The sequence below is a fragment of the Cannabis sativa genome, chromosome 9 (genome assembly GCF_029168945.1).
Source record: "Cannabis sativa cultivar Pink pepper isolate KNU-18-1 chromosome 9, ASM2916894v1, whole genome shotgun sequence".
Classification (NCBI taxonomy): domain Eukaryota; kingdom Viridiplantae; phylum Streptophyta; class Magnoliopsida; order Rosales; family Cannabaceae; genus Cannabis; species Cannabis sativa.
In genome coordinates, this window is record NC_083609.1 from 21,906,017 (window position 1) to 22,050,195 (window position 144,179).

The 144,179-nt window shown below is 35.0% G+C and overlaps 9 protein-coding genes across 12 annotated transcripts; 4 read left to right on the plus strand and 5 right to left on the minus strand.

Annotated features, from left to right (window-relative positions):
• The first annotated feature begins 13,114 nt into the window (after positions 1-13,114).
• LOC115706761 (uncharacterized) lies at positions 13,115-18,798 on the plus strand. 2 transcript variants are annotated; one of them, XR_009684626.1, is made up of 6 exons: positions 13,115-13,182; positions 13,265-13,552; positions 13,976-14,119; positions 14,245-14,343; positions 14,575-14,709; positions 18,345-18,480. XR_009684626.1 is itself a non-coding variant. In XM_061104492.1 (4 exons), the coding sequence occupies exons 1-4, from the start codon at positions 17,015-17,017 to the stop codon at positions 18,721-18,723; spliced, it is 1,344 nt and encodes a 447-aa protein (XP_060960475.1). In that variant the 5' UTR covers positions 16,936-17,014; the 3' UTR covers positions 18,724-18,798. The 2 variants fall into 2 exon arrangements, 1 of the variants encoding a protein (XP_060960475.1); XM_061104492.1 differs by lacking the exons at positions 13,115-13,182; positions 13,265-13,552; positions 13,976-14,119; positions 14,245-14,343; positions 14,575-14,709 and adding exons at positions 16,936-17,352; positions 17,464-17,578; positions 17,744-18,255 and having other exon boundaries at positions 18,345-18,798.
• LOC133031125 (uncharacterized) lies at positions 16,279-16,878 on the plus strand. The gene is made up of 2 exons (XM_061104493.1): positions 16,279-16,563; positions 16,635-16,878. The coding sequence occupies exons 1-2, from the start codon at positions 16,348-16,350 to the stop codon at positions 16,734-16,736; spliced, it is 318 nt and encodes a 105-aa protein (XP_060960476.1). The 5' UTR covers positions 16,279-16,347; the 3' UTR covers positions 16,737-16,878.
• A 474-nt stretch (positions 18,799-19,272) lies between the features above and the next one.
• LOC115696795 (uncharacterized) lies at positions 19,273-22,511 on the minus strand. Its single transcript, XM_061104494.1, has 4 exons — positions 21,801-22,511; positions 20,690-21,725; positions 20,023-20,531; positions 19,273-19,875 (listed from the first exon to the last, which is right to left on the minus strand). Exons 1-4 carry the CDS (start codon positions 22,116-22,118, stop codon positions 19,429-19,431), a joined length of 2,310 nt encoding a protein of 769 aa, XP_060960477.1. The 5' UTR covers positions 22,119-22,511; the 3' UTR covers positions 19,273-19,428.
• A 1,998-nt stretch (positions 22,512-24,509) lies between these two features.
• Positions 24,510-26,289, plus strand: LOC115722558 (uncharacterized). Its single transcript, XM_030651800.2, has one exon. The coding sequence runs from the start codon at positions 24,811-24,813 to the stop codon at positions 26,101-26,103; it is 1,293 nt and encodes a 430-aa protein (XP_030507660.2). The 5' UTR covers positions 24,510-24,810; the 3' UTR covers positions 26,104-26,289.
• Positions 26,290-28,908: 2,619 nt separating this feature from the next.
• LOC115722559 (disease resistance protein RPV1-like) lies at positions 28,909-31,973 on the minus strand. The gene is made up of 5 exons (XM_061104497.1): positions 31,256-31,973; positions 29,660-30,242; positions 29,427-29,504; positions 29,286-29,351; positions 28,909-29,200 (listed from the first exon to the last, which is right to left on the minus strand). Exons 1-5 carry the CDS (start codon positions 31,735-31,737, stop codon positions 29,150-29,152), a joined length of 1,260 nt encoding a protein of 419 aa, XP_060960480.1. The 5' UTR covers positions 31,738-31,973; the 3' UTR covers positions 28,909-29,149.
• Positions 31,974-45,471: 13,498 nt separating this feature from the next.
• Positions 45,472-48,512, plus strand: LOC115722557 (disease resistance protein RPV1). Of its 2 annotated transcripts, none has more exons than XM_030651799.2 (5): positions 45,472-46,110; positions 46,878-47,448; positions 47,527-47,604; positions 47,764-47,829; positions 47,941-48,512. In XM_030651799.2, exons 1-5 carry the CDS (start codon positions 45,554-45,556, stop codon positions 48,118-48,120), a joined length of 1,452 nt encoding a protein of 483 aa, XP_030507659.2. In that variant the 5' UTR covers positions 45,472-45,553; the 3' UTR covers positions 48,121-48,512. The 2 variants fall into 2 exon arrangements, 1 of the variants encoding a protein (XP_030507659.2); XR_009684628.1 differs by having other exon boundaries at positions 45,490-46,110; positions 47,735-47,829; positions 47,941-47,965.
• On the minus strand, positions 48,372-50,975 carry LOC133031126 (disease resistance protein RPV1-like). 2 transcript variants are annotated; one of them, XM_061104496.1, is made up of 8 exons: positions 50,853-50,975; positions 50,225-50,739; positions 49,549-50,119; positions 49,392-49,469; positions 49,242-49,307; positions 49,088-49,156; positions 48,799-48,877; positions 48,372-48,680 (listed from the first exon to the last, which is right to left on the minus strand). In XM_061104496.1, the coding sequence occupies exons 2-8, from the start codon at positions 50,734-50,736 to the stop codon at positions 48,490-48,492; spliced, it is 1,566 nt and encodes a 521-aa protein (XP_060960479.1). In that variant the 5' UTR covers positions 50,737-50,739; positions 50,853-50,975; the 3' UTR covers positions 48,372-48,489. The 2 variants fall into 2 exon arrangements, with proteins under 2 accessions (XP_060960479.1, XP_060960478.1); XM_061104495.1 differs by lacking the exon at positions 50,853-50,975 and having other exon boundaries at positions 50,225-50,797.
• Positions 50,976-79,647: 28,672 nt separating this feature from the next.
• On the minus strand, positions 79,648-81,131 carry LOC133031128 (uncharacterized). The gene is made up of 4 exons (XM_061104499.1): positions 80,628-81,131; positions 80,342-80,533; positions 79,929-80,254; positions 79,648-79,849 (listed from the first exon to the last, which is right to left on the minus strand). The coding sequence occupies exons 1-4, from the start codon at positions 81,129-81,131 to the stop codon at positions 79,711-79,713; spliced, it is 1,161 nt and encodes a 386-aa protein (XP_060960482.1). The 3' UTR covers positions 79,648-79,710.
• Positions 81,132-81,252: 121 nt separating this feature from the next.
• On the minus strand, positions 81,253-82,564 carry LOC133031127 (uncharacterized). The gene is made up of 2 exons (XM_061104498.1): positions 81,701-82,564; positions 81,253-81,603 (listed from the first exon to the last, which is right to left on the minus strand). Exons 1-2 carry the CDS (start codon positions 82,562-82,564, stop codon positions 81,253-81,255), a joined length of 1,215 nt encoding a protein of 404 aa, XP_060960481.1.
• Between the last annotated feature and the right edge of the window lie 61,615 nt (positions 82,565-144,179).

Sequence of the window (144,179 nt, forward strand, 5' to 3'; positions counted from 1 at the left end):
GGTTCTGTGTTACCAATAGGTGACCCAAAGACATGGGACTTGCCTGATAACATCAAACAACTACAAGTATTGCCACCAATATACAAGAGACCAGCAAGAAGGCCAAAGAAACAAAGGTATAAAACTGCACTAGTGTTGCGTTATTTAGCACACGCAAGTGTACATATCGTTTAAAGTAGTAGACTCACTAGGAGTGAGGTCGATCCCACAGGGAGTGTAGTTAAGTACGTTAAAATTAAACTTTTACTTCTATTTGGTTAAATAAAAAATAAAGAAAGAATTAAGAATAAGAAACTAGTAAGAAACAATTATACAAGAAAATTGAAAGTTAATAAAAACTAGGGCTTTGATTTCAATTGTTTCTATTGAATATGGCCTAATATGATTATTTTCCTAACATTAATTTCTATGCAATAGCAGGTTTACTAAGGTAATTTATAGTCTTCTCAGATATATAAATCTCAATTACATGCAAACTTTCTACTCTCGTGATAAATTTAACATGCAACAGGCATTAAACACAGAAACCCTATAAGCTATCTAAACCATATAGGTACTCTCGTCCTATATCGAAATTCAGTTCTATTCTACTATAGCATATTTGACACTCACTTCTCAGATCTCGCATCAAAATCCTAGACAGTTAATTGGTGATCAGGCAATTAAAAGTAATTAAGCACAAATAAAATAGAATACATAGAAATTAGGGGGAAAATTAATCATATTAAAACCATAAACAATGTAAAACAATATCCATCTAACCCTAATTAAAGTGTTTAGCTACACATGTTCATGAGAGCACAATCACACATATTAACTTTAAGAAAAGAGATGAAAATAGAGAAGAGAAGAATGCTGAAAACCCTCTGAAGAATGCCTCCAATATTGCACTTGATCTCTCCACTTTGCATCTGTATTTTCTATGTTTTTCTCTCTAAAATTGCTTCATGAAATCAACTCTCTTCTGCTCTTTATATAGGCATTCAGGGCCTAAAAAGATGGAAAAACGCACATGTTAAATGCCCATTCGAACTAGGAAACCCCCAACACCTACGTGAGATAAAAATACGATTTTTGTGCTGTTTAGGGAGGTGGGCCGCGGCATGCTAAAGCCATGCCGCGGCCCGTGTTGGAAGTGATTTTTCTGCTGCGTTGACTGATAGTATTTTGGCCATAACTCTCTCAATATTGCTCGAAATTGGACGATTTAAGATGTTCCGGAAAGATAAAAGAGAGATCTAGAACTTTTATGTTTTGACTTTTTCCAAAATCCAATCAGAAGACAGTCGAATTCGGGCTTGAAGTTTCAGCTTTATTTTCTTGCACAGTTTTCTCTATTTTAAATATCATGATATTTTTGTGAGATATTTATATCTTTTTTTCCATCTTTTTCTCTGATATTTTATAATCTTCTTCTATTTTAAATCTGCAAAAATAAAAGATAACAAGCGTAAAAATGCTCCAAACACAATTAAAACTAAATTAAAAATATACTAAACTTAATCTAAAATTAATACTAAAAATAAACTAACAACTAGATAAAGCAACACAGAATAAATGTGCAAGATGCTTACAAAAAGGACACAACCGAAGGACTTGCAAAAATGATGCGGTCGAGCCAAAGAGAAAGAGAAAAAGAGACATTGAATAGCCCACCCATTATTCTTCCATTTATCCAAATACTATAAAAATAAAAACAATACTTTCAAATTGAGAAACTACTAAGTAGCTTTACTTTCCAATGTTTCCCTACATTTTTCAAATACTATAAGAATAAAAAAAAATGTCATCTGTGAACACTGCTCTTAAGAATAGTTAAATTCATTTTTAAAGTCTAAATTTGGTTTTTAGTATTTTATATGATTGATCACTAATATAAAAACTAACACATTGCTTAAATTATATATTCATACATTTTTATCATTTAGGCAAAAAATTTGAGGTTGGACAATTTATTTATACTGAAAGTATATTATATATTGCCATTGGCTTGTTATTTGGTGAAGTTAATTGAAGAAAATTATAGGTTAGAGAGATAAAAGAACTGGTTACAGATTGTTATTACTGGTATTTTGCAGTGACAAGATACCATCAAAATATACACACAAAAAACATATTAGTGGGAACTTTGCTCAATCTTGCTGGAACTTGTCAAGTGTGCCTACTGGTGCTATTAGTGGGACTGCATTTGGTGAATGGATAGAGCAGGTTTTAGCTAAATGTCAGCCGGTGGTGTTTGAAGAAGCTCTTATGGTGGCATGGGCAATTTGGAAAGCAAGAAACGAACTGCTATGGAATAAAAATGTTACTAGAGCGGCTGAGGTAATTACCACTGCAACAACAGTGTTGAACCAATGGAAAACTGCTGCTGCTAATCGTTTTTCCCCCCTACCTGCTGTCGTAAACAACACCAGCAACCACGACAATAACTGGACAGCACCAGATGCTGGTTTTTTGAAGGTGAACGTCGACGGTGCTGTCTTTTCTGCATCCGGTTCTTTTGGTGTGGGAGGCCTAGCCCGTGACTCTAATGGCCAGCTGATTGAAGCGTTCTGCATGCACAAAGCAGGGTGTTTTCAACCCAGTTTGGTGGAGGCCATTGGTGTAAAAGAAGCTTTAAGTTGGATTAAAAATAAAGGATGGGAACATGTTACTTTGGAAACTGATTCTCTTGTGGTTGTTCAAGCTCTTCAAAGTAATGTGGTCATGCATTCTGTGTTTGGCTCTACTATTACATATTGTCTAAATCTTTTAAAGTCTTTGTCTCATGTTAATGTTTGTTTTGTTAAACGATCTGCTAACAACGCTGCACATTGCCTTGCTCGTGGCGCTTGTTATTGGTCAGATTGTATTTTTGTTGGTAGCAATGTCCCTACTGCTATTAGCACTGCTGTAATGGCCGATTTGGCTGTTCTTTCTTAATGAAGTTATCTACTTTCATTCAAAAAAAAATAAAAAAAAATGATTAAAGTGTACCTCTAATTCAAATATGTTGCAAGCGACTACCATTGTAGAACCCCAAGTTAAAAAAATTCATCTTTTACAACCTGAACGTTTAAATAAAAAAAAATTAAAAACAATATAACTAATTTTTTCACTAAATGAATCATACTAACTACTCTATACCTTGATTATTGATTTGTATTAAAACTATCATTCAACCAAAAAAAAAATATAAATCATTACTCTGCAAAAAAATATTGTTGGTTTTATGAAAATTAAGCAACAAACATTAGCTTAAAACTACAAAACACACTTTCTTTCCAACTTTATAAACTTGAATCCTTCCATTAAAAGATAACATTCCAAACAACAATTTTAACTACTTATATACTTGCATATTTCCAAAAAAAGATACTAAAAGGTCCCTTCACAGCAGTGTTACCAACAAAAGAGATATTAACACCTAGCTAATACTACATATAAATCCTACTGTCCAGATATACCATTCACTAATACTGACAAACAAATGTACTAAAAAATTGGAGCTTAATTACAATTCTAAAACCAAAAAGTAACAAAACAAGTTATGACTCCAAAATAGTTCACCAAAAAGTTTCATTCAAGTTGAAACTCCAACTTTAGTACACCAAAAAGTTTCATCCCAGTGCAGATACAAAACCCTTTCAATCCAGTCAAGCTTTTGGAATTCTCCCAGGAAACTCAGACTCAAAATCATAATCATTCAACAACTTCTTCTTGGCATGAACATACAACTCAACAGTGAGCTTCCTCCTAGAGGATTTGGAAGTTTGTCAATACATCCATGAATAAAGAAATCAACATACTTAGCCACGAACAAGCCACAATCACTGCAAACAATACAAGCAAAAAACAAACATTAGACTGAATACTAAAAAAATAACAAAAATCATAACAATATAAACACATTTAAACATACTTGTCTACTTGCTGAGGTAACTTAGTAACAACAAAAACATCAAGCATGTCCTCCTCCTTTTTCCCTTTAAAAAATTCTTGGCTTGTGTCAATATTCATCCTCCTACTGTAATAGTCAATGAATGACAAACATACAGGCAACACCACTGCAAATGGCTTGACATAACCAGCTGTTTTCCTGTCCAACTCATGTCTAGATCCTAAGGAATTATAAACATTGAGACACCTAGCCCTAATATAAAAAATGATCAAAATCCAATGTTTTTCATCCTTAATATGCATGTAAATCAACACATGATCAACACGTAGCCAATCTTTGTTAGCATACATGTAATACCCATTCAGTAACAATGTTACTCTTAGGGACAACATCAATCTTGTTTCCAGACTTGACAAACTTATCATACAATTCAACCACCTTAAAACAGAAATGATAATCTGTGGTTGTTGCAGACACTGCAACATTAGGATCATACTTCAACTTCTTTCGCAAGTAGTAAAATATTACATCCATATGCTGTAGAAAAAAAAGATTAGAATCTGAGTAAATAAAAGATAACTAAAAACAACATAACTAAAATGAAAAAAAAAATACTAAATATGATACTCACTGAGTCACTAAGGCACCTCCCAGGGGTCAAAAGATCATAAAACCACCACTTGTCCTGAACACTATCAATGAAGAAATCTAAAGCAGGACTAAAAAGATTCTTCCCTTGAACAAACTTCTTCTTCTTAAAAAAAGCAACCAACCAATATACTTAATATCAAATATGCAAAAATTTAAAAATTAACCCAAATAACATAATAAAAACAAGAAAACATACTTATTCTCATCCTTGAACCCAACACAGAACCACTCATCAAATGCCTTTTGTTGAAGTTTGTGCGGAGGATCAAACAACCCAGAATTAAACAGATATAGACCTTTTTAACATTCTTTTTCTTCTTCTTTTCATTACTACCAGAAGACCCAAAATCATTTCTATAAGGACTCTGTAAAACCACACTAGGTTCATGAGCCCTCTTTGATTTAGGAGATTCACAAACCTTAATCTTGTCCTAAAAAAGAAACCAAACAGTAACATTTAAATTTAACAACAATAATATTTAAAGAACAGCCATTGCACCAGTAACATAAAAAAACATCAAAACACCAAGTCATACCATAATCTTCTTCACTTCATATGCATGACACACATCATCCACCTTCTGATTTATAACAGCCATCACAGATTCTGAAAAACCATCATCTGTACCCGCACTAACCTTCTCAGCAATTCCCTCAACTCCACCTACATTACCACCATCAGAACCCAAAGCTTCATCCTCTACCATTGCAACAGTCTCTTTTTGTCCTAATAACGAACCTAATATGTCAAAATTTGGCATATCCTAATAACAAAAGCAAAAAAAGCAACAAACAAATTAGTTAACAACTTTATATGATAAAAAATACAATAATTACACAAAACTATTCTATAAAAAAATTAATAAACAAAATTAACCTTTTCCAAAGAAGATAAACTAGCAAAATCTTGACTATCAACTTCTTTCAGAGACATCTCAGAAATATTTTTAATTTCCTGCACAATATAATCAGAAAAGAAACAATTAAGTAGCAAAAATTATAACAGAGAATATTGAATAATAATAAAAAGAAACTAGACCTTATAAACATCACCGTCACCACCAACACAATCTTCGCCATCCTTCACATCGCCAACATCTTCACCATCCCCCTTAACAGTAGGCTAAAATAAAAAAACACCATACAAATACATGAAAAACACAACTAATAACACAGAATAAAGAATACTAAAAAAAGCACCATACTATCATAGAGCAACTAATAACACACAAACACAACATACAAACAACTGAAAAATTGAAAAAAAATCTTAAACTTACTAAATAATACCTCAACATCATCACTAATGTCATCTAGGTTACGGGGGCTACCAACGCCACCACCACCACCGTCATCCCCATCCTCATTACTCTACGAAAATAAAATCACATAAAAATCATTGCATATTAACAAATAAAACTAAAAATAAATAATATCAATCATAAAAGAAACCAAAATACCTCACCTGTGGTACAACATTCACAATACTATATTTAATCAAATCTTTCAATTCTGAAAACTTCGTATCAAAATAAAAAGTTAAATCCTCTCCAACTTTACGATCAATGTAACCCTTCAAATTTTCCTCAAGTAATGCAAATTTTTCATCAACTTCCTTACGAAATTCTTTCAAAAGACACTCCAATCCAACTTGCCTAACTACAAGCCCCAACACCGAATCTTTAAGCTCATCCAACACAGCTAGACTTATAGTAGCTTTTTTCTCAACTCCAGAACTACCAGTCTTGTCAACATCTACTCTTGGCTGTCTCACATCCTCAAAATCATCATCAGATTCTGACCCATAAGAAAACTCAAACCCAGTAATATCTAACTTTTGATTTTTCTCAGCTGAAGGAAACACGCGGGTAACAGAAAACTGTAACAAATAAAATAAAAATAACGAAAATTAGTAACATAACCAAAAAAAAAAACACAACACAAAAATAATAAAATTATATATCACAAAAACATACCTTAGTTGACATACATATTTTCTTCTCCACTTCACCTGAGAAAGGATTACCCACACTACTCCACCTACACATCCTATAATCTGGAGAAGAATCATATGTACATAAACCTTGCTTCTTAAAAAGAGGAATAACCTCATAGAGCCAAACCTGAAACGCAAAAGGGAAACCACACAACTTGTACGTCTTACTATTGTAATCCTTTTCTTTACCCTTAATGTTCTTCCCTTTTGCCTTCGAAGCAACTGTACCCTTCGTCTCATCAACAACTTTCTTCTTGTTTTTTTTCCTTCAAAACAGTCCTCAAACTATACAAAGTAGTATCATACGCAACCTTACCCCATGGAAAACTGTTAAACTCACCAGAACCAATTAAATGAAGTAACCCACTACTTACTTTCTTGCGACCAGGCTTACTAAGCAAGAAATTCGTAATAAAATAAAGCACAACCATTCCATTAATACCAATTAGACTACTTTCTTCAAATCACTAAGAATGAAATAAAACTCATTTTATAAAATATTTCACTAAACTTACCAACTTAAAACCTTAATATATTTGTACATATTACCTACACAACCCCATTAATGCTTAACAAGACACACCAACATATTTCCTAATTTAATTTCCTCATAAATTCATTCTTACCAAATAATTCCATTGAAATTCCATAAAATTTGGTAATTTAAAAACTAAATCATCCTACTAGATTAGGTCAAAACCACATTAATTATAAATAAAAGAAAAATTAAAATGGTCAAAGATATTATTATAAGATTCCCTCCAATACCCTTTCGGCCTTTGAAGTGAGCAAACTCTTATGACTTTTCATGCACTTCTTGTTAACTCATTTGAATCAGTAGTAATATTAAAAGGGTTATTCATGATTCCTGCCAAGAGAGTAGCTAGAATAATGATATGTCGTCAATACCAACGTCACCGTTAGGTGCCACTAACGGCGGTCTTTCTCGTTCGTACATGGGCGGGTGAAAGGGTCAAGTGTATTGACCAGAATATTGCGTCTCGAAATTCTCGACCCAAATATAAGCCTCACGAGCTTTTTCCTTCAAGGACCCTTTAACACCATGAGTACTTGTTGTGAAAAACAATACCTCAGCAAGAACAAATGTAGAACAGTAAGATCAATGAAAACCAAAATGACAAGTGCAGGGTTATGCAGTAAAGATTAAACCAGAAAACTTGAGCAATATAACATAAAGAACACAATGTATTTTACGAGGTTCGAGCAAGATGACTTGCCTACATCCTCGGCCAGAAATAGCCACAACTATGGCTTATGAGAATTTATTGATTGAGCTTCAAAGGAAGGATTACAACTGATACAGATTTACATACACAATGAAGCAATGCTTCTGTAAATTCTATCTCTAATGGTGGTGATCAAAGGAACAAAGTCACACCAGTTTTGGGCACTCAAAACATCTCTCAATCAAACTGAATTCTCTCTCTTTCTCACTGTATAATTCTTCTCCCAGATTCCATGTAGCAGTGTGAAGGAATAGCCTCTTAAATACTGATGTTGCATCAGTGGTTCACAAGGCCCGAACTCTAACTGTATTAACTAATAGTTAGTTAAGTTAGTTAAGTTCAGTAACGACAAAGGTGTCATTTGATATTTGGACAATTATTTCAACAATTATCCACCTTGGACATATATCAAATGATTAGAGGCATAGAGATGAGTTGCAGCTATTCTGGACTTGAGCAATCTCAGGCAGTGAGAATGCTAAGCAAATTCAGACAAAGTCTGAATTTTGCTTGAGGAACATACTTGGTTAGCATGTCAGCAGGGTTTTCTTTAGTTCCAATCTTCTTAATCTGTATTTCTTTCCTTGTAATCACTTCTCTAATAAAATGTAGCTTGATATCTATATGTTTGGACCTTTCATGGTACATGGGATTCTTCATTAAGTGAATAGCACTTTGATTATCACAATGGACAGTGATGTCTTCTCCTTTGAAACCAAGTTCTTCAGTGAATCCTCTTAACCAGATTGCCTCTTTAATGGCTTCAGTGGCAGCCATATACTCTGCTTCTGTGGTGGATAATGCAACTACCTTCTGTAGATTCGATTTCCAGCTAATACATCCACCAAACACTGTAAATGCATAACCAGTGATAGACCTTCTGGTGTCAATACTCCCTGCATAGTCCGAATCAACATACCCTGCAATTTCAGTTTCAAATTTTCCATTGTCTCTGTACAGCAATCCAACATTAGAAGTTCCATTTAGGTACCTTAGAATCCACTTCACAGCCTCCCAATGTGTCTTCCCTGGATCAGATATAAATCTGCTTACCATGCTCAATGCATAGGCCAAGTCAGGTCTGGTACAGACCATACAGTACATTAAGCTTCCAACACAGGAAGCATAGGGTACATTGTCCATGTACAGTCTGTCTTCTTCATTAGCTGGTGCTTGATTTTGAGCAAGTTTGAAGTGTGAGGCAAGAGGTGTAGTGACTGTCTTGGCCTCACTCATGCAAAACTTGTCAATAATTTTCTGAATGTATCCTTCTTGAGATAAGAAAACAGAACCAGGTCTTTGTCTCTTGATATCTATCCCGAGTATTCTTTTGGCTTCACCTAGGTTCTTCATTTCGAATTCAGAGCTGAGTTGTTCTTTTAGTAAGTCAATGGCCTTTCTATCTTTTCCAATTATCAAGATGTCATCCACATAGAGCAGAAGCCATATAGGAGTCTTGTTGTAGTAGACACAGGGGTCATATTCACTTCTTGTGAATTCTATTTGCAGCATGAATTCATGGAATCTAAGATTCCATTGTCTTGGTGCCTGCTTCAGGCCATATAGGGACTTTTGTAGTAAACAAACTTGATCAGTTTCCACATTCTTAAATCCCTCAGGCTCTTCCATGTAGATTTTCTCTTCTAAACTTCCATGTAGGAATGCTGTCTTTACATCCATTTGATCCATTTCAAGATCAAACATAGCAACCTTAGCCATCATGATTCTAATGGAAGTTTGTTTTACCACAGGAGAGAAAATGTCATTATAGTCAATTCCTTCTCTCTGATTGAACCCCTTTGCAACTAACCTTGCTTTGTATCTGATTTCTTCACCAGGTAACCCTTCTTTGTGTCTGAATATCCATTTGCAGCCTATTACCCTCTGTCCTTTAGGTCTAGGTATTCTAATCCATGTTTTGTTTCTTTCTAGTGATCCCATTTCATCATTAATGGCACCAAGCCATTTCTTTCTATTCTTTCCAGTGACAGCTTCTGTATAGGTGGTAGGTTCACTGTTTTCGATTTCTTCAGCTGCTGCAAGTGCAAAAGCAATGCAGTCAGCATATCCAAATCTTTCTGGTGGCCTTACTTCTCTCCTTGCCCTATCTCTGACCAGTTGGTACTCTTGAAGCTCAGAAGATGATTGTTCTTCCCTCAATTCTTCTTCAGTACTATGTCTTCTTTGTGTTGCAGATGTATCCACCTGATCTGCAACTTCTGTATTCTCCTGGTCTGTCTGAAGTTCAATACTTTGCTGTTCATGGTTGCTCTTTGTATTGGCTAATTTCATTGCCATTTCATGTTCCTTAAACACCACATCTCTGCTAATGAAACACTTCTTGTGTCCATCTTCTAGGCACCACAGTTTATAACCCTTGACACCATCAGGGTAACCCAAGAACAAACATTTGATGGCTCTAGGTTCTAGTTTGTCTTGTTTGATATGAGCAAATGCAGTGCAGCCAAAAACCTTGAGATGATCATATCTAGGCACTTCACCTGTCCAAAACTCTTGAGGAGTTTTAAACCTTAGTGCTGTTGAAGGGCATCTATTAATGAGGTAGCATGCTGTTTCGTTAAAGGCCTCTCCCCAAAATTTCTTGTCTAAACCAGCACCTTTTAGCATACATCTCACTCTCTCAAGCAATGTCCTATTCATTCTCTCAGCAATCCCATTTTGTTGTGGTGTTTTCACAACAGTTTTGTGTCTAGCAATACCATTGTCTTGACAAAACTTTGTGAACTGATCTGAGCAATATTCCAACCCATTATCTGTCCTTAGTTTCTTAATCTTCCTTCCTGTCTGGTTTTCAGTTAGTTTCTTCCAGTTGACAAATGTCGGAAAAGCTTCATCCTTAGTTTTGAGTAGAAAAACCCAAACTCTTCTAGTGTAGTCATCAATGATGCTCATGAAATAGCTGGCACCTCCAATTGTCTTGGTTCTTGAAGCACCCCAGAGATCAGAGTGCACATAATCCAAATTTTGTCCTTGGTTGTGTGTATTCCTGGAGTGAATTTCACTCTGCTGCATTTACCATACACACACTCTTCACAGAATCCTAGTTCCTTGTCAAGTTTGCCTTTGAGAATTCCCTGTTTCTCCAATTCATAGAGACCTCTCTCACTGACATGGCCAAGTCTCATGTGCCATAACCTTGTGTTGTCTCTATCGCAACTCTTGACTACCAGATTCGAATTTCCCACAACTGTCTTTCCTTGTAGATAGTAAATTCCATTTTTAATGTCTCCCTTCATTACTATTCTAGTACCCTTCATTACTTTCATTGAACCATCTATCTTTACAGTGCATCCCTTAGATACAAGTTCACTAATTGAAAGTAAATTTCTCTTTAATTCAGGGACATACCTGACTTCCTGTATGAGCTTGATCTGACCATCATTCATCTTGATCAGTACACTTCCCATCCCTGAGATCTTACAGGCTTTGTTGTCTCCTAGTAGAACTGAACCACCTTCAATCTTCTTGAAATCACTTAACAGTTCCTTCCTTGGTGTCATGTGAAATGAACATCCTGAGTCAAGAATCCATTCACAACCAGATTCTTGACTTGTCACAACTAGAGCTTCTGCAGACTCATAGCCATCAAAAACAATCCCTGCAGCTCCTCTTTCTTGTCCCTTTTCTCTCTCTAGTTTTGCCTTGAGTGCCCTACATTCATCTCTGAAATGTCCTTCCTTCTTGCAGTAATAGCACTGCTTTCCTTGTTTAGATTTTGCTTTGGATTTGAATCCTGAACTGTGTCCTCTGTTTTGATTGTTCTTGTGATTAGTTTTGTTTTGTCCACTTCTGAAATCTCTTGAGTTACTTCTGGTTTTCACAAACAAACTATCTGCTATGCTATCAATCCTTTCATCATTTCTTTTCTGGATTTCCTTCGAGTTGAGTGCAGCCTTGACCTCTGTCATGGTCAATGTTTCTTTGCCATATAGAATCGTGTCAACAAAGTGTTCATAGGTTTTAGGCAGTGAACTGAGCAACAAGATTCCCTGATCTTCATCTTCTATTTTCACTCCAATGTTGCTAAGGTCTAGGATGATTCGATTGAACTCATCAAGGTGTTTTCTGAGTTCTTTCGAGTCTTCCATCTTGAGTGTGTACAGTTTCTTTTTCAGGTATAGTTTGTTGGCAAGTGACTTCTTCAGGTATATTGATGCCAGCTTTTCCCATAATCCCAGAGCTGTTTCTTCATTGGATACCTCTCTCAACACTTCATCTCCCAAACTCAGCAAGATTGCACTATGAGCCTTTGTTTCAATTTCTTTAATCTTCTTCTTGTCATCTCCCAATTCCTTCAATTCTTCTTTGTCAATGGCTTGATACACTCCTTGATGAACCAGAAAAGCTTTCATCTTTATTCTCCACAGCCCAAAGTCATTGGCTCCATTGAATTTATCTACTTCAAAACGTGCGGAAGCCATAGATTACTTTCTTGAACCAGTTCTTGCAGCAAGAAACCTGAGCTCTGATGCCAATTGTTGTGAAAAACAATACCTCAGCAAGAACAAATGTAGAACAGTAAGATCAATGAAAACCAAAATGACAAGTGCAGAGTTATGCAGTAAAGATTAAACCAGAAAACTTGAGCAATATAACATAAAGAACACAATGTATTTTACGAGGTTCGAGCAAGATGACTTGCCTACATCCTCGGCCAGAAATAGCCACAACTATGGCTTATGAGAATTTATTGATTGAGCTTCAAAGGAAGGATTACAACTTATACAGATTTACATACACAATGAAGCAATGCTTCTGTAAATTCTATCTCTAATGGTGGTGATCAAAGGAACAAAGTCACACCAGTTTTGGGCACTCAAAACATCTCTCAATCAAACTGAATTCTCTCTCTTTCTCACTGTATAATTCTTCTCCCAGATTCCATGTAGCAGTGTGAAGGAATAGCCTCTTAAATACTGATGTTGCATCAGTGGTTCACAAGGCCCGAACTCTAACTGTATTAACTAATAGTTAGTTAAGTTAGTTAAGTTCAGTAAGGGCAAAGGTGTCATTTGATATTTGGACAATTATTTCAACAGCAACGTTACATACAGAATTCGTAAACGGCGACATCCTTCGCCGTTAAAACAACATTAATAGCTCTTAGACCATTGTCTTTACCATCCGCAAGGACCAATAGATGAGAAGTCTTACGACCAATAGGCCATAGACCTTTAAAACCACAAAAGACTTGCTTCCCAATGACAAGATTAGATGAACCTCCCTTGTACATCTCCGTCGTTTTCCACCACGGCACCACCGAAGGCGGCATAGCACGGCAAGAGTTCAACGAATGGATGAAATCAACAATTATAGTAAGTGGAAATTACCTGTAGTATGGATTTTTATTAAATGTTTAGATAAATATGGATAAATTTTAATTTTAGGTAAATTATGGTATTTTTCTATTTTAAATTATTATGTGGGTTTTCTTTTCCATATTTTTAACTTTTTTTTTATATTTTCCAGAAAATCATTTTCTCTCTTACCTCTTTGTCTTCTCCACCACCATTGTTTCTCTTCACCTCTCTGTCTTCTCTTCACCATTGTTCCATCTTCACCATTGTTTTCTCTCTTACCTCTTTGTCTTCTCCTCCACCATTTCTCTTCACCATTGTTCCATCTTACCTGAAGAGGAGGCATCGATTTACGCCGTCGAAGCGAAAAGAGGAGCCTATAAAACATCGTGAGGTCCCGTCGTCCCTCTACGTCCTCTGACCCCTTTTCTTCGGACAGCCACCTCTGCCCTCTCCTCTGGTTAGTTTTCTTGCTTCTACTTTTCATGGAACTGTTCAACTATTAGTTAATGCTCTGCAAGTGTTTGATAAAATGTTTTAAAAGACCCAAGAAAAATAATATGCTTCTGCATTGAATATCCCTTCTTCTCTACTCAAAGTTGACCCAAGCCATCGCTTTCATGTCTTTGCATTTAAATTGCATTTTGTACCTAACATTTCATAACCATGATAAATTTAAAGCTTCTCTGAGTTTAACTTTCAATATAGGTGTACAGGATTTAGTTTATAGCTTGTAGAGCACACTTATCAATCATTTAATCGCGAAAACATTTTTATTATGTAACCTTCCCTTTGTTGGGTAACCAACATGTAAGGTTGTGATTTTCCAAGTCATGCCATTAGCATTTGATTATACCTTTTAATCTGAATGTTTCTATTTCAGGGTTGGGTAACACTACAATTGACCCGAGATCCCACCTTTGCAAGAGGATTCTTGTCTGCTAGATCCGTCACTGGGTTTCTTTCAGATGTTTATTCTGTAGCTGCTGATGAAGTTGGGAAAATTTTTGTTATTGCTGATGAAAGGGTATGTATCTATCTACAATATGGTGTGCTTATCTATTCTTTGAGCTCCTATACACATGATAAATTTGTGTAGCATTTTTGGTAACCTGAAGTTGAATTACTCACTGCGAAGTATTTTTGGAGCAGGCAGATCTTAGCAAACCAGAGACAATTCCTGTAACGTTGGTTGGCATTCACACTGTTATTGATTGTGCCACAGGGCGCCCAGAAGAGCCTATAAAGACGGTAGGATATAACTAATAATTTTCTCTACAGTAGTTTCATATTGATTGGTTTTTGCATTCTTTTTATGCTATATTTCTTTTTTCCTAAAAACAAGTAGAGGAATTCATGTGTCATTCAGCAAGCTCAGTATATATCTTTATGGTAAAGGTGCAAATATTGATTCCAGACCTTTGCTAAGCAATCATTTTTCCCTTAAACTAAGCTCTTTATTGTGTCTTCTTTATTTTTCAGGTCATTAATCATATTTAGAGAATGTCTTCATCTGATTTTGAATCTCCGAAGAAAACATCTAAAAATACGCAATCCCCTTCTTCTACTCGTGGTGTGAAAAGAAAGTGCATTGGTGAAACATCTAAATGGAACAAGGTTTTTTCTAATTATTCTCTTAAAGTACCAGGCTACTTATTTTCCATGCTCTTTTATTTAATATCAGTTTATTCATGATTTATTTTCAATGATCTTTTATATTGAAATTTAATATTAGTTCATCTTAGACTAGACTAATTTGAAACTTTTATTTATTTAGATTTAAATTTACCTAATCTTTTTTTCCCTATTATTGTAGCTTACTTTTAATAATTTACCAGGTTACTTTTAATAATTTATCAGGTTACTTTTATTAATTTATGCAGGTTCCTCAATATATGATATCCCAAACAAAGCGATTTGGAACAAAAGTACAACCTTTCAATGATCTCTCAGTAATTTCTGACTTGAACACTACTTTCACTAATAAACAGAAGGAGCTGTTTAAAGCAACACCTTTTGGACATTTTTTAAAATTTCCAAAGGATCTTAAATTTCAAGCTCAGTTAGTACATCACATCATCTTGAGAGAGGTCTATTCGATGTCTGAAGATGTTGAGTTTTGGTTTAAGATAAATGGGACTATGGTAAGGTTCTCGATAGAGGAATTTTCCTTGATTACTGGACTGAAATGTCATGGTAACGATGATGATTCTATCTTTGTTGAGAAGGATGAGAGTTTAAGGAAAGTACTTTTTAAGGAAAGCAAGGGTTTGATAACAAAAAAAGAAGTTAGGAATGCTTTCATTCGGAAGAGAGCAAAAGGGGATGTTAATATGGTCAAACTTGGTTTGGTCCATTTTCTTGCTAATTTTTTATTTGGTACTGTTCCTGAAACCAAAGTGAGCAATTTCTTTTGGAATATTGTTGATTCAGATGATGCCACTTTTCAACAATTCCCATATGGTAAACTTTTATGGGAAAAATCTCGTCATTCAATGAGATTAAGTCTCATGAAAAAAGAAGAGATTTTTGAGAAGATGTTTGATGAGGAAACAGGAAAAGTTCAACCATATTCCTACAAGCTATTTGGTTTTCCATATGCATTTTTGATATGGATATTTGAGACTATTCCTGCTCTTTCTCCAACTTTTTGTGAGAAGGTTTGTGATGATGCTCAAAGGATTTTATGCTGGAAATGTACACGCAAACCGAGTTATTCCGCATTAAATAAGAAAATTTTTACCCGAAAAAAGGTAAATTTATTGGTTTATTTATTGTAGATTTAATTGTGGTTATTGAAATGTAGCTTAACTTTTGTTAGAATTGGTTTTATAAATTTATAATACTCATGTTAATAAATATTTCTGGTTTAAAGTAACAAGATTACTTATTATTTTTGTCAAAAGTAACCAGGTTACTTTATCATGTTTGTTAAGTAACCAAGTTACTTTAGAGCATGCTGAATATTTTTATTATTTTTTTTGTGTAGCTGGAAGTAGTTCAGTTGCTACCTAAAGAATCTGAGAAAGAAAGTGAAACATTAAAGGAGTTTTCATTCCAACCCAAGTTTATGTTTAGAGAAGCCCCACAAACAGATGTTCAACCATTGACGGAGATTCCAATTTTAAGGCCTAGTACTTCAGTACCTAAAGCAAAAGAAAAATCACCTGTAAGTATTGATTTTTTTTTTCTTTTTCTTATGTTTTATTTTCACTTCATTTTGTTTTATTAACGTGTTTCACTTTGTTTTAGGTTATGGAAACCAAAAATTACAATGCCGAGTTCAAAAAACTTGATAAACGGATGAAAGATATCTTATCAAACCAAAAAAATATTCATGGCGAACTTGTGATATTCAACCAAAATTTTAAAGATTTTTGTAAGATTCTAAGTGAATACACAAGGAGTACTCCATCCGGTACATCTAATGTTGATAAGTGTGTTCTTGAAAATGATGTTCCTCTTACTAAGGTAACCGGTTTCTTTTCATTCTACAACTAATGAATTTAAATTGCTAACTTGTTTGTTTATTTTAATTTCAGAAGGACAAAATTGAACATTCTTTATCTGGCCATGAAGTTGTACCTGGTAATGTTCATGCGGATGATGGATATGTTGACCCTCAAAATGAGGTACAAGAATAAATATTTATCCTATTTATTTCTAAGTATCAGGTTACTTTTTGTAGATACTTATTATCATATTTTCGTTATTATTCTTGGCAGGAACTCGAAGGCAAAAAATTGATGGGTGCTTTAGTTATAGAGGATCATGATTGTACTGATGAGGTTGTTGATGCGGCTTATTCGGTTTCGTTATAAAGAATGAAATTTATTCAAAAATCCAAAGGAGAAGGAGCTCAAGTATGTTTTAATAATTTATAATTATTTCATACTCTTTTATTTAAAATTTTTGTTGTCTTATGTTTTCGTGTTATTTCCAGATTACTAAAAATGAAGAACCACATACACCTTTTGTTGTTGTTTCCCCTGATTTGAAGAGCACAACTGAAAAGGCCAAATTGTCTACTGAGAATATGGTTGATTTAGAGAAAAGGGAGCCCAAACCTTCTGCGATCTTTCAATCCCCTTTTGTTACTGATTTTGGTTCATCAGAACCTGTACCAGTAGGGAAAAGGAAGAATTTAGAGATTGTGAAGGGAATCATTCCCTTTCGTAAGGAGATTGGGAAGAATGCTACTACTGAAGAAACACAAGCATACAACGACTGGTATTTTGAGGGTTATAAACCTAACACTAAGTCAGTATTCTCTTTCTTCTTTTATTTGTTTTTTTTTTTAAATTTTCACTACATATTTTTATGAATTATTCTCATTTCTATAATTAATGCATTTTTATTTTTTGATTGTAGAAATAAGTTCGTGGCTGACGCTAATGACATTGATTTTGATTTTGGGATCATGCACATCAAAAAAAAATATTGGTTTTACCAACTTCAAACTTGTGGTCAATTTTTGTCTGATTCTGTAAGTATATTGTTTTATTAGTTCAAGACCAAGTTACATTATTATTTATTTTATAGTTTGATTGAAAGTAACCTGTTACTTTTCATTTCTTTAATTTATGCCTTTCATTTTTCAATTTGTTATAAATTAAGTGGCTAATTGATTATCCTCTCTTTTTTATTGCAGCATATCGATGTTATTATGTATTATCTTAGGAAAAAGATCATGCACAGTGGTACTATCAACTTATTAGTTACGACTACTGATTCAATTTTCTATAAAGTTGTTAGAACTACTTATGAGAGTTACTTAGCCAACGGCAACAATGTGATCAACCAGGAAAGCATTATTGCAAAATACATGTCTGGACAATCATTATCATGTAGTGTTCCATGGTATTACCTTGATCATGTTGCGATTCCAGCTCATGTTACAGATGAAGTGCATTATATTCTTGCACATTTCAATATTAGAGAGAGGTGCTTGGTGGTGTATAATTCTATGACTCCGAGACGGAATAAGAAACCTGTTGAGAAAACTGTTACGGCATTCTCTGTGTTGATTCCTTTGTTTATGGAGTGTATTGGCTTCTATAATACGAGGGCAGACATAGACTTCAATCAAGGTCCATATGCAGTTGCAAGGTCTCATCCTTTGGCTATAAAGTTTGCAAAAGGTGTTCCTCAACAAGAAGATTGGTAAGTAACATATTTTAATTTCTATGTGGTATTTTTTTATTAACTTTAAATGTTATTTTTTTTTAAAGTATTTTCACACTTATTTGCAGTGACTGTGGTGCATTTGTGATTGCTTTTGCTGATCACATAATTCATGACACCATAAATGGCATATCTCCTAAACTCAACATTGCCAATTATCGTGATGACCTTGCTGTTTGTCTTTACCATCATGCTAAAAAGAAGCAAGAGGATGGGTACAAGACTGATGTAGAGGAACCTGAAAAGCCTGAGAAAACGAAGAAGAAGACTGATGTAGAGGAACCTGAAAAGCCCGAGAAGGAAAAGAAGAAGAATGATGCAGAGGCACCTGAAAAGACTGAGAAGAAGAAAAAGAAGGATGTTGAAGAGGCACCTAGAAAACTTGAGAAGAAGAAAAGGAAGGTTGTTCAAGAGGCACCTGAAAAACCCGAGAAGAAAAAGATGTAGTAGTTTTATATTTTTTGTGTGAACATAAATTGAGTTCTTATTCTTAATGTCTCAGGCAGGCTCTTTGAGATTTCATACTTTGTTTCAAACACACCTGGTTACTTTCTTATATTGTTAGGTTACTTTGTAAAGCATGACAAACACACCTGGTTATTTTTTTTCCTAATCTTTTTCAATGAATAGGTGTCTTCTAATTCTTGTTTCAGTAATAAAAATTGGATTTAGTAATGATGAGCTGTATTATGTACCAGGTTACTTTATAAATCATAATAGACATGCTAAGTTACTTTTTTTTTTTTATTAAATCAAGACATCAAATTTTATAAGTAAAAAAATTAAAATTATACTTGAAACAAAAACAAATATGTATAAATTGAAATTTTAATGGTACCAGGTTAATTAATTTTCTTAATTGAATTTCAAAATACTGATATTAGGTTACTTTCTTATGTAGTTAGGTTACTTTGTAAAGCATGACAAACACACTAGGTTACTTTTTTCTTCTTCATTTTTTTTATTATTTTGTTTTAAAAAAAAAGTATTCAAAGTTTGATCAATATTCATTTAAGCAAAAGAACTAATGTTTTCCCAAGGTAAAGAATGTAACAAATCATTACAACCTTATGTAGTATGGTGTCCATAGTAACTTGTTCCTTTTTTATGAATGAATATAACGAGCAACATCCTTAAGTAAAAGTAAATGAATCATTCTCTTGGCTTGTGTGGCTTCTCCATAGGTGGGTTTCTGCACGTTTTTCTATTATGACCTGATTTGCCACATCGTCCACACTTCATAACCACTCTTGGCTCTCCCCGTGCTCTTATCCTTCTCCTCCTTGGTCTACCGGGAGGAATTTTTCCTTTTGGAGGTAGGACAAGTATGTCCAATTCTTCTGGTAGACTCCATTCATCCTCATGTGGCAAAGGATAAACTGTTTCTGCATAAGTTGCTTTCATTGTTTCAGTTTTGTAGTAAGCAGAACAAAACTCATAGCAATTTAGCCTTTTTTTTGCAATGACAGCAAGTGCATGTGAACATGGTACTTCATCTTCTTGAAACCTTCTACATGTGCATGTTTTCTCTTGAATATTGACTATATAAGTTCCTCTTTCTTCAATCACTTCTGAAAAAATAGTGTTGCATTGTCTCACCTGTCAAACATATGTAAAATAACAATAAAAAAAAGGTATTACAAATAATGTCACCTGGTACAAATTTGTTCAGTATATTAATATATCAGGTTACTTTATTTTAGTTTTCAAAATATAGTATTAATCAATTAAAAGCAAACAACATACCTCAAATTTAGTAGATTTTAGATAGTTCTCTCTCAATACAGCTTCAGCTTCTGATGATATCGCTGTAAAGGTTCCATTCGCCTCATTTCCATTAGTCCAAACCCATTTTTGTACAACGCTTCTTATGCATTCCAACATTAAGGTTATTGGCAAATTCCTTGCCGCTTTATTTGCTGCATTAATAGACTCCGCTATATTTGATGTCATCATGGTATATCTCCTTTTTGGTGAGTGAGATCTCGCCCATGTATGGTAACCTACTTTTTCTAAGTAAGGCCTTATACGGGCATCTATTTTGTCAAGAGCAGCCATATAGTACTCAAACCCAACCAATGTATATGCTTTTGCTGCTTTAACAAAGTTTATAGTCAAATCATCTCCATGGATATGAAGATTGGCCTTAATGTTGTTAAGTAGATGAAAAATGCATGCTCCATGGAAGACATTAGGGTATACTGTTTGAACAGCATTTTCGATGCTTTGATGTCTATCAGATATGATTACTAGATCTGCAAAAATAATTTTAGTGTTAGGATTTTACTGTTGGTAACATGGACAAAATAATAATTTTATTCTGAAAGTAAAAGTAACCTGGTACAAAAAAAAATTAAATAGGTGACATTTTACAAGAATTAGAAACAAAAATAAGATAAATACAACAGATTACCTTTACGTTCTCCATATGTTTCTTTGAGCTTTGTGAAGAAATATTCCCAAGCTTCATCATTCTCTGAATCGCCAACACCAAATGCTAATGGAAAAATATTGTTACTTGCATCCATTGTAGATGCTGTGAACAATGTGCCTCGATATGAAGATTTCATGAAGGTTCCATCAACGACAATAATTGGTCTACAATGTTGCCATCCTTTGATGGAATGTGCATATGCTAGATACAAGTATTTGAATCGATCTTTGTCATCTGTGGTCAAGCTAGTAATGGTTCCAGGATTTGCTACTTTTAACATATGAAGATACATTGGTAACTGTTGGTATGATTCATCTGTCTTTCCTCTTACCAATTCTATAGCTTTTTCTCTTGATCTCCAAGCTTTTGAGTAACTCATAGATACTCCATAATCATCAAGCATATCTTTCATGATATCATTTGGTGTGTGCACTCTCTTGATTGTCGTAAATTTTGTCTTGATGAGCTCTCCAATGACATTGCAATTTGCTTGTCTATGATCCTCCATGATGACTTCCAATGAGCATGTGTGCTCTTTCACATACTTCCTAACTTTGAAATAATCAGTATGTTTGAATGTAGAAGCTCTAACATACCATTTACAGTTCTCATCCACACAAGTGACAACATACTCTCTTGGTTCTGATCTCTTTGTTCTAAATTGAAAGTTGTTGATCATGGCATAGTAGCAAAGTCCAGATTTGAACATTTTTTTATCTTTGAAAAGTTGTCCTTCTACTAATGTTTGCAACTTGTGAGTTTCAATGATTGTCTTATCTTCTTCCCTTTTTCTTTTGTTTCTTGTAGTTTCTTCAATGATGAAGTCAGCAACTTCATTAGTATAATCAGCAAGTCTTCTGGAATTATGGTTACTTGAGGTACCATCTTCAAATATCTCACTTTCAATTATTGTTCTTGCTTGTAGTACCAAGGAACCAATCCCCATGTTGTGTATTGCAGCTTGATTTTTTTCTGAATGTTGGTAATGTGTTTGGATCAATTCATGATTAGTAACCTGTCACAAAAACTAAAGTTATTCTTTTAATTAACATATAACATTATTTCAAAATCATATATGTTTAATTGTTACCGTATTTTGGAATGAAGTATAATAACATTCTTCTATGCACAATGGTAACTCAAGTATAGAATTGCAACTCTTCTTCAAGTCTATGTAAAAAAGCACCGAGTTGTTAGTCAACATCTTTATCGGTGGCTCACTTTTAGTTACTTGGTATGAGATCTCAACATTGTCCCAAGTAGTGTTTATTTCATTTTTGATCAAATTTCCAAGATCAAATAATGAACAATTCTCTGGAATATGTACACCAGCCACTTTGTAATTTGAGTAGCAGTTACTTTCATTCCACTCTCCTCCATAATGAATTAATGCTTTAACAAAATTCATTCTCCAAGAAAATTACAAGTATCAGGTCACTTCCTGAAGCAAAAAGAAAAAATAAAAATCATTTATACAGATTTGTGGTATAAGAAACACAATCATATTCAAATTGTACCCACAACACAACGAACACAACCATATTCAAATTTAAAGTTCCAGGTTACATTCAGAGGCAATAAAAAACCCTAAGATTGAACTAGCAGGTGACTTTTTTCAAGGCATGGTATTTTTTTTGCTATAAATTGCAGCTACACCACAACAAATACAACCATATTCAAATTTAAAGTTCCAGGTTACATTCAGAGGCAATAAAAAACCTTAAGATTGAACTAGCAGGTGACTTTTTTCAAGGCATGGTATTTTTTTGCTATAAATTGCAGCCACACCACAACAAACACAACCATATTCAAATTTAAAGTTCCAGGTTACATTCAGAGACAATAAAAAATCCTAAGATTGAACTAGCAGGTGACTTTTTTCAAGGCATGGTATTTTTTTGTTATAAATTGCACCCACAACACAACAAACACAACTATATTCAAATTTAAAGTTCCAGGTTACATTCAGAGGCTATAAAAAACCCTAAGATTGAACTAGCAGGTGACTTTTTTCAAGGCATGGTATTTTTCTGCTATTAATTGCAGCCACAACACAACAAACACAACCATATTCAAATTTAAAGTTTCAGGTTACATTCAGAGGCAATAAAAAACCCTAAGATTGAACTAGCAGGTGACTTTTTTCAAGGCATGGTATTTTTTTGCTATAAATTGCAGCCACACCACAACAAATACAACCATATTCAAATTTAAAGTTCCAGGTTACATTCAGAGGCTATAAAAAACCCTAAGATTGAACTAGCAGGTGACTTTTTTCAAGGCATGGTATTTTTCTGCTATTAATTGCAGCCACAACACAACAAACACAACCATATTCAAATTTAAAGTTTCAGGTTACATTCAGAGGCAATAAAAAACCCTAAGATTGAACTAGCAGGTGACTTTTTTCAAGGCATGGTATTTTTTTTGCTATAAATTGCAGCTACACCACAACAAATACAACCATATTCAAATTTAAAGTTCCAGGTTACATTCAGAGGCAATAAAAAACCCTAAGATTGAACTAGCAGGTGACTTTTTTCAAGGCATGGTATTTTTTTGCTATAAATTGCAGCCACACCACAACAAATACAACCATATTCAAATTTAAAGTTTCAGGTTACATTCAGAGGCTATAAAAAACCCTAAGATTGAACTAGCAGGTGACTTTTTTCAAGGCATGGTATTTTTCTGCTATTAATTGCAGCCACAACACAACAAATACAACCATATTCAAATTTAAAGTTCCAGGTTACATTCAGAGGCTATAAAAAACCCTAAGATTGAACTAGCAGGTGACTTTTTTCAAGATATGAGAGTTCTTTTGTTAAAAATTACAATCTCAGCACAACACATTACTATGAGAACCAAAATAAAAACCTAAAATGAAAATTCCTTATCATTTTTCCTAAATAATATGTTAACTACATCAAGAATGTAATCAAATTCAATAGTTTGTTACCTTTGTCTATTTTGACTTCAGATTTTATTGATTTTCGTCATCGGCGGCTGTAGGATCATGAACAATAAGATGAAGAATGATAATCACACTAGAGGAGAAGGAAAGAAATCAGATGAGAATCGCAAGAAACTTGAGAATTCCCTTGAGCTGCTATGCCGAACATGAGAATTCCATTGACCTTCATATATTAAGAAACCTAAGATCAACCATATGAGTTGCACAGAGACAAAAGCACCAAGAATTTCAGAGAGAAATCGAAAGAGAAGGGAAGAAATCGGAGCACTCTTTGCTAGCATTTAATCGTAACAGAATTTCAGAGTTACAAGAATTGGTGACTTTGGATATTTAGGGTGGGTTTTTTATAAATGGAAATATCCTTTTATAGGTATTCTATTTTTTCCATTTTTTAAGTTTTTTATTTTTTTTTCCAGATTTTAAGTTTTTTTTATAAATGTCCATATTTTTCAAAATGGTTTTAAGAAATTCCATATTTATAAAAAATTCCCTTATAGTAATTGTTGCATATTGTACCGGAGAAACTCAAATCTTTGGAGAGATGGACTGGCCCAGTCAATTCAAAGTCTTTTTTAATTATGAATCTATAAATGAGGTGACTAATTTTCTTAATTTTCTTCTCGAGAAGATTTTGAATTATGCAATATTAGGTACATCTGTTATAAATAATAATATATAAGATGTGCAAATCTTTTCATTTCATTTAATACTATGAATTGTAATTACTATCTCTTTTCTTAATTTTCTCTTTATCTTGTTTCTCAAAATTATATTATTTTATGCTGCTAAAAAAAAAAACTATATTATTTTATAATATAAATCAAAAAATTTCTAACCATTTAGTTTTTAAATAATAGATAAGATACACAGACGACACAACACAAGCTAACTCCAATCGACTTATTTTTTATTAAGAAAAAGAAGGAAAACTGCATAAGACTTACCTCATCCCAACTAAAACAAACAAAACTATTCACAAGACCAAAATTAATTACGTCTCTTGTTTGTCTCTTTGTTCTATTGTTCTATTGTTCAATCATATAATATCATCATCCTGCTCAATCTAAAAAAATATACACTCATTCAGTCTCAATAGCAACAAAACCAAAACCCAAAATCAATCATGCCGTCTTCGTCTTCATCATCCTCAAATCCACCTTCCTCCCCTTACTTCCAAACTCTCCTAGACTCCGCTCGTCCCTTCCTCCGCGGCGAGCTCGAGTCAGTCGACGACAGGCTCCCTTCCCTCGTCAGTGTCCTCCGCTCAGTCGGCGCCGGCGAGTGCTGGCACAAACACGGCAGCTTCCTCGATCACCTCGTCGAGATGTACCGGATTCTCAAGCTATGGCGAGCCCAGGACTCCGTTTGTCTCCTCGGTCTCTTCCACTCTGCCTACTCAAACTCCTACGTCAATCTCGCCATCTTTGACCCTTCCACGGGACGCGAAGTGGTTTCGAAACATGTCGGAGAAGCCGTTGAGAGATTGATTTACTTGTTCTGCGTCGTCCCAAGGCAGCCTCTGATCCACGACGATCTTCTCTTCCATTATACTGACTCTGAACTTATCGAACATCTGAAGTGTTCGGAGATTTCGGTTCGGAATGCTAAGGGAAAAGGATTGTTCGATGAAGATGAAGCGTGGAGAAAGAAGATAAGGGGTATTGTTCCTGCTCGTGGGGTTGTTGTGAAGCACATAAAGACCGGTGAAGACGTCCTCGTTTCAAGGAGACTTGTGGCCATTTTCTTACTGACTACCATGGCAGATTTTAGTGATCAGCTTTTTAGTTTCCAGGATTGTTTGTTTGAGAATTTTGATGGGAAGCTGGCGTTCAAGGGGAATGATGTTCCGGCCGGTCTGTGGCCCGGTGACGGCAGACCAGGGCTTTGGATGAGCTCGATATCGAGAATGGGTGCTCTTTACAATTTGTTAGTGAGAGAGGAAGAGATTTTTGGTGAAGAGAGGAAAAGGGGGAGTGGAGAGAAGGTTGATGATGAGGGCAGAGATGGTGATTTGGAGCTTGTGATTCCCCCTGTTTTTGAGAATTGCACAAGGGTTTTAGATGCAGGGGAACAAATCAAGGCCAGGGATTTGTACTGGGAAGCTGTTTGTGATATGTCTAAGAGAGGGTTGGAGAAAGTGGAGGAGTTACTGTTGGGTTGTATTGAGAAAAACCCTTTTGTTGGAGAGCCACATGTGGTTTTGGCTCAGCATTATATGTCTCGTGGGAGGTTTGAAGAGGCTGAAAATGAGGCTCAGAAAGGGCTGACCCTAATCTTGGAGTGGGGTAGTCCTTGGGACAAGAGGATGTCCTGGGAAGGTTGGATTGCTTGGGGTAGAGTCTTACTTATGAAGGCAAAAGAAAGATCTTGGCCTCAAAATGCTTGGGGGATTCTCAATTTAGGCCTTGTTAGGTAGAATCTTAGACTGTGACGATGGTGGCATCTTTAGAAACTTAACACTATTAATGATATTGAATGAAGGGTACAACCATAGAGGGTAGTTAGGAATTACTGTTCTTCTCTTTTATCATAGTAATTTCTAGGCACCATTGTCAAATTTGAAAAGTTTTATTACAAATAAAGTACATTGTGTTGCTGTTCATTATGGTTTTTCGTCTATTTTCTATCGAGTAGGGCCGTTGCGTAAGATTATACAAAAGTACTTTTTTGCTTAATTATTTTTTTGATAAAAAAGGAATCATTCCACCAAACATGTCTGTATGTCTGCTGACAAAGCCAAAATGTGCTAGTGTGCAACGTTATTTACGGTGCCATCGACTAATCCAAAATCATACCAACGTTATCTCTGCAGCTCATCAATCATAAACTAACAATATGGCCCTTTGGTCTTTAATAATTAAAAATTGGGTCTCACGGTAGTCAATTCAATTTCTCATGTCATCAATTTTTATAAGCAACTAATCATCTTTACTCAAAGTCGGATCCCAGCTGTTATAAATGATAACTTCTCACATATTGCTGTGGAATATTCTAATTCCTAGTGGTATGAGGAGATTACAATCAAAATACTTCAAAAGCAAGATTACAAGACATCAATTAAGAGCTGTTGTTCTAGAAGTCTTTTATTTTCTTCCTTACATGAACACTTAAAAAATTCTAAAAATGCAGTGTTTGATTGTACGTAATAGAAATGTAAAACTAACCCTATGTTTACTATGATTTTAGTAGAAGGTTTAAGTTTGTAGGAGTTCTATTTTTAAGTTTATTTAGAGTAATCTCAAATTATTTAACACTTGAGTTTGAGATTGTTTTGATCTCAACCCCTCTCATTTAAATTTCACTAAGTGAAACTCTATAAGGATTTATCAAACCTCATATGCTTAATTTATTATCTAAGGATGAACATATGGTCACTATTATAAAATTTTTATTATCCTCATTTGATTGACCTATTTTTATTGATTATATACGCTGGATGAGCATTATTTTCATCAAATGAAGTATTAATTAATGAAAACACCTTCAATAATAATAACAACCATTGAAAAATATATATCAACCAACAAATTGTGTGCAATATATCTCGGATGATTTTCTCTTAATATGCTTACAAGAATTACTTAATGGTATACCGACGTGTATATTTCAGTGGTAAATTTAGGAATATGTTGTCTTTTGAAATAAGATTTTCAATCAGTTAAAAAAAAAAAATTAACATTTTCAATTTGATCAATTATCCACAACCAAAGTTGTCCTTTTACAAAAAAATAATAAGAAAATTATATATAGTTAATTCAGATTATAGTAGAGGTGCCGTGGTTATCATTAGTTTTTATAGTATTGGCCATGAAGGTAGGCTAGGTAGTCGGCGGTCGGCACATAATTTTAATTTAGTTGATACACAAATTTAAAATAGACTAACTCCGAATAAATATAAACAGCTAAACAAATATATTCTTTGAAATAATATATATCTGAAACTCTTGATCATTGATTATCGAAGTTGAAGAATGGGTAATACATGTGTATCAAATGGAGTTATTATTGTTTGTATGATTAGCTTGGTTGTATGTGTAGAGTTTATGGGGGTTTCAAAAGCCAAAAGGATTATAAGTTATGGGACAATGGACGGAGATCGAAGAATCTCTTCATGCATACACAGCAGGTTTCTAAAGAATTGCAGGGATGATGTTGTGGGACCACCTACTAACCGTTACCAAAGAGGCTGCGAACAAGGTACCAGATGTCGTGAACGCAAGGTTCCTAGAAGAGATTCTAAAAACAAAAACTTTGAACATCACACTTGAGTTGATGTGGCCTTAGTTTGCATTGGATTTCTACAAGGGATGAATAGCCAAATGTAAAATAGTTCGGCTGAGTAGTTTGTTTGTGTATTTGGATTGTAGCATTGGTGGATAGGATTGTAAGGCTACTGTCTTTGCAAACCGTGAGTTTGCTTCAATCGAGATGGTTTCAAATTATAGAAGATGATCACAATATTCAGGGGAAAATTATTGTCTCTAAACACTCAAAATGGGCCCACAATTTTCCAATAAATGTTGTTGTCTTATCTATATCCATTCGATTTGATGTACAGTCTCATCATAATTAACATATTAGTAATTTAATTTTTAACTTCAGCAATTGTCATATGTATATATATAATTTCAAAGGGTAAATATGATTTAGGATCCTAACTTCTGCTCAATGTATCACTTGGTCCTTTTAGCTTTTTAAAGTCTTTATGTTGTTAAATGACGCATCAATAAAAGTAGATAAACACGATTCTTTCTACAATTTTCTTTCTTTTTGTTTAAATTTTTTTCAATGAATACACGACTATAAATAGAGTTTTAGAATTTGACGGATGGAAGCCATGATCATGGCTATGTACTACTAACATAGTTTTAATTCATGTTTAATTGCTCAAGCCAACCAATTTTGGATAAGATCAGACCAAAATGGGGGAGAGGGACATGCATGTCAGAATTTTAGAGAGAAATTCTTGTGTCATTTGCGAGTGTTTTTCTTAAAGCATCAGAGAGTGTGTGTGATTCTAAGATTTGGATTTGTTGTGTCTGCGCGTTGTCTTGCTTTGATGTAAACTTAGCATGGACCGAACAAAATAAAATCTGTGTTTTCTTGGTGTTTGTTTATATTTTCTTCTGTTTACTTCTTTGTTCTTCTCTTATGTTTGTGATTGTCTGTGCTTTCTAATCTGGTTTTGCAGGGCGTTAGAACACAAACAGCAACCAAGTGATAGTTGTAGAAAATTTTATAGACATTATTTTGTATATAGTATTAGATCAATTCTGCACTGCACGTAGTCCTCTCTCCTCCTAAGATAACCACATTTTGAATTTCACTGGATAGTTTAGACAGTCTTATATTAGATGTTTTGGTTCAAACTTTAAACAAAATCCTCTAATGTTCTTTCATCGACCAAAATCAACACACACTCCTTTCATTTCAGGGTGCTCACAAGTCACGAGCTCATCAGGTTATCCAATTTCCGCCTCTTCGGCCAACTTCAGTTCACATATCTTTTGTGCCTGCACAGACAAATTTGCATAATGTAAAGTTATATTTGCATGGTGTAAGTAAAGTAAAGAAAAAAATCAGGTGAAGAAAAGACACCTGAATTGCATTTGTATTACACCCTCTACGCAACTGATCTTCGAGCATTTTCACCCTGTCATTGGTCTAAACAACAATAGAGTTAGTTGAAATATGATTTAGTTAAATACCAAATTGTAATGAGATGTTTCTGCTGCTTACCATGTAACACAAGCTCTGTATATATGCTTTAAGTCCTGCAATCCGGTGACAACTTTGTTGATATGGTTCCCAAATTTCCTACAGTAGATGGTTCAATCATACATTATTATGGTTATAATAAATTTGGACAAATGTGTGATAGATATAGAAACTGATAATATTAACATGAAAAAATGGAGATGTTTGCCAATTGAAAGAAATTTATAATAACTACACTTAGACAAGAATTGTACTTGGATATCAACTGGTAGAGGAAGGCCTCCAGCCACAAATACTTGGTCCACTTTATAGAAATGAAGTAGTGATAATATTCTTGTTGTTATGATAATTTTGCTACCCGTACCAAACCATTTTCGGCTTCCAACTAGAGCGTATAATTGGTCTAAATTATCAATATCATCAAGAACAATTAGAACCTTCTTACAACTGAGTCTTTTCTGTAGAACATCTACACCTCTTGTTACACTAGTTATGTTTATCTTCTCTCCCAACAGAAGATCAGAAAGAAGTTTTTCTTGCAAGTGAACCAGACCATTTGGTTTTCTCGATTTTTGTCCCACGCCGCGGAGAAAGCTGCGGCCATCAAAGGCCTCAAAAATTCCATCATAAACTGATTTAGCTATAATTGTCTTCCCCATTTTGTTTTGGCCTGCAATCCCCACAACCAGAACTTCATTTGACCCCATTTGCAAGAAGAGATTAAGATATTCATAGCATGTGTCATATCTAATGGGGTATATAGAGATCTTCAGATTTGAAGGAATTCTTTTATCCCTGATATCTTGTGTAATGTCCCCAACAAACTTGGATTCACTCCTGCAATGGATCATCCAAGTACAACACGAATCCATGAGCTCACAAGATAATTCATATTTAAAAGAAACTGAAAACTTGTTTGCATAAATGGATTATAAATTAGATGAATATCAACAAAAGGAAAGACTAAAGAGGTTAAGAATACTAAGATTTTCTATCAATTTAAGGGAGGGTGTGGCATTGTCACAAAAGTCATTTAATTATTTCTGTTAAAGAGTCTCGCATTGATAATGTGTTGAAACTAAATACCATATATAAAATGCACGGACTACTCCTCTCATTGTCAGTTGGTTTTAAGATGGAACCCATGCATACACTCACCTATTCCTACTTTCTCAACCATACACTTCCGTATTCTTAACACTTTCCAAGTCCATGAGAATACTGAAAAAAAAAAAGTAATAAATAGTATTTTTGCTCACTGAACATTTTACACTACTAAGTTGTGTCGTTTACAGTGACATAGTCCTATCATATTCTATTCAATTTTACCGTGAAATGAGTAACACGGTAGATGATAATTGATAAACGGTAGATGATAATTGATAAATAGTTGCAAATTGTACACCTTTCACCCTTTTTACTTTAAAGATTAAAAAACTAAAACTATAAATATAAATTATTATAATAAAAGAAAATGTCTTTTATTTATTATCTATATTCATGTAAAAACGGCAAAGATTATTTAATTTGTATCCATTTATCAACTATCATTACTTACTCATTTTACTATAAAATTTAATAAAATACGATGGAAAGACTTTTTTATTATAAAAGTTATATTTCATGAGGTATTAAAATAAGTTATATAGTCTATGAGAAAATTTTGGTAGTGTAAAAAATTCACGAACAAAAATGCTAAACATTGAACAATTATTTGACTTTATTTCATATGCAGCACCTGAAGAGTATTCTTACCATGAAGCATAATGCATGGCCAATCAAATACTAATGATCATGAACTAGGATCTAATTTCTTTCTTGAATATGCAGAGAGAGAGAGAGATCATTACTTAAAGATGTCAATATATGTGGTGTGATCCCAGCCGCACAAATCAGATGCCTCTTGAAGAGCCAACTTCCACCTTTTCCACCAGCACCCTCCAACCCTTTGTCTACTCAAAGCAGTGGCAACAGGTCCTCTTGCTTTCCTGAGGTCAGAAGGGTTCAAATCATAGAAAATAGGCACAACAATCATTCCCCATCTTTCCCTACACCTCAGTATCAAAACAAGTTCTTCAAGGCAAAACTCAGAAGAGAGATACTCTTGGGAGAGCAGAAGAATGGCAATTCTTGAAGTTTGGATAGCTTCTTTTCTCTGTTGCTCAAGTTGAAGTCCTCTTTGGAGAACCTGATTTTCATCCCTGAATGTACGGATCCCATCAATGACCAAAGACTTATTTGTAAATTCTGTTATATGTTTTTGAGGATCTTGTGTGCTGAAACTGAAATACACATCAAATTCTGGTCCAGGTTGTGAGGAATAATCCCCCATGAAAATGTCTCTTGGTGATTTAACAACCAGCTTGAAAAAATGAATGCATGTAGCTTCTTCAACTTCTTCTTCTTCTTACTCCTTGAAAAAAGATTGTATAAGCTTTTCTCTGTCTTCTACACTGTTTTCTTTTGGCTTTACTGTTAGTATTCTTTTTTTTTTCTAGTGGTTGAGACACTTTATTTATTTATTGTGTCAACTTGCAAATTCCACTCATTTCGTTTTCCAAAAATCGTGCAATGGTCAAATGAAGGGCACATGATTTTGTTTTTAATACATTGTGGGGACAGTGTGAAATCAAAACAAAATCATGAGTATAATTTTGTTTTTAATTTTAATGTAATTTTAGAAAACATAATCCCACTTCGGGCAGTTGTGTAAATGAGTATATATAATTTTAGATTCTTGCAAATGATCTTAGTTGTATTTAGTTAAATGATATAAATTTTTATTTGTCAAATATGTTTATCCTAACTTTAGAACTTCCATTCTTACTAACCCTCTTTAACGTTTGTGACCCGAATTTTAATTTATTCCTTATATTAATGGGGTAAGTTGAAAAATACCACTTTTATTAATTAATTGATCAAATTTATCTCTAATTTTATATTTAATTGAAACATATCTCTTTTTATATGTATTGTACCCAAAATACCCTGACATAAGAGAGTCACATGAAGAGTATCTTGAAGTGACAGGGGCAAAATTGGTACAATGTTTAAAAAAAGAGGTAAAAATGATAGACTTTAAAAAAGAGGGTAAAAATAAAAGAGGACAATATAAAAAGGGTATAGAATGCAATTTCCTCTATATTAATTTCTTTTTATTAGTACTGGACTCTATGTTTGATTTTACAAATTGTAGGGTCTAAAATATCATTTAATAGTGATCATAAATTTATAGAGAATTACCCCATATATTATTTTCTTTATTTTAATTTTTTTTTTTTAAATTTACGTTTTGGGTTTCTAAAGTAGTTGCACCGCTAGTTGCAATAGGGGTATCTATGTAGAATTTCGTAAAAATGAAAAAAAAATAAATAAAAAACTGTTTTCAAGTGTAAAAATGAAAAAGCCCTTAAATTTATATAGCTAAATGATATTACTTTTCCTTACAAATATGAGACCTTTAATTCCAATTTAGTCCTGGCCTAATATCAAAAATAATAAAAAAATTATCATTTAACATATGAGTGCGTGGATCAATAAATATTACAAAATATAGGGTCTAAAATAATATATACTTCTACGATAATAAAAATAATATAAATTTAACTTTGTATTTATTTGGTTAAGGAAAATTGCAGCATAAGTCCCTAAAAAGTTCAGTTTGATACAGATAAGTTTTTAATCTTGAAAATTGGTGGTAATAATCCCCAAGCTCCCAATTCTCGTTAGTCCATTAGTACATGTTTACCGAGATTTTTAGCAACTGAATATTTTTAGACCTTAAGAAAGAAATAACATAATAAATAACAAATACGAGATTTTTACGTAGTTCAGGTGTTAACTATCATTAGTCCACAAGTCTATTTCATTAGGCTCATTGACCGGTAAATGTTCATACAGATTGGTACACAATGGACAAAAACTCTATTAGTTGATCAAAAGTGTAATATCTTGATAGTAATTCTCCACTTGATTCGTAATCAGTATAGTGTTGTCATTCCAATGGTCATTACTCTGTACCAAAATTTGTAGAGGTTCCATGTCCTGAAATTTGTGTATTCGTTATAATTTTTTAGTATCAATAGTTGCAAACAACAATTTTAATCTAATAAAAAAACTTATAAACAACTATTTTGTTTTCAATAAACATTAAATAATTTCTAATTTAACTGTATTTGTATTTATTTTTTCTTTAAAAAAAAAAACTAATTCTTATATTTTTTTTTCAAATTGTGTTCATAGTTCTAAACAACTATTTTCATCGATCAAAACAATTGTTAAACAACTACTTTTTAACAATCAACAATAAATGAGATTTAATTCAACAGTAGTTGTTCACTTGTACACAAACAATCATTATAATCCTCGAAACAACATATATATATAAAACACTTCTCAATAAAATACAGTTGATTATATTTGTATATTTTTAGTTATAATCTAATCTCATTTATTTATTAAAATCAATCAATTTTTTATATCATTAATTATTTATCTGATTTTTAAAATTTAAAAAATATTTACAACCATGAAGAAAATTTTTCAAAATAATTTAATCAGGAAGAAAATCATTAAAAAAAATTTGTACCTTGTATTTGTTCTCTGATTCATTTCTGGGTAAGCGTTGAAGTTTATCTGATCTTCTTGTATTCAAATTCTCTGACCAATATGATTTGAATTTTTGATTTTAGGTTGTTTTTGTATTTTTTTTTTCTTATCAATAGAGGTAGAAATTCCTGTGTTCTTTTTTTTTTTTTTTTTTTTTGTTGCTTATTTTACCTTTTGTATTTGGATTTGTCGGGAGTAGATTATTTTTTTTTAGTTAAGATCTACATTTTGCTGCAGCTAAATTTCGTGGGTGTTGAATGAAAATCGTGGAGATTTAAGATAGGTGTCGTTCGGCTAGGTCACGAAGAAGGAAGAGCTGCTCTCGTGATTTTTGTTGACACCGTATTTTTTAAAATTTAAAGTTTTCTTTCCTATTTTTGTTTATTTTCCCTTTCTAGGGTAAAATTGTAAATTGGTGCCTTTAATTGCTTATTATAGAAAAAATCCTTTAAAATAATATTCTAACAATAAAATATTCTTCAAAATAATAAAATAATACATACAAATATGAAAAAGGAAAATTCTAATAATAAACTTATAAATTTTTTTCTTCTCATATATACATATATAATACTATTTTTATAATATATATACGTATGTTTTATCTTACAAATATTATTTCTTTTGCTACAGATTTTATTATGCCAATATCTCTCTTCTTAGTCCTTCTCTCCTCATAAATATATAAAATGTTATTAGTCTTCATAGATATTTTAATCCATCATTAAGATACAACTTTGTTTTTTCTTTTAGAGGAGAGATGCCCTTAAGAAAAGAGAAGAACAACTAGATTACATGGGTCATCTCCAATCCAAATTGCAGCTTGATCTAACCTTAGAGCTAATTTTGCGATTTTGTGGGCAAAAGTATTAGCAGTGCGCTTAACATGAGTGATCGAGGCATTAGGGACGTGAGATAAAGCCGATTTAATTAAGTTGATGAGGTCTCCAAATAGAGAGATGTCTTATTTTGCCGCTGCTATTGTGTTTGTGACTGCTTTGCAGTCAGTTTCAATCTGATGAAGAGGGAAGCACTCTTCTATGCACCAGTGAAGAGATTTGAGAATAGACTTTGCTTCAAGGATTGCAGCGTCTCCTCTCCCTATATGAGGAAAAGCTATCGCTGCAACGACACCTCCCTCACTATTGCGAATTACTCCACCAAGACTTGCTTTGATGTGGTCATGCAAGGAAGCCACATTCGTATTAAGCTTGAGAAGGCCACGAAGGTGAGGGGGGGAATCCATGTGCTGTGGCAGTAGAATTGGCTTTGGGGTCTGGTGTGCTATGGGTAGTAGCTGTAGCTTTGTGTTCTGCCAGGTAGTTTTTCAGCGAGATGGGGGATGGCATGAGGCTGATCCGTCGTTTAATGCTTGATCTCCTTATTCTTGTTATGCCAGATAAACTAAGAAATACAAAGGAAAAACTCCACTTCTTCTTTGTTCATGTTAGAGAAAATATTAAAAAAAAAATCATGAAAATAAACAGTAGTTGAAAGAGATAAGTAGGGATAGAAAATAGTACATTTCCAAACTCTTCTAACTCTCTTGTAAAAGAACAAGACATGAGGAATTGATTCAATCTCTCTATTACAACGGCCACAAAGTGGGGATTGGGTAATCTTTCTTAGTTGGAAGGGTGGATGTGGAAGCTCTATACGTAAAGTGTTTCAACTTAGATGGGAGATTGAGATGCCAAAGAGCTTTCCACCAAGGAGATCGAGAAGACGAGGATGGGATATCAGGAGGGGAACTATTTGAATAGCTTAAGTGGTAGCCTATTTTTGCCGAGTAAGTTTCCGATTTTGTGAATTTCCAAATGAGCTTGTCTTCCATGGGTAGAAGAGGGAAGGGATAGAAAGAATGTGTTCGACAATATGAGGGTGATAACACTGGTTGAGACAAGTGATATCCCAGGTCATGTTGTCCTTTATGAAAGAAGCAACACTGTTAGGGATAAGGGGTTTGGTGGGAATCAATTGAAAGAGGATATCCAACAATCATGAATTAGAGATGTGTTCTTACCATTACTGATTTTTGTGATAAGGCCTTTCTGTAGCAATTCTTTTCTCTATTGAATGCTTTGCCAAACAAAAGAGGAGGAGTGGCCAAGGGTACAATTGATCTGGTTTAGATAATGCAGCAATGATTTGGCCATCATGGTTAGGGCTGAACATCAGGTGGGTTTACCGGGTTTCGGGTTGGCGGGTTTCGGGTTCACGGGTTTCGGGTTCAAAAAATTGAAACCGAACCCGGACCCGAATAGGGCATGGGTTGGCGGGTTGGCGGGTTGGCGGGTCACGGGTTGTCGGGTTTCGGTTGGTCGGGTTTAGCGGGTTGGCGGCTTGACCCGGTCAACTCAGTCAACTCGGTCAACTCTTTAAAAAAAATTAATTTTTTATTCAAATAATTATTTTTTTAATTTTTTTATTTATTAAATTTAGCATATATAATATAACAATTTGTTCATAGTATCTATTATTGAAGAAAAAAATACATAATCAATCCAACCAACAAACAAACAACCTATTTATCAAAGATTCAAATCAAACTTCATATTCATGTTCATGAATCATGATAAAAGTGAAAACTAAAATATTTTAAAATACATCCATATCCAATATCCATAGTCCATAAAAATCTAAAGTCCATATTATATATATATATAAAAAGAGTAATAAAAGAAATATATATAATATATTTATAAACCGGGTTGGCGGGCGGGTTCGCGGGTTCAACCCGAAACCCGGTACCCCTAAAATCTCAACCCGCCAACCCACCCGAAGGGTACCGGGTTGAACCCAACCCGCCCGAAACTTTTTTTAAATTTTTTTTTTGCGGGTTCACTAATTCGGGTTCGGGCGGGTTGCTCGGGTTCGGGTCAAACCCGTTCAAAATGTTCAGCCCTAATCATGGTTTCTAACAATTGCTCCATTTCCTAGAACTTTTACTGATGTATTCACTGTTGCATCTGTTGGAAATTATTTTACCAGGATCTTAGATCTACTCACAAGTATGTTGATTAACACCCTAAATATGAACTTTTGAAAACGATGAAATAAACACATATAAAGTTTAGTAAACCTTACATTGGGTGTAGCGGAATTAAATGACTCCTTCCGTTCAGATATCTAGCCCTTGATTCCTTTCTGTAGCAGAGCATTATCAATATCTGAACCTGGATCTCTTTCTCTGATTCTTTAGTGCTGAAACTCCTTCTTGCTGAAAGTCTTTCTTCACGATCTTCCTCACTATGATTGAGGTATCACTTGTTGTGTGTGGGCACTACTCTTACACTAAGAATTTCGAAATCTCAATGAGGAAGAGAAAGATGGAGTGGTCGGCCAAAGATAGGGAGAGAGAGAGGCTCAGTTTTTCTGAATGAAAAAGTAGAAAATTTAAGTGTATAAATTTCCTGAAGCCTTCACTATCTATTTATAGCATTCCACTAGGGTTAGGTTTGAATTATTTGGCATTAAAATAATAAAAATATCAGAGGGAAAACCCTACAAAAGTGGTCGGCCATGCAATGTGGATTTGGGCCTCACTTTTTGCAATTTTGCAGTTTTATCTTTTCTGCATCTGATTTTCTCAGAAACGCTAATTTTCAAATTCAACCATTTAAATGCCAATTCTAACTATTTAATAACTATAAATAATTATTAAATAATATTGTCATTTATCATATTTATTAATTGAACCATACAAAGTATCATAATTAACAAATATGCCCCTAAAACTCTTTCTTTACAATTTCACCCTTACTTAGTGAAAAATTCACAAATAGACATAGTCTAATTTGAGAATTATAATTGATTAATCAAAACCAATTATATGAGTCTTACAAGCAATATTATCTCAACTAGTGCGAGGAACATGGGTCTATATAACCAAGCTTCCAATAAGTAGATCAAGAATTTATTACTAAAATTCACTAACTTATTAATTCTTCGTTGAATCCACGCATAGAACTTAGAATTACACTCTCAGTATATAGAATGCTCTATATGTTCCACCATATAGACACATCATTAGTTATCCATTGTTATAATCCTAATTTGATCAATGATCCTCTATATGAATGATCTACACTGTAAAGGAATTAGATTACCGTTACACCCTACAATGTATTTTATCCTTAAAACACTTAACCCCGTATAAATGATATTTCAACTTATGTGAAATGAGATCTCCACCATTTATTTTCGTTTGGTCAAGCTCGAAGGAGATCATCCTTTACGTACTATTCGCCAGATAGAAGCTATAGATTCCATGTTTATGTTAGCGCTCCCACTCAATTGCACTACCGTGTTCCCAAAATGTACGTATCACCCTAACCCAAAAGTAGGCTTAACTAACAAATCAAAGAACACGAATAGCCTCTTGAGATTGAGCCTAATCATAATAAGATTAAGATCATTTGATCTAGGATCAACTAGGCGATATTGACTTGAATAGATATTACGGTAAGTTTAATAAATCTAAGTCAAAGTTCAATATCGGTCCCTTCCGATGCATACTCCATGCATCCAACCTGAGCTTTACTTTAACCAATGCTTTGGAAAGAACATAGTATTTCTACAAATGCAAGTAAACTCTGTTGTAGATTATCATATCAGTAAAATCCTGTGTCTGATAAATCTAGGAAACTTTATTCACATAGTCATGTTTACTTTCCAATGTGTTGACAGCACAATAAACAGGATCAAGTATGTGAAAAGGGTTTCAGATGAATTTATACATTATGTACATATAATCATGAAATAAATCATGTGAACCATGCAACATTAAATGTTATTTCTGATCTATATTAATAAGTAAATCTGATTATATTGAAATGAGTTTTATTTAGGGCATAAAACCCAACAGCATCAACATTAAGTTTTAGCTTGTTTAGGGCTGGTGGCTTCCAAGGAACTCCTTCTGTTGGACGGCTGTGGGTTGTAGCTTTATGTGATAATAGTCCAGCAATGGGTGAATTTAGTGCAACAGTAGGTGATGATCGGGTAATGGCTTTCTAAATTGTCCATGTAGTTAGTAGCATATGCAGCCAATGCATAACCTTCCTTTCTTTTGTCTCCATGAATGATCTTATTGCAATCAGTCTATATCATCCACATGATACATATTAGCATTTTGAAATCTTGTTGGCTAGAAGATTGGCAATATAGAAAAGATAATCCCCATCAAACAATCTTTGTGCCTTCGTATAATCAATGAGAAAATTGAAATGTTTCCATACATCTTTCGCATGCCTACAAAAGAACAAGGCGTGTCCAATCAACTCCCAAGCTTGTGTACACATCGAGCAAGCTGCTGAACTTAGAACTTTTTTTTTTTAAACAAAGCAGTTGCCACGGGTAAAGCATTGTGTATCACTCTCCAAGCAAATATTTTTATCTTTGATGGTAATTTGAGATTCCAAAAATACTTCCACCATTCTTTATGAGAGTGGGAAGAAGAATCCATCTCAGCATCATCCAAATCTGAGGCTAAGTGAAAACCGGACTTCAAACTTGAACTTGATTTAGCAGCTCTTTCCAAAAGGCGTGAATGCAAACAAAAAACATCTCCGGGATAAGCTTCGCGGCCCGGTGGTCTTCGTAATAAAAGAGACATTTGGCGATAAGCCTGTGCTTGTTTGAAGGGGTTGTCATAAATGATTGAAGTGTGTTGTTCACGGTAAATAAAAAATTCAGCAAGAGCTGCTCCTGTGTAAGGAGCGAGGTATTGTAATGTGGCCGGAGAATCCGCCGTTTCAGCTACAATAATAGTGTATCCCATAGATCCCCTTTCCTGTAAAGCAGTCACCACCTGAGCCACAGAAGGTGAAACCATTGAGTAAAGGAGTGATTCGGGCGGTTGGTGGCTCCCTCGAGAGTTGCGGGTTCTTGCCGTTGCATGAGTGGTAGCTCACGCTCAAAACTCCTCCAACACGAGTCCTAGTCGTTGCGCTGCGGTCCGTTTCCCAGTTTCGCTTGCACTTCTGATTGGTTCCATCCATCCCCGACCCTAATAAATCGAGTATGAAGGACTGTGTAAATCCCAGCAGCGGTGAAGTGCCAAATTAGCCGATCATGACTAGGAAAAAAAACTCCATGGAATTGATAAAATTCTATCAATATCAATATCACCAAAACGAGTTTTTAACACGGAAAGGTTCCATTCTCTCGTGTTAGTAATGAAATATGATACTGGAAGAGTTTGAGATCTAGAAAACGTGATTGGACAGAAGTTTGAGATGGCTGGAATCCATGGATCAACAGCTGTAGAAATATAAAATCCATTCTTTATTTTGTATCGCATGCCTTTGATGAGTAACTCACGTCCCTAACAAATTCCTTGCCAAGTTGGAGACGGCAAGTGACCGAGATTCGCTTCCAAAAATGAAGTTTGAGAGAAATACTTGTGCTGTAGCAACTTGCTTAGTAAGGAGTTAGGCATTTCAAAAATTCTCCAAGCTTATTTTTCCAATAGTGCTTGGTTGAAATGAATAAAAGATATGAATCCCACAACTCCTTTAAATTTTGAATTGCACAATAAATTCCAATTCTTCCAATGAATTTTATTGCCATTTTTGTTAGAGCCCCACCAGAAGTTAGCCATCATAGACTCAAGTTGGTTACAATTTTTTTTGGAAGTTTGAAACAACTCATAGCATATGTTGGTATTGACTGGACAACAACTTTCAAGAGCACTTCTTTCCCTCCTATAGAAAATAGTTTTTCCTTCCAAGCATTGAGCAATTTCCATATTCGTTCCTTGATGTTACTGAACATTTCTTTTTTGTCTCTGCCAGAGTATGTAGGAAGTCCAAGATATCGTTCATGACAATCACTTATGGGCATGTTCAATGTTTGATGGAAAAACATTTTCATAGTTATTTCAATATTCTGCGAGAAGGACATGACAGATTTATGTGTGTTGAGAAGTTGACTGGATGCTTTGTGATAAGTTTGAAGAACTCTTTGAATAGTTAAAGCTAGATTTTTTTTTGTAGCATGACAAAACAAGAGGCTGTCATCTGCAAATAGAAGGTGTGATATCGATGGAGCATGTCGTGTGAGACGAAGACCATCAAGATTACCAACAACCTCCTCATGAATCAACAATCGAAATAAGCCTTCAGAAAATATCAAAAATAGGTAGGGTGATAACGGATCACCCTGCCTTAGCCCTCTCCTTGGAATGACATTTCCAACAATTTCTCCGTTTAAGGAAAAGGAAAAGCTTGTTAAAGAAAGGCATTTCATGATGAGGTATATTCATTTGTCATCAAACCCCATTTTTTCCATCACAGCAACAAGATAGGTCCATTCGACACGATCTAAACCCTTACTCATATCTAACTTGAGTGCACAATAGCCTTTCCTTCCTTGGATTTTATGCTTTAGATGATGGACTAACTCAAAAGCTACCAAGATGTTGTCTGTAATAAGACGGTTCGATAAAAAAGCACTTTGAGTCTCTAAGATGACAAATGGAAGAACATCTTATCTAAGGACTAACACTTTTGAAATTAATTTGTAGATAACTTTGCACAAACTAATCGGCCTGTAGTCACTCATGCCAATTGGATTATTAATTTTTGGGATAAGAGTGATAATCGATTTATTTAGCATATCCATATTCTGTCCATCGTTAAGAACTCCCAAAACCACATCAGTTACTGAGGGTCCTACAATATCCCAATAGTTCTGATAAAACATAGCTGACATCAATCACTACTGAAACTCTTATCAAGACTCATAGATTTCAAAGCTGCAAGTATTTCATCTGGTGTAAATTGCTTTGTTAGATTTCCATTCATTGCAGCAGTGACTGTTGTAGGAATGGTGTTTAATGTGTGTTGAATTGCCGAGGAGTCTATGGGAGATGCAGTGAAAAGTTCCTCAAAATAAGATGAAATGATTGCAGTCATTCCCTGCTGTGATGATTCTGTAACACCAGCTGCATTTTTATTGATTTGATTGTATTATTGTTTCGTCTAGATGTAGCATGAGCATGAAAAAACTTTGTATTTTGGTCTACATTCTGCATCCAATCCACTCTTGATCTTTGCTGCCAATAAGTCTCTTTTTGTGCTAATAAATCGTCGAGTATTGTCTTAGAATTTTTGAGCTCCACAATTGAATCATGTGACATGTTGCTGTCATTGTTTAATGCAGAAATTTTCTAATGCATTTTTTTTAATATCTAGCTTCATGTTGCCATACTTTCGGGTATGCCACTGCTGTAGCGATGAAGAACAACCTTGCAAATTATTCACGAAAAGCTCCAAGGCATTTGTTGAAGTTGAGGAGTTCCAAGTTTGCTTTATAATAACAGCAACTTCAACATCATTAAGCCACATTTTTTTGAACCTGAATCGAGATTTATGTTTGACTTGTGCGGTCCTTTGGTTGATAGTGTGGACATTGACAGCAATAGCACAATGATCTGATCTGTAGTAGTCTAAGTGATTAGTGATCAAGGGCTCAAACTTTGTTGTCCATATATCATTAATAAAACACCAATCAAGTCTCTCTTTGATCTTATCAACTTTATGCGGACTTTTAATTCAAGTGAATGGGTCACCTTGAACAGGCAATTCAGACAAATAAGAATGGTCTAAAGCTTGCCTAAAGTCCTCCATTTGAGACTCATTTCTCAAAGCTTTTCCTTGTTTGTTGGCAGTATCTCATTAAAATCCCCAATCACTGGCCACGGTAAAAGTGGAGCAACATCACGTAACCTCTTGAATGTTGTCCATGATTGACATCGATTATTTTGCTCCGGAGAACCATAAAAAGCAGCGAAATGCATAGTAGGACTATCCCCAAAAGCCAAAAACATTCAAACAGACTTGAACTAAAATTCAGTAGTGTTACATTAACATCATCTTTCCAAAGTAAAAGTAAACCCCCTCCCAGACCTACCAGTGGGACTTCGAGTCCATTATTAAAATGTAAAGCATTATGAAAACGAGAAATTACATTAGAAATAAGTTTAGTTTCCATAATAAATAATACATGAGGGGATTGCTCTTTGACAAGCAAATGAAGATGACGGAATGCGCTCGGATTCCCCAGGCCTCGCGCATTCCAACTAATGATTTTCATGGCTGGTTGTGGGGCTGTGAGCCAGCCGCCGCTGAATTGTCAAAGAAACCTGAGTGATCCACTTCTAGACCAGAAACACTCTCGTTTGGCTCAACTCCAAGTGACAAAGTTGGATTGGACAAGGCTGTTGTAGGACCCCTGCATTGCTTTAGAGTTTTTCGCAGAGAGAGACTATTAGATTGTCTCTTGATGATTCGGTTTGGAGACGTGTTTTCCTTATCTCTAGACTGCTTGACAGATGAACATAAGACAACATTTGTTGCTGCAATTATGGACATCTACAACGTCTTGAAACCACGCTCATCACGTGGAGTGTTAGTTATGGATGGACTTAGAGGATAAGTGGCAATGGTGCCAACATCTGGCATGTAGATATCAGAGAGATCATTAACATCAACATGCTCAAATGATGTTTTATGTTGAGCAATTATAGAAGCGGATGGCCATGAGGTTTCATCTTTTGCACCAATATTCTTGTTAGTGATATTAGTTAAGAGTGCTAGTGTAAATTTCACAATAGTCGGTGGTGGTGTGATAGCAGTTGCACATAAGTTAGTGTCCATGACTGCTACACTTTGAGCAGAATTACTAGAAGCATCAGTGTTTATCAAAGAAGAGATTACACTTACGAGAATAGTGGATTTGACAGATAAGGCTTCAGTTCCTTCATTATGTTGCTTCTCAAAAGATTCTCCTGACAAAAGTGGCCTTGGCTGTGGTGGTGTTCTGCTAGAGAGGCCTAGTACCGCTGAAACAAGTGAATTTCTAGCCAAACACAAAGGCCATGCATTCTCTTTAGAAAAATCCGTTCTATACCTATCATATCCAGATGTGAGCAGTGCAACCCCTTTTAATTCAGGAACATATAGTATTTCAGGTTCAATACCATTATACATTTTTTTCATCCATACCAAGCAATTCGGGAAAGGATGTCCAAGCCTTCCACGCTCCATACACCATTCTGGTAACCTTTCATAACGGAAATCCACCCAAAATTTGTCTCTAGTTTGTTTAAGTTGTATGTTGCGACCTCTTAACAACGGTTTGGTGACATCACATTTAACCCGAAACCAAAGAAAAGGACCCAACTTTCTTCCAACCAATCATCATGGACTTCAAGGAATTCACCAATGATGTTTCCCAAAGCTTTAGCTAATATTTTCGACTTACTAAGAAAAGGAAGTCTATAACATTAGACCCAAAAAAGAGAGAAAATAAGATCTTCAGAGACTTTCTTCAGAACACTTGGTATGTATAACACTATATGGTGATTTTGGAAGTGATAGGGCTCCTTCAGTAGAACCCTTGGCTTGTCTCTTTCACATCCCAAGGTAAGAACAAACAGATCAGGTGGTTTTTCAAATATTGTTGTGTGGTACCTTCCATTCCAATAATCTTTTATTTGCCTTTGTAATGTAGAGAGAAAGACAAATTTGGTGGTGAGAACTCTAGCAACCAGCACAATATCCAAATTACTATTTTGCACATCAACATCATCAAGGATAAGTGTTGATTCATCTTCTTCAGCAAGAGTCATTGTTCCTTTCATTTTATCAGTCAGAGGATTCATGTTTCAGGTGGAAAAACCACAAATTTTTGGATTGAAGGGAGCAGTTACAAGAAGTTTTAAAGCGTATAGGGAAGAAGGAAAGAAGAAAAAAAGAAAAACCATAGAAGGACTAATAACTGCCTCATTGCAACATAACGGCAGACGACTCCAAATATAATTAATTTATTTCATTGGCATAATTGGCATTTGAATTTTATTAAATATTTTAGGGTGATTCTACAATGCACCCCCTTAAAAGGGATGTACTGATGCACCCTTAACTTGTTTCGGCATCCAGAAGAATTATTTAGTCTAATTTTTTTTCATATTCATGTACGTTATATGTATTTAAGATATCCTACGGAATTTTGAAAAATTTGGAATAATTTACAATATAGAAAATAATGTTCAAACAGTCTATTTTACACGCGTATAAAATAAAATAGTCACGCGTGCAACACACTGTCTGAACATAGTTTTCGGCGTGTTAAACTTTTCTAAATTTCTTAAAATTTTGCAGGATGTCTTAAATAACTATAACGTACATGATCATGAGAAAAAATTTGACTAAAATTATTTCGGATGCTAAAACACATAGGGGTGCATCAATATATCCATTTTAAGGGAGTGTATTGTAGAATTTTTCAATATTTTACTTTAAAAAATTAATTTAGTTTTTTTTAGAAAAAAAAAATTAATTTAATTTAGATTATAATTAATTTAATTCTAAATATAGAATATTTACAAATGTAATGATGGTAGTTATCTTTTCAACGTAACTATTATTTGTCGTATTGAAGATTTTGAAGTCTAAATGTAGAATATTTACAAATGTAATGATGGTAGTAAATGACACATCTTTACCAAATCAAACCAACAACCCAACTACTGTATGGACTCCTCTTCCTCCTCTGGTGATGGGATTTGCACTACGTCGTCGTTTTCGTTCTGGTCAGCCGTAACCCACCTGAGGCACGACGTGTTCTTGAGTTTCAGAGGCGAAGACACCCGCCACGGCCTTACCAAAGACCTCCACCAGGCTTTAACCGAGGCCAACATCCCCACCTTCAAAGACGACATTAATCTCGAGAAGGGCAGGGAGATCGCTTCAGAGCTTCTCAAAGCCATCCAAGCCTCAAGAATCGCGGTCGTCGTTTTCTCCAGTAACTACGCCACTTCTGGGTGGTGTCTTGATGAGCTGGTCAAGATCATCGAGTGCAAACACGTGGACGGTCAGATCGTGATCCCGGTGTTCTGTGATGTTAGCCCAGATGACGTTTTTCATCAGACGGGAAGCTTTGCCAAGGCTTTTGCTAGCCACCAAGAGCGGTTTGCAATGGATTCTAACTCTAGTGTGGAAAACAAGATTAGTAAATGGAGAGCTGCTTTGAGTGAAGCTGCTTCTAGCTCGGCAGGTTGGAATTTGCAGACTAATGATGTCTCTCAGTGGTAATTATTTACTAGATAATGTGTTCGAATCCAGTTACTCAAATTGCCAAGACATAATGCACAGTCTAAGGCTCTAAAACATGTTTGAAATTACACTATGTTTGGTTGAAATGGCTGTTTCACATGGGGTGGGGATAGCATTCTTTTGGTTTGAGTATGGAGCAGAGTTTGAGTACCAATTTTCTACAGTAACAGTTCGCGTATCCAACATACTCATGGCTGTATTTCTGGTTTAATGAAGCCAGGATTCTGTGTTGCCCCTTTGAAGGGTGGAACAAGAGATAAAAGTGAGATTTTAATTTAGGTAAATCTAATGCTTGAAATGGTATCTTGGATTAAAAACAAGGTTCTAGTTTGATCTGCTCAAACAAATCTCTAGAAATGCAAATTACAGTTTCTGCTCTTATGATCCCCAACACAAGGCTTCTTCTTCATTTACTTATAGTTGTGGTTCTATTAAGGGCTTTGAGGTAAAACAATTAGTGAAGAAGAAAAAAACTCATCATTACGGTTCCTTCAATGAGAAATTGTGTGTTTGTTTATAATTTGATTGGCATTTAAACAATGGTTTCATGAATCATACAATGAGCTCTGGTTACATGTATGAAAATTGAACTTATGCGCATCTCATGTGTATTGCTTAATCTTCGTTTGATTGCTTGAAATAGATATTAAGTCACCAATTCAATATTTAGACATTGTAAGTTGAGAATAATAGTAATAGTTATGAGATTAATTACTCATTGCCTTTTGATTATATTTTGCAGGCATGTATCAAAGTTTTTACAGAAGATAGTGAGCCAAATTTCATGTAGACGCCAAGAAGCGCACATGTGTCTCGATCTTCGGCCTCAAAATGACGATTATGGCAAGGACTATCTCAACCTCTTGCTAACTGCAATGTCAGATGATGTTCTTGTTATAGGCCTACACGGAACAAATAATTTAGGAAAGACAAACATTGCGAAAGCGGCGTATAATAAAAATTTTCTTAGCTTTCAGGGTAGCTGTTACTTGGCAAATGTGAGTGCAGTTTCTAAAAAACCAAATGGACTTGTACATTTACAAGAACGATTACTTTCTGATATCTTAATTGAGAATGATGATGATATTCAACTAGATGATGTCAGCGAAGGAATTAGGATGATTCAAACTGAATTACGACAAAGAAGAGTTCTTGTAGTTCTCGAAGATGTGGATACGCTGCAGCAATTAAATGCTTTAGCCAGGAAGCGGGATTGGTTTGGTCCAGGAAGTAGAGTTATCATTACAACAAGAGATGCAAAGTTGTTGAGCATTCTTGAAGCAGATGATGTATATGGGCCACAAGGCATTCAGGTGAACTTTGTTTGTGTGTTTTTGATGAAAACAAGAAATTTCCCTATGTTTTACAACAATGTATTTCTGATTATGCAGGTTATAAGAGACAAATATGAAAATAATCTTGAAACAATTAAGGAACTTGAGGAACTTATTCAAAAGATAACTTTTCAGGTATACAACAAAAACTTGGTCTCATCTAATTTGCAATCTGCATGAGATATTACAGTTGGAATTCTTGTTAGCTATTACCAGTTAAAACATAGCACAAAACAGAATAAACAGTTTCCTTTTTCCAAATCAGGATCCAACCTTTTTTACCTTTTAATCCAGGCTAAAAGAAAAGAGAGATTCCTTTTGGCTGAAATAGAAAGAGAGAGGAGGAAGAATGCATGTCAGGTATGATTTAAATCTCCATCATCAAAAAGAAAAAAAAAAAGTTTGGATTTTACATTCTCAGGATCAATTCAGATTAATAAAATACTAAAACTCACTTGTTCTGCTTCTTAGCCTCAAATTCTAGACGACTTACAGCACAGCCAGAATGAGCTTCTTCCTTCATACACACTCACCACAACAAGGGATGTAGTTCTGAATAGAACTGAAAGTTATGATTGTCATGTCGGTACTAATTATGGGATGTGGATGGATACTGAGCTTCAAAAAGAAATTGCAAAATGGGATTGCTAGAGTTTTGTGTATGTTGATGATTGATGAGATAGGAAAATAGTTTTTGTCAAAAATGGAGGATTTGCAAGAAACAAAAGATGAGACAAGGCAGGAAATAACAGCCTTCTCCTTATTGCCAAGATATAACTAAAGCAATTAACATTGTATCCTCTACCTATGAAGTCAGAGAGTGAAGATTCAGGAAATTAGGAGGCTTGTCTCACTTCATGTTCTTATACTAGGAGTGAATAATAAAAAAAAACCTCAGTATCTTCACATAATTAATGATCTATAACTTTTCCTCTTTAAAAAAAATTGTTCAAAAAATAACTTGTATACAGCTATTAATGGTCTGTAAACAACTATTAATTTCTAAATGCACAACTTGATCTACTTTAAGCAGAAACAACAAAGAACATGGCTAAACGTGCCATTAGACTCTTTTGGAGTGTTTCTTGAATTGTCAACTGACATTACTTCTTCCACTTCTTCATGATCCACTGCGACGGCATTAGTATCGACATCGTTGTGTGAAACCTGTCCTATGTCTGGGTTTGAATCTGTGATGGTTTCGTTTAAACCTGTCGATGTGTAGTATTGGAAAATTAAACTCCTGCTCTTCAGCTAAATCTTCATGTGCAATATTCATACTTTTACTATTTTTCATGGACTTCAATAACTAGCCAGACTTTCTCTTACCTTTATTCTCTGAGTCACTTGATAGAGATCTCAACAAGGATTTTGGTGAAGACTCTACAAAGGAAGAACTCATTGCAACCTGAAAAACCAAATTAAGGTAGCAAAATAAGTTATAATATAATATCTGCACTATATATTGGAATTGAAGACCTATAATAAAGTACTGATAACGTTAAAACTATTTCAAGTGAAAAACCTCTATAGCCAACCATGTCATTTCCAATATTTATCCATATCAATATACTGCAAGAATTATATTGAAGTTTAAGTGAAGTTTAGAAATAGTTACACTTGATGGGGTTCCAACTTCCTCCAACTTCGTGCATGAATTGAAGGCTTGTCTATCTTCCTGGCCATACTGCAACTCATATATGTACACATTATTATTTTATGTTGAATGTAAAATTCTAGTTGGTACTAGTTCAAAGCATGAGAAACAACACCTGAATAGTTCCATTTCGACGCTCTCTGGTCCTACATTCTTCAAGATACTTCACCTTCTTATAAGTCTACATTCAAGATTAAAAAGCTCTTATTAGAATGAGATCAATCCAGTTGCAAATTACACAAGCTTGTTTTATTCTGTTGCTGACCAAGTAAGGGAGCCTCTTTATATACTCTTTTAGTCCAGGAATCTTCGGACAACTTTGTTGGAACGGCTCGCAGATTTCCTAACCGAAAAAGGAAATGATTTAGGTTAAAGAGGCAGCATGAAAAAATATTTCACTATCCAAAACCAATGGTGATTACTTGTATATCAAATGGTAGAGGAAGGCCTTGGGCCAAAAACAGCTGATCCACTTCAAAGATACAAAGCAGAGGCAAATCAGTAGATGTTATGATGATTTTGCTTCCCAAACCAAACCATTTTCTTCTTCCAACTAAAGCAAGCAATTGGGATAAGTCATCCACATCATCGAGAACAATTAGAACCTTCTTTTGACATAATCTTTCTCTTATCGCAGTCACACCTTGTGTTTCACTGGCTAAGCTAATTTTCTCTCCAAGTATATCAAAAAGAAGCTTCTCTTGTAACTGAACCATACCATTTGGCTCTTTTGATTTCTTTCCAACACCTATAAGAAAGCTACCACCATCAAAAGCCTCAACAAGTCCATCATAAATGGCTTTCGCCATCATCATCTTCCCCATTTTAGCCTCTCCAACAATCCCCACCATCACAACATCATCTGATCCTAAGATGCTTACATATTCATGGAAAACATCGTGTCGAAGCGGATAGATTGAAACATTCAGATTCAACGGAATTCTCATTTGTAAAACATCATCTATAATCATTTTGACAAGTTTAGATTCAGGCCTAAAATTTGTCAACATAACAGAATGTTAACAAACACAAATTGAAATGATAATCAATACAAGAAGAAAACCAAATGATAATCAACACATGCTGAGATGACGTTACCTTATGCCACATGAATCCCATCCAGATAGACTGGTGATCACTTTTAAAGCTGCACTCCATGCCTGCACCTTATTATCCATCCTACCTTTGAATCTGTTTTTGAGTTGAGAAAATGCAGTGTCATAACTTTCAGACGACGATGATGGTGTTTTGAGAAAAATTGGTACAACAATCTGTCTATTTATTTCCCTGCATTGGAGTGTATGTACAAGTTCATTCAAACACCATTTGGAAGATACATAATTTTGTGATAAAACAATAATTGCCATCTTTGATGATTGAATCACTCTCATGAGTTGAGATCCAATTTCGTCACTACTACTTCTTTCATGTGATTCCTTATCAAAGTAGGATTTGATGTGTTCACGGCATAAACCAGCATGAAGATCTCCTGTAATGGTATCATTTCCGCCTCCAAAACTAAGAAAGACATCGTTTGTTTCGATCAAATTAGAGGGATTAGAACAGGAAGTGGAAGAGGAACTGAAAGTGGGATTATTCACCATATTCATTTCCTGCATAAATGATTGATGAGAACAACAATGTATAAGAATTTACAACAACATCAACAATAGCAGCAGCAACAACAAAAATCAACATGTATCATTCATACACACATTGCACGTACCCCTTTCCTCAACGGCGCGCATCCACAGATTGCAAATCAACCAATACTACTAATATTAAATTTACTAAACTAATTTTGTGATAGGGGAACTGGAGGCTGAGGCTGAGGCTGATGCAATTGTTTCTTTAGCAATATACTAAAATTAGGGAGTCAGATTAAATGTTTAGTAATGCTTCACAAAAAACTATGCCACGTGTCACAGTTAGTTATGTTGGTTACATAGTTAGACTTGTGTAGCTTTTACTTATTTTCATTGAACAATCACTGCATGATAAATAAAATACTTGCAGGAAAATTGTGATTAATAGTGCAGAATTAAATTATTAAAACTTTAAATAATTAAATAATTAGCAATGACAAAATTAATATATCAAGAACAACAATTGAATGAAAAATAGGAGAGAACAGTATGGAAAACCAGAATCAGTAAATGTAGAAAAGTAAAAAAATTAACACCAAAATATATACTAGTTCAAGTCTTATAGATCGATGTGATCTATGGCTTTACTCTAGTTCTAGAACACTACCGAAATACTCTTTATTGATTGAGCAAGAACGAGTACAAAACAGTCGAGACAAATTCTCTGATGAGTTCTCACAAGTGTTTCAACTCTCACACTTACACCCAAGAATCTTCTTCATCTACAGAAGATTCTTCTTACAAAACCTAAATCCAATCTCTCTCTTTTCTCTACCACTCAATCTTTCCTCTCTCTAACTCTCAATCTCAATTTGAACTGTGTTTAAAAATTCGTAACTTGAAATAAGAAGTCAAGGTTGTATTTATAGGCTTAAGATCAAGATCTTAAAGTCGGTGGCTGCAAGAAACGAGGTTGTTAAGTTAGTTAGAAATAACTAACTTAACCAACTCCTCTTTGAGCGAAGTCTCCACGTTAGCTTCAGTCTTAGTGCATCCGGGAACATATACGAGCTTCTGAGATCACGGACCAAAGGCACTCGCTGACGAAGCTTCCGGAAGGATTGAACCAGCTAGACTTGACTATCTGGAATTGCCTTCTCGGGAGAATAACTAGCTGCCCAGAACTCCTTTTCGGAGGAGGGCTAGCTATCCCAAAGACTGAACCCAGAGTGGATATGATAGTCATCCGTGGACTCTCTTTCAGACTCAACTATCATTCCACAAGACTCCTTCCGGGATGGACAAGTTAGTTGTCTTGGAACAACATCTTGGAGACGCCTAACTTTCTAGGAATGACTTTTGGAGACCTTTTCATTTGAAGGAACTATACCACAAATTCTACCTAGTTACTTCAAATTAAAAGAATGACGATGATGAAGAAAGAATGCAGCCATCATTGGTTAGTGTTCTAGGAATCTCAGTATACTAACTTCTGAGATTGATCAAGTTCAAGCAATGCTTGAACTTGTTTAAATTTAAGACCTTAGTTCCAACATTAGCAAGATTATCTTCTATCCTGACCTTCTTTAAATCAATCAGCCCTTCTTCTATCTTCTCTCTGATCCTGTAAAGCCGTATATCTATATGTTTGCTATTTTTATGATAAACCGAGTTCTTACAAAGATAGATTGATGATTGGCTATCTTGAAATATAAGCAGTGATTGTACGCGGATCGTTTGAACCCAATTTGATGCATATACGTATCAAATCTCTTATTCCATTGTATTGGGGACTGTTTCAAGCCATATAAAGATCTATTAAGCTTGCATACTAGCTCATCTCCTTTACCTTCCACCTGAAACTCAGGTGGTTGCTTCATATAGATCTCTTCTTCTAAGAATCCATTTACAAAAGCAGTCTTAACATTAAGCTGTTCAACTTGAACTCCATTTGAGCTGTCAAGGACAACATCAACCATATTGTCTTGTACTTTGCCACAGGTGAAAAGATTTCAGTGTAGTCTATACCTTCCACCTAAGTAAAGCCTTTAGCCACTAGCCTAACTTTGAACCTCATAGGTTCATTCTCATTGATTCTCTCTTTCACCTTAAGAATCCATTTGCACTCCACAATCTTCTTGTTCTCTGGCTTTGGCACAACTACCCAAGTCTTGTTCTTCTGAAGTGAATCCATCTCCTCATCCATGGCTTGAAGCCATTTAGACTTGTTTCCACCTAAAATTTCCTCTTCATAGCTTCTGGGCTCTTCAATTTCCGTCTGTTGAACTGCCGCTAGTGCATATGCTATTACGTTTGCTTTTGCAAATCTTGTTGGAGGATGAATCTCTCTTCGAGTTCTATTACGAGCCCACTGATAACCTTCCAAACCTGTTTGTCTGAACCCTTCCGACACCTCTGTTTGGTATTCGTTATCTTCTGGCTCCACAACAGCTTCCGTCTGCGCATTGTCTTCTGGTTCCACACTAACTTCTGTCTGTAAACTTTCTTCCAAGAGCTTCGTTCCATACTCCATTTCCACACTTGCAGTTTCTTTGTTTCCTATTTTTCCTGTAACACATGGAGACACACTACCTTTCCCGAATGTCAAGTGAGGATATGCCAACTCATTAAAAATATCATTTTTGGCAATCACAATATTGGGTCTATCCTTCTTAGAAATATAAATTCTATACCCCTTAATTCCTATGGAATAACCTAGAAAAGTTCCCTTCATGGATCTAGGTTCTAGCTTATCAATAGAGTGGTGAACATATGTTGTGCACCCAAATGTTCTTAAGTACATTAGGTTTGGGGTTCTGTTGTACCACATTTCATAAGGTGTTTTTAGGTCTATCACTCTATTCAGGCTTTTATTTATAGGGTAGGTAAAGCTTCCCCCAAAAAATGGTTTTTCTAATCCAGAACTAAACAGTAAACATCTACCTTTGTTCAATAAGGTTCAATTCATTCTTTCAGCAATACCATTTTGCTCTTGGGTCTTCACTACAATTCTATATCTAGTGATTCCACTTTCTTGACATAACCTGTCAAACTTTGAGTTAACAAACTCCAAACCATTATCCGTCATCAGGTTCTTAATTCTAAGATTTGTTTAGTTTTCTACCTAAGTTTTCCAATTTCTAAACTTTTCCAGGCAATCATTCTTAGTAGTTAGCAAGTAGGTCCAAACACACTGACTATAATCATCAACTATGGAAAGAAAATATTACTTACCGGAGTGAGTAGGCACCTTGTATGGTCCCCAAAGGTTAGTGTGCACATATTCAAGTATATTTTTAGTTGTGTGCCTTGCCCGTGTGAACTTCAGCTTATGTTATTTTCCTAAAACACAAGCTTCACAAAATGGTAAGGCACAAGAATTTAAATTTTCAATCATACCTTACTTGTGCAGTTCTTTGAGGCCTTGTTCACTAATATGTCTTAAGTCTATGATGCCACAACTTCATATCCAATTCTAGCCCTTTCACCATGCTTGCCTCTCCAGCTGGGACAATCTCTCCTTGGAGAACATATAAACCATTTATATTCTCTCCTTTCATTACTACCAAAAAATCTTTGGTGATCGTCAAGCTTATGTGAATGGATTTGTATCTGTATCCTTCATCTTCAAGCGCACCCAGGGATATGAAGTTTCATCTAAGCTCCAAGATGTTCCTTACGTTCATCAGCCCTTTGATTCTGTCATTGTAACGCCCTAATGCTAAGGCACGCTACAGTGATTTTCAATTATAGTGCTATCTTTGCTAATCAAAGAATTCTCTTGAAATTCCTGTCAAAATAAAACTTTTGCATTAATAATTAAGCTTTATAGCCTTCAGTAAAATATTTACAAGTTTTTATACAAAATATACAAAATACATAATCATGGTCGCACAACGACTACAAAATGACAACCCCAGATGTCCCGAGACCAAGCACTCCAGGTCGCGCTGCCATGACATGTACAACCACTGTACCACATACACTTCGTACCTTATTGTACGAGTGTTGGTAGGGTTTATTTCGTACCCTGACTACCACTGAGTGATATACCACACACACCCTGTACTTTCCCGTACTTATGCTAGTAACACCGTAATGTACTCCTTAACAATATACACTATACCAATGCACTCTGTACCATATCCGTACAAGTGTTGGTAGTGTAACAAACATATAAGCATGCATATACACTTAACATATACATACATTCGCATATTCATATTACACATTATACGCAGTTCTTACCTTCTTTCCAGATTTAACTAAGTTGGCTGACCTGAACGGAATGTCTTGTGCTAGATGGATACCCTAATCACATATTAAAACCGGGTAAATCACATGTCCAAAACCCTAATTCAGGAAACCCAAACCTATAACTCAAGGTTCTTTTATTATCATTAGGGACTACATTAAGCTAGGAAACAGGGAAACACCCATCTAAGGCACTGAAATGAACAAGAATTGAAAAAATGAGTTGTTCGGGGAATCTGTCAAAACCGGCTAACCGATTTTACAAGACCTAGCAAACTGAGTAACCGGTTTGCACTAGGTTTCCCCAAACAACCTCCAACTTGCTCAAAATTTATCCAAATGCCACAAAACCTTCCAGAGTACCTAAACAGGACATACACAACATATTACAACCAATAAAACTCAAAAAAACACACTGAATCACAATATGCCATTAAAGACCTAAATTTGAGTTTCAAAGCTCAAACTTGTGCAATTCCATCACAACACAACATAACCAGTATCCAGAACCTAGAATCAACTCAAAATTAGCTTAGAAATCAAATCACACAACCTTTAAACCCTAACAACCCCTAACTTTCAAAATTGCATAACCAAACAAAGTAGAACTTAAAGAAATCAATAGATAAAAGTTCCTAGGGTTTACCTTAGTTATAATCTGCTCAAATTACTGCTGGAAACACCAAAAACCAGCAGCAAATCTCTTGGTTCCTAGAAGGTAAAGAGAGAGGTTCTTTGATTTTGGCTTTTTCTTTCTTAATTTTCTTTATTTTTCCTCAAATGAAAATAAGATTAACTACATTAATCTCTTGGCTAAAAATAGAAGCTAGGTGTCAACACCTAAGGCAGCGACCAAATCACCCATGTTGCAAATTACTAACATGCCCTTTCTTTTATAACTTAATCATTTTCAAGATTAGGGGTAAATGGTCAAAATCTATAACCCGCTCAACCTCGGGACTCTATTTTCTCCAATATACATCCCACTAAGAAATAAGGTTCTAGACTTACCCATGTGATCAAACTAGCCATCCATCGCATTTTGCGTTGTCGTCGAGCAAAAATTGTAAAAATTACATAATTCACATATAATACAAATAATACTCATAGAGTTTAATTAAATCTCTGGAATTGAGAAATTATAACTCTAATACCCATTTCTAACAATGGGATCCACAAATAATAAAATCCACTAATAATTATAAAAATACCAATAATTAGTGCTAATTGCCTTCACTAATCCATATTATGAAATGCGGTCATTACAATCATCCCCCCGTTAAAAGGGTTTTCTGTTGGGTTTTATGTCCTAAATAAAACTCATTTCAATATAACCAGATTTACTTATTAATAAAGATCAGAAATAACATTTAATGTTGCATGGTTCACATGATTTAATTCATGATTATTTACATAATGTATGAATTCTATTTAAGTCCAGAACATATCAATTTGTTAATGATTATAGTGTTGTCAACACAGTGGAATATAATCTTAATTATATGTTCGAAAGTTTATTCCCTGATTTTTCAGTTCACTGGATTTAGACTGACATGATAATCAACGATAGGTATTCTTACATCTTGGATAAGTGTTATGTCCTTTCCAGGGCATTGGCAAAGTTTACCAGTATCGGATGTATGGAGTATACATCGGAAGGGACCGATATTGAACTTTGATTAGATATATTAAAATTTACCGTAATATCTATTCAATTCAATATCACCCGTTGATCCTAGATCAAATGATCTTAATCCTGATATGTTTAGGTTTGATCTCAAGAGTATTATACATGTTGTTTGATTTGTTAGTTAAGCCTACTTTTGGGTCAGGGTGATACGTACCTTTTGGGAACATGATAGTATAATTGAGTGGGAGCGCTAACATAAATATGGAATCTATAACTTCTATAGGAATTTAGAAGTGAAACGATGATATCCTTCGAGCTTGGCTAAACAGAGATAAATGGTGGAGATCTCATTTCACTTCGCTGAATTATCATTTATACGGAGCTAAGTGTTTTAAGGATAAAATACATTGAAGGTGTAACGGTAACTTAGTGCCTATTCAATGTAGATAATCTATTAGAGGATCATTGATCAAATTAGGATTATAACAATGGATAAATAATGACGTATCTATATCGTGGAACATATAGAGCGTTCTATATACTGAGAGTGCAATTCTAAGTTCTATGTGTGGATTCAACTAAGAATTAATAAGTCAGTGAATTTAAGATATAAATTCTTGATCTGCTTATTGGAAGCTCGGATATATAGACCCATGGTCCCCATACTAGTTGAGACCATACTGCTTGTAAGACTCAGTTAATTGATTTTGATTAATCAATTATAATTCTAAAGTTAGACTATGTCTAGTTTATGAATTTTCACTAAGTAAGGGCGAAATTGTAAAGAAAAGAGATTCTAGGTTTATTTATTAATTAAGAGACTTTATATGTCTAATTAATAAATATATTAAATGACAATATTATTTAATAATTAATTTTAGTTGTTAAATAATTAGAATTGGCATTTAAATGGTTGAATTTGAAAATTGGCATTTTTGAGAAAATGAGATGCAGAAATGATAAAACAGCAAAATTGCATAAGTGAGGCCCATTATCCAAAGCCCAGGCCGGCCACTATTGTAGGCTTTTATCATTTATTTTTTCATTATTTTAATGCCAAAGAATTCAAACTGAAAGCTAGGTGGTTACCTATATATAGGTAGTGATGGCTTCAGAAAAATATGATACATTTCATTCCTTCAGAGGAAAATTTCTAGCCGCCACCTTCTCTCTTCTTTTCTTCTCTAAATTTCGAAATCCTTGAGTGAATGAGTGAGTGCCCACACACATCAAGTGGTATCTCAATCATAGTGTGTAAGACTGTAGAAAATCAACCAACAAGAAGGAGAATTAGCATCAAAGGAAGGAGAGAAGGAGATCCAGATTCAGATCTTGGTGATGCTCTGCTACAGAAAGGAATCAAGGGCTAAAGATTTGAACGGAAGGAGTCATTATATTCCGCTGCACCCAATGTAATGTTTACTAAACTTTATATGTGCTTATTTCATTGTTTTAGAATTCATATTAGGATGTTAATGAAACATACTTGTTAGTAAATCTAGATCCTGGTAAAACTCAGAAAAACACACTTATCCAAATGCCACCAAATCTTCCAGAGTACCTAAACAAGGAATACACAATATATTACAACCAATAAAACTCAGAAAAACACACTAAATCACAATATGCCATTAAAGACCTAAGTTTGAGTTTCAAAGCTCAAACTTGTGTAATTCCATCACAAAAAAAACATAACCAGTATCCAGAACCTAGAACAAGTCAAAATCATCTTAAAAATCAAATCACACAACTTTAAACCCTAACAACCCTTAACTTTCAAATTTGCATAACCAAACCAAGTAGAACTTAAAGAAATCAATAGACAAAAGTTTCTAGGTTTTACCTTGGTTAAAATCTCCTCAAATTCTTACTGGAAACACAAAAAACCCGCAGCAAATCCCTTGGTTCCTAGTTGGTTCGAAGAGAGAGAAGGGAAAGAGAGAGGTTCTATGATTTTGGCTTTTTCTTTGTTAATTTTCTTTATTTTTCCTCAAATGAAAATAAGATTAACTACATTAATCTTTTGGCTAAAAATAGAAGCTAGGTGTCAACACCCATGTGGCAAATTACTAAAATACCCTTTTTTTAATAACTTAAGTATTTTTAAGACTAGGGGTAAAATGGTCAAAATCCATAACCTCACTCAACCCCAGTACTCTATTTTCTCCAATATACATCCCACTAAGAAATAAGGTTCTAGACTTACCCATGTGATCAAAATCCATCGTATTTTTTCGTTGTCGTCGAGCAAAAATTATAAAAATTGCATAATAGAGTTTAATAAAATCTCTGAAATTGAGAAATTATAACTCTAATGCCAATTTCTAACAATGGAACCCACAAATAATTAAATCCACTAATAATTATAAAAATACCAATAATTAGTGCTAATTGCCTTTACTAATCCATATTATGAAATGCGGTCATTACAGTCATCATATTATTTGATGGCAATCTTCCAAGTTCCAATCACCTTGCAAGAATGATCATTTTCTGTTAGAACTTTATCTCCATCAACTAATCCTAATTAAAAAATGATTCTCGACTTAGACACATGTGATAAGTGCATCCAAGAATTAGAATCCATTCCATGTTCATTGACGATTTTGAGATGGAGAATAATTCTCCATCTGTGGCGCAGTCGTCACTATCTTTCACGATTGAAGCAGAATCCTTCCCATGGTGATGGTGTCGGAAGTCCTTCCTATCTCCATTGTGAGATTTGTTGAAGCCTTGTTGCTCCTTGCACTTCTTACAAAATCTTTGTAAGTGTCACGACCTTCCACAAAAGTAACACTTCCTTGATTCCTTCTCTCTGGACTTCGATCTTGATTGAGTGTAATGGTGTTTACTCTTTGTACTTCCTTTCTTGGGCGATCTTCCTCTTGCTAAGTACATTTCTTCTTTCTTAGATTCATTCTCCAATTATAATTTGAAATCTTTTGACTTGAGTGTGGCAAGAACATCTTCCAAAGCAATAATATCTCTGCCATAATTGATGGCTGCCTTGACTTCTTGATATGCGGCTGGAAGTGATCTCAATAGGATGATGCCTTGGCTTTCTTCATCAACCTTGCGATTTATGTTAGTCAAACCCACAATAATCTCATTAAATCTATCAATATTGTCATCTAAAGAAAGAGAAAAAAAAATTATTCTAAAACCGTATAATCTTTCTAGCAAATTAATCTTACTACCAATTGATGGCTTTAAGTATAATTTTTTAAATTTATTCTAAAATTCTTTTCCTATCTTCTCTGCGATGACTTTCCTTCGAACACTATTTGATAGATACATGATGATCGTGTAGTACACCATCTCCTCCATTTCTACTTTTTACTTTTGTTTCTTTTCTACCAATAAATTCTCGTGTCCAAGAACTTTGGAGACTTTTTGGTACATTAGGATTCCTTTCAAACTTTCTGTCCATAGCGTAAAGTCCCTAGTTCCATTGAACTTCTCCAATTCAAATCTCGTCATTGATGACATTCAAAGTTTCTTTAAGAATTTCAACGGAATGAATCTTGATTCTGCGTTCTTGATCAATTACTAAGCTTTGATTTGTGAATTTTTTTTGACCAATAGTGTAGAATCAAGTTATCAAAACTTTAAACAATCAAATGATTATCAATGACAAGATTAATATATCAAGAACAACAATCGAATGAAAAATAGGAGAGAACAGAGTATGGAAAACCAAAATCAGTAAATGTAAAAAAAAATAAAGAAATTAACACCAAGATATATACTAGTTTAAGTCCTATAGATCAATGTGATCTATGACTCTACTCCATTTCTGGAACACCACTGGAATACTCTTTATTGATTGAGCAAAAATATGCATAATACATACGAGACAGATTCTCTGATGAGTTCTCAATAAGTGTTTCAACTCTGACACTTCAATAAGTGTTTCAACTCTGACACTTATACCCAAGAATTTTCTTTATGTACTATAAAATTCTTCTTACAAACCCAAACCCAATCTCTCTAATTTCTCTATACCTCTTTCTCTCTACCTCTCAATCTTTCCTCTCTCTAACTCTCAATCTCAATTTAAACTGTGTTCTAAAATCCGTATCTTAAAATAACAAGTCAATGTGGTATTTATAGGCTTAGGATCAAGATCCTAAAGTCAATGGCTACAGGAAACGAGGTTGTTAAGTTAGTTAGAAATAACTAACTTAACCAACTCCTCTTTGAGCGAAGTCTCGACGCCAGCTTCACTCTTAGTGCATCCAGAAACATATACGAGCTTCTAGGATCACAGACCAAGGCACTCACTACCGAAGCATTCGGATAGGATAGAACCAACTAGAGTTGACTTTCTAGAACTTCCTTCTAGGCAGAATATCTAGTTGTCTGGAACTCTTTTCTAGAGGAGGGCTAGCTATCCTGAAGACTGAATCCAAAGTGGGCATGATAGTCATCTAGGAACTCCATTTCGGACTCAAATATCATTCCATAAGACTCCTTCTAGGATGGACAAGTTAGCTATCCGAGAATAACATCTTGGAGATGCTTAACTTTCCAAGAATGAATTTTGAAAATCTTTTCATTTGGTGGAACTATACCACAATACTCTCTATATATTTCTATTCTACTTATGTGTTATTGTAATGATTATGCAAGAAATAATTCTTGCACATCTAGTAGTTCAAGTTCATCAATTAACCTAGGCAATTTTCATGACACTTCAAATAAATTCGGTTCTTTTCCTGCAACATTATGGAGTACCACACTTGAAAGTAATTGGAAGATTGCCACAATTTGTCAAAGGTTGTCCTGGTTTAGGTCTCTTATTTCCTAAACAATTTGAAATTTAACTCAAAGCCTACATAGATTCTAATTTAGGATCTCATCAAGACTTAAGGAGGTCCACTTTAGGTTTCTATGTGTTACTTGAAAAGTCTTTGATATGATGGAATATCAAGAAATAACATACAACTTCTAGGTCTTCAATTGAAGCAAAATATAGAACTATGAAAAACACTACTTGTGAAATTGTTTCTTTATTTTTTTGTCCTAAAGGAGCTTAAACAAGACTACAAGGGACCATTTAAGTTGTTTTATGACAATCAAGAAGCTCTTCACATTGTTGTAAACCCAGTGTTCCATGAAAGAACAAAGAATATAGAGATTGACTGCCACTTGGTTTAAGAGAAGACTCCATCCAACTTATCAAGACATCTTATGTTTCTTCTTGTTTACCAAGTTTTTTGGAAACCTAATATTATGAAAGAATAAGCGAAAGAAAATAGATTAAGAAATAAAATAACACACAAATTTAACGTGGTTTGTGAATGAGCCTTAGTCCACGAGGCAGTTTTATCATCTTTTAGCAATGGAGTTTTGACAGCTCTAGTATTTTTCTAGGTTGTGAACCTTTTGCATGGAAGAGATAATAACTTATTTATAGGCAGCCATGCTAAATGGATTGGAGGAATTTGGGCCTAACTAGGGTTGTTGTCGAAAACCCTACTGATGGAGTAAAATACATCATTTGAGCATTATGTTGATTTATCAGGTCGTAAATGTGAGGCCCGATTCTTGAAAGCAATCTGCCAGACAAAGTGTAGTACTATTGATGGTGATAGGCGAGGTTGTACACTGTCGTTTGAAATAGGAATGTAAAAGTTAAGGTGCACCCTTAAAAAAGGTGCTCTCCCTTTTTTTTTTGTGTGCCTTTGCGAAGGTTGGTAGAAGGGACAAGTCCTTAGATTTCTTAGGATCGTGTCAGAGGTGTGACACGTAAGTAGCTCTCAGGACCATAGACTATCGAAGATACCTTTCCAGCTTCCATTCCCGGAAGACCGTTGAGGGCATTTCTTGTGATTAAGGATTCTTATAAGTCTCATTAATATTTTGAGGTGTGTACTTATCAATTTTGGGAACCTTGAATTATATTTGATCTGATTATATTTTTAAAATTGAATTTTCACCCCAATTCTTCAATATTTTTTTTTTCCATTTAGTCCCGCATTATTTGTTCCACAAACACACTTACAAGTACATAAAATTAATAAAAAATTAAAATCAAATTAAAAGTAAATAACACATTATATAATTAAATAAAATAGCTATAAAAACACACAGAAAACTATGAAATGAAAATAAATCTAATAAATTATAAAAAAAAAAATACTCAATAACTTAATAGATTAACTAAAAGCATAAATACTAAACCATTTTCAACTTATAAAATGTGATAAAGTAACTCTAATTTCTAAGATTATCGACAGAGTAGATAGTTTAGGTAAATAACAAAATTAGTTAAATGTGTTTAACTAAGAACTAACTTAACCAAAAGGCTAACTAACTAACTAAGAGCATCCCTAATAAAGATACATATAAGTGATAAAAAGTTAAAATATAACTCATTCAGCAACAAAATATACTCTAATGATGTGGCAAAAGGTGATTTGAATTTGGCACATAAAAATCTTGTATTAAATTTGACGCTACATTTGTTATAATGAAAAATTTGCATTTAAATGCACTACTTTTTTTTTGTTTACACTTATACCATTTATATTATTTTATTAGTATCTTTAACTATAGCATTAAATTATAAAATATTTATATTATTTTTTTATTGTTTACATAAAGATAATAAAATTAAGGGAAATTTGCGGCATAAATACCATATGTTTTTAATTTTATACACTTAAATACTATATCTTTTTTTTTGGCGGATTTAATACCAAACGTTGTATTTTAGGCATCTCCGTTACTACTATTCTGTTAGTTGTAACTCGTTGTACACGTGTAAGGCCCAGATTAAATCCCTATTTTTTAAATGTTTAATTAAAATTAAGAACTTAACTTTTTAATCTAATATATTAACTTAAATTTTATTTCCATAAAAATAGTTTAATGAATTAAAATAAAAAAAAAAATTAAAAAGGAAATATTTTTTTGTGGGGGAAATACGAAAGGGTTAAACCCGGCGTTTGGTTGGGAGGAATGAAAATATAGGAATGGGAATGGGAATGGGAATGGGAATAGGAATGGAATGGAATAAAATTTAAAATGCATAAAAAAAATTGATAAAAAAATCATTAAATTTTTTTTCTTGTTACATTGGAATGGTCATTCCTTTCTTTTTAAAATGGAATAGCCATTCCACCAAAATGGTGGAAAGAGCATTCCATTGGAATGCTATTCCAATACTTTAAAATGCAACCAAACAAAGGAATGGAATAAAAATTATTTCCTTTCCATTCCATTCCATTTCATTACCTCCAACCAAACGCCACCTTGTTATCCATCTTCTTCCTCCTGCCTTCTTCAACCAAAAGAAAAAAAAAAATTACAGGTTGTTAAACAACCCAGAAACCAATCCTAAACCAACCCCAAATTCCTTTCCCTTCATCTTCTCTCCTGGTCCGTTCTTCGAATCAATTTAATAGCACACCTAACTAAAAACAAATTCACCCACATCAAATACTTTTCAGACCAAACCACATAAAAAGCAACAAAAACCATTTCATCATCATTTTATTTCTCACTTCAGTTCAACAACAGTAAGAAAAACACCAAATAATAACTATTGAAATATACCTATTAGAGACTTTATTTCATCATTTATAAGATGTACAAATAGTTCAAAATCAAGTTGATAACCAATAAGCACGTGTTAGTTTATTGGTTAGTTTAGGTTGTTAATTCTGTTAATTTTCTTGTAACCAATTCTATTTCTTTGCCTTGTACAACCTGTTGGGTTTTATGCCCTAAATAAAACTCATTTCAATATAATCAGATTTACTTATTCATAAAGATCAGAAATAACATTTAATGTTGCATGGTTCACATGATTTATTTCATGATTATATATAATGTATGAATTCTATTTAAGTCCAGAACATATGAATTTGTTAATGATTATAGTGTTGTCAGCACAGTGGAATATAATCTTGATTATATGTTCGAAAGTTTATTCCCTGATTTGTAAGAACACTAGATTTAGACTGGCATGGTATAATCAGCGATTGGTATTCTTACACCTTGGATAAGTGCTATGTCCTTTCCAGGGCATTGGCAAAGTTTACCAGTATCGGATGTATGGAGTATACATCGGAAGGGACCGATATTGAACTTTGATTAGGTATATTAAAATTTACCGTAATATCTATTCAATTCAATATCACCTGTTGACCATAGATCAAATGATCTTAATCCTGATATGGTTAGGTTCGATCTCAAGAGTATTATATATGTTCTTTGATTTGTTAGTTAAGCCTACTTTTGACAGTCAGAGTGATACGTATATTTTGGGAACATGATAGTGTAATTGAGTGGGAGCGCTAACATAAATATGGAGTCTATAACTTCTATAGGAATTTAGAAGTGAAACGATGATATCCTTCGAGCTTGGCTAAACAGAGATAAATGGTGGAGATCTCATTTCACTTCGCTGAAATATCATTTATACAGAGCTAAGTGTTTTAAGGATAAAATACATTGAAGGTGTAACGGTAACTTAGTGCCTATTCAATGTAGATCATCTACTAGAGGGTCATTGATCAAATTAGGATTATAACAATGGATAACTAATGACGTATCTATATCGAGGAACATATAGAGCGTTCTATATATGACTGAGAGTGCAATTCCAAGTTCTAAGTGTGGATTCAATAAGAAATTAATAAGTTAGGGAATTTACTTGGTAAATTCGGTTCGACTTATTGGAAGCTCGGAAATATAGGGCCATGGTCCCCATACTAGCTGACACCATACTGCTTGTAAGACTCAGTTAATTGATTTTAATTAATCAATTATAATTCTAAAGTTAGACTATGTCTACTTTGTGAATTTTCACTAAGCAAGGGCGAAATTGTAAAGAAAAGAGATTCTAGGTTTATTTGTTAATTAAGAGACTTTATATGTCTAATTAATAAATATATTAAATGACAATATTATTTAATAATTAATTTTTAGTTATTAAATAATTAGAATTGGCATTTAAATGGTTCAATTTGAAAATTGGCGTTTTTGAGAAAATGAGATGCAGAAATGATAAAACAACAAAATTGCATAAGTGAGGCCCATTACCCAAAGCCCATGGCCGGCCACACTTTATGGGTTTAATCATTTATTTTTTCATTATTTTAATGCTAAATAATTCTAACTTAAACCTAGGTGGTTACCTATAAATAGGTAGCGTTGGCTTCAGAAAAAAGATGATGCATCTCATTCCTTCAGAGAAAATCTTCTAGCCGCCACCTTCTCTTTTCTTCTCTTCAATTTCGAACCTTGAGTGAATGAGTGAGTGCCCACACACATCAAGTGGTATCTCAATCATAGTGTGTAAGACTGTAGGAGATTCCAAACAACAAGAAGGAGAATCAGCATCAAAGGAAGGAGAGAAAGAGATCCAGGTTCAGATCTTGATTATGTTCTGCTACAGAAAGGAATCAAGGGCTAGAGATATGAACGGAAGGAGTCATTATATTCCGCTGCACCCAATGTAAGGTTTTCTTAAACCCTTATGTGTTTATTTCATTGTTTTAGAATTCCTATTAGGATGTTAATGAAACATACATGGTAGTAAATCTAGATCCTGGTAAAATATTTCCAACACAACCTTGTATATAAATAAAGTGTTTTCTCCTCAGTTTAAACCAAGCTGCAATTTTTGGTTCTGAGGCTCTCTCTCTCTCTCTCTCTCTCTCTCTCTCTCTCTCTCTCTCTCTCTCTCTCTCTCTCCTCTGTTTTCTTTTCTTTGCTCTGTTTTGAAGTTTTCATGGTATTAGAGCTCCTTGACTCATGTCCATGGCTTCCTCTGGTGATAACTCGTCTCCGGTTGGTGTTACTGATCCTTGGCCTTAGGCGCCTCCAAATGCTACTGTCCCTGTTCACTGGAATCCGTTCTCGAATTCTTTAACTTCGTCACTCACCATCAAGCTCGATCGAGCCAACTACCTTGCCTAGAAATCCCAAGTAGTTCCCACGGTCATTGGTCATGACCTTGATGAAATACTGTTTACCAGTATCACTCCTCCTTGCACTCTTATCAATGGTGATCCCAATCCTCTGTATTTTCAATGGCGAAAGAAAGACCAACTACTCCTTTCTTGGCTTCGATCTTCTATGAACGAAGCCATTCTTGGCGCTGTCTCAAATTATAACTCTTCCAATGCTGTGTGGATAGCTCTTGAATAGAAATTTCCTAGTCAGTCTAAAGCTCGATTACTTCAACTCAAGGGACAATTTTCCAATCTTCATAAAGGTAATCTAAGCATTTTTGGCTATGTTGATAAAATCAAGTCCATCTGTGATTCTTTAGCTATTGCTGGTCATTCAATCACTAATCTTGATCTTATTCTTCACTTGCTCAATGTCCTCGGAACGGAGTTTGATCCTGTCGTTTCTGGTATCACTTCTCGAAGTGATGCTCTCACATTAGAAGAAGTCCAAGCTCTTCTAATGTCTCATGAGACTCGGCTTGAAAGACACACATCCATGATGGATCTTTCCACAAAAGTGGCTGCAAATCTCACATTTGGCTCCAGACCTGGCCCTTATCAACATCCTTTTGCCTATGGGAGAATGCCTCCTGGTGAACAACAATCAAGGCTGCCTAACAGAAACTATGGCTGTCCTCCCTCGAATAACAAGCATTTGTGTCAATTATGCCTGAAATATGGTCACACTGCAGCCACCTGTCATTACAGGTTTGACAAAAACTGGGTTACACCCAAGAAACCTTCACCTCAACCCCAGGTTCATCTCACAGAACAGGGACCTGTTCTTGATCATCAAACCCCAACTCTCCCTGATTTTGGAGATGACATTGGATGGTATGTTGACATTGGTGCAACCAACCATGTAGCCTTTGCTATGGAATCTTTGGACTCTGCTACACCCTACAATGGTCAAGAATCGGTTGTTGTTGGAGATGGTAAGAAATTGCTTATCTCTCATATTGGTAAAACCACTCTTCCTTCCTTTAATTCCACTCCCTTGAAACTACAATCTGTTTTACATGTCCCTTCCATTACAAAAAACTTGGTTAGTGTATCCAAATTAACAAAAGATAATGATGTTTTTCTTGAATTTCACAAATATTGTTGTTTTGTCAAGGACAAACAATCGGGGGCTGTCCTTCTCAAAGGAATTCTCAAGAATGACTTGTACCTGTTAGGTGATGGTCACTCCAAACTGTCCAATCATTCTCTTGCCTGTAATCTTGTCACGTCTGTTCCAAGTCCATCTACAAGTAATTGTAATGCAATAGACTCTTGTAATTCAAATGCTACTGCAGTCTCTTCCTGTAATGATTTCTCTATCAATAAAAATACCTTTTGTTCATCTCTTACTGTCTATAATACTACTTTTCATAATGATATAAACATGTTGCATTGTAAGTTGGGACATCCAGCACCTGCTGTTCTCAGCAAAATATTAACCAAATCTAACATAGCACACTCCCTAAAAAATCTGCATTTTTGTAAATCCTGTCAATTAGGGAAAAGCCATCGACTTCCCTTTTCTCTATCAACTAGTAGAGCATCTCAGTCTTTAGAACTTGTCCACACTGATCTTTGGGGTCCCTCCCATATTGTGTCCAAAGATAACTATAAATACTACATACTTTTTCTTGATGACTACAATCGTTTCTCCTGGATTTTCCCATTAACACTTAAATCTCAGGCATTTGAAGTGTTCACTCGATTCAAAAAGTTTGGTTGAAAAGTAATTCAACTTACCAATAAAGGCTGTCCAAGCTGATGAAGGAGGAGAATATAGACCATTTGAAAGATTTCTCAGTGACCAAGGCATCAAGTTTCAGTTGTCTTGCCCACATACACATGAGCAAAATAGAAGAGTGGAAAGGAAGCATAGACATGTCACTGAAACTGGTTTAACTTTACTAGCTCATTCTTGTCTTGACATGTCTTATTGGTGGCATGCATTCCAATGTGTTGTCTACTCTATTAGCAGAATGCCAACTTCTGTCATTGGCAATGTTAGCCCATCTGAGAGTCTGTTCTTGCAGCAACTTGACTACAGAATTCAAAAGCCGTTTGGATGCTCTTGTTTCCCTCACTTAAGGCCTTATTCTCATCATAAGATGGAGTACAGATCCGAGGAGTGTATCTTTCTTGGATACTCTCCCAAGCATAAAGGCTATCTGTGTGAAAATAAAGATGGTAGGGTCTTTATAGCTCGAAATGTGGTGTTCAATGACGCTCAGTTTCCTGCAATTCACACCAGCAACACAACATAGGTAAATTCCAACACCAATGATTCCTTCCCTACAACTCAATTTGAACAGTATTTACCTCACACTAATACTCAACCTGTTGTTGTCAATGAGCACAATGATTCTCCTTCATCAAGTGTTGCTCCCTTGGATTCAGCCAATTTTTCCAGTAGCTCATCTACACCACTACATCAGCATCTGTCATTCTCAAATGCTGCACATATGTCTACTGATTCATCATCAGTTCCATCTGAACCTATACGGACCTTGCCTACTCCATCTGCTGCACCTCAGAGAACACATGCCATGACAACAAGATCTCAACATGGCATCATTAAACCCAAGGCATACATGGCAACAAAGCATAAACTTCTTGAATCTCTTCTCCCTCGAGAACCTAAGTCTCTCAAATCTGCTCTTAATGATCCTGCTTGGAATGCAGCCATGAACAAGAAAGTTACTACCCTTAAGAAAAATGGTACATGGACACTTGTACCTTATCAACCCCATATGCATCTCATTGATAATAAATGGGTTCATCGAATCAAATTGAATTCAGATGGCAGTGTTGACAGGTACAAATCTAGACTAGTGGCCAAGGGTTACCTACAAGCACCAGTGATAGATTATGCTGAAACTTTCAGCCCTGTAGTGAAGCCAGTCACTGTCAGGATGGTGATGACCCTTGCTGTTTTGTTTCAATGGGAAGTCAAACAATTAGATGTCTCTAATGCTTTTCTAAATGGCATACTAGAAGAGACAGTCTATATGCTACAACCAAGAGGCTTCGAAGACCCAACTAAACCAGACTTTGTCACTTACACAAAGCCATCTATGGCCTTAAACAAGCCCCTCGGGCTTGGAATGAAAAACTAAAGACTACTCTCATTGACTAGGGATTCATTGCATCAAGAGCAGATTCATCCTTGTTTGTTTATGGTTCAGGACAAAGCTTAATCATCTTTCTAGTATATGTGGACGATATACTAATTACTGCCCCCAATACTACTCTCATCAACAAGTTAATTTTTGATCTTAATCAATGCTTTGAACTAAAAGATCTTGGTGCTATTCATTATTTTCTTAGTGTTGAAGTTAACAGAACTAAAGAAGGAATCTATTTGTCTCAAAGCAAATATATCTCAAATTTGCTTGTGAAAGTTCATCTTGATGGAGCTAAACCTTGTTCAAATTCTACCAGTAGTGCCCATAAACTCTCTTTATATGAAGGAACATCTTTTGAAGATCAAACCTTGTATAGAAGTACCTCAGGCGCATTACAATATTTGACTCTTACCACGCCTGATGTGGCATTCATCATCAACAAACTATCACAATTTATTCATGCCCCAACAAGTGTGCACTAGGAAGCATGTAAGCGTTTACTCAGGTACTTAAAAGGCACAATCAATGAAGGGTTATTACTCAAACCAGCATCTAGACTCTCTCTGCAAGTTTACTCCGATGCAGATTAGGCAAGTTCACTTGATGACAGGCGCTCTACTGGTGGTTATGCAATATTTCTTGGACAAAATTTGATCTCTTGGTCTGCTAAAAAAAGCAGGTGGTTGCTCGATCATCCACAAAATCTGAGTTCAGAGCTCTAACCAATCCTACAGCAGAAATAAAATGGATTTGTTCTCTACTTTCTGAGCTGCACATTACATCTCCAGATGTTCCAATTATCTGGGTTGATAATCCTGGTGCAGCTGCTCTTGCAGCCAATCCAATTTTTCATGCCAGATGCAAACATATAGAGATTGATTTACACTTTGTCCGTGAACAAATAATGAAGAAAGAAATCTTTGTTAGACATGTTCCAATTGTTGATCAGGTTCTTGACATTCTCACAGAAACACTACCTAAGGAAAGATTTCATTATCTTAAAGGCAAACTCAAAGGGACTTGTACACCTTTTCGTTTGAGGGGTGATGATAACCAATAAGCACGTGTTAGTCTATTGGTTAGTTTAGGTTGTTAATTCTGTTAATTTTCTTGTAACCAATTCTGTTATTAACAGAATTCTTTGCCTTGTACAACCTTGTGTATAAATAAAATATTTTCTCCTTAGTTTAAACCAAGCTACAATATGGTTCTGAGGCTTTCTCTCTCTCTCTCTCTCTCTCTCTCTCTCTCTCTCTCTCTCTCTCTCTCTCTCTCTCCCCCTCTCTATTTTCTTTTCTTTGCTCTGCTATGAAATTTTCACAAGTAAAAATGGAGTGGTTTGGTACACGTTGGAAAAGAATTAATTAAAAGCTGAAAAAATTGGTAACTAGTAATTAGTTATTATTTTCAGCATATTAATCTGTGTGTTTTGAACATTTAGGATGTTTCTCTCAGCTCAAAAACCTCCAAGTTACCATGTCAAAATCTATGCATGCTCCATTCATGATTTGTAACAACCAATAATTTTATGGTGACCATTCATGCTCAAATAATATAAATAGTGACTCTTTGTTCACTTATAGTTGAAACTACTAGTTTTGTGGTAGAATTTTATGAGGATATGCTTATCCTTAAAAAATAGACTAAACATATGAGGCATAAAGAACTCATTGTGAGAAATGAAATGACTTTTAAGAGTAGTTTTAGACTTTATTTAAGCCTATTGTGTTCTTTTTTACTTCTCTTATTTTCTGATCTTACATTATTTTAGAGTTTTAATGTTTTTTTTTTTTTTTTGTAATGCAATCTTAATGTAATACTTTTATTTATATTTAAGTATTTGTTGTATCCCTTTAGAAAGTGGAATGAGAAAATTTCAAACACTAATAAACTTTAAATTTAAATTTAAGAATGCAAAGGGGCTGCTATTCAGAGTGACCTTATTGAAGATATTAAATCTCTCAGTATGGTTCAAAGTATTTGGGGTTTTGTTTTGTGGATAGAGATAAGGAAATGACCTTGCTGATTATTTAGCAAAATTTGCTTTGGACAACAAAGCTTCTGGTTGTTGGAATCTGGAATGGGGGCTTCCCTCAGTTGCTATGTAGCACCTATCAATTCTGTTGTAGTCTCTTTGTTTAATGAATTCCCTTTAGAAAAAAAATTAAGTGGATGGATCAAAAACTGTAAAATAAGATAGATTATATATTAATTATAAGGGTATTTGACATTGTGGTGTTTTAATAGGTACACTCCAATGAGTTCAACAATCATATATAAACGTCCTTTTGGTAGGTGTATGCATTCTTAAGAAGGTATGTGAAATGATTGAAGTGGTAAGTGTAGAATGAATGAATAATTCAACAAGATACGGCTTCACTTCATGTATTTATTTTATAATCAATCTGTCCCCCACAACAATGTATAAAGGAAATTTAAAGAAGACGGAAACTAAAAGTGATGATATATAACAGATTAAAATGGGGACATGAGTTGGCAATCTTTTATGATTGGATTAGATAAACCAAAAGGAAACCTAAGGATATTTATGAAAGTATAATATTCATTTTTATATACACTACAGATGTAGCCCAACTACTGTTGACCAAAAATTATAGGAAACCCAAAATATAAAACAAGGCTAACAAAAGCAATGATGTGGGAGACTCCCACAATTACTTATTATTATTTACATCAACCTTCTAACATATTTTTATTTATATATAAATATATAGAGTAATATTATGGTAGGACTTATAAAAAATTCCCTACTAATTTTAGATCTTGTGGGTATATGATGTAAGGTATATACATTTACTATAAGACTGCTTGTATATAATTAAAATTTATACATATTATAATAATATTTAATGATATATTTATTTTTTTAAAAAAAATCATATTAATAATTGAAATTTTATTAATTTTTATTTTTAATTATTATTATTTTTTCTAAAGTTAATTTAAATTGTTTTTATGTAGGTATTTATTTTCAAAAGTTTCTCTGATGTAGGATCACTTAAATGATTTTAAATGTTCTATAATTGGTACCGTACCAACTTGTTTCTTCTAAACTTATTTTTTTTGGCAGGAAAAATAAAATCTAATCGACTTAATTAATACTACAAGCATACTACAATTATAATTTGCTTTCATATGCTTTTAAGGTAGACGAAAAAAAAAATTAGGAGAAGCAATTATTATTTTTTTTTTTTTAAAAAAAATACTAATATAAAAATAATTCAAATAAACTTTATAAAAAAATAATAATAATTCAAAATAAAAATTAATAAATTTTTTAATTATTAATATCATTTTATTTTTTAAAAAATAAATATTATTAAATATTATTATAATATGTATAAAGTTTTAATTGTATACAAACAGTTTTATCGTAAAAGTATATATATTTATATATTTGTGACAAAATCTCTTAATCTTCAGTTTTATTAGCAAATGAACTTCCAACAACTTCTCTAAAATAACAAAATTTTAAAATATTTAAAGAGTCATATTAAAAACACACTCACATAAAATACTTTAAACTCGTTTTTCATTTTAAAATTTACTCATACGTTATATTTATAAATTACTATTTATTGCTCTAAATATATTTATTAATTGTTTTGAGTTTTAGTAATTATTTTTGTATGGGATTATGTTGATGATTAGATGAAAATTAGCCCTGATAATATGGACATCAATGTTTAACACGTGGCAAGAAAAAAAAATATTTACGGAGTTGAGTAGTCTCGGGTCATAACAGTCGACCTGTGAGGGGTCCCTAGCCCTACTCCAGGTTGACTTTGGGAACCACAAGATGGGTGTTTGAATCCTACCAAGTTTGTGATATCTCAAAATCCTAATCAATATATATATAAATATATATATATATATATATATATATATATAAAGGAGGGTTTTGATAGAGATGATGTGGCATTCTCTTCTTCTAATATTCTATTTAGTCTAATGTCTAATTTTTTGTTTTTTTTATTTAACATTTATTTTTATATTAATTGAAATAAAAATGATAATATGTCTTTTCATTTTATAACTCCTATATCAAATTAAATATGTATTATTATTATTATGATTATTATTATCACATTCTCTTTATATTCTCATATTTAATACGTAATCACTATCTATGTTATATATACTACCTATTACTATATTATTTGAGCATCAACAAATATTTTTGGCCAACCATGTAGGCATATATTTTATTATTGAAGAAGTTTATACTCTCAAGGCATGATATGTTTCTCAACGCCGTTTTCCACCTCTTGCCTCTACTAGTTGTCGTCTCTTTTATCACGAATTGTAACTGACTCAATATAGTTTGTTTGTATAAAAAATTATTCCTATGAAACTAAAGAAATTTTGGAATGCACTATTATATGTTTCTATCTTATGTTTTAGTTAATTAATCAAGTTGGTATGGCTTGTGATCATTTATTTTTTACTTGGTCCGTACACATATTTACATTGATTTTGTAAATATTGTCAAAATTATATGTATTCTATTTATTTTATTCATGTATTTTTTTTTATATATTACCCACTTAAATATCTTATTATTATCCCAATGTACTTATAATTTTAGGTGGCATCTTAATCTTTTTACTTTCTTTATTATTTACTTTCTCAAGTGATAGTCTAAAAATTTATGTATTTCATCTTATTTACTTTCTTATGGATTTTAATTTATTATTTGTCATCTACCATAATAATAATAATAATAATAATAATAATAATAATAATAATAAAAATTTCATTCAAAAAATCTCTTATAGCACCCCAATAATAACTTTTATTAATATATGATTACGCTGATATATAATTAAATATATAATAAGTGCATTTGTGAAAGAAAAAAATAATATAAGCAATATTTTTTTTAAAAAAAAATTAATATACCTTTTCCATTTGATTTTGGATTACAATATTCACTAACAACATTTTACATTATAAAAAGTATCAGATTAAATTAAGATGCAACTGTTCTCAATTGATTATGCTAAAAAGATGTGAAGAATATAAAAAATTATAAGTCATGCATATAAAAAAAAAAATTAATAAGTTTTCAATTTCAATAGGTGATATAAAATATCTCCCAATTTTTTTTTTATTTTTTAAAGTTTATTATTTTGAATAAATTACTAATTTTCGAACCCATTTTGTGTTTTGTTTGTAGATAATAATCTTGCTCAAATTTTCTTTTTAAAAAATAATAAGCTTGCTCAAATATTATAAAATTTGGTGTAAAAAGATATGTGCAGATATTATTAGGGAAATTTCAATTTTTGGCCTTAATAATACAAGCCATATCAAAATTTATACCCTTCCTTAATTTGTACAAATTTAGTCCATTAATTACATGAACTTCCCATTTTACCCTTTTTTTAAAAAAAAATAAAATAAAATAGCTAAAATCTGAAATTGATCTTTCTCTCTCTCTTCCCTCTTCCCTCTCTCTCGTGCACCACTCTCTATCTCTAGAAAAAAACTGAAAAATTTATCAAAAAAATTCCCTCTATCCGTCCCACTCTCTCGTCACTCTCTTTCTTCCCTCTTGAATGGTTGTTTTCTCGGTGGGTGTTGGTGGAAAACCGAAGCACAACTCAATATCACTCAAGAATCTTACACCATTATAATGGGTAAGTTGTATTTTAAGCATTTTGTTTGACTTTATGTAGTTTAAAATTGTTATATGTGTGTTTTTTGTTGGAACTGCTGTTTTTTGGTCTGAAATTGTTGAGATGGCGGATCCGGTTTTCGCCGAATTCTGGGTTTTCCAGTGTTATCGATGATATATCGATACTATGTCGATGGTTTGTCGATGATTACAAAAGGAAAGGTCAGTGACGACCATTATCGACGTTATGTCGACATTATGCAACAAACATATTGTTTCCAATTTGTCGACATTTTGTCGACGTTATGTCGACAGCATGTCGACAACAACCATTTATCTCATTTTAGAAGTTGTCGATATTTTGTCGACACCATGTCGACAAAATATCGATGCAAATGAAAAAAAGCCGTAAATAACATAACATAACATTAAAATAACATAAAATAAAAGGGAAATTTCATTAAAATAAGAAAAAAAAACATAACATAAAAAAACATTAAAAAAAAACAGAAAATAAAGTTCATAAAAAAAAAAACAAACATTAAATAAAACTCACCACAAGCCATAACATAACAAATTATTTTTTTAAAAATTCTTTGGCTTGTGGGTGAGCCTTGCAATACTTGCATAATGTTCCAGGCTTCACCGGTTTACCGTTAAAGATGCCTAGTTTGCAACGACGGCATCCTTCGGGGAACCCTGGTGGTGGAGCCGGCCATACACCAGTTTTGCAAAAATGTGCTTCAAGTTTCCTGAACCTGAACTCGTTCCCACATCGTTCTCTTTCGAAAGCTCTTTGGGCGTCAAAAACTTTCTGCATTTCAGGAGTAACTATGCCAACATCAGGCTCCTGCTTCAGCTCTTCAGGAGTTAAGATGGGGAATTTGCCTTTGTTCTTTCTTGGGGCCATATTTAGAACTTAAGAATAAGAGAAATTTTTAAGAGTAAGAGAGAAGTAGAAGACAAGAGCACTTATGAATAAGAAAGGGATTTGCTTTTATAGAGCAGTAAACATGTTGGGAATGTATGAAAATTTAATGGTCATTAAATGCGTAACTGTACAGGTAAAACGCATGAAATGGTGTATTTGTCGACTGAATGTCGATACTATGTCGACATCATGTCGACAACATGCCAATTTAGTGTCACTGCTAACTCATTTGTCGATGCCATGTCGACGTCATGTCGACAGCTTGTCGATAGGACACGTGTCTGACATGCAACGTGTCAGTTGGGAAGGGTTGTTGGGAACGTAGGTAAAATTTATTAACATTAAATGTGTAACCGTTGTTAATTGTCGATTGAATGTCGATGGTATGTCGATATTATGTCGATGGAGAGCATGCTTGGTGTGGTTGTCGACGTTATGTCGATAGTATGTCGACACAATGTCGACAATCAGTGCCCTTATTTCTGCTGTTGTGATTATCGACATTATGTCTATTGATATCGATGGGATGTCGATTTTTATTTTTTTTTTGGGTGTTTTTTCCTTTACTCACCTTGTTTTTTTGGTTTGCAATTGCACGAGACAAAGTGTTCCTTGTTGTATCGTACGATGGTGTTTGTTATGTGAGAATTATAATTGGATCTACAAAGCAAATAGCAGCTTGACGTTGACAGTTACAACTGAGACAACCCTACAAGAACTGCGACAAATTTTATATGAAGAGTTGGAAGTTGATCCGGTAGCGTATGATTTAAAGTTGGAGATTTGTTCCTTGTACATGAAGGGAAAAATGGTTGCGCCAGAGGTTATTAAGAGAGAACGCCAACTGAGAACGTTTTTAGAGATGAGGGCAACAATGTCAAATACAGAGTTTATGCCATTATTCGTGACCAAGGTGAGAAAAGTTGGGAATTCAGAGCCTACGCCGCCTACTAATCCTCTCCCTCGGAGTGTGGTAGGGTCTTGCGTTCCCGAAACAGATGTTGGGATTGGTGTGAATGAGGAGGTTCCGGCCAACTTAGAGGTTCCGACCAATTTAGAGGTTCCGACCAATGTAGGGCAAGAACAAGAAGCGACAGGATTTCATCAGTTTGAAGAGTTCGATACACCCTTCTACAATAACGATCCTATTGTAGATTTGAATATGGACGATGAACATGATTTAGCAGTCGATGAAGTCGTAGCGGGACCATTGTTGAGGTTAGAGTGTGTACCGAGTAACCAAGGTACACAGCGAGAACGACATCCTCGTAGTGAAAATCGCACTACACCTGGAACTAGCAGTAGTCAACCAGGCAGAACTGAAGAACATGCTCGTCATGCAACGTTCTCAACGTTCTCCTCTTTTGAAGTTTGTACCAAGTTCAAAGCTCCCATGTGGACAAAGGAAGATATAATGGAAAATCATGAGCTAACTACTTGTTTACAAAGTAAGGAAGCAGGGGTGATAGAGCTTGGTAATTTTTATGAAAACAAGGAAGAACTGAGACAAGTAGTGGGTAGGTTTGCACTTAATAACAATTTCGAGTGGATGGTGAAGAAGTCATCCCCTGATGTGTTGTACGTTACATGCAAGGCTCCAGATTGTAAATGGAGATTGAGGGGGAGGAAGAAGATACATTCTGACAACTTTGAGGTCACTGTATTTCACAATGAACACACATGTAACTTGAATGCGAGACGTTCAGATCACCGTCAAGCAGCACCATGGGTAGTTGGCCACCTTATTAAGGGGAAGTACACCCAAGATGGAACTAAGTACAAGGCTAAAGACATACAGAGGGACATGTTTGACAACTACGGTATCAGTATGAGTTATGTGAAGGCGTGGAGGTGCAGGAAGATGGGACTTACGTATGCTAGGGGTACGCCTGAGTTTTCATACATGAAGCTTCATGGGTACTTGTACATGCTGGAACAGAATAATCCAGGTACCATTACTGACTTGTACTTAAAGGATGAGCGGTTCAAGTACTGTTTTATATCACTCGGTGCATGTAGAAGGGGCTTTTCTTTTTGTCGTCCTGTTTTGAGTATCGATGGCACCTTCTTGAAGACGAAGTACGGCGGTATAATGTTAGTTGCTGTGGCATACGATGCGAACAACCAATTGTTGCCGGTTGCTTATGGTATCGTTGACAGTGAGAATAACGACTCCTGGACGTATTTCTTACAGAAGTTGAGGGTAGCAATTGGCGTGGTTGAGAACTTAGTGTTTGTGTCAGATAGGCATCAAAGCATTGATCATGTTGTTGAACTCGTTTTTCCCGAAGCAGTCCACTGTGCATGCTATCACCACATTGTTATGAACGTGAACGCCAAATTCAAGACTGATGCTTTTCACAACCAAATATATAATGTTGCTTACGCATGGTCGAAGACTGAATGCGATAGAGAGTTCGAGAAGCTTAGAAAGATGAATCTGGTCATTGCTGCATATGTGGAGAGTATAGGGTTTGAGAAGTGGGCTCACCCTTATTGTTTGGGCGATAGATACAACATCATGACGAGCAACGCTGCTAAAAGCTTCAATAGTGTCACAGAAGAGTTCAGGAAATATCCAATAACTACTTTGGTTGAATTTATCAGGTTCACACTCCAATCGTGGTTCGCTGATCGCCTCAAAAATGCTGACAAATGTGCCACCCCTTTGGCCACGCTCTTTGAAAAAAACTTGGCAAAAATTCATGAAAATGCAAGGTACAGGCGCGTCCAACGAAATGGAGCCAATTTGTATAACGTTGGTAGGGGACCTAACGGTGAAAGAGGTGGTGATGTGAATCTAGTTGAAAGAACATGCACCTGCGGCGTGTTCACGTTATTGAAACTCCCTTGCCTTCATGCATGTGCCGCGGCATTGAAAACGAACACAAGTGTGTACACGCTTTGCTCACCTTATTATTCAAAAGAAACGTGGAGGAAGATTTACGATGATACCATCAATCTTGCTGGTGACGAGGATGATTGGGTTCTCCCAGAACACATCAAGAATATGAAAGTTGGGGTACCTGTGGAAAAGAACTCTGTAGGTCGTCCAAGAAAAAGCAACGCCGGAAGAAGACGGGAGAACCGTTTCCCATCTGGTGATAAAAAAGGTTCTGTACCACGAAACTGCAGCCGCTGTGGCAGTTCAGGCCACAACAGAGCAACATGCAAAGCCCGCATCTGAGGCGTCTTGTACGTATTCGTTGGGAAATTTGATATATTGTAATGATGCATATTTTGTCATAGTTATTTTTGTTGAGGTTGAATATTTTTCAAATATTTTAATTATTTTTAGGTTTAATAGTTATTTTTGTTGAATAATATTGATATTTTATATTTGAAACCACGAATAATTATCAAAATTTGAACGAAAAGAAAATCTATATATACATAACTGTAATGTTAATTACACAAAATATACAATGTCCCAATAATTACACATATAATCAGCCGATATTTTGGTAAAATAAATCAACACACCATCGTTGACGAAACATAGCTATCCGGTCTGGCGTCACATCGGTCAATCCACGCTGCATCATGAGATGCTCCACATACTCAATGCAATAGACGCCACAATCACCACTAAATGCAAAATAAAATGTAAAGTCAGTCTAACGTAAAACATATTTTAATACTATAGTACTTTTTTATCGCTATGTACCTGGTTGCTGACTTCGGAACTAAGTCGTGAGTGGCTCGAGTCGCGTGCATTTTTGGAAGCACCGTGATGTCACAGTTAGCTAACGCCATGATCTGGTTGTTATGTGGAAATTCCCCGGTTGCAAGGATTAGCGAGGGCAGCAGTTCTGCCCAAACCTTCAGGATGGGTTCCAAGGCGGTCCAATGACAGACGCTGGAATCACAGTCGTAGACATTAATTTTCCACAGCTCTATGTCGACTTCAACTGTGACCCAGTGCCTTGCCTCGGGAAGGTTCAGAACGAAGTAAATAAACTCGTTACCCCTCCATCTCTCAAAGACTTGGGACTGTAATTACAGAGAACAACGAAACAATTAACAAACCATAATAATCTTCCCAAACAATTAACATTTAAAATCTTACTAAAACAATACCTTATGAACCCCTCTGCAGTAGTCCAGGATATAATCCTCCCACACAAAGTTTTTCCTCGGACCCTTGTGGCTCGTCCATGCACTGCTGATCATGGCGGTCACGAATGTGGAGAGAATGACACCCTTCTGAGGAAATGTCAGTGGATAGTCGGTGCGTCGCCTCCTCAGCATATGCATTGCTGCATCTATATGCTGCATATAAAGGGAAATGTCAGTTAGACAAAAAAATATATTAATTGCACATAAAGTTGTAAAGTGAAGTAATATTATAAAATACTTTACTTACGTCATCTGTAAGCCATTCCTTTGGTGTGAGCATTATCCAAAAGAATCCTGGACCGTAATCACCACTTCTCAAATCCCGAAGTCGGTGGTTCGGAATGAGTCCAACACACCACTTTCGGAAAGTGGTTAACAATTTCTCATCCGGTGGCTCCAGGGGATCAAAAGTCGAAGATGGCCTATGTCTCCTCTTCATCTCCGTATAGTCACCGAACCATACAGGAGGCTTTCTCTTCCTCTTCCGACTCTTAACCACTGCAGGTTGTGCCTCTATCGACAGAATCTCACCCTGCGACTCGGTGTCATGTACATGGATAAGAGGTTGTGCCTCGATCGGAGTCGCTGGAGCTCCCTCATAAGGATCGTAATCGTCGGGGAAGACCTCATCCTCTTCTACTGGGGGTGAAGCAGCTGGTGGTGGGGTAGATGGATCTGCTGGGGCCTCCGGTGCTGAAGCTGTCGTTGGCGGACGATTCAACATGGCCAATATGTCTATGAGCTGCTCCATAATTACGTTCTGACCACCCTTCAGCTCTACATGGCTGGTCTCGTATGCCTTCTTCAGCTCGACATGAGCAGCATACAGACCCTGAGTGTCAGCCTCGATCCTATCCAACCTCGCCACTAAATCAGTGTACTCGGCACCCCGAACGCCTGATGAAGATGGTGCACTGGGCTGAGGTTCTGAACCAGTGGCCTGAAAAAATATATATCAAAAAAATACGGTAAGCATACGATAATTCCACAATGTAACAAATATCACAAAACAAAAATAATAAAAAATAAAGACATAAAAAAAAAATTCCAAAAATTGGTACCTGAGTGTCTGGGACCTGAGTCTCTGGTACCTGACTACCTGCCTCAGCCTCTGTGTCATCCACAACATCATCAACCAGGTTCTCCACACCATCGTAAGATATGGTCCTCACAAATGCCTCCTCCTCTGTCCGTGGAAGTAGCCCCTTCACCACTTCAAGATTCTGTTTATGGTTCAAAAAATATCAAAATAAAACCATTTAGCATTTATTACAAGCATTTATGTTAAATAATTATTCTGAACATAAGTGAAAATCATACCCGTCTAGAAAATAATGCGCTGACGTCTTTCTTCCCAATATCGCCTTTGCTCGTCCAGCTAAGCATCCTGGGGAACCGAATCCCGTGGTTCGTGCCATACCTCTTCCCAACCTCCAAAATGGCCTCGTACGCCCAATATTGTACTGCAGGTGCGAAGCCATATGCTGTGTATTTGCACTCGTGCTGAACATCCGAACTCAGCTTCTTCTCGTAGTTGGCCTTCTGTTTCAACATGTCTTTTTGAAGCGAGTGCATGAGTCTGGCGAATGAGTGCTTCCCCCAAGGAATCCGGAAGAAGAACTCGAGGTCTTCCACATATCTAAGTATGTGAGGCGTAATCAGCGCGTTTGCCTCGCGGCCCAGAAGCACTGACTCCACAAACAAGCACAAGTCGAGCTTGTACAAGTCTTCCGGATTCTGACAGTTTGTGAACTGAAGTTGGAGTGCTTCTGTCTTCACACTATCAGACCGGTTGAAATATCTGTTGATCAATCGGTCTGACCCCGAGCGCGCGACCTGCGCAGCCTTCTCCTCTTCTGTTGGCCCCGAGGAGAAGTCCAGGCCTGTAATGAGTGCAAACTCCAGCACCCCGAATCTGACCTCCTTCCGACCAACATAAAACCGCATCCTCAACTCCTCCTGAGCATCCACTTTCATTTTGTGGAGCATCAGCTGGTGAAATAACACCGAGGAGAATGTCAAGGGTACGGCATTCCAGAAGCTCCCGAAACGGCTTTCCTTCGCCGTGTTATTAAGGTTGAACTCCTCAAACCGAGCTTTGATTTTTGCAAAAATTCCAGTGCCTCTATATGTGACGCGGCCAGTAAAATGCTCGGGTGCTGGAATAATGAGTCTGGGAGCCATCTGAAAAAACAAAAAACAAATCAATATAACTGCCAAAAAAATTAAAAAATGGTCGACATAACATCGACATCATGTCGATATTCAGTCGACATTACCAAACAGTAAGTAAACAAATAATTTGGTCGACAAACAGTCGATATACTGTCGACATGTTGTCGACATTATCACAAAAACAGTAACAAAATAACTTTGTGGACAGCATATCGACAAACTGTCGGCATCCTGTCGACATACAAATATATTTGCAGAAAACAACAATCGTCGACATAAGGTCGACATCATGTCGACATGCCATCGACATTATTAAACATATATCAACTACATAACAATGGTCGACAAGATATCGACATAAGGTCGATATGCTATCGACATTATAGACCTCCACTTTTATTCCAAAAAAGATCGACATCCTATCGACATACCAACGATATCCTATCGACATACACTAACAACACAGACTCAAACACTTTCAATCTTGTCGACATTATATCGATAACCTATCGATATGTCATCGACAACTTGTTTGAACAATAAAACACTACTGATTAACATGCAGAAAAACAAGCACAAGTTCGTATACACATCCTAAAACAATCTAATCAGAATAACATACACAAATTCCCATCCAAATCTATGAAAATTCTATTTTTTAATAAGAAAAAAACTTACCTTTGACTGTTCGTGGTTTTGGGGGCTACGACCTCTGTTCTGGTTTTGGGGGCTACGACCTCTGTTCTGGTTTTGGTGGCTACGACCTCTGAAAATTTGTTGGGTTCCAATGTCAGCCGTGGGTGTGGGTGGGTTGGGTTCCAATGTCGAGAGCAATAGACAGAGAAAGAGAGAAAGAGAGAACGAGAACAGTAGATAGAGAGAGGGTTGGTTCAGGGTCGTGGGTGGGTGGCCAGAGTGGGGTCGTGGTCGTGGACTGCGTTGTTGGGTCGTTGGGTCGTTGGATCATCGTCGTGGGGCAGCGTTCGAAAGTTGTAAACGACAGAGAGGGAAAGAGAGGGAATAGCAAACGACAGAGAGAGAAAGAGAGAGTGAAAGAGGGAAAGACGGAAAGAGAGAGAGAGAGAATAGGAAAATTAAATTTGAGGGTTATTTTGGGTAGAAATGAGTAATAGTGGAATTAATTTGTATAAATTAGTGGAGGGTATATATTTCGAAATGGGGTATTTTATTAGGGTCAATTAATGAAATTTCCCTATTATTATTACTTGATACCCATTGCTTTTTTAAATTATCATATCTATGTTGTTATTGGTTCACAATTTTATTATTTATCTAATCTAATAATAATAAAAAACTTATAATAATAATAATAATAATAAAATTATTTAAAACATCAATATCAATCAATATATATAAATGAAAGTTTTAAAGAGTTGTGTGGCATGTTTAACCTTCTTATTTTTTTAATACCTATTTTTCTATTTTTCTAATTTCTTTTAAGAAAATTAATATGTAACCAATAACTAACACTAAATTAATACCTACTAATTAAAAGAAATCAAACAAAAGACTTACAGTATTCTAAAATAATTACCATGTATACTAAATTAAAAGAAATCAAACTTAAGACTTATAGTATTCTAAAATAATTACTACCTATAAATTTTTTATAAAATAATGTAACATACATAGTAATATACGAAATAATAAGAAGAAGAAAAAAAACCAGTCATGTGACATCACACATGAGTTTTTTTATTCACTTTTTTTATTTTCTCAATTTTCTTATTTATTTCTATTATTATATTAAAACTATTTGTATTTTTTAAACTAAAAAAAAACTATTTACATTATTTATGTGGCGCTTATTATTTATATTTATATTAGTCTTATTATTATAGTAAAATTATTTGTATTCTTTAACTAGAAAAAAGCCTATTTGTATTCTTATATAACTCTTATTATTTATATGTATATTAATATTTTATTATTATATTAAACTATTTGTATTCTCTAATTGAAAAAAAAAACTATTGTATTCTTCCATTATAAATGTAACACCCTAACTAATATAGGCGTGTTAGCGTGATTTTAAATGTACTGTGCAGCTCGTTGCTAATCAACGAGATTAACGAAAAAAACATAATTAATTAAAATTTGCTTAATTAAAAGAAAACTTAAAGTATTACATATATACAATCTCGGGATCCCGTTTACAAAATACTTTTTAAAAGTTTGCTATGCACATACACAAAAGTTTGTCGCCAAGCGACTATACAGCAAAATTCTCGATGTCCCAAAGATCGTACGCTCCAGGCCTAACCGCCTTGACATGTAAAATATTCACCTGCTCGCTCTCACGGCTCCTCAGCTTTAGCCTTGCCCTTACCTTTACATGAAAATAGCATTGTGAGTCGACAAACTCAGTAAGAAAAGCATAACATATAACATACTAATATCTCGGGTTATAACCTGGCGCCCATACACGCGATCATAACCCTAATCCCCGTGTCCCACACAGTACTAAGTCTACAACGTTCATAAGACAATACCATCGACCATAATGTCAGCCTATACTCAATATGCTAGTCATACTCTAGCCATATTGATGTGACAGCATCGATCAGTATTTCAGCCAACATACATTTATCAGTAATCAGTACAACTCTATGTATACTATTACTGCTATCAATGTAATCTAACAGCCGTAAACAATATGTACGCTAAACATGTAATAACATATGAATGATATTATACTAATCTTACCTCAACTCCGAATTCAGGTGTGTCGGTCAACCTGAGTGGAACAACTGCTCGATGAATTATAGGCTCCTAAATCACATCGATAACAACTTAGATAAGTGACCCGCTAAATCACACCCGGGACTTAGGTTTTAACCCAAAACTTTATCTACTGCAACTTAATATGGAAATACCCTAAACTAGCAGAGAATTAACCAACCAGAAACCTGAAACTAAAGTGAATCGCAAAGCTGAAATGTTTGGGAGCCCTGCTGCATAAACCGGTTACCTGGTTTTCTGCAGAGAACCCAAAAAATTTCAAAGCTTCACCAAAACGATTCCAAACTTAACCAAACTTTTCAGACCTATATATTATACCTCAATAAACTATTTCCAAGCAATAAATCATCTACCCAAGCTCATAATCCAAAACTACCATTAAAGCTCCAAGTTTGAGTTCAAAAACTCAACACTTGGTTAAACTAACTAACAACCATAAAAACATGCTTAATTCAACATAATCTAACATAATTAAACCTTAGAATACAATATCTAACAACAACAGCAACAACAGTAGCTAAAATCACCATTTCGTGCAAAAATCTATCTTTAAATTCAAGAAACTTAAGAGAAAGATACAACAAATTACCTAGAGCTTAGGATCTCCTAACACCTGCTGGATCAAGCTTGAAATGCAGAAAAAACACCCCAACCCTAGCTGGTTCTAGGTGGGTTTCGAAGAAAGAGAGGAAGGAAAGAGAGAGAAGAAACTTTTCTTGAATTTTCTTATTTTGAATAAAATGAAAGTAAAAATTGGTTTCATTAAACTTATATCAATTAAATATTCAGAATATAATCCCCATTTAACTCACTAAAAGACAAGGAATTAACCTAAGCTAAAAGACTATTTTGCGCTTCCCACACTAAAAGGGCATAAAAGGCACTTAGGGGTATTTTGGGAAATTTTAAAATCCCGACTATTCCCGACATTCCCAATATCTACTATATTGTCCTGCTATACCAAAAATACTAAGATGTGATTCTAATAGCCAAGCACTGCGTTCCAATGTTGTTGGGCACAAAACATGCAAAATTATGAAATCTATATATGACATAAAAATGGATTCTGAATTCAAATAAAACATCATAAATAAATAATTCAATGCTAATAAATAATTTTCATCATTAAGCCCTAATTATCTGCTAATTTCCAAATTAAAGCTAATCGGTCTTTACAATAAAAAACTTATATATAGTATTCAAATCCAAGTTAAACTTAATAGAATTTTTATTATGTTAATTTATTTTCCTTCTAATTTTTGATATTGATCTATTTTTATTACTTGGCAATATATATTTATTTTTTGAATTTTTTGTTATGTTTTTTTTTTAATTCTTGATGCTCTATATTTTTAGATTTCGGAAAAGATTAATCATTGGCAAATTCTTCTCCTATGGATATTTTGCAGTAAAATTATTAGGTAGTTTTTGCTCTTGCTATGAAAAATTATATTACTTTTATTTATATTTGGCTTTTAATAACAATTTTTTAGGTCAAGGTTTTTAATTACAAGTTAAGTATTAAGTTTTTCTCTAATAATTTTTTTTTCGTACCAAAGTCCACTCATAGTTTTAAAGTTTTTGTTATATTAATTTTATTTCTTTTTAATTCTTGATGTTGATCTATTTTTACTACTTAGCAATGTATGTTCATTTTTAAGTTTTTATTATATTTTTTAATTTTTTGATGTTTTATATTTTTAGACTACTTGGAAAAGACTATTCATTGACAAATTATCTCCAATGAATATTTTGCAATAAAATTGTTGGATAATTTTTTTTCTCTTGCTTTGAAAGATTATATTACTTTGATATATATATATATATATATATATATAATTAAGTATCAAGCTCTTCTCTAATAGATTTTTTCGATTCAAAGTATTAGTAATTCTTCGTACTTTAAAAATCTATATTAATTTGATTTTCATTTATTTTTTTAATTAAAAAGTATATTAAAATGATAAATTTTTATCTCTCTCCATAAAATTTATATATATATATATTATAACAGAGATATATACATGTATATATAAAAAAACCTAAAAAAATATTATATATAAGAGCTAATATAATTTTTTCTTAAATGTTATTTTTATACATTTTCATAATGAATAATTAATTTTTTATTATATTTCTCTCCTTCAATCACGAGTTTTAATTTTTTATTATCTTAATTATTTTGTAATAAATTACGTACATTTATATTAATTTTAGTGATATCTTTTGATTTTTTTAATAATTTATACAATATAACTAATGCATTGAAGATTATATATTAGTATATTTTTTTATTAATTTTAATTATTTAACTTTCTAAAAAAGTATTAATTTAAGAAGTTTCTTTTGTTACTAATAAACTTAATTTTGAATTATTAATATTTAGTTTTAAGTTGTTTTCTAATTTATTTATTTATCTATTTATATTTATATCTACATATAAATTTAAAAGAAAAATAGGTGTGGTGACTTAATCTCCTTTTAATTTTCTACTTTATCTAATTTGCGGTTTTTTTTTATAATTTTTTTATTTAATAATATTAAGGAAAAGAAATATACCAACCCAATTAAATATATACTCAGATCTTACTACTTCTTCATTATACAATTAACTAAATCAATATAACCCATACATATTCAACTTCCACCTAAATCAATGAAATATTTATTGACTACTATTTATATTTTTTTGTCCATTGAATTCGTACAGTTTTTTCTTTCTCCTAATTATTTATTTTCTAATTAATTGATATAAATAATAAATATTTTTCAACTTCTAATAATTGAAAATAGTATGTATATAAATAGAGAACAACACAAACCAATTTTATATTAAAAGTAAGTATTTTTAACCACTATTTTTTATCTGTTATATATATATAACTTATATATATAAATAATTCTCTCTTATATATTGTTTAAATATATTTTTATTCTATTTGAAAGTCTTCTATAAATATACACATGGAGATCCATGCCAAAAAAAAAAAATGTACATTGAGTAAATAAAGACTAAATTCTCTATTAGGAGCAAAGGTTAACTTAATTGTGGTACTCCTTTAATAAGGCAATAATATATATATATGAAAAATTAGTGATTTTTTTGCTATTTATATGTACTTTTAATATTTTTGGTATGAAGTTGTAATTCTATTATTTTTTATGTGTAATAAAAAAAATTGTGTTTTGTTGTCCTAATAAAATAAATATAATTTTAGTGTGAATAAAATTTTTATAATTATTATACATGCCGCATGAAGTGCGGCTTTGTTAACTAATTATGAATAATTAGAAATTATTATACATTATGGGTTATTTAGGTAGTAATGAGTAGGATTATGATCCTGCTGACCTAATTTTGTATAAATTATAAATTTTATCATGAGTGGATAAATATACGTAACTCATTAATTACGGAGATTATTTATTTAGAATATGTAGATATCATGGAAGTTATTTGTGAATTAAAAAATATTTTCAAATTCGGCAATTCTGTAGATCCAATTGGAGGCCAAAAATATCACAACAGTTTTAGTTAGTAATATTGTTGGGATTATTGAGATATGTTGATTATAGAATTAATGAGATATTTTGGGATACACAGAGTTGATCAAATACCCTAAAATTAAAAATTTCTTAGTAGTTAAGGATGATAAAAATAATTATTATTAATAAAGTTTTATTATTATTATTATTAATATTATTATTATTAAACTTTATTCTTATATGTTTAGTATTATATATATATATATATGTTTAAAATTTTCAGGTTGAGCGAGTCGGGTACGGGCAGGTCCAGGTCAAACCCGATCAAAATATTCAGTCATAATCTCAATGGGAGATCCCTCATATGCTCCACCAACTTTAAACTTCTCCTTGCCAGGGTCTTGGCTAGGAGGAACGACTTCAGTAGGTCTACTCACCTTCCAAAGTTTCTTCTTTGTACGAGCAGAAGGAGCAGCAAGGATACCCAAATAACCTCCCTGACAGAAGGGTCAGTCTCCTTTGGCCCATGAACCTTCATTTTCGAATAGGATGCCATGGATGCCAAAAAACTCATGTTGTCTGCAAATTAAAAAAGAAAAGTGGTTAGTACAACAAAATAAAATAAGACAAAAAGGTACAACTACTGAACATGGAGCATCAAGGACCTGTTGATTCTCCAACTCTTTCTAGAAAAGTCTGAGTAAAAGTAACTTCTCAATCATCCTAGTCTAAGGATACAAATATTCTTCCTAAGTATTTTGGGTCATTATGAACAAAACTCTCATCTTCCAACACTGTTTGAAACAGGATGTGTAACGTCCTAAATAAGTAGGCACGCTACCCAATAAATTTACAAAACTTTAATCCCCTAATTAGGATTACTAGTAAATTAGCATGGAAATTAAACCTTAATTACAAACAGAATGACAATAAACTTGTAATACTTTTTCACTTTATAAAATAAAAGATACAAGTGTCGGGATCCCGAAAGTACTTTACAAAATATTATTACAAGTTCGTTTCCTCTAGCCGACCTATGCGGCCAAACAGAGTACAAAATACATCACTGGTAGACCCCAACCCGCTTGGTCTAGTATGGCCCGAACATGTACATTCCTCGTCCAGCTTCTACACTCATGGTTGATCAAATACTGCTTTACCCTTTCCTGCACAGTAGAGCACCCGTGAGCCAAGCCCAGCAAGACAGTATAAAATATCAATATCATGCTTATCATACTATATAAACAGTAATGCCATTCATATATGCCTGTGTGACACAGACCTGCATGTTGTGCTCACATGCCTATTTATGCCTACGTGATGTAGACCTACGTGTTGCGCTCACACGTCTATATACAATAAGGCCTTAGAATAGTTCATCTCGGTTCTTGTTACCGAGTCCAACTTGATTATGCCTTGAACGCATGACCCTTAATCTCAATATGCATAACACATAATTAATGGTGCCACTGCACTATTTGTCTATTTGTTATAGACGTTCGTGTTACGCTCACACGCCTATATATGTCTATGTGGCATAGACCTACGTGTTGCTCTCACACGTCTATATACAATAAGGCCTTAGTAGGGTTTACATCGGTTTTGGTTACTGAGCCTAACCTGGTTATGCCTTGTTCGCGTAACCCTATTCATATATATAATATATATCAGTAATTCATACATTACGTTCTTTTGGTGGTTTATCCTGGTGATATATACCAGGTCTAACCCAGTTATGTCTTATACAAATAACTCTTAACATACATGTGTGTGTTCAATATTTATCATAACATATAAAATATTATGGTAATAACCCTAACTTGCATACTAAGTAAGCACTCATATAATACATTACTATATACTCAAATAACATTCACTAAGAGTGTTAACCCTAACTCATGGTTTTACTGGATTAATACTATTACATTAAATTAACGCTTTCTGACCTTCATAATATGCTAGGGTAATAACCCTAGACCGCATTAAAATCAAACTCAGGGTACCAGCTTACCAAGTTTAGCTTAATTATGCCTTAGACGCATAACTCTTTATTCCAACATATTTAACATGGCATAACATTCAACATCTTTTAACTACTAGGGTAATAACCCTAGATCAAATAACCGCTCATTTTAGGATAATAACCCTAATTCTAGTTCTTAATTAATCACAAACACAACATACAATATGAGCGCCACTGCGCTTAACTCTATGTGCATACTACTGTCTTACCTGATGTCTCGCAAACATGGAGATTCCAAATTCCCGGGTGCTCCTGACCAAGTGCTGGTAATCCTAGTCACGAATTCTATGATTCACACATATAGGGTTAATCCCTAATTGCACATTTATAAATTATATACTTGGCATTCAAAATATAAATATTCCAATAGAGCTCGAAACGAGCTTTCCCACAACATATAGAACTCCCAAATCGGAGTCCGGATCACAAAGTTATGGCCATTTGAAGTTTGCATTAGGATCTGTCCCAGAAGGAAAACGCGCGCCGCGGCATGCTAAATACCATGCTGCGGCACCTGGGTTCAAAACCCAGAAAACCAGTAGCAAGAACACGAAAATTAGCTCCAAAACACAATAAAATCACCTCAATTCACAACCAAACTCTCAAATAATCAAATAGGGTTGCTAACAAATATTAGAGGGTCAAAATAACCTATTTCATGCATCAATTCCAGCAATAAATCCTATAATTTCAGATTACTAATTCATGAAAATCAAAGCTCCAACTTGAGCTTAATTCCATAAAACTCAAGCTCAAGAACTCATACATCAAACACCAATTTTAGGGTTCAATAACAGAATAAAAACACAAATAAATTCCTTTAAATTCTATCCAAACTTAACCTAAACAAATTCAAGAAATTAAAGCTCAAGACAACCTAACATGCTTGAACATGCATCACAAGTTCATAATCACAAGCCACACCACATTCTATGCTCTTACAACACTTAAAATCATAAATAAAACAAGGATTAAAGCCAAATAAAAACTACCTTAAACTCAATCCAAGAGCAAGCTCAAAACTTTACAATTACCAAGCTCCAAATCCAAGCAATTTCAAGAAGTTCTTCAATTTAGAAATAGGTTTAAAGAGAGTTGGGGGGGGGGGGGGTTCGGTTTTGGGAAAACAAAACCAGAAAAATATCGGGGGGGGGGGGTTCGGTTTTGGGAAAACAAAACCAGAAAAATATCATTCCTTTTCCTTAAAATTCATTTCTTTTATCAATTATATCCTAAAAGTGAAACTGACCAATTTGCCCCTAGGGCTAAAATGCACATCCACACACAACCAAGGGTAATTAAGTCAACTCACACACACATAACTCCAATTAAACTTTCAGATTATTCACCAATAATTAAAATGACAAATAATTCAATTCAAATTACATTTCGGGCCCGAACCCAGTTCGGCCAGAAATACCCGGTTGTGACTATACCGCGCCAACCTGTCAAAACACACCTGAAAAGACGACACAGGCATACTATATAATAATATAGTTCTATTAAGCACATAATTAAATTAATTTCATTATTTTACCCTTCTCGGGTCATAATTACTAAAATGCACCTGGCTCACCAACGGGGTCTTAACAAAGTATAAATCATATAAATTCCCATATATTAAATTATATAATAATATAATTTTTTAATTATTCATAATTATCTAGTTAGGATTTTGCTAATCCATTTCATAATTCTAGGATATTACAGGATGATAGTTTCACTTTGACCATCCTCTTCATCTTGTTCAAGAGGCATTGTTCAAGAGTCATCCAAAAAGCAAGTTGCAACATAAATTCGCTGACAAGACATAATTAGGCTAACTTTGTGAACGTTACAAACTCCTCCCATCTCTTTTCCATGCATCAATTTCAATGAGCATGGAATCTGCTCCCCTCTTCATGTCAATCAATAGAGCAGGTCTTTTGAAAGGGTCAGCCTTCTGGAATGTAATATGTCTTGATGGAAGTATTGGGGTATAAAAGTATTCTTTATGGTAAAGGTTGTAGTTGCTCTTGGTCACATTTTCTATGTATGGACTAAATTGATGGAAGTGGTAAAATCCTTTCTCTTTTTGAGTTGGACTTCTTTTCAAGTCACAAAGGAAGTTAATTTTGTGGGAGTTGGGACAGACCAATTTCTTAGGTGGGAGAAGATGAAAAAGGTGGAGAAGATTCTATAGTCATTTAGATTTATTTGGTTGGGAAAGACTCCAAAAAAATTCTCTATCGATATAAACCACAAGTGTAAAGGCAAGTAAGCACCCGCATTTATGTGAAATCAGTGGGAATCATTGGGACACCCAAATTGTGGTTTCCTGAAAATAGTTTCCAAAAGAAGATAGTTATATATTATCAATTGAACTGGATGTACAAAGATGGTGCTGAATACAAGAGATCTTAACTTGAAAGCCCGATCTCTTGGGTCATCACTTTCAATGGCAGCCTTAAGAAGCTCAGCTACAATCACTTTCCTACCACGCGCCTTGTCTAAGTTCTTAGATTTGGGAATATTTAGCTTGTCTCTAATGAACTGAGCCACATGTGGATCATATTCATCAAGAATTCTTTTGCTACTCTTCTTTTAAGGCATGGCGACTTCAAAACTCAGTTACTTACAACTCAAGAAAGGTCTTTTTTGTTAGCCCAAGATATGTTTCCAAGAGGGGGGTGAATTAGAAATTTAAACTAATTTCGGTAAATTAAAACTTTTAACACAAAATTATGCAATTAGTCACTTAATCAAATAAAAGCAAGTAATATGGCAAGCAATATATTATGACAAATGATCAAACTTGTAAAGTAAAGAGTTTAAGGATTAGAAAATGCAAACTCTCGATTTTTACAATGTTCGGTAGAGCTATGCCACCTACGTCCTTGGTCTTCAAAGCTATGGACCTAGCTTTGAGTTCCAATATCGAGCCAAGTTAACGGGCTTGACTAACCCTTACAACCGAGAAATTTTCATTAATGTATTTCCAAACCTCTTACAATAGTTTCACATCCCCGAGGACTATTAACCTCTTTCTCGAATTGTTGAAGTGCCAATCTCACTATAACCGGGTTGTTTACAATACCGGTGCCAACCTCACCTCAATCACAATATGAAAATGTGTTTGATATTACAAGCAAAATCACTCTAGAAATATGATGATACAATGGAAACCTAGAGTGAAAAGCAAGCACACTCAAGATGAATAAACACAAATTTTGGCTCAAGGTGTGTGAAAAGTGTTTTGTTGGATGTCAAACTTGGAAGCTCATTAATCTCACTTAGATAGGTTAGATATTTGAAATAAATGCTCAACCAACTTATATTTTTGAGTAAAAATCAAGTTTATATAGAGTTGGGGTGAAAAGTAGCCGTTTATAGCCGTTAGCACGCATTTCAAAACAAATTCTGGGAAATACGAACTACCTATTTTAAAACGGACAACCTATCTGCAAAAAACTGACTACCTATTTTAAAACGGACTACCTATCTGCGAAAAATGGACTACCTATTTTCAATAGGTAGGCCGAAAATCAGGCAGGTTCAAAAACTTGCATTTTTCGGCACTAAAATGCGTATAACTCTTTACTCGATTATCCGATTTCAAAAATTCCACTTTTATTCTCTTAGTTAAACAAAATGTGATTTAGAAATTCAATTAAAAAAAATTTTGAACTATCAAGTGAGAAAACTTGTTGCACAAGTTAGTGAATGGGCCAAAATTTAAATTTATAAAACTTAGTGTACTATGCAAATCACTTTAGCAAGCCTAAAATAAATTTATACCATTTGATTTTGAGTAGTCTTGATGTAGATGAGCCTCCTAGCTTGATTTGCATATTTTTGGTCCCGTGTTGACTTTTCCCGAGAGTTGACTATTAACTTTGACTTTCGGGTTGACTTTTGACTTTGGGCTTTTGAAGACCTCTTTTGAATAGGGTTTTGAGTTGTTGATCCCTTGATGAATATTTTTGCTCTTGATAAGCTTGTTGAATCCATTTTGGGTCTTTCAAAAGTTTGGTAAAAATACCAATTTATCATGAAAGATTTATTTTCTCTTTTAATTTTGCTACAAAATCAACAAATCATTAGTAACAAATAATAATCAAATATTTGTTAATCATCAAAACAAGGAGACCTAAAAGTTTGAGTTAACATTTTTAGCTTTGGAAATGAAAATTCAAGGTGATTACAAGGAAATTTTAGTTCAAGAATAGTGTTTTGGAGTTGTGAATATCTTAAATATGGAATTTATGGATTTCTGGAGAGTTCTAGAATCCTGGAAGCAAGCTTAGCATGGAAGAAGAAGGAAGTTTTTATTAAAAAAAACTATTGTAATTGGGAGTCTTTTAAATTTAAATCTTAAAGGAAAAGATAAATGATAAGCAAAAGATCAAATATCTTTTTTCTTCTTCTATATTCTCTAATTTTTGAATGGCGCTTCCAAATAGGAGTAGGATTTAAATCCAATTAATCTTAATGCCATGAGAGATATGGGAAAATTTTAAGTTTTCAAAGAAAAAGATAAAAGAAAAGTGAAAAATGATAAGTTTTTTTCCTCTTTATCTTTGCTTAACAATTTTTGAAAATTGCAAAGTGTTAGTGCAAGGGAATCCAAAGTCTTAATTATATTGGGAATTATTGAAGAACAAAAACAATTTTCCAAGATTGTCAGAAGTGATGCCCATCCGGTAGTTTCGAGAGAAACAAGCTCGGTTCACGTCATCAAGTCAACCCCACGTATGTATAAAGTGGAATTGGGGCCAAATTTTAACCCAAAAATTTTTCCTAGTGAAGAAAAAATCAATATTCGACATATGGCAAGAAAGACAACATCTCGAAGTTGAGTAGCCGAGTCCTAACGGTCGACCTAGGAGGGGTCTCTAGCCCTACGACCAAGTTAACTCTGGGAATTCCAAAATTGGTGTTCAAATTTCAATAAGTCATTTCCAACTCATTATCTTTTAGTATTATGTACCATGAAGACATAAAGCAACCAAGTCCAGGCCACAGGAGTTGAAAATACACGAATCAGCACTTGAGAAATCAACCGGGGAACTTAGGGTTTCATTAAGCGCCCAAATTGACAACCCCAACTAGGATTTTAGTTTCTAGGACTTTCTAAGTGAAAATGGGTCAAACATTGCATTCAGAGAACTTTCATATTTTAGCACCTGGACACCTAATGCCCGGGCACCCCAGTGCTCAAGTTGACAATCTATCAATCTTGGCCACTTCCAAGCATCAGATCAAAAATCTGACTCTTCAATCTTTTTTTTCTTCATCCAAAGTGGGGAAAAAATGCTTTCAGGAAAGAAACAACCCATCCGGGTGCCAGAACAAGGAACCAGCCCTCAGGTTGACACTTGGTTCTGGCCTAGCGCCCAAGTTAAAAAAATTTCAACTTGGGCCAATTACAAGGAGTTTGTTTGAAAATTATTCTAGTCATATTCTCCTTCTTCAACAAATATTAAGATTCAAATATTTTTGGGGACGAAACGGAACATCTAGGTGGCTTAAAACTGGACCCAGCTCTCAGGTTGACACCTGGCATAGGGCCCAACGCCTAGGTTAACATATTGTCAACGTGGGCCATACAAAATTAGTTTTCTGAAAGAGTCTTATAGGCATTTTTTTGTCATTAGAAATAACAAAGATACAAGTAAACTTAGGGAGAAAACCAAAAGTCCAAGGGCATCAAAACAGAGCCCATCGCCTAAGTTGAAAATCAACTTGCTGTGCTAGTTTCAAACACTCAAATTGCAATTCTACTTTGAGCATTCTCTCCAAATGGCGTAAGTCACCATGGCACCAACAAAAGGTCATACGCCGACGAGCCATTGCCGGCGATAAATAGCACCGGCAAAGCTTTGCCGGCGAGCTTAAGCGCCGGCAAAAGTACCTTTTCTTGTAGTGTTACTCAAACCCTACGACACTTAAAGCCTTTCTCACTCTCTCTCTCTATCTCTTTCTCTTTCTTAGCTCGTGCTCCTTTTCTTCGATGTTGATCAGTAGCCTAACTCCACCAGGCAGCTCCTCCTCCTTGAAGCCTCGAGTCCACCAGTTGCTATCACCGTCACACGAAGTGGAAGCCCACTGTAAGTCGTTCGATCTCTCTCTTTCTCCTTCAATATCTCTTTGTTTCGTGTTTGGGCTCTCTCTCTCTCTCTATTTTTTTTACAGGCGGTGGTGCTTTTCTGATAGTTTGTTGTGGTGACAGTATTTATTGTTGTTGTTGTTGGGTTGTATTAGTGTAGTAATGGTGGTGGTGGTGCGATATTGGTTCTGATTTTTTATTATTTTATTTTGTTTAAAATTATTTTGCTTCAGTTCATAATCGAAGAAATAAACCAATTAACATCGGTGCACTACTATTTTTTCAGTTATGAGCTGAAGCAATTTTCTTTTTGCTTTGTTTCATAGTCGATGAAAAACAAATTGCGTTGATTCTAAAATGAAGTAAAAAAATATGACTATTTGCGTCTATAATTATTGGGTTAGTTACCCAAACAACACAATTTTTTTATGTGTCGCTTTAAAATCGAAATAAAAAGTCTTTTTTGTAACCGTGCAAAAATCCAAAGATAAACCTTGGTCACAAGAAAATTCGATAATCCCAAAAGAAGAAAGGAAACTGTTTCAGAGCACAACACCAATGCAAAAAGACCAAGAGCACCATCAAACATGGTTAAAGCTTGTTGAAGGTGGCTCAAAAACCCTCGCAGACATTGAACAATGATTTAGAATCACCCTAATACAGAGAGCATTCTCAAATTTTCCTTTCATTATTCACAATATCAATTTATATATATAATATGAAAAATATTAAGGGACACCTTAAATTCTCAACCACTACAAATATTATTGTTATTTGTGTAAATTAATATTATGTCTCATATATTTTAATTTAATAAATAGCATAAAAAATTATTAACCACTCAAAACACACCGTATTAATATGGGGTCATGCAGCCTAACAAATTTCGCATTCATTTTTCTCAAACTGTTTTTTATTCTATAAACGACACGTTTATTTTCCTTGAATAAGATAAATGAGTGATTAATTCTCTCTGCATATAAAATAAATAGACGAAGACCGCAACAATGTGCAACACTTTACATCATATGGTCAAGATGCTTTGAAGAACAAAATACTAATCATTGCTGAAAGGTTACTTACTCATATATATCAAGTGGCAGCTCTTATTATATCTTTATATTTTTCAAAAAATAAGATAAATAAATAATAACGTGGTCCATCTTAAAATTTTAAGGTGGGGTGAAAGAGGGTGACCTCAACCTGAACCACCATTTTGGACAATTATCCTTTGCTTTTAGGAGCAAATATTAATACATATGCAATATAAAAAATATATATTTTTTTATGTTGGGGACCATATCATAAATTCTTGAATCTAATATTCAACATCAAGACTCTAAAATCAAACATCTTTCCTCAGTTGTGACTAAAATTACTTAGGTAGTCAAACATTGTCTATCGCATGGGTCAATACCCTTTGTTCCGCAATCAACGCATTAATATTACCTAATCCGTATCTGTGTTTATTTATTTTTCTATTTTTTTCTGAACAATATCTGTGTTTATTTATTTAGATATATATACGCTGTTACATTAAACTAAATAAATCAAATAAACATACTGAGTATCTTCATACAGTTCATATCCCACTACTTGAGTGTACTATTTTGTTTTGTGTGATTTTGTTCATGCACTTTTTCAACGCGCAGCTAAACTTTTCCATCGTAGTATAGATCAATTATAAATCATACGATACGATAGTCAGAGTATATGTAATTACTCGTTTTAGAATATTTTATAAATTGTCGCATTGTTTAAAATTGGGTGGATATATTAAAAGGGAAAATACTCGTAGAGATATTCTTAATGGGGATCGCTGGATTTGTCCCCACTGATGTGGCTGTTAGACATTTATATGTATAAACTGAAATATATATTTATGTATAAAATGCGGAATTAAATCAAACATATATACACTATGAATAAGGATCGAAATACCTCCCGCCATTGATTCTTGAGCTTCAAACCCACATAAGCTTTGATCTGCAATGAAAACTGGTTGATGTGGGTAATCGGGCTTCCTCGCTCTCTCAACTCTCTTTAGATAGAATTTGCTGTTATAAACAGAATGAGTGAGGAGCTCGGGGACCGAGACCCTATATTTATAGGTGAGATACTCCATCAGTATCTGCGCCACATTAATTGTCAAAATATTTTGACAATTAATTCAGAAAATCAAATTCGGTAATGAATATAGAAATCTGACCATATATAGAATATTACATAATTGATTTTGTCCAGATTCAATGAATATAAAATATTCATTTATTAGAAAATCAATTATTTATTTATTTCCTTAAATAGAAACTTATTTCTTTAAATAGAAATATATTTCCTTAAATAAAAATATTCATATATTCTCCCACTTGGTGAGCATTTAGACTAAAACATTCAAACCCAAACGTTCCTCATTATATAATAAACATACGAATCATAGCGACATGTCCTCATTATAAGTCGAGTATTATCTTCCATGTATTACGAAATATTTATTATATAACAATGTACTTTATGTGGCAATGTACTTAAGCGAATAAACCCTAACCCTTATGTTTATTCAGGTCCTCTTACGATAATTTTCTCAGATGAAATTAAGGTGCACATAAATATGAGAAAATATCGAAATTAGAGTTTCATTGAATAATTTATGATTGTACAAATAAAAAACTGCATATGGGTTAACTGAATCCCATATTTACTTTATGATCCTTGAATTTGTATTGCGGCATGCCTTTAGTCAAGGATGTGCGATTGCCCAATTCAGTTTGTGTGATTAATGACCACTTATCACACATTTTTATGACTAAATACTTAATGTCGATATGCTAGCTTCAACCAGTACTCTTATTGTTATTAGCCATAAATATTGTAGCTGAATTTATCGCAAAATTTTCTTAATGGCCTAACGAAACTGTAATTCTGAACTCTAGGCCTATTATGAAACTCTATAATACATCATACGAGATGTATCCTCAAAACAATAAATGAATCTGACTTCTATAGTGGAAATAGCAATCAAGATTCTCCACAATATAACTTACTGGTAATTTAAAAGACGTAATAAAATATTGATTTACGTGCATCAATATAACCAGTGAAGTATGTTAGAATCTAATTGGTTAATTATATTTCCAGATGGTAAATTCATCTTATCAAAATATGCATGAATATAATTTTTAGTATCTTAAAGATACCTCATCACTTTGTATGAAAAATAAAGTGGTCTTTATTTATTTTGATACTACTTAACGATCCTGCAACAAATGCAATGCAAAGTCTTATTCAGACTCTTAGGCATACATTAGGCTTCTAAAATAGAAGCAAATGAATGTTCTTAATTTATTCTCATTCCAAATCATTTTTCAGATGTTGGATTGAGTTGAATTTATCACACTTAAAGATAAAAGTTATATCAGATGAATAATATATAATTTTATTTAATCAGAGATGTTGTGGCTACTCTCTAATTAATTAAAATTATATATATTATTTATATTCCTTATCTCAAAATAATAATTTGAGATATGAATTATTTCACCTCATATAGAAAACTTTTATCATCATTTGCAAGTAACATATTGTCTACGTATAAAACAAATATTACCCCCACTAACTTTCTGGTATATAATTATTTCCATAATTCTCTTTTCAAACCTAAAGGAAAAGATGATTTAATACCAATTTGTGAGATGTTTGTTTTAATCTACAGGTAGACACCTTAAGCTTGCATATGTTCACCACTATTAGAGAAAAATCTTTATGGCAGTGTGTATACCTTCTCCTCTAGTTCACTGTTTGGAATTGATTAATGAATTGAAACAAATGTCAAGGTCTATAATAGAATCATTTATGAAAACAAGTGAGAATGTAAATTGATTCTTATTTCAAAATGAACTTCTTAGCAATGAATATTCTTTTATATCTTTATGTTTCTCAATGTTGTCTAATGAATATTATTGGTGAAAAAACCTATGCTTAATTAATGTTCTCCACCCCATTAGGCAACTTTACTAAAGATAAACTTTATTGCTCTTTAAGATATTCATTTCTTCGTTCATGGCATATTAAACTTCAATTCTTTATCATTCTATAATTTAATTTGTGTCTCAAATTAATATTGTAGTTAAACTCTTATTGTACAAAATGTAATCACTAGAAAACATTGATCTTATTGTTCTAATAAGTCATCTTAAGGATGGACCAACAAACTCTTAAAAGAGAAAATGGTTCAATATACATGTTATTTTAGAAATTATAAGCAATTACTAAATAACATAACTTATTAGAATTTTATCAATGACTTGTAGATTATTAATGATTAGTTATGAATTCTCAATAACCATTAACCTTGAGGGTTGTTGTGAATCATAATTAATCTAACACTTGAGGTGGAAGTTTGAGAAAATATGAATGATCTTTCTCAGAAACTAGGTTCCTAGATTGATCACTCCCACTGATCAAGTCAATTCTTAATTCCACAGTTCTACTATTGTGAGATGGATAATAAAATATGTAACCCTTAAACCTTATAGCTTTTCAAATGAAATATGCTCATTTATGGTTTTGGGCCCAGATCTTTTCTTTGACAATTGTACTCTAACTATATATGGGTATTTATAAAATGTGTACATGTCATCAAGTCGGTTTTCAACCTTATCACAACTCAAAATATGTTTGAGAAACAACTTTGGTTAGAACACGATTCGATATGTACACCCCGTTGAAGAGTATCAATAGACAAAGATTTAGGAAAGTTTGGAGTTTGTTATGTAGGCTCCACCCCATGTCCAAAAAATGCTTAGTTTCTTAAATCTGTCACACACTATAATTTGGGTGTACCAAGCATATGTATCAGGCAATGAACCCATGCTTTTAAAGAAAATTTGCAAATGGATTGGGAGTTTATCCATACTCACGAATTTTAATGTAGTATTCTCCATTTTATATTTGATCTCACTATCTTAATATGCAAAATGCACTATTTCTCTACTTAAAATTTAAATGTCTTTGAAACATATAAATTTATACTTTTGTAGAAATATAATTTATGTGAGTAATCATTAAAAAAGAGATGCAAAATTTGAGTCCATGTCTTCAAAATTAATTGACTTGTATGATTTCTAATATGATAGAACTCTAATATGCACCGATTTTGACTTGTTGGAATACATATTCTTAATGAAATTCACACAAGTTCTAAATAAAGTTAGTAAAATCAGTGTAATGAATATCTCCACCATTTACTAACATTTATTCTATTTATGGATATATGTTCCATAATTTTTGGTGCTATAATGTAGAAGAATTCTTATTAACAACACATTTTTTTTATTGTCAGATTGAACTTGCATATCTTTATGAGTGACATCATTTTGTAGTAAAGACCTCTAAATGTGTCTAAATCAAGTTTCAATAGAATCTTGGAACATAAAGGTCTTTGCTAATTTTAAAACAAAGTCACTACTATATTGCTTGTTCCTTAAACTTCTAAATGTGAGAACTTATCTTGTCTGTGGATAAGATTTGCTCACAGTTACTGACTTTCTCAGGTTTATTTGTAAACCTTACAAGAAATTATGAATGTGGAATAACAATCTAAAATAATCTACTGTGTGTTAATGATAATCACATCAACTATATTATAATGAATTCATACACAATAAATTAAAATTTATTGGTGATAATAGAGTGTGATTTGTTTTTCTTAATTATACGGTGAAAACTGTACATGTTAGATGAAGTTATCAGAATAAATTTTGGAAATTTCTACTGGTATAGAAGAAATTTATGAATAGTGATGTAATAAAATTACATATATAGTTTTGAGGTTTAAATGAATCATGTTTTTACCAATGAATAAACATGCTTAAATATGAAATCTTATTAAACAAAAATTACCTGTGGGCTAAATTTTTAATTTAATAAGATTAAATTTAGATGTAGATTATGATAGATTTACACAATTTATGAAAAAACTTAAAGTTTAATATTTCTATCTCAATGAAAGGTATGAAACACTTATAAATTTTTCAAAATTTTATACTTTATGATAAAATTATTAAATTAAATCTACATAATTCCCTGTGGGATAAATTAAGAGAATTTAATTTAACATATTAATTATGTAAATATAATAAAATCCTTGTAGGGTAAGATTATTATGTTCACATAATTTATGTCCATTATGTGATCTTGATCCACTTAATATATATAATTTTATATAATTAAGGATATTGTGGCTACTCCCTAATCATTTAAAATTATGTGGTTCACTAGACACCAAAGTATAAACTGAAGATTAAAATTTTACTAAATCTAAAATTGCCTGTGGGCTAAATTTTAAATTTAATAAAATTAGATGAACCTTATGATAGATTTAATTAAACAATTAGTTTAGGAAAATGAACGTTTATTATCTATCTTTATTAAATTTGTGATAACACTATTAAATTAAATCCCCATAACTCCCTGTGGGGTAAATTAAGAGAATTTAATTTAACATATTATCCTAATTAATTATACAAATATAATAAAATCCCTGTGGGGTAAAATTATTATACTTATATAATAAATTACAAGTTATGTCCATTAAGGTGAATTTTAATTAATATATAATTTTATACAAATAAGGATGCTGTGGCTACTCCCTAATTATATAAAATTATATTTTCACTTTGACATTAGGTATTGGGCTCTACCTAAAAGTAATTTCGTTATTAACATAGTAGACAATCACTGAGATTAGTGCTCCTAGTGTGGTCGTCCGAAGATCATTAAAAATCGTTCTAGATATGAGCATTTGTCCCAAGTTCATGTTTTCTTATGTCAAACCACAAAATTACTTACATTTTATTCATATTATATTCATTTTAGGAAGTTTTATGAATATTTTATGAATAATTTTATGAAGTTTTATGAAACTTAATGTGCTATATAAAATATTCAACCTATCTTAATATTTGAACATTTCTAAATATATCTAGCACTATAAAAGGAATTTATGTATAGCATTTAAATCATACAAATCAAAATTAATTATATTAAAAATAAATTTTCCAAATAAATACAAATTAAAACAATTATTGTATGATAATAAATTAAATGCTTAATTCCATGATATGTAATTAATTATGCATTTATAACCATATAATATCTTAATTATTTGTACTAATAATTAATTTGTATAAATAAGGTAAATATACAAATTAGTACAATTAATTATATGAAATGAATTAAATGCAAAATTAAAGAATATACTTAATGGCAGATTATCAATTAATTTAATCAATAAATTACTTAATTGGTAAATAAATATAATAATTGCGCACTTAATTGTAGAATAATTAAATATTCACATTCTTAAAATATCACAATTATTGTAATTACATGTAAAAAATAAAGCATGTAATTAATTTACCAAATTAAAAACTTTCCATAATAATTTATTACTAAATAACATATAATATATGAAGATATATGTTAAATAAGAATGGAAAGTTTAAACAAATGTAATTTAATTGACTAAATAAACAAAAATAAGGAAATAAAATAAAATTCCAAAAATAAATCAGAATAATAAAATTTCGGAATTTTCTTAAATTTTTCTTAATTTTCCCTTCTTTTTTTTTTTTTTGAAAAATCTGCCCTGAAAAACGACATAATAAATTTTCCTTAAACTTCTAAAAATCATGAAATCAATTCCAAAATGATCTAAATGAAAAAATTAATAGATCTATATTGATTTCAAGCATCGAAAACACGCAAAATGTATACTTTAATTTCAAAAAGTATTTTCGGGTCCGAATGGATTTTTCCAGTAAAGTTTTCAGATTTTAAGGTATTAAAATTATTTTGATGCACAAAATCGATCTATAATATCTTATGAATATAGTAATGCATATAGAATTCAAAATAAATACCAAAAATGAAAACGGAAAAAATACGAACCGAAACATAAAACTTTCATGTATATATATACTCGTATACAATATATACTGCATAAAATCATCATTAATGTATGGAAGAGAGTATTACATACAATTTTATGCAATAAAAACATATTTAAAAAATATATATATGCGTATATATATACAACAATACTTACGTATATATATAATATATATATAAACAAAATTAAAATATGAAATACATATATGTATATACGTAGATTGAATTAAATGTATATATATGATCGGAATTATATGAATATGAATATATATAAATTAAGAACCGATCATATACATATATATATTATATATATGAAGATGTATATGAATATGAATGTATATATATGTATATATAAAAAATTGAGTATGAATATATATAATCGGGATTATATAATATGAAAGTATATATATATAAAATATATATTATATTATAAATGAAAAACCCCGTAAATGTATGTTTATATATGAAACTCAAAATAAATCAAGGTAGAGATATATAATCCGCTCTGATACCAACTGTTAGACATTTATATGTATAAACTGAAATATATATGTTTATGTATAAAATGCGGAATTAAATCAAACATATATACACTATGAATAAGGATCGATATACCTACAGCCATTGTTTCTTGAGCTTCAAACCCACATAAGCTTTGATCTGCAAAGGAAACTGGTTGATGTGGGTAATCGGGCTTCCTCGCTCTCTCAACTCTCTTTAGATGGAATTTGCTGTTATAAACAGAATGAGTGAGGAGCTCGGGGACCGAGACCCTATATTTATAGGTGAGATACTCCATCAGTATCTGCGCCACATTAATTGTCAAAATATTTTGACAATTAATTCAGGAAATCAAATCCGGTAATGAATATAGAAATCTGACCATATATAGAATATTACATAATTAATTTTGTCCAGATTCAATGAATATAAAATATTCATTTATCAGAAAATCAATTATTTATTTATTTCCTTAAATAGAAATTTATTTCTTTAAATAGAAATATATTTCCTTAAATAAAAATATTCTTATAGTGGCCACATTAGTTGCCCTCAGATGAAAATTTAAGGGTTAATATTGGCTAGGCAAATGTTAGTTTCATATGGTGCAATACACTAAAATATTGACTTTTTCTTATTTCTTTGGGTAAATACCATTTTAGACCCTGTGTTTTGCAAAAGTTACCAATTGGACCCTGTGTTTTGTTAAAATACAAAATGGACCCTGTATTTTCTAAAATAGTATAAATAGGACCCCGAATTAATTTTTAAAGTTTAATTATAATTCGATCTAAAAGTGCTATGACAAAAATGTTTACATTTTTTGTATCTGTTCGTATTAAGAATTATCTTCAAGTTGGTTGTATTAAAAAAAAAGTTGTCTAAAATTAAACTCAGGGTCCTATTTTTACCATTTTAGAAAATATAGGGTCCATTTTGTCATTTAACAAAATACAGGGTCCAGTCTATAACTTTTGCAAAACACAGGGTCCAAAATAGTATTCACCCTATTTCTTTTATTTTATTTTTCTTTTTTTTTTCTGAAAAATGTATCTGCAATCATAGTTCAGTGCATGTTACAATAAAATTGTTAGAATATTTGTTGGGATTTATACCCTAAAAATAAGTAATTAATAAATAATATTTTAAAAATATATGAAATACAATTATAAGATAAATGATATATTAATTATGGAAGTATAATTATTAAATATTTGAAAATTTCTTATTCATATAGAGAATGTATAATCTTGTAAGGATGTACAAAAAAATTATATTAGGTTTTATTTGGCCCAGTACATCAACCCATTGGGCTTTTGCTTATTGTATACATATATATATATACATTATTCTTTGTAATAACTCAATAAGAGCCAAGTCACTTTCCAGCCAGAGTTATTTTCCTCTCTAAAATCTAAAATGGTATCAGATGTCATCTTCTTCAACCACCAAAATCCCTAGCCATCTCTTTCCAATTCTAAGCCTAACATCAAAGTCTCTGCCCCATGGCATCTAGAACCAGAAACTCAACCATATCCGCTGCCTCTGTTAGTGAGTCTCCCTCTCTTTTGTTGCCATCTCTGACTGTCGCCCATGGCCAAGCTTCATCTTCCATCGCTGCTACCACTTCTGACATCATTGCTCTGTTTAGTTCCTTGCAGCTTGAAAACTCTATCTCATACACAATTGGTGCACATCACTCCATGTTTGATCCTTCCACTACCGGTGTGCTTGGCTCCGATTTTGTTACAAATATCCCCATTTCTAGATCGATTGAACAACACTACACAACACCATTCGTCTCTTGCTTCGCTTTGACGTCGGTATCCATAGCATCACAGACTCAATTAAACCACACTGCTTCCGCCTTTCTCTTCTTCAACCCCGGCATTGGTTTAGACGGTTCCCTCGCTAACTTCCATCTTTTTCAGCACCACCACCGCTTTGACTCCACCATACATCGTTCCACCTGTCCAAAACTCCTCTCCGTTCTTTACTGGTAATAATCCCTTTCTTGGACACTAAGGCCATATGGCTTTCAATGATAGCTCTAGTTTTCTTGCAAATCAACGCATATCTCGTGCCTTTTTGATCGACCATCTCAAGATGATCGTTATCACTTGGGAATTAGAGATCAACCAAACATCATTTCTTCATTTCTCTTGACTGGTCAAGATAACTTGCAGTCTTGGAAGCGAGTGGCATCAATCAATATCGCTACAAAAAATAAAACTTCGTTCATTGATGGCACTTTACCCCATCCATCATTGAATGATCCCTCTCAATCCGCTTAGGATCAATGCAACAACACCGTGATGTCATGGATTCTTCAGTCTGTATCTCATGAAATTGGTGCTACCATCATGTTCAAAACTACTGCCCGTGAAATGTGGACCAACCTCCATGATCGCTTCAATCAAAGTAATGGCCATCGTATTCTCCAACTTAAGACCTCTATTAATAATGTTAAACAAGGTGATAATTCAGTCACTACTTATTTTACCCAGTTATAAGCCCTCTAGGATGAACTCAACGAGTATAAACCAAACACTCCTTGCACTTGTGGTGCTATGCAAAAAGTTCAAGATTACTACAGCGGAGACCAGATCCTTCAGTTCTTGACTGGTCTCAATAAATCTTACTGGGGCATTCGGGCTCAGATCATCCTCCTTGATCCTCTTCTGCCATTATCGAAGGTTTTCTCTGTATTCGTTCAACAAGAGTGCCAACGTTGTCTTGGTAACATTATTATTGTTGCTCCTGCTCCTGCTCCTGCTAAACCAAAACCAAACCATCCTTCTCAAAGCAAGAAGCCTCACCTAACAACTATCTTAAACCAGGTCACCTGGTTGAGAAGTGCTATTTCATCCATGGTTTTCCACCAGGATATGGTGACAAAAAGAAGAATCCTTCTACCGCTCGGGTGAATCAAGTTTTCGCTAGTCTAGAGGCTTTTGTCATTGGCTCTTCTCAGCTACAACCAACCAATAACTGATTTTCCTTCTCAGTCAACAAATCCAAGGCGCTCCATCCACTAGTGAAAGTCTACCTGTGGTTTCTAACGTCTTTGGTATGGATAAACTTTTTCCACTTTTTCTATGGATTTCATATAGTGGAGCCACTCACCATATATGTCATTCTCATTCTCTCATTGCTTTATATCTCTAAATAAAAATCATGTTGCTAATATAGTTACTTTACCTAATGGCCATCAGATACACATCAAAAAATCTAGCATTGTGAAAATATCTAATAAACTAATATTAACCGATGTATTATATATTCTCGAATTTAAGTTCAATTTATTTTCTATTAATGCTAATCTTGAACATTGTCCTAATAAACTCACATTCACTTCTAATCAATGTTTGATTCAGGATCCCTCCCTGACTTCTACGATTGGGACAGTTAAGAAAGTTGGACAACTGTTTTTTTACAGGAGCGACACTTTCTCACATCAAATATTTCTATTTTGCAAACACCTCTTGTACTTTGGTGGACCCCTTGCATCTTTGCCTTGGTCATCCTTCCATGAACATTACTACTATATTAAATAAATTTTTGTAATTTTGTGCGAAACCTCTGGATTATATGTGCTCTATATGTCATTTTGCTAAACAAAAGCGGTCTCCCTTTATTTCTAACAATAATTTTGCTACTACTGCTTTCGATTTAATACACCTTGATATATGGGGACATTTTTGTATTATTAGTATTGAAGGTTATCGATATTTTTTAACTATTGTTGATGATTTTTCTTGATACTCCTAGGTTTACATGCTAACCTCTAAATCCAATGTTTCTTTTATTATTCCCCTTTTTTTTGCTTATTGCAACACAATTTTTAGTTTCCATTAAAGCTGAGCGTTTTGACAATGCTAAAGAACTGAGTTTAATGACTTTTTACACTACAAAAGGAATCACAAAGCACAATTCTTGTGTTGGTCGCCCTCAAAAAAAAATTTTGTTGAGCGAAAGCATCAACACATCATAAATTTTAGTAGAGCTTTATTATTCAGGTCTCATTTATCTTTACCTTATTGGAGTTATGCCATAAATATTGTTGTTTATCTTATAAATTTCACTCCATTTATGTTACTTAACGAAAATACTTCCTTTGAAGTCTTCTATCAGAAAACTCCTAAAGCTCCTACTTATGACCACCTTAAATTTTTTAGTTGTCCTTCTTTTGCTTCCACTTTAGAAACCAAATTACATAAACTTTCTCCAAGATCTCGTCCTTATATCTTTATTGGTATCCTCCTGGTATGGTAGCTTACACTGTCTTAAACATTGAAACTCAAGAGATTATTCACTCTAGAGATGTTTACTTTCATGAGGGTATGTTTTTGGTTTCACATACTTACTCTCCTACTTCAATAAAATAAATTACGCTCACCTTCTTTACTGCCCTCTACAGGACCATCTCATAATTCACCTGAGGAGAATGCACTAGTTCCCGACCATGATGGAACTTCATCTCATCAAAAGGGCATTCCTCAAAATGTGATTGACACCAACACACATGCCCCAGATCTTTATGAAGTACCATCCACACCCAAGGACTCAACAACTAATTCTCCCGTTACTTCAATAATAGGAAGAATATTATCCAAACATAAATTTCTTTCTGATTACATTTGCAATACCAATGCATAACCTATTAATAAATATTTGTCTTATAATGGGTTAACACAACAATTTCGATCAACGATCCTCACTACCCATTCACTCGTCGAACCCTCCAGCTACAAAATGGCAATCAAAGACCCCATATTGAATAAAAGCCATGGACATTGAAATCGATGCCCTTGAAGCCAACGACACTTGGATTCTTGTCACTCTTCCTGACGGACACCATGCCATTAGTTGTAAGTCAGTATACAGAATCAAATACAATGATGATGGTGTTGGGCTTTGTGCCCTAAATAAAACTCTATTTCAATGTAATTTTTTCCATCCAATTATCAATAAAGAAACAGATTTAATTTCATTACTTGTTTAATGTATTATTTGGTTCATGTGATCATTTATTTACTTATCTGATTAATAAATTCATCCAAACCCTTATCACACTGATATTCTTGTTTATTGTGTTGTCAACACAGTAGAAAGTAATAAAGATTGTGTGATTAAATGTATTCCTAGATTTATCAGTACACAGGGTTTAACTTATATGATAATCTACAACGTAGTTTACTTACACCTTGTATAAGTGTTATGTCCTTTCCAGGGCATTGGTTAAAGTAAGCTTAGGTTGGATGTATGGAATATGCAACGAAAGGAAAAAGTATTGAATTTGGATTAGATATGATAATCTTACCGTAATAACTATTCAATTCAATATCACCTAGTTGATCCTAGATCAAATGATCCTTATCCTGACATGGTTAGGTTCGATCTCAAGAGTGTTATTTGTGTTCTTTGATTTATTAGTTGAGCCTACCTTTTGGTCCGGGTGATACGTACATTTTGGGAACACGATAGTACAATTGAGTGGGAGCGCTAATCATAGATATGGAATCTATAGCTTCTATCCAGACATAGAAGTGAAACGATGATTTCTTTCGAGCTTGGCTAAATAGAGATAAATGATAGAGCGCTCATTTTAGTGATTATATTACTTCACTAAAATATCATTTATAGGTGGCTAAGTGTTTTAAGGATAAAATACATTGAAAGGGTGTAACTTTGTAATGTTGTCCTTATGCAATGTAAATCATCTATAGAGGATCATTGATTATTGGGATTATAACAATGGATAATTATTAGCATATCTATATCGTGAAACATATAGAGCGTTCTATGTAACTGAGAGTGCAATTCTAAGTTCTATAGTGGTTCAACGAGGAATTAATAAGTTAGAGAATTTACTTGGTAAATTCTAGATATGCTTATTAGAAGCTCAGTTATATAGGCCCTTTGTCCCCATACTAGTTGAGAAAAACTGCTTGTAAGACTCACCTAATTGATTTTAATTAATTAATTATAATTCTAAAATTAAACTATGTCTAGTTTATGAATTTTCACTATGGTATGGCTTATTTGTGAAGAAATAGTTTATTAGGGTTAATTTATTAATTAAGAGACTTTGTGGATTCTAATTAATAAATATTATAAATGACAAATTTTCTTTGATAATTATTTTAATTATTAAATAAATACTTTTGACATTTATAGGGTTGAAAATATAAAAAGTGGTATTTTTGAAAATAAGATAAAATAGTTAAAAAATGACAAAAACCAAACTAATGTGGGTCCCAATATGTGGTCGGCCACTTAGTGCTTATTTTGCTCTATTTTTTTATCAATTTTTTATTCCAAATAATTTCACCCTAACCTTATTGGAAATTAGTATAAAAGGAAGGTTATGGTCTCGTTATCCAACTAATGCCTCCAAAGCTAAAAAACCTAGTTTTCTCTCTATGTTTATGAGACCTCTTCCTTTCTTATCTTAATTTCGAAATCCATAGCCTTTCTTCACAAACCAAAATTTAGTCATTAGTGATTGAGTGCATACCCACACATAACAAGCGAGTCCTCAATCATAGTATGTAAGACTGTGAAGAATCCAAACAACAAGAAGGAGAATCAGGCTCAGATCTTGGTGATACTCTGCTACAGAAAGGATACAAGAGTTAGAGATCTGAGAGAAATGAGTCATTTAATTCCGCTGCAACCACTTTAAGGTTTCTCATACATTTTATGTGTTTATTTTTATCGTTTTAGAAATTCATATTAGGATGTTAAAAACATACTTGTTAGTAATTCTAGATCCTTGTAAAATATATTCCAACAACTGGCCTCAGAGCCATGGTAATTGATTTACTTTCAAGTAATATGGATTTAAAACGATGTATGTGTGATTTGGATGTGATTCATGTTGATCTATGTGTTTATTGGTGATTGATTGATGTTTGCAAAAATTTTACGTAAAATAATTAAATTTTCGTTCAGGACCTATTTTTATTGGATAGTATGGAAAGAATTAAGCAATTCACTTTTTTACAGAACTCAATTTTGATTTTATTTAAATTAGTTATGATTTTTTAAAAATTTGAAAAAGTCTCTGAAATCGGGTGCACCACACACACGCCCGCGGACACCGAGTTTCACTCGATCAGATGCGTGTTCGGACAGTGACTGTCCAAAGAAACACGCACGGGTTGTCCTAATACCCCCCATTCTGCGCGCGCATATACTGCTAGCAACATGCCTATGCGGCATTTTAGCCCCAGATCACCCCATACGCGCGCGAATGGTATGCAATGCATACCATCCGCACTATGCATTTTTTTTTTTCATTTTTTCAATTTTTTCATGCTTTTTCATGGAATTAATTTCAAATTTTTTGTGTAGTTTTGTATTTAGATTTTTCATATTTCAAATCTAATTATCAGATTTAAATTAATTAATACTTTTTAAAATTAATTTAAGATATTAGTGATATTTGAACCTTGAAAATAGATAAAAATCTATCTTTTTGCTTAGTTGGTTATCTTATTTTTTTAATTTTGATTATTTTATCTTATTTTTAAATTTATGGTCAGATATTTTATATTTTAAATTATTTAATTAATTTTTATAAAATGACCTTATTTAAAATTTAAAATAAGATTATTTTAATCCAGAAATTTAAATAGTAACAAGATATTTTTCTAACTTTCAAAATTTTGTTATTTTATTTAAATTAAATTGTAAAATTAGATAAATAATATTTATTTATCATTTTATTTTATTGGATATTTAATTTTATTTTTAAAATAACATTAAATTTGAAAAGTTGTTAGCATTTTTTGAATAGATATTTAGGTTTGTTAAAAACCTAATTTTTCAAATTTATAGGTTTAATTTTAAAATTAATTATTCAATTTAAATTTATTTTAATTTTCAAGATTATTTAATTGTTTAATGAATTGAAATTAAATAAATCATATAACCAACTATCTGATTTGTTGCATGGTGTGTTTTATATTGTTTTTTATTAAAACAAGTTTTATAAAACCTATTATTATTTGATCTAAATTGTCATAGTTAACTTGTTGACAGATCCAATGATCTAATTTTAAACAATGGTTCAAATTTCAATAGGTCAATTAAATAATTTGTAACAGGTTAATTTTGCAATCTTCTTTCATCTGTGCATAAACCTAGTAACATGATAGGATCCATCCATATCAGTGTGCCTGTGTGAGCCTATATGTTTGCTTTAGGCTTAGATGCATATAGGGAGCCCATTTAATTTTTCTAATTAAAATGGACTAGGTTGCTAAATAAAATTATCACACTTGATAGATTTTATTTAGGCCCAATTAGTATTTGGGCCTATTCAATTAATAACAGTTGTTTAAATTAAGGTAAAATTCATCTCTTTTGGGCCTTGTGTGAGAGTTAGGAGGCCATTAGTAGTGGGTACGACATAATGAACCCAACCCTCCCTCCCATGAACAACCCCAACTGAGAAGGCCCATTTGCCTAATTTGAATAACTATACTAGGTTAATTAAACTAGTTTAACCTAATAAAATTGATTAACAACATAATTAATTTCGAAACATATGAAATTAATTTTTCATTTCATTATTTTAAAATTAATTTAGAAAAACACTTAGTTTAATGAAATTCAAATTCAAGATAAACTAGATGTATTTTTCTGTATTTAATTAAATAAAAGAAGTTATAACTAATTAGATCCTTCTAGAAACTTAATTATTTGAATTTTCAAAGAAAATATATTTAAGTTGAAAATTAGTTTTTCAAACTAATTTTGGATCAACTTAAATTGGAATATTTTGAAATTAATAATTAAGTAGAATCTTCTTGAAAATTATTTATTCAGATATTCTTTAAAATATTTTTAAGTTGAAAATTTGTTGATTTTGGATCAACTTAAATAGGGGTATTTTTCAAATTGAGGTATTAGTTCAAGATACTTAATTTGATATTTAATTAATTTTTTGAAAAACTATTTAAGTTGAAAATTTTGTTATTTTAGAACAACTTAAATTAGATATTTTTCAGAAATTTATTTTAATATATTTTATATAAATTTTGAAATTTTATATATAAATATAAATAGATTTTTGAAATTATTATTTGAAAATAAAATTAAAGTTGAAAATTAATTTTTAATTAATTTTGGATCAACTTAAATTAAGTAATTTTTATTATTAAAATATATGGATTAAAATGAATGATTAATTAAAAATACATTATTTTAAATAATGAGCTTTAATCAAGAGATATTCGGTCTCCATTGTTGGTCTTACAATGGTTAAATGTTTTCAATATAACCTCGAGACGCTAGACTTCGTCCCCCTTATGGATGGTTATTTGTTGAAATTATTTAACACCGTAAGATCTCATATGATAAGTGTTTTGTAAGTTTTCGTCTCTATTAGACTCTCCCCTAGGGTGACTACTTAAAGATAAATTTATAGAATATGAAACAATAGTGGAAGCTCATAAAATGAGAATAACCTTGACTCTCGCCTACCGGGACAACGTTAGAATCTCATTTTGATCGAATAAAAGGTTGGTAAAATGGTGTCTATTTTAGATAAGCTGACTACTCTATTCAACTAATGTTATCTTTGACTCTCGCCTACCGGGACACTGTATTTCATTATGTTGGAAACCTTGGAAAATAATAAATATGTTTAGTTTTTGGTATTTTTGCAAACATATTTGCTTTACTTGTTATTTTCTGAACTTGTGTATGAATTTATTAAACCAATAATTTATTTATGTTTATTGAAATTGGTAGTGTCAAAAATGTACAACCCACACCCCAATCCTCATCTAGAATATGCCTTTAGGAATGAACTTCAAAGTGTGAAGATGACTCCTAGGAATTGTTTTATCTAAAGAGCAGAGAATTCATTTTCTCAACAGCTTATCACCTTAGTTTAACCAATTTGTTTTAAACAATTAGAACTCATCCGACATAAACAAGTTGGACGCTGAATTGCGTGCTTATGAGCGAACATTGTCACTTGCATGGAGATTCTTCTCCAGTGATGCAGATAAGGGCAAAAGAAAATCTGAAGATATTGAGAATAATTCCTCCGACAATCCTACTACTTCAAGCTCAGTTGAGAAGAATAGAGAAAGTGATCCCACTTCCTCAGAGTATCCTTCACAACAGATTGAACCAGCAATAAGAATAATCCAAAAACAATTAAGCAATGATGCTTTAGTTTTTGAATCATGTGTTTTAGAGAATGATAAATCCATCTGGATTCTTGATTCTGGATCTACAAACCATGTCCGTTGTTCATTGCAATTGCTTGAAAACTGGAATTATTTGAAATCCGGAGAGTTGAAACTTAAAGTTGGTAATGGCGAAATGGTATCGGTTAGAGCTAGAGGAAATGCCAAAATCAAGTTTCAGAATAGAATTTTGGATTTAGACAATGACTTATTCGTTCCAAATTTCAATAGAAACTTGATTTCTGATTCATGCTTACAGTTGCAACAATACAAATTAGATTTTTTGAGTTCTGGCTCTATCATTTCTCGAAATGACATTCAAATTTGTGTTGCATCTATGGAACAGGGGCTTTATGTTCTAAGACTAGAAGAACCATCTGCACTTAACAACAAACTATTTAAAGTAGCGAACCTAGAAACCACAAAAAGCAAAAGATCAATAATGAAGATGAAACATAACTATGGCACTTACGTCTTGGTCATATAGGCTATGATAGACTTCACAGGTTAACCAAAGGTGGTCCATTGAAAAATGTAATATCCAGTTTAAAATAGTATTTAATTTTTCGTTTGGATATTAATTGTGCGAGGATAATTAATTCATTTATTTCTGTTGTTAGTGAGTTGATATTATTGCTTAGAGTAGTTGTACCATTTTTTTTTAAAGAAAGTTAAAGTTGTATTAACTACGAAAGTAAAATATTATGATACTTTCATAAGTAGGTAATCGTTTAATTAAAGCCCGATATGAAAGTCCATTAGGTTTTTATAATATATTTATTAGATTTAATTAATTGTATAAGTGGTATTAAATAATATTATTATTTGATTAATGTTAGAAAAATTGTAAGTTTAGAGAAATTCGTAGGTTTAGAAACTGTTTTACGAAAATGACCATATCTGGAGTTTTATAACTCTGATTGAGGTGATTCCAGTAGCGTTGGAAAGATAATTCAAAAATCTATAAATTTTCTAGAAATAACCATATCATAATTCGTAATTTTTTTTAGGTGAAAACTAAGCCCTAAAGTTACGAGATTTAGAGGTTACAGTTTAAATTTAAAAGTAAGATATTTGTTTATTTAATAATTTATTTATTGCTATTATGTTAATATTATTATTATTCATAAAACTAAATCTAAGAGTCAGAATAGTATAGGTTTCATTAACCCTAAAATTATATCGTTCTATTCTTTCCACCTATCTGAGCAAGACTAACCCTAAAATTTTCAAATCATCTTTCCATTACATCCTTAGCCAAATCTATACCACTCTTCACTCTCATCTTTGATCACCATCATCTTATGTCTATCGATCCAAAAAGCTCGATGTATTTGAGGTAAGAAACTCTACATTTACTTATTTATTGATCACAATAGGAGAATATTCGTAGGTCTCCTTTTCTTATTTTTCAGAATAAAATATGTCTCAGTAAAACTGTCATATCTCTTTAAATACTCATCCGATTATCGCAATCTTGGTGCCTATAGAAAGCTTATTGAATTTTCCATAATTCTTATGAATAAAGGTTTTACTGAATCGAAATTTATCTATGTCAAAAATTAGTATTTCTACGCTGTTTGTTGTAAATCGTTTTTTTTTTATATTTTCTATATAAGTTGTCTCAGTAAAATTCAAATATCTCTCTGAATAATGATCTGATTCTAACGATCTTGGTACCGTTGAAAAGATAATTCAATTTTCTAAATGTTTTATGAAGAAACTATTCACTAATTATTAATTATTCTAAGTCAAAATTATTATTTTATTGCTGTAGTTCGAAATCCATTTGTTTCAGGATTTCTAGAAAACTATTTCGGTATAATATCTATATCTCTTACGTTATCACTCCGATTTTAAAGATTTTAGTCTCATTAGAAAGGGAATTCGATTTTCTAAAACTTTTATGAAGAGAGTATTCTCTGATTTGGAATATTTCAGTATCAAAACTTTGGATTTCCGATGTCTACTGTGATTCGTTACTCCATATTCCTTCTCAGAAATAGTTTCAGTAAACCTATGATAACTCTCTCAGTTTTAATCCATTTTTAGTGATCTTTATATCATTAGAAAGATAATTGAATTTCCTATAATTTTTATGAAGGAAACTTTCACTGAATTCGTGTCATTATTGGTCAAAAATAGTATTCTTTCTGATGTACTGTAAGAGTGCGAATTTTAATGGTATCAGAGCCTTGACCCAGCCGAAAGTGTGGTCGACGAGGACGTCGGACCCCGTAAGGGGGGGTGATTGTGACAGTCAGTAGTCCCGTGATCCGTAAGGGAAAATATCGGGTAAGCTGTGCAATCCGACACCGCCTGGGGAAGGTCAAGTGGGATGATTGTGAGACTGTGTAGGTATGGGACTACACAGTTGAAGAGGGCTTAAATGGATTGATTGGTACTACCTATATCAACAAGGTGCATCTTGTTTTTCGGTAGCCCATCTCGAAAGAACTCCACAGTTAAGCGTGCTTGGCTTGGAGCAATTTTAGGATGGGTGACCTCCTGGGAAGTTTTCCTAGGAAGCGTGCGAGTGAGGACAAAGCACGCTGGAAACACTCGTGTTGGTTTGTAGGGTCAGTCATCAGTCCATGATGCAGCCAGACTGACATACTCGTGTATAAGAGCCATTATTTCCGTGGGTGTAAGGACCCAATGGAGGCTTTATGCGGGGATGTTACAAATGGTATCAAAGCCGATCGTTCCTTAGCCCGAATGATACTCACAGTATACATACAGAAGACTGAGAAGATCCCTCTCACTATAACATAAGTGTTAGTTTTAATATGCTTAGTATTGCTATTAATAGTTTTATATGTGATACATAGATTTTTGTTAAAATATGTTTCCTAGAATTAGAGTCTCATCTGTAGTAGGTGCTTAGAGAAATTAAGAGTATATTACCTCTTATGATTGATTACACATTTTACGAAGAAGATGAATAGGTTTTATATTTCTTTATTGCCTTGAAACTAGGAAGGACAGTGTTCCTTTCTTGAAAATTTAGAATAAATTATATTAGAAATTCATAAGACTTTGTTTGATAAATAGAATATTACTAGTTAAGCTTGACAACATTAAGTTTAGATATGTTCATGGAATCTTCTCTCCCTATAATTGAACTCTTTTGTTACTATTAAATCAACATTTCTTGTAAGAGCTCACACATGCAACTAGAAGATCAGTTAGAATCAATTTAAAAGGAACGGCCAGTAGAGGGGGGGGCTAAGGATGTGTGTTCCGCTGACCCACAAATGGTTGATGTTCCAGATCGAACCCAATAGTAGTTAAGGCTAACGATCTAATGGAGGCATTGGAAGGAATGTGAGCATGACTAAGACGATTTGTTGAAGAGTTTTCACAGGCTCAGCGCAATAGATCACCAACACTAGTAGTGGAACTTGAAGCACATAATGAAATGTACCAATAGCCAACTAAGTATCGATGCATAGAATTGCACCTGTCTACAAATGGTTAAAGATGAAGTCTCTACACCTAGTTATGAAAGGAAGCCCAACCTATAGGGAGTAGGGAATGATTTAAGATAGTGAATGCTATACTAGACTAGATATGGTATTTTATGAAACTCACTTATTAAGAAAGATGAAAGAATAGACCTATAAGGAGCAAGTACTATCTTGATGGATATTCTATGGATACACACTCCTAAGTTAGATGGTAAGAAGTATGAATATTGTATATGAAGACTTTAGAGAAAAGTCTATTATACAAATTAGTCCAAAGAGGACTATGCCATCACGTAGAAAGGAGTGTAGCGTACTGAACAGAATCTAGAATAAGAAGTTAGAAAGAAACCTGATATAATTTTTTTTTTTTTTAAAGTAATGACTTATGAAAGTATCTTGAACACCAAGAGATAAGTAGAGCATCAACAAATATTAGATTACCGAAGGAAAATTGTAAGCTTCAAACTCAAGGTCAGCTACTTTGTGAGGAGACAATAAAGTAAAATGCGCATGGTTTCGATAAAGACAATTTCAAAGGAGGAAGAAAAAGAAGATTTAGACACGGCTAACAATTTGGGTACAACATGAATGAGAGGCAACACAGAGGACAACTATACAGAACAATTCAAACTGGACAACTTGGAGATCATAGATATAGCTTCGTAAAGGATGAAAAAAAATTGGAGATCATGAGTGATACATCTAGAAGAATTTCATGGAACGACAAGGACCATACGAGTTTTTGTGAAGTGTTGGGATTATAAAATGATCAAGCAACATAAAAGGCACAAAGTATGCAAATGATACTACAATCCACTCATGATTTGCTTTGTGGACAATAGTATGAGTATGTTTAAGTGAATAGAAGCAAATAAGAAAAGAAAAAACTTACAAAAGTGTTAATTTTGGTCAAGAGAGGTGGCATTTCTATGCTATATAGTGTTAGAGGAAAGAATGACATCAGATCTGCCAAAAGTTAAAGTTGTCAAGAGCTAAGAATTCAGACAAATATTTGAAACTTTCTCGACCCAGAGGGCTAGTAATGGAGCAATATCCTAGAGGAACATACTAAGATGGAATAAGACAATAGCCATTGTTTGGAAAATAACTAAAGTCTATCTAATTGGAAGTGAGGAACTTATAAGAAAAGAGAAAAGGATGTATATATTGATAACATGATTGCATTCAGATATGGAATGAAGATGCTTAAGTGAAGTATGGACTTATTTTTAAAGGTAGTTTAGGAAGTACGAGTCAGAGAGCCCTGGCTAAATAATTATAAAAAGTGAGTCTCTAGTAGCAAATCAGATACAAGTGGGGTGTAGGAGGTATAGTAACGATGAACAGAGTAAGGTCTGTTCGGCATGATTTGCCAATTATGTATATAGTATCCTTACCCCGACAACTTGTGTACCACCCTAACTAACATAGGCGTATTACGTGATTTTAAACATGCTGTGCAGCTCGTTGCTAATCAACGAGGTTTATGGAAAAACGTGATTAATTAAAATTTTGCTTTTTAATTAAACTTATAAAATAATATTACAAAAGACTCGGGATCCCGATTATAAAATCATTTACAAAAGATTTAACTGATTAACTGATACATAAAATAAATGTCGTCTAACGACCAGTTACAAAAATCAGCCTCGCTGTCCCGATGATCGTACGCTCCAGGCCTAACCGCCCCGACATGTACAATCTTCACAAGCTCGCTCACGGTCCATCAGCTATAGCCTTGCCTTTACCTACACATAAACGTAGATCTGTGAGTCGACAGACTCAGTAAGAAAAGCATAATAATACTCATACATAATTCTAACTGCCGTGTCCAACACGATACTGAGTCCCGCTACTGTCGTGTCCAACACGGTACTGAGCCACTACTGCCATGTCCAACATGGTACTGAGTTCTGAACGTTCATAGGGACGGTACTATTGACACGTAACAACCTGATCGGTCGAACCGGTCATACTCCGGCTGCTGGTCATACTCCAGCCTGTACCGACGTGTTACTATATCCTCCTGATCGGTCGAACCGGTCATACTCCGGCTGCTGGTCATACTCCAGCCTGTACCGACGGGATACGTCAATAGTACGGAACCACCAACCAAGTGTCAGCCTAATCGGTTGAACCGGTCATACTCCGACTGCTGGTCATACTCCAGCCTGTACCGACGTGACAGGGTTGGATGGTTCGAAGCCAACATACATATCTAATGTAATTTAACAGGCTTCCTACATGCACGCTAAACATGTAATCTACATATGCATACTGTTATACTAATCTTACCTGGATTCCGAATTCAGGTGTGCCGGTCAACCTGACTGGAACTTTAGCTGAGCGGCGGATTACAGGCTCCTAAACTATAAAAATCACAACACTATGAGTGACACGCTAAATCACTTCCCGGGGACTAAAACTAGGAACTAAAAGTTTCCCTATCGATAAAAAGCATGGCAATACCCCTTAAAACATAAAAACGAGGAAAAACACGGGTTCTGAAAATTCCCCAACCGGCAAACCGGTTGCCCAATTGGAATTCCGGTTCTGGGAAATACTGGACCATCATCCGGAATTCCGGTTGCCCAACCGGAATTCCGGTTCCTCGCAGGAATTTTTCAAAAATTCATAACTCGATCAATTCCAACCCAAATCACACAAGATCTTCCAGACCTGTTCTATATGCCCCAAATAACCATTCAAAGGCAACAAAACCACCCAGAACTCACAGAATCACAAAACACAATTAAAGACCAAGCTTTGAGTTCCAAAACTCAAACTTGGTTAGAATCCACTAACATGCAATCAAACTAGATCAAACCTACATAATTAAGCATAACTAAGCCTCTGAAAATGAAAACAATCAACTACAGCAAGTGATTTACAGATTCAACACATATTTTTCAAAATTCATGCTCTTGAACTAAAAACTCCAAAACTTGAATCCAAGCAACCATCATGCATACACTAACTCTAAACTACTTAAAATAGCAAGATTAAACCTTAGAAAACAACAACAAATCACAGCAGCAAGTATCACAACAATTCACATGCAACCATCATTTTTTACACATTTTCTTCATAAAATACAAAAGAAAGAGATTAAAGACTTTACCAAAGTTGAAGAATGCTTAGATTGAAAGAGGAAAGGCTTGAAAGTCAAAAGAAAAACCCAGGTTCTTGCTGCTCCAAAGAGGCCGAACAAGAGAGAGAGATTGAGAGGAAAAAGCTTCCAATTTTCTATTTTTTTTAAACTTTGAAATTTTTGTAAAATAAACTAACAAATCACTTAACATATATCAACCTTATTTCAGCAAAGTAATAAGCATTTAACATGTCTTTTTCAATTAAATAAAGTCACTACAAGACAAAAAGTCATTGGGGCAAAAAGACCATTTTGCCCCTCCACACTAAAATCACATAAATCATACTAAAGGGGTATTTTTGGGAAATTCTAAATTCCCGGCCATTCCCGACATTCCCAATGTCTAAAACCAGTCCCAAACTAATAACATGCTAAGTTGTGATTTCTACTGAGCCAAACGCCGAGTTCCAAAATACCGGGCACCGGAAATGCAAAATATGAAAACTACTGAATAACATAACTATGCATTTCTGAATTCCATAAATAATAGTATAGTAAATTATTTAAATAGCTATAAATAATTTTCATAATTAATCATGATTAACTGCTAATTTCCAAATTAACTAAGCAGGCTTTACAACTATCCCCCCCTTAAAAGGATTTCGTCCCCGAAATCTAACCTGAATAACTCTGGATATTGAGCTCTCATATCTGACTCTAGCTCCCAGGTGGCTTCTTCCACCTTACTGTTTCTCCAGAGAACCTTGACCAATGCTATGGTCTTATTCCGAAGGACTTTATCCTTTCTATCCAAGATCTGCACTGGCTGTTCCTCATAAGACATGTCTGGCTATAGCTCAAGACTCTCATAACTGAGTATATGAGAGGGATCTGAAACGTATTTTCTCAACATCGAGACATGGAATACGTTGTGAACTGCTGATAAGGCTGGAGGCAATGCTAACCGATACGCCACTTGACCTATCTTCTCGAGAATCTCGAAAGGTCCTGTAAATCTAGGGCATAACTTGCCTCTTTTCCCGAAACGTTTAATCCCCTTCATCGGAGATACCCGTAAAAATACATGTTCCCCTACTTGGAACTCAACATCTCTGCATTTCGGATCTGCGTAACTCTTCTGTCTGCTCTGTGAGGCAAGCATTCTAGCTTTTATCTTCTCTATTGCCTCATTGGTCCGCTGCACTGACTCTGGACCTAGGTATTTTCTCTCCCCTGTCTCATCCCAGTGGATAGGGGATCTACATTTCCTACCGTATAACAGTTCATAGGGAGCCATCCCTATCGTACTCTGATAACTGTTGTTGTACGAAAATTCTATCAACGGTAGATACTTATTCCATGAGCCTTCAAAATCCATAACACAGGCTCTCAACATGTCCTCCAATATCTGAATTGTCCTTTCGGACTGACCATCTGTCTGAGGATGGAATGTTGTACTAAATTTCAGCTTTGTACCCATTGCCCGTTGCAAACTTTGCCAAAATTTGGAGGTGAACTTCGGATCCCTGTCCGAAACTATAGACTTCGGTACCCCGTGAAGTCTTACTATCTCTACGACATACGGTTCGCCAACCGATCCATCGAAAATGTTGTTCTAACCGTGAGAAAATGAGCGATTTCGTAAATCGGTCCACCACTACCCGGATGGAATCAAATAAACCCGTGGTCCTAGGTAACCCGACCACAAAATCCATCGTAATATCCTCCCACTTCCATTACGGTAGGGTTAGAGGCTGCAACAACCTGCTTGGTCTCGATGTTCGGCCTTAATCTGCTGACAAGTGAGGCATCTCGATACGAATTCTACCAAATTCTTCTTCATACCGCTCCACCAGAAGTACGGTTTCAAATCTTGGTACATCTTAGTGGTGCCGGGATGCAGAGAATACGGGGTAGAATGAGCCTCCTCAAAGATCTCATTCCTAAGTTCCACACTATTCGGAACACAAACCCTGGCTTTATACAAAAGCATCCCACTATCTGACACTGAAAAGTCCTTGGCTTGACCAGCCAACACCTCATCTCGGATCTTCACTAACTCCGGATCTGTCATCTGAGCGACTTTTATTCTTTCCAACAGATCAGATTGCAGCGTTAAGTTGTGGTGACCTACCACAAACTCAATGCTTTGGATCTAACCATATCCTCTCGCTGGGCGAGGTGAGATCTGAACCATACTAGCTATTTTTCCGGGACCCTTTCTGCTCAGGGCATCGGCCACTACATTGGCTTTTCCGGGATGGTAGAGGATCTCACAATCGTAATCCTTCACTAATTCCAACCAACGCCTTTGTCTCATATTCAAATCCTTCTGAGTAAAGAAATACTTGAGACTTTTATGGTCGGTATAGATCTCACAGTTTTCCCCGTAAAGGTAATGCCGCCAAATCTTCAATGCAAAAACCACTGCGGCCAACTCTAGGTCATGAGTCGGGTATCGCTGTTCATAATCCTTTAACTGACGGGAGGCATAAGCGATGACCCGATCGGCTTGCATCAGTACACACCCCAAACCCTGTTTGGATGCGTCGCAATATACTACGAACTTCTCCTTGTCCGAAGGCAAAGCTAGCACTGGAGCGGTAATCAACCTCTGTTTTAGCTCCTGAAAACTAGCTTCGCACTTGTCTGACCAAATAAATCGCTGATTCTTCTTTGTAAGCTCGGTTAGGGGCATTGAAATTTTAGAGAACCCTTCGACGAACCTACGGTAGTACCCAGCTAAACCTAAGAAGCTTCTAATCTCATCCGTCTTGTCTTCGGTCTCGGCCAATCCCTGACGGACTCGATCTTCCCGGGATCTACCTTGATCCCATCTTTGCTCACAATGTGCCCTAGGAAGGACACCTGAGATAGCCAGAACTCACATTTCTTGAACTTGGCATAAAGCTTATGTTCTCGAAGCCGTTGCAGTACCATCTGAAGATGTAACTCATGCTCCTCTTCTGATTGAGAGTACACGAGGATGTCGTCGATAAACACAATCACACAGATATCGAGGAAATCCTTGAATACTCTATTCATCAGGTCCATGAATGCTGCAGGAGCATTGGTTAGTCCGAATGACATAACCAGAAACTCATAATGTCCATACCTAGTGCGGAAAGCCGTCTTTGGAATGTCCTCCTCTCGAATTCTCAACTGATGATAACCCGAACGGAGATCAATCTTAGAAAAGACCGTCTTCCCCTGAAGCTGATCGAACAAGTCATCGATCCTAGGTAATGGATATTTATTCTTCACCGTCAGCTTGTTCAATTCCCTGTAGTCGATGCACATCCTCATAGATCCATCCTTCTTCTTGACGAATAAAACCGGGGCTCCCCAGGGTGACACACTGGGCCGAATGAACCCTATGTCAAGCAACCCTTGGAGCTGAATCTTTAATTCCTTAAGTTCAGCTGGAGCCATTCTGTACGGGGCTTTGGAAACCGGTTCCACCCCTGGTGCCAAGTCTATCACGAAATCAATCTCCCGCTGAGGTGGTAACCCTGGAAGTTCTTCGGGAAAAACATCCAAAAATTCCCGAACCACTCTGATGTCTTCTGGCCGAATGGTATCTGGCCGAGTGGTGTCCACCACCACGGCCAGAAACCCTAAGCAACCGCCGTGCAACAATTCTCTAGCTGACATAGCCGAGATCACCGGGATCCGAGATCCCTGAACTGAACCAACAAATACAAACGGTTCTTCACTTTTCGGTTGGAAGACCACCATCTTCCTTTTACAATCAATGCTCGCCGAATATTTAGATAGGAAATCCATTCCTAAAATAATATCGAATTCGACTAGACTCATCTCTATCAGATCAGCACTCAACTCTCTACCATCTATCCTGATTGGCATAGACCTAATCCACCTATTGGAGATAACCAATTCTCCGCCAGGTAACAGGGTTCCAAACCCTGATTCATATCTATCATACGGTCTACCCAATTTACCAAAGACTCTGGCCGCCACATAAGAATGTGTAGCCCCAGAATCAAACAGCACTGAGTATAGCGAGTTGTTAATAGAAAGGCGACTGTGACAGGCGATGGGCTGGCATCTGCATCAGCCTGCGTGATAGAAAATACCCTGGCTGGAGTGGGTATCGCTGGAGCTCGCGGTGCCTCTGATCGGAGCTGGGGACAGTCCCTCTTGAAGTGTCCGGGCATGCCACAATGAAAGCATCCCTGACCTTTGCACTCGCCCCGATGGTGCCTTTTGCAGCTAGGGCACTCGGGATAGGAGAATCGGGTCTCAGTACCACTTGGACGACTCCCTCTGTTCTGGTTCCCCCAGAACCTCTTGTTCTGACTCGAGCCACCGGAAGCAGTGGGTGCTCTCTTCCTCTGATCAATGGCCGAACCACTACTCCCCCTGCTATAGCCTGATGCAGGAGGGGTAGGAGCCCCGCCACTCACCGGAGTACTGGCTGACTCTGACATGCACCCAACTGCGTCCTCAGCACGCAGTGCCTTCTCCACCATCTAAGCATAAGTGGTGCTGTCGTCTGTGGTGATCATCAAATCATGCCTGATCCTGGCATTCAACCCGTCCAGATACTTCTCCTTCTTGCTGAAGTCGGTCGGCACAATTCCCGAGGCTAACCTCACCAACCGATCAAACTGAGTAGTATACTCAGTGACGCTCATGTTCTCACGCTGGGTCAGGTGAGCGAACTGCTCCTCTTGGCGCTTCGACCGCCTCGTTGTAGTACTTTGCATTAAAGAGTTCACGGAACCTTTCCCGGGTCATGGTGGTGACGTCATGGATGCCGAGACACCATGTCCCACCATACCGGAGCGTCCTCACGGAACTAGAATGTGGCGCACACCAGCTGTCGTTACGGTGACACCCATGAAATTCGAATCTTGGTGATCACCGTCGGCCACTGCTCGGCTTTCATCACGTCGGACCTCCCGGGGAAAACCGGAGGTGCTTGCTTCCGAACCGCTCATACGGAGGTTCCAATCTATGGGCCGCCACCACTATCTCGACACAGGCGGCGAGGGCGGTGCCACGGAACTATGGGCCTTTGGGCTGCGGGAGCACCCTGCATGTCTCAACCTCTGAATCTCGAGGTCTTGCTCTTCGATCCGGGCTTGCATCTCCGCAAACCGTAACTCCCAATTCTGGGCTCCCTGATCGGCTGGGGGAGCCTGGGCAGCCTGTGGTGGGTTCTCATCACCCCGACCACGAGCCCTGCCTCGGGGACCTCTACCTCGGCCCCTAACAGGTGGGGGAAATTGAGCTCCCTGACCTTGATTCGACCCCACTGAGTTGCCCTGACTCCTGGTGGTCCCCCTGGCGTCCATCTAGTTAGAACCGATTGCGAAACCAAGAGTTGGCATATCAGGTCGTATTCAAGGAGAGCTTACTAATGCCGCTTAATTTGGAAATTAAAAACGAAACATGCGCCTATTCTACTATCAGGCTACTAACATGCTTCCTAACAGGCTTTTCTTTTTCATAGCGAATAAAATAAACTACTAAAGCAATAAAGGCTTACTGAACCGTGAAACGAGCTAACTGCTGATGATGATTGTACATGTCGTGACGATCTTCGGAAGACAACCTGGCGGCTCTGATACCAAATTGTAACACCCTAACTAACATAGGCGTATTACGTGATTTTAAACATGCTGTGCAGCTCGTTGCTAATCAACGAGGTTTATGGAAAAACGTGATTAATTAAAATTTTGCTTTTTAATTAAACTTATAAAATAATATTACAAAAGACTCGGGATCCCGATTATAAAATCATTTACAAAAGATTTAACTGATTAACTGATACATAAAATAAATGTCGTCTAACGACCAGTTACAAAAATCAGCCTCGCTGTCCCGATGATCGTACGCTCCAGGCCTAACCGCCCCGACATGTACAATCTTCACAAGCTCGCTCACGGTCCATCAGCTATAGCCTTGCCTTTACCTACACATAAACGTAGATCTGTGAGTCGACAGACTCAGTAAGAAAAGCATAATAATACTCATACATAATTCTAACTGCCGTGTCCAACACGATGCGAGTCCCGCTATCGCCATGTCCAACACGGTGCGAGCCACTACTGCCATGTCCAACATGGTGCCGAGTTCCGAACGTTCATAGGGACGGTACTATTGACACGTAACAACACGATCGGTCGAGCCGGTCATACTCCGGCTGCTGGTCATACTCCAGCCTGTACCGACGTGTTACTATATCCTCCGGATCGGTCGAACCGGTCATACTCCGGCTGCTGGTCATACTCCAGCCTGTACCGACGGGATACGTCAATAGTACGGAACCACCAACCAAGTGTCAGCCTGATCGGTCGAACCGGTCATACTCCGACTGCTGGTCATACTCCAGCATGTACCGACGTGACAGGGTTGGATGGTTCGAAGACAACATACATATCTAATGTAATTTAACAGGCTTCCTACATGCACGCTAAACATGTAATCTACATATGCATACTGTTATACTAATCTCTGGATTCCGAATTCGGAGTGTGCGGTCAACTGTGGAACTTTAGCTGAGCGGCGGATTACAGGCTCCTAAACCATAAAAATCACAACACTATGAGTGACACGCTAAATCACTTCCAGGGGACTAAAACTAGGAACTAAAAGTTTCCCTATGGATAAAAAGCATGGCAATACCCCTTAAAACATAAAAACGAGGAAAAACACGGGTTCTGAAAATTCCCCAACCGGCAGACCGGTTGCCCAACTGGAATTCCGATTCTGGGAAATACTGGACCCTCATCCGGAATTCCGGTTGGGAACCGGAATTCCGGTTCCTCGCAGGAATTTTTCAAAAATTCATAACTCGATCAATTCTAACCCAAATCACACAAGATCTTCCAGACCTGCTCTATATGCCCCAAATAACCATTCAAAGGCAACAAAACCACCCAGAACTCACAGAATCACAAAACACCATTAAAGACCAAGCTTTGAGTTCCAAAACTCAAACTTGGTTAGAATCCACTAACATGCAATCAAACTAGATCAAACCTACATAATTAAGCATAACTAAGCCTCTGAAAATGAAAACAATCAACTACAGCAAGTGATTTACAGATTCAACACATATTTTTCAAAATTCATGCTCTTGAACTAAAAACTCCAAAACTTGAATCCAAGCAACCATCATGCATACACTAACTCTAAACTACTTAAAATAGTATGATTAAACCTTAGAAAACAATAACAAATCACAGCAGCAAGTATCACAACAATTCACATGCAACCATCATTTTTTACACATTTTCTTCATAAAATACAAAAGAAAGAGATTAGGGACTTTACCAAAGTTGAAGAATGCTTAGATTGAAAGAGGAAAGGCTTGAAAATCAAAAGAAAAACCCATGTTCTTGCTGCTCCAAAGAGGCCGAACAAGAGAGAGAGATTGAGAGGAAAAAGCTTCAATTTTCTATTTTTTTTTAAACTTTGAAATTTTTGTAAAATAAACTAACAAATCACTTAACATATATCAACCTTATTTCAGCAAAGTAATAAGCATTTAAAATGTCTTTTTCAATTAAATAAATCACTACAAGACAAAAAGTCATTGGGGCAAAAAGACCATTTTTGTAACACCCTAACTATTTTAGGCGTATTACGTGATTTTTAAACGTACTGTGCAGCTCGTTGCTAATCAACGAGGTTTATGGAAAAACGTGATTAATTAAAATTTTGCTTTTTCATTAAACTTATAAACCATTTTGCAAAAAGTCTCGGGATCCCGATTTACAAAATATTTACAAACGTTTTAACTGTTTAACTTTTACAACCAAAATGAAAGTCGTCTAACGACAGTTACAAAAATCTCAGCCCTGCTGTCCCGAGGATCGTACGCTCCAGGCCTAACCGCCCCGACATGTACAATCTCATAAGCTCACTCACGGTCCATCAGCAACTGCCTTGCCTTTACCTACACATGAACATAAACTGTGAGTCGACAGACTCAGTAAGAAAAGCATAATAATATCATACATAAAACTGACTGCCGTGTCCAACACGATACTGAGTCCCGCTACTGCCATGTCCAACATGGTACTGAGTTTTGAACGTTCGGGGGACGGTACTATTGACAAGTATCCTCCTGATCGGTCGAACCGGTCATACTCCGGCTGCTGGTCATACTCCAGCCTGTACCGACGGGATAGGTCAATAGCACTGAACCACCAACCAAGTGTCAGCCTGATCGGTCGAACCGGTCATACTCCGGCTGCTGGTCATACTCCGACTGTACCGACGTGACGGGGTTGGGTGGTTCGAAGCCTAAATACATATCTAATGTAATCTAGCAGGCTTCCTACATGCACGCTAAACATGTAATCTACATATGCATCTTGTTATACTAATCTTTACCACAGGATTCCGATTTCGGAGTGTCTTGGGGTCAACCCGACCGGAACGGGCGAAGCCGAACGAGCGGATTACTGGCTCCTAAACCATAAAAATCACAACGCTATAAGTGACACGCTAAATCACTTCCCGGGGACTAAAACTTGAAACTAAAAGTTTCCCTATCGATAAAAAGCATGGCAATACCCCTAAAAACCCAAAAACGAGGAAAACTAGGGTTCTGAAAAATCCCCCAACCGGCAGACCGGTTGCCCAACCGGAATTCCGGTTCTGGGAAATTTTGAACCCCCATCCGGAATTCCGGATGCTCAACCGGAATTTCGGTTCCTCGCAGGCAGCAACCAAAATTTCCATAACTCGACCAATTTAACCCCAATTGATCCCAAACTTTCCAGACCTGTTCTATATGCCCCAAATAACAATTCCAAGGCATCGAATTCACCCAGAAAACACATATGCAAAATTCACCATTAAAGACCAAGCTTTGAGTTTAAGAACTCAAACTTGGTTAAATCCACTAACATGCATCCTAGCCTAGTTAATTCTACTTAACTAAGCATAATAACACCTCTGAAAACATACAGAAACCTTCAGCAATTCACAGAAACAAAACACAACATTTTCTTTCAAAATTCATAACTTTTTCACCTAAGCACTTAACCAAGTAGAACAAGGAATCAAGCATGCTATACAATCACCTATAACCTAATTATTTCAGCATTTAAATAAAGAACAACAACAATAATAATCAGCAGCAACAACATCCAAGAATCAAGCATGCAACACCCATTTTCATCAAGAATTTCAAGAAAAACAAGGAAGAGATTAAAGCCAAGAATTACCTTAAAGAAAATACACTTTGATCTTGCTAAAACACTAGAAATCACCAACCAAAATCCCAGCCTTGAACCCTCCAAGCTCAGCCGAAAGGGAGGAAAAGAGAGAGAGCTTTTCTATTTTTTTAAAACTTTCTAATTTTGACTAAGTGTAAAAATGAGAGAAAAAAAGGATTTTCAAGCTTAATATACCATTTTATTAAATCTATTTCAGCCAACTAGAAATAATCAAATAACATTTAATTTCCATTTAATAAATCACATAAGACAAAACACTAATGGGGCAAAAAGACCATTTTGCCCCTCCACCAAAAAATCACATAAATCATACTAACGGGGTATTTTTGGGACATTCTAAATTCCCGGCCATTCCCGACATTCCCAATGTCTAAAACCCGTCCCCAAATACTAACATACTAAGTTGTGATTTCTACTGAGCCAAACGCCGCGTTCCAAAATACCGGACACCGGTTTTGCGAAATATAAAAGCTACTGATAACATACCCATGCATATCTGAATTCCATAAATATCAATACTAAATTATTTAAATAGCTATAAATAATTTCATGATTAACATAAATAACTGCTAATTTCCAAATTAACTAAGCGGGCTTTACAACTATTCCCCCCTTAAAAGGATTTCGTCCCCGAAATCTAACCTGAATAACTCTGGATATTGAGCTCGCATATCTGACTCAAGCTCCCAGGTGGCTTCTTCCACCTTACTGTTTCTCCAGAGAACCTTGACCAACGCTATGGTCTTATTCCGAAGGACTTTATCCTTTCTATCCAGGATCTGCACTGGCTGTTCCTCATAAGACATATCTGACTGAAGCTGAAGGCTCTCATAACTGAGTATAGGAGAGGGGTCTGAAACGTATTTCCTCAACATTGAGACATGAAATACGTTGTGCCTTTGCTTGATAAAAAATTTGGAGGCAATGCTAACCGATATGCCACTTGACCTATCTTCTCGAGAATCTCGAAAGGTCCTGTAAATCTAGGGCATAACTTGCCTCTTTTCCCGAAACGTTTAATCCCCTTCATCGGAGATACTCGCAAAAACACATGGTCCCCTACTCGGAACTCAACATCCCTACGTTTCGGATCTGCGTAACTCTTCTGTCTGCTCTGGGAGGCAAGCATTCTAGCTTTAATCTTCTCTATTGCCTCATTGGTCCGCTGAACTGACTCTGGACCTAGGTATTTCCTCTCCCCTGTCTCATCCCAGTGGATAGGGGATCTACATTTCCTACCGTACAACAGTTCGTAGGGTGCCATCCCTATCGTACTCTGGTAACTGTTGTTGTAAGAAAACTCTATCAACGGTAGGTATTTACTCCATGAACCCTCAAAGTCCATAACACAGGCTCTCAACATATCCTCCAATATCTGAATTGTCCTTTCGGACTGACCATCTGTCTGAGGATGAAATGCTGTACTGAATTTTAGCTTCGTACCCATTGCCCGTTGCAAACTTTGCCAAAATTTGGAGGTGAATTTCGGATCCCTGTCCGAAACTATAGACTTCGGTACCCCGTGAAGTCTCACTATCTCCCTGACATATAACTCTGCCAACTGATCCACTGTAAACGTTGTTCTAACCGGCAGAAAATGAGCAGATTTCGTAAATCGATCCACCACTACCCAGATGGAGTCATACATACCCGTGGTCCTAGGTAACCCGACCACAAAATCCATCGCAATATCCTCCCATTTCCATTCTGGTAGGGTTAGAGGCTGCAACAACCCTGCTGGTCTGCGATGTTCGGCCTTGATCCGCGACAAGTGAGGCATCTCGATACGAATTCTACCAAATTCTTCTTCATACCGCTCCACCAGAAGTACGGTTTCAAATCTTGGTACATCTTGGTGGTGCCGGGATGCAGAGAATACGGGGTAGAATGAGCCTCCTCAAAGATCTCGTTCCTCAAGTCCACACTGTTCGGGACACAAACCCTGGCTTTATACAAAAGCATTCCACTGTCTGACACTGAAAAGTCTTTGGCCTGACCCGCTAATACCTCATCTCGGATCTTCACTAACTCCGGATCTGTCGTCTGAGCAACCTTTATTCTTTCTAACAGATCAGATTGCAGCGTTAAGTTGTGAAGCTGACCTACCACAAACTCAATGCTGGACCTAACCATATCCTCTGCTGGGCGAGGTGAGATGCGAACCATGCTAGCCACTTGCCGGGACCCTTTACGCTCGGGGCATCGGCCACAACATTGGCTTTCCCGGGATGGTAAAGGATCTCACAATCATAGTCCTTCACTAATTCCAACCAACGCCTTTGTCTCATGTTCAAATCTTTCTGAGTAAAGAAATACTTGAGACTTTTATGGTCGGTATAGATCTCGCACTTCTCCCCATACAAGTAATGCCGCCAAATCTTCAGTGCAAAAACCACTGCGGCCAATTCTAAATCATGAGTCGGGTATCGCTGTTCATAATCCTTTAACTGACGGGAGGCGTAAGCGATAACCCGATCGGCTTGCATCAATACGCACCCCAAACCCTGTTTGGATGCGTCACAATAGACCACGAACTTCTCCTTGTCCAGAAGGCAAAGCTAGTACCGGAGCGAGTAATCAATCTCTGTTTCGGCTCACGAAAACTAGCTTCGCATTTATACGACCGGATAAATCGGCGATTCTTCTTTGTAAGCTCGGTTAGGGGCATTGAAATTTTAGAGAACCCCTCCACGAACCTACGGTAGTACCCAGCTAATCCCAAAAAGCTTCTGATCTCTGTCACTGTCTTCGGTCTCGGCCAATCCCTGACGGATTCAATCTTCCCGGGATCCACCTTGATCCCATCTTTACTCACAATGTGCCCTAGGAAGGACACCTGAGACAACCAGAACTCACATTTCTTGAACTTGGCGTAGAGTCTATGTTCTCGAAGTCGTTGCAGTACCATACGGAGGTGTAACTCATGCTCCTCTTCGGCCGAGAGTACACGAGGATGTCGTCGATAAACACAATCACACGGATATCGAGGAAATCCTTGAATACCCTATTCATCGGAGTCCATGAATCTTTGCGGGGAGCATTGGTTAGTCCGAATGACATAACCGGGAACTCGTAGTGTCCATACCTAGTGCGGAAAGCCGTCTTTGGAATGTCCTCCTCTCGGATCCTCAACGTCGATGATAACCCGAACAGAGATCAATCTTAGAAAAGACCGTCTTCCCCTGAAGCTGATCGAACAAGTCATCGATCCTAGGTAATGGATATTTATTCTTCACCGTCAGCTTATTCAACTCCCTGTAGTCGATGCACATCCTCATAGATCCATCCTTCTTCTTCACGAACAAAACCGGGGCTCCCCAGGGTGACACCTTCGGGCCGAATGAACCCTATGTCAAGCAACCCTTGGAGCTGAATCTTCAATTCTTTAAGTTCAGTTGGAGCCATCCTATACGGGGCTTTAGAAACCGGATCCACCCACAGTGCCAAGTCAATCACAAAGTCAATCTCCCGATGAGGTGGTAACCCTGGAAGTTCTTCGGGAAAAACGTCCAAAAATTCCCGAACCACACTGATGTCCTCTGGCCGAATGGTGTCTGGCCGAGTGGTGTCCACCACCACGGCCAGAAACCCTAAGCACCCACCGTGCAATAATTCTCTCGGCCCGACATAGCCGAGGATCACGGGATCCGAGATCACCGAACCGAACCCACAAATACGAACGGTTCTTCACTTTCCGGTTGGAAGACCACCATCTTCCTCTTACAGTCAATGCTCGCCGAATATTTAGATAGGAAATCCATTCCTAAAATAATATCAAATTCGACTAAGCTCATCTCTATCAGATCAGCGCTTAACTCTCTACCATCTATCATGATCGGCATAGACCTAATCCACCTATTGGAGATAACCAATTCTCCGCCAGGTAACAGGGTTCCAAACCACGATTCATATCTATCAAAGGGTCTACCCAACTTACTAAAGACTGCGGCCGCCACATAAGAACGTGTAGCCCCAGAATCAAACAGCACTGAATAAAGCGAGTCGTTAATAAAAATCGACTGTAACAAGCCGATGGTGGCATACGCATCGGCTGCGTGATAGCGAACACCACAGGCTGGAGTGGGTATCGGCTGGAGCTCTCGGTGCCTACGGCGGGCTGGGGACATTCCCTCTTGAAGTGCCCGGGCATGCCACAATGAAAGCATCCCTGCCCCTTGCACTCACCCCGATGGTGCCTCTTGCAGCTAGGGCACTCGGGATAGGAGAATCGGGTCTCATTACCACGAGGACGACTCCTGCGTGCGGTTCCCCGGAACCTCTTGTTCTGACTCGAGCCGCCGGAAGCAGTGGGTGCCCTCTTCCTCTGATCAATGGCCGAACCACTACTCCCCCTGCTAAAGCCTGATGCAGGAGGGGTAGGAGCTCCGCCACTAACCGGAGTACTGGCTGATTCTGACATACACCCCTGCGCCCTCGGCTCGCGGTGCCTTCTCCACCATCCGAGCATAGGTGGTGCGTCGTCTGTGGTAATCATCGGGTCATGCACGATCTTGGGACTCAACCCGTCCGGATACTTCTCCTTCTGCTTGAAGTCGGTCGGCACAATTCCCGAGGCTAACCTCGCCAACCGGTCAAGGCGAGTAGTATACTCAGTGACACTCATGTTCTCCCGCTGGGTCAGGTGAACGAACTCTTTCCTCTTGGCGCTTCTGACCGCCTCATTATAGTTCTTCGCGTTGAAGAGTTCCTGGAACCTTTCCCAGGTCATGGTGGTGACATCGTGAATCTGAGACACCATGTCCCACCATACCAGGGCATCCTCCTGGAACTGGAATGTGGCGCACACCAGCTACTGTCGTTACGGTGACACCCATAAAGTTCGAGTGCGGTGATCACCGTAAGCCACTGCTCGGCTTTCGACACATGCGGACCTCCCGAAATACCGGAGGTGCTTGCTTCGGAACCGCTCATACAAAGGTTCCAATCTATGGGCCGCCACTACCATCTCGGCACAGGCGGCGGGCGAGGTGCCCTTTGGAACTGCGCTGGGCTTGCGGGAGCACCTGTTGTCTCAACCTACGAATCTCGAGGTCTTGTTCTTCGATCCGGGCTTGCATCTCCCGCAAACCGCAACTCCCAGTTCGGGGGCTCCCCGATCGAGCTGGGGGAGGCTGGGCAGCTGTGGCGGGTCCTCGACACCCCGACCACGAGCCTGCCTCGGGGACCTCTACCTCGGCCCCTACGCGAGGTGGGGGAACCCGAGCTCCCTCTCCCTGATTCGACCCCACGGAGTTGCCCCGACTCCTGGTAGTCCGCCTGGCGTCCATCTAATTAGAACCGCCTGCGAAACCAAGAGTTGGCATATCAGGTCGTATTCAAGGCGAGCTTACTAATGCCGCTTAATTTGGAAATTAGAAATGAAACATGCGCCTATTCTACTATCAGGCTACTAACATGCTTCCTAACCGGCTTTTCTTTTTCATAACTGAATAAAATAAACTACTAAAGCAATAAAGGCTTACTGAACCGTGAACCGAGCTAACTGCTGATGATGATTGTACATGTCGTGACGATCTTCGGAAGACAACACAGCGGCTCGATACCAAATTGTAACACCCTAACTATTTTAGGCGTATTACGTGATTTTTAAACGTACTGTGCAGCTCGTTGCTAATCAACGAGGTTTATGGAAAAACGTGATTAATTAAAATTTTGCTTTTTCATTAAACTTATAAACCATTTTGCAAAAAGTCTCGGGATCCCGATTTACAAAATATTTACAAACGTTTTAACTGTTTAACTTTTACAACCAAAATGAAAGTCGTCTAACGACAGTTACAAAAATCTCAGCCCTGCTGTCCCGAGGATCGTACGCTCCAGGCCTAACCGCCCCGACATGTACAATCTCATAAGCTCGCTCACGGTCCATCAGCAACTGCCTTGCCTTTACCTACACATGAACATAAGCGCGGGTCGACGGACTCGAAGAAAAGCATAATAATATCATACATAAAGCCATTGCCGTGTCCAACACGATGCGAGTCCGCTGCGCCATGTCCAACATGGTGCCGAGCACTTCTTGCCATGTCCAACATGGTGCGAGTTTTGAACGTTCGGGGGACGGTACTATTGACAAGTATCCTCACGATCGGTCGAGCCGGTCATACTCCGGCTGCTGGTCATACTCCGGCACTGTACCGACGGGATAGGTCAATAGCAGCCGAACCACCAACCAAGTGTCGGCTGATCGGTCGAGCCGGTCATACTCCGGCTGCTTGGTCATACTCCGGCTGTACCGAGCGTGACGGGGTTGGGTGGTTCGAAGCCTAAATACATATCTAATGTAATCTAGCGGGCTTCCTACATGCACGCTAAACATGTAATCTACATATGCATCTTGTTATACTAATCTTACACGGATTCCGATTTCGAGTGTGCTTAGGTCAACTTTGGGCAGGAAGGCGAACGGCGGATTGCGGCTCCTAAACCATAAAAATCACAACGCTATAAGTGACACGCTAAATCACTTCCCGGGGACTAAAACTTGAAACTAAAAGTTTCCCTATCGATAAAAAGCATGGCAATACCCCTAAAAACCCTAAAACGAGGAAAACTAGGGTTCTGAAAAATCCCCCAACCGGCAGACCGGTTGCCCAACCGGAATTCCGGTTCTGGGAAATTTTGAACCCCCATCCGGAATTCCGGATGCTCAACCGGAATTCCGGTTCCTCGCAGGCAGCAACCAAAATTTCCATAACTCGACCAATTTAACCCCAATTGATCCCAAACTTTCCAGACCTGTTCTATATGCCCCAAATAACAATTCCAAGGCATCGAATTCACCCAGAAAACACATATGCAAAATTCACCATTAAAGACCAAGCTTTGAGTTTAAGAACTCAAACTTGGTTAAATCCACTAACATGCATCCTAGCCTAGTTAATTCTACTTAACTAAGCATAATAACACCTCTGAAAACATACAGAAACCTTCAGCAATTCACAGAAACAAAACACAACATTTTCTTTCAAAATTCATAACTTTTTCACCTAAGCACTTAACCAAGTAGAACAAGGAATCAAGCATGCTATACAATCACCTATAACCTAATTATTTCAGCATTTAAACAAAGAACAACAACAATAATAATCAGCAGCAACAACATCCAAGAATCAAGCATGCAACACCCATTTTCATCAAGAATTTCAAGAAAAACAAGGAAGAGATTAAAGCCAAGAATTACCTTAAAGAAAATACACTTTGATCTTGCTAAAACACTAGAAATCACCAACCAAAATCCCAGCCTTGAACCCTCCAAGCTCAGCCGAAAGGGAGGAAAAGAGAGAGAGCTTTTCTATTTTTTTAAAACTTTCTAATTTTGACTAAGTGTAAAAATGAGAGAAAAAAAGGATTTTCAAGCTTAATATACCATTTTATTAAATCTATTTCAGCCAACTAAAAATAATCAAATAACATTTAATTTCCATTTAATAAATCACATAAGACAAAATACTAATGGGGCAAAAAGACCATTTTGCCCCTCCACCAAAAAATCACATAAATCATACTAACGGGGTATTTTTGGGACATTCTAAATTCCCGGCCATTCCCGACATTCCCAATGTCTAAAACCCGTCCCCAAATACTAACATACTAAGTTGTGATTTCTACTGAGCCAAACGCCGCGTTCCAAAATACCGGACACCGGAAATGCGAAATATAAAAGCTACTGATAACATACCCATGCATATCTGAATTCCATAAATATCAATACTAAATTATTTAAATAGCTATAAATAATTTCATGATTAACATAAATAACTGCTAATTTCCAAATTAACTAAGCGGGCTTTACAATTTTGCCCCTCCACACTAAAATCACATAAATCATACTAAAGGGGTATTTTTGGGAAATTCTAAATTCCCGGCCATTCCCGACATTCCCAATGTCTAAAACCAGTCCCAAACTAATAACATGCTAAGTTGTGATTTCTACTGAGCCAAACGCCGAGTTCCAAAATACCGGGCACCGGAAATGCAAAATATGAAAACTACTGAATAACATAACCATGCATTTCTGAATTCCATAAATAACAGTATAATAAATTATTTAAATAGCTATAAATAATTTTCATAATTAATCATGATTAACTGCTAATTTCCAAATTAACTAAGCGGGCTTTACAACTTGGTTGATTGATATATTATGAGATTACATGATTAACCTTTGGTTAAATAGTAAATGATAAATAAATAATTGGGCTACCTAACCTATGTTAAGGTTGAACTCGTTTTAAAGGGTTACTAATGCACTTACGATATTTTAGCATATATGATCTTACTTAACTAAAAGTTGATGGTCTGTACTCGAATGTTAGCTGGTTTTAGATTTTGGAGGTCTTAACAGTGCAATTAAGAAGTTGGGATTTATTTTGTGAACTATAGAGGTCTACAATATGTAAGACATAAATATGGTTAGAAAAGTATATGGTAGTATAAATATGAAAGTGATGTGATACCCAGAAGGTTAGTATAATAGAAGAAACAATCATTGAACACAATTACACAAATCTATCAGCATTGCAGATTTAGACTTCATCAGTATAGAAATGGAACACCACCTGATGAAATGTGGAGGAAAGTAGGACAAATGGCCGATACTACTGGAAGGATTCCTCTTTGGATAATAGGTACTGTAACTGGTGTTCTGGTGATCGGTTTACTTGGTATTTTCTTTTATGGTTCATATTCTGGATTAGGTTCATCTCTTAGTTAATATTTAGTTAATAAATGATCAAATGAAATTTAGATGCTTATGGGCGATATCTAATGAAACTGTCGCTGGAATTGAGATCTCATTCAAAGAGAAGGATACAAAATATCTGGAGTTTCTTTTTGTATATTATATGGATGATCTGATCCGCGAGGACCATCATTGGGAATTGTTTGATCGTCTTTCTCCGAGGAAGAGGCGAAACATAATCAACTTGAGTTCGACATAGCTATTTGAAATCTTAGTGAAAGACTGAATTTGTTATCTCATGTTCGCCTAGCAGACAAAAGTTAATGGGGAAAACTAGATAATCTCATAATCAAGTCAACTTGATTGAAAGGAGTAATGGAGGACCAAGCACCATAGGAGAGATTAGCGAAGAAAATACAATAGAGTGATACAAGAAAGTGACTACAAAAGAAACCAACAACAGTTACCTAGGAAAATGGGAAGGCCTGACAAGTGCAATGAATACATGGATAAAGGATATCAAGAAGTGAATGTTAGACAAAAAAGTGGTCGAAATGGATCATTAAAATATTTATAGATAGAAGACTTTTTTTTTAAGAGCTTACATGTTTATTTCCAAGTGTCATGGAACAAGTGTCTATCGATGAGTGAGTAACATCTATGAAATTTAAAGAATGACACTGTAGCCTTACAGTAAAAAATCAAGTAGAGAAGTAAGATTTTTATACGTAATAACATTTAACTAAAGAGTGGGAATGATTAAAGAGAAGTTTGCATAAGGTCTTCTACCCTACTCCTTGTGTTTATTATTTTGTATTGTATAATGTGTTCTCAAGTGACATGTAAGGATGTTCATTTAGAGAATAAATAGTTTTAATCTTAATGGCATGTAAGGATGCTCATAGAAGAATAAATAGTTTCACTCTTAATGTCATGTAAGGATGATCATAAGAGAAGAATTTTTTTTTATAATATTACGAGCATGCTATTGCAAAACTTATGTATTTAAAGCATGTATATGTAATTTATTATGATAGAGTACGTTTTGATATTTAAGTAATGTATAGAGAAATAATAATGCTTAATTAATAAGTTATTTGTATTATATGTGTTATCGATTGATCGACAAGATATAGGTTAAATGCATATTTATTGGCTCCATATAGTAGATAAGGATGTAATGCGGTAAGTGGTGAAAGACATGAAGACTCAACACCCCGAGTGTTGGTAAGTTAAATTTCGAGGACGAAATTTCTTTTAAGGAGGGTAGAATGTAATATCCAGTTTAAAATAGTATTTAATTTTTCATTTGGATATTAATTGTGCGAGGATAATTAATTCATTTATTTGTGTTGTTAGTGAGTTGATATTATTGCTTAGAGTAGTTGTACCATTTTTTTTTAAAGAAAGTTAAAGTTGTATTAACTACAAAAGTAAAATATTATGATATTTTCATAAGTAGGTAATCGTTTAATTAAAGCCCGATATGAAAGTCCACTAGGTTTTTATAACATATTTATTAGATTTAATTAATTGTATAAGTGATATTAAATAATATTATTATTTGATTAATGTTAGAAAAATTGTAAGTTTAGAGAAATTCAGAGGTTTAGAAACTGTTTTACAAAAATGACCATATCTGGAGTTTTATAACTCCGATTGAGGTGATTCCAGTGGCGTTGGAAAGATAATTCAAAGATCTATAAATTTTGTAGAAATAACCATATCATAATTCGTAATTTTTTTAGGTGAAAACTAAGTCCTAAAATTACGAAATTTAGAGATTACAGTTTAAATTTAAAAGTAAGATATTTGTTTATTTAATAATTTATTTATTGCTATTATGTTAATATTATTATTATTCATAAAACTAAACCTAATAAGAGTCAGAATAGTATAGGTTTCATTAACCCTAAAATTATATCGTTCTATTCTTCCCACCTATCTGAGCAAGACTAACCCTAAAATTTTCAAATCATCTTTCCATTACATCCTTAGCCAAATCTATACCACTCTTCACTCTCATCTTTGATTACCATCATCTTATGTCTATCGATCCAAAAAGCTCGATGTATTTGAGGTAAGAAACTCTACATTTACTTATTTATTGATCACAATAGGAGAATATTCGTAGGTCTCCTTTTCTTATTTTTCAGAATAAAATATGTCTCAGTAAAACTGTCATATCTCTTTAAATACTCATCCGATTATCGCAATCTTGGTGCCTATAGAAAGCTTATTGAATTTTCCATAATTCTTATGAATAAAGGTTTTACTGAATCGAAATTTATCTATGTCAAAAATTAGTATTTCTACGCTGTTTGTTGTAAATCGTTTTTTTTATATTTTCTATATAAGTTGTCTCAGTAAAATTCAAATATCTCTCTGAATAATGATCTGATTCTAGCGATCTTGGTACCGTTGAAAAAATAATTCAATTTTCTAAATGTTTTATGAAGAAACTATTCACTAATTATTAATTATTCTAAGTCAAAATTATTATTTTATTGCTGTAGTTCGAAATCCATTTGTTTCAGGATTTCTAGAAAACTATTTCGGTATAATATCTATATCTCTTACGTTATCACTCCGATTCTAAAGATTTTAGTCTCATTAGAAATGGAATTCGATTTTCTAAAACTTTTATGAAGAGAGTATTCTCTTATTTGGAATATTTCAGTATCAAAACTTTGGATTTCCGATGTCTACTGTGATTCGTTACTCCATATTCCTTCTCAGAAATAGTTTCAGTAAACCTATGATAACTCTCTCAGTTTTAATCCATTTTTAGTGATCTTTATATCATTAGAAAGATAATTGAATTTCCTATAATTTTTATGAAGGAAACTTTCACTGAATTCGTGTCATTATTGGTCAAAAATAGTATTCTTTCTGATGTACTGTAAGAGTGCGAATTTTAATGGTATCAGAGCCTTGACCCAGCCGAAAGTGTGGTCGACGAGGACGTCGGACCCCGTAAGGGGGGGTGATTGTGACAGTCAGTAGTCCTGTGATCCGTAAGGGAAAATATCGGGTAAGCTGTGCAATCCGACACCGCCTGGGGAAGGTCAAGTGGGATGATTGTGAGACTGTGTAGGTATGGGACTACACAGTTGAAGAGGGCTTAAATGGATTGATTTGTACTACCTATATCAACAAGGTGCATCTTGTTTTTCGGTAGCCCATCTCGAAAGAACTCCACAGTTAAGCGTGCTTGGCTTGGAGCAATTTTAGGATGGGTGACCTCCTGGGAAGTTTTCCTAGGAAGCGTGCGAGTGAGGACAAAGCACGCTGGAAACACTCGTGTTGGTTTGTAGGGTCAGTCATCAGTCCATGATGCAGCCAGACTGACATACTCGTGTATAAGAGCCATTATTTTCGTGGGTGTAAGGACCCAATGGAGGCTTGAAGCGGGGATGTTACAAAAAATGTCACCATAGGTGAATTACCAGTTTGTCAATCTTGCCTAAAAGGCAAAATGACAAAATGTTCTTTCTTTGGAAAGGGAGAGCGTGCCAAAGAACCACTAGGTATAGTGCATTCAGATCTTTGTGGACCACTGAATGTCAAAGTTATAGGTGGTTATGAGTACTTTGTCACTTTCATCGACGATTACTCTAGATATGGTCATGTTTACCTTATGCATAAGAAATCTGAAACGTTTGAAAAGTTTCAGGAATTTCTAGCATTGGCTCAAAACCAATAGGGTATAACCTTAAAGATCTTCCAAACTGATAGGGGTGGAGAATATATGGATATGCAGTTCAAAGATCATTTAATTGAACTTGGCATTGAATACCAATTGACTGTCCCTAGGACTCCATAGCAAAATGGAGTTGCAGAAAGAAGAAATCGCACGCTTTTGGAAATGGTTAGGTCCATGCTTAGCTACTCAACTCTACCTACGTCCTTCTGGGGATATGCTATTCAGATGGCAACTGACATTTTAAATGTTGTTCCATCAAAATCAGTCCCTAAGACACCTTTAGAATTGTGGAATGCTCGTATACCTAGTTTACGCCATTACAAAAGACCACGGCTCCTCGTCGTTGTGGGAGGGTTTCCACAAAACCATCTTGTTGTGGCTTGGATGGTGAAATCATCATGGTCGTTGGT

Bases quoted from the DNA above. Each gene is read 5' to 3' on its own strand.
- LOC133031127 (XM_061104498.1), bottom strand. From the start codon at position 82,564: ATGGCTCCCAGACTCATTATTCCAGCACCCGAGCATTTTACTGGCCGC. The intron at 81,604-81,700 runs GTATGATTTTCA...AACCATAAACAG, and splicing joins GCGCATTATTTTCTAGACGG to AATCTTGAAGTGGTGAAGGG.
- LOC115696795 (XM_061104494.1), bottom strand. From the start codon at position 22,118: ATGAATTTTGTTAAAGCATTAATTCATTATGGAGGAGAGTGGAATGAA. The intron at 20,532-20,689 runs GTAATCTGTTGT...TTATTTTTGCAG, and splicing joins AACATATGGAGAACGTAAAG to ATCTAGTAATCATATCTGAT. The intron at 19,876-20,022 runs GTATGTTGTTTG...TATGTTTGACAG, and splicing joins TAAAATCTACTAAATTTGAG to GTGAGACAATGCAACACTAT.
- LOC133031128 (XM_061104499.1), bottom strand. From the start codon at position 81,131: ATGGAGCAGCTCATAGACATATTGGCCATGTTGAATCGTCCGCCAACG. The intron at 80,534-80,627 runs GTAAGTAAAGTA...CTTTATATGCAG, and splicing joins AGGAATGGCTTACAGATGAC to CATATAGATGCAGCAATGCA. The intron at 79,850-79,928 runs GTACATAGCGAT...TTTTGCATTTAG, and splicing joins GTTCCGAAGTCAGCAACCAG to TGGTGATTGTGGCGTCTATT.
- LOC115706761 (XM_061104492.1), top strand. From the start codon at position 17,015: ATGTTTTCGTGTTATTTCCAGATTACTAAAAATGAAGAACCACATACA. The intron at 17,353-17,463 runs GTCAGTATTCTC...TTTTGATTGTAG, and splicing joins GGTTATAAACCTAACACTAA to AAATAAGTTCGTGGCTGACG. The intron at 18,256-18,344 runs GTAAGTAACATA...ACTTATTTGCAG, and splicing joins GTTCCTCAACAAGAAGATTG to TGACTGTGGTGCATTTGTGA.
- LOC115722557 (XM_030651799.2), top strand. From the start codon at position 45,554: ATGGACTCCTCTTCCTCCTCTGGTGATGGGATTTGCACTACGTCGTCG. The intron at 47,449-47,526 runs GTGAACTTTGTT...CTGATTATGCAG, and splicing joins ATGGGCCACAAGGCATTCAG to GTTATAAGAGACAAATATGA. The intron at 47,830-47,940 runs GTATGATTTAAA...TCTGCTTCTTAG, and splicing joins GGAGGAAGAATGCATGTCAG to CCTCAAATTCTAGACGACTT.
- LOC133031126 (XM_061104495.1), bottom strand. From the start codon at position 50,745: ATGCAGGAAATGAATATGGTGAATAATCCCACTTTCAGTTCCTCTTCC. The intron at 49,157-49,241 runs GTGTTGTTTCTC...TATGAGTTGCAG, and splicing joins GTCGAAATGGAACTATTCAG to TATGGCCAGGAAGATAGACA. The intron at 48,878-49,087 runs GTAACTATTTCT...TTGGTTTTTCAG, and splicing joins AAGTTGGAACCCCATCAAGT to GTTGCAATGAGTTCTTCCTT.
- LOC115722558 (XM_030651800.2), top strand. From the start codon at position 24,811: ATGCCGTCTTCGTCTTCATCATCCTCAAATCCACCTTCCTCCCCTTAC.
- LOC133031125 (XM_061104493.1), top strand. From the start codon at position 16,348: ATGGAAACCAAAAATTACAATGCCGAGTTCAAAAAACTTGATAAACGG. The intron at 16,564-16,634 runs GTAACCGGTTTC...TTTTAATTTCAG, and splicing joins ATGATGTTCCTCTTACTAAG to AAGGACAAAATTGAACATTC.
- LOC115722559 (XM_061104497.1), bottom strand. From the start codon at position 31,737: ATGGGGGATTATTCCTCACAACCTGGACCAGAATTTGATGTGTATTTC. The intron at 30,243-31,255 runs GTAATGATCTCT...GATCCATTGCAG, and splicing joins ACATATATTGACATCTTTAA to GAGTGAATCCAAGTTTGTTG. The intron at 29,505-29,659 runs GTACAATTCTTG...CATCTACTGTAG, and splicing joins CTCTACCAGTTGATATCCAA to GAAATTTGGGAACCATATCA.